Source organism: Rhinoraja longicauda, chromosome 7, assembly GCF_053455715.1.
Source record: "Rhinoraja longicauda isolate Sanriku21f chromosome 7, sRhiLon1.1, whole genome shotgun sequence".
In the NCBI taxonomy this organism is placed as follows: domain Eukaryota; kingdom Metazoa; phylum Chordata; class Chondrichthyes; order Rajiformes; family Arhynchobatidae; genus Rhinoraja; species Rhinoraja longicauda.
The window spans coordinates 15,301,160-15,444,581 of NC_135959.1; the positions used below are offsets into that span (position 1 = coordinate 15,301,160).

The 143,422-nt window shown below is 41.3% G+C and overlaps 2 protein-coding genes across 7 annotated transcripts in view; one reads left to right on the forward strand and one right to left on the reverse strand.

The window, feature by feature from the left end:
• The window catches only part of mrpl48 (mitochondrial ribosomal protein L48), a 25,544-nt gene extending 19,839 nt beyond the window's left edge, over window positions 1–5,705 (reverse strand). The window contains exons 1-3 of one of the 3 annotated variants that reach the window (XM_078402993.1): window positions 5,616–5,699; window positions 3,577–3,632; window positions 1–7 (exon numbers count right to left, since the gene is read on the reverse strand). The exon at window positions 1–7 is cut by the window's left edge and continues 31 nt beyond it. In XM_078402993.1, the coding sequence (XP_078259119.1) occupies window positions 1–7; window positions 3,577–3,632; window positions 5,616–5,636 (84 nt within the window). In that variant the 5' untranslated portion in view covers window positions 5,637–5,699. Of the gene's footprint in view, window positions 8–3,576; window positions 3,633–5,339; window positions 5,362–5,615 lie in introns of those variants that run through there. The other 2 variants (XM_078402995.1, XM_078402996.1) reach the window with 2 other exon arrangements.
• Window positions 5,706–25,710: 20,005 nt separating this feature from the next.
• On the forward strand, window positions 25,711–99,904 carry rab6a (RAB6A, member RAS oncogene family). 4 transcript variants are annotated; one of them, XM_078402161.1, is made up of 8 exons: window positions 25,711–26,062; window positions 52,470–52,528; window positions 61,542–61,595; window positions 65,763–65,868; window positions 78,775–78,886; window positions 93,936–94,029; window positions 96,876–96,942; window positions 97,257–99,904. In XM_078402161.1, the coding sequence occupies exons 1-8, from the start codon at window positions 25,993–25,995 to the stop codon at window positions 97,319–97,321; spliced, it is 627 nt and encodes a 208-aa protein (XP_078258287.1). In that variant the 5' UTR covers window positions 25,711–25,992; the 3' UTR covers window positions 97,322–99,904. The 4 variants fall into 4 exon arrangements, with proteins under 4 accessions (XP_078258287.1, XP_078258286.1, XP_078258285.1 ...); XM_078402160.1 differs by lacking the exon at window positions 65,763–65,868 and adding an exon at window positions 65,959–66,064 and having other exon boundaries at window positions 97,257–99,901; XM_078402159.1 differs by lacking the exon at window positions 93,936–94,029 and adding an exon at window positions 93,390–93,483 and having other exon boundaries at window positions 25,712–26,062; window positions 97,257–99,899.
• The last annotated feature ends 43,518 nt before the right edge of the window (window positions 99,905–143,422 follow it).

Genomic DNA, 143,422 nt, shown 5'->3' on the forward strand with positions numbered 1-143,422 from the left:
TGTAAACCTGAAAAAGAAAAAGACCAGTGAAAGTCCATTTTCTGCCACAAAGATGCAGGCGTAATTAGAAAATTACTTTCATTTAAAGACATTATTTTGTGAGGTCCAAAATACTAACAGATGAAGTACCCGAAATTATAAACACAAAAATGCTGAAAATGGAGTTCAGTGAAGAGGGAAACCATTAATATTTTAGGTCAATAGCCATTCATCAGAGGTTAGCAAATGAACATATTTTAAGCTTCAGTTAAGGGATTGGATAGAAAGACCATGGGCAATGTCTGTTCATGGAGATGGTACTGACTGAGAGAGGAAGGTGAAGACATGTTCATTGATGTTCAACTGTTGGAGATGATACAGATAGGAGATGATGAAATATTGGAATTGTGAAGTATGAAATTAAACAGAAAGCCAGAAATACTCAGGAGGTCAAGCAGCATCTACAGAGAGAGAAAAATAAAGTTAACATTACAAATTGATGACCTCTAATCAGAATTGGTCAGTACTGATACAAACTGGAAAGGTTTACAATTTGGAAACATTGAATTCAATACAAGTACTGAGGGTTACAACACGCTTTGTCAGAAGATCAGATAATTACTATTTTCAATACAAAAGGAGGCCATAACACCTATTAGGTCCATGTGAGTTATCATCAGAGCAATGCCATCAGTGGCATTCCCCTTTTCTTTATTTCTCGGTAACATTCTATTCTCTCTCATGTCCATCTCTTTCTCTTTGAATGATTTGCCTTTCACCTACACTAGAAGTAATTTACAGTAGGTCTTTGGGATGTGGAACCTACCCGGGAACCTACACGATCACAGAGAACTGGCAAACTCCACATAGCAGAGGTCAGGATGGAAGGCAGAGCTAAAACTATGATTCAGCAGCATTAAATGCCTCCTCACCTCCCTGAAACACTGCTGTAAATTACTTTCTAAGTTAATCCGCCATTTCCTTGCTTTCCAATATTATTTCCCCAGATTCGCTATAGACAATAGACAATAGGTGCAGGAGGAGGCCATTCGGCCCTTCGAGCCAGCACCGCCATTCAATGTGATCATGGCTGATCATTCTCAATCAGTACCCCGTTCCTGCCTTCTCCCCATACCCCCTGACTCCACTATCCTTAAGAGCTCTATCCAGCTCTCTCTTGAATGCATTCAGAGAATTGGCCTCCACTGCCTTCTGAGGCAGAGAATTCCACAGATTCACAACTCTCTGACTGAAAAGGTTTTTCCTCATCTCAGGACTCTTTAGGACTACTGGCTACTTAAAAAAAATAAAACCTCTTCCCAACACTCTGGCTAGCTTTATTTTGTACAATAATCTTCCCTTTCTTATTAACCTTTTAACGATTCTTGGCTCTCTTTAAACTAATTTGTCCATTCTGTGACCTGCCACACAACTTTGTTGCAATTGTGTGCTTTTTCCTCAAGTCTGATACTAGCTTTAACTTGGGATGTCTGTTCTGAACACGATGCCAAGAAAAAAAACTAATCTCCTCTGCCCACACATGATCCATATCCCTCCATATCCATGTCCCTATTTTTGGTTCATCCTGACTGCTAGCTCCTCTACCTCTTTCCTTTTTATCTCTTCCCTTTCCACCAACCAGGGATGAAAAAGATGCTTCCAGGTGAAGTAGCTAGTCACTATATTTTTTTAATGTATACAATGCTCTTGTGCATCTCTTTTGCATTGGGGAAATCAAATATAGACTGGCTGACGGCTTTGCAGAACTCCTCTCTTTAATTTGAAGCAATGACCCTAAGATTCCAATTGACTGCTGCTTTAATATTGACATGGTATGTTATAACCCTCTGGAATTCATAATGAATTCAAAAATTTCAGGTAACCAGACTTAGTGTATCAGTCTGTATCGGAATTGTCCGATATGTCATCATTTTCTCTTTTAATTTCATAGTTCCAGCATCTGCAGTTTTTTTTCCTTTTCAAACCTGATATTGTAGTGTTTAGCCGAACAGACAGCAGAATAGCAAAGAAATGCAGAAATGAAAAAATGAAATACTTAAAATAATCAGCGGATTGGAGAAATGCATAGGCTAATGTTTCAATTTGATGATCTTTCATCACTTTATCAAATGTAAATGTTAACTTTGTTTCTCTTTTCTCAGATGCTAACTAACATGCTAAGTACTTCAGGCATTTTCTGGTTGTATTTAAGAATGCCAGAACTTACAATGATTCTAGAAAAAATCATATATCTTCACAATATATATTAACGTACTGATTTTTTTTAAAACTTACAATTACATTGCCAGACCATCGAATGTATGTTCCATTGATCTGTTCAAGAGAGAGTCATATATAGCTCTTAAGGCTAACAGAATCAAGGGATATGGGGTGAAAGCAGGAATATGGTACTGATTCTGGATGACCAGCCATGATCATATTGAATGGCGATGCTGGCTCGAAGGGCCGAATGGCCTACTCCTGCACCTATTTTCTATGTTTCTATGAATGTTACTCTGTCCTAAAGATGATTTATTGCTCCAAATTCCTCTTTGTTATATTTCCTAAATGTTCCTTCCATTGGTTTAACCTATGCGCTCCATTCTCATGTTCCCGTGTCCTTATATTCTGCATACCTTGATGTCGATCAAAAAATTGCAGATGCTGGAAACCTGAAATCTGATAGGCGTGACGAAGCGTCTTCGATGTGAAGGATTAATTCTGTTTCTCTTTCCACAGGTGCTGCTTGAACTGCTGAGTGATCCCAGCATTTTCTGCTTCTATACCTTGAATGCAGTCAACTACCACAAGCTGTTTTTATACGATTTTAGCAGATGAACAGGGTAAGCTACAAAATGTGTAGGAAAAAAACCTGCAGTTGCTGGTTTAAAATCGAAGGCAGACACAAAAAGCTGGTGTAACTCAGCGGGTCAGGCAGCATCTCGGGAGAGAAGGAATGGGTGACGTTTCAAGTCGAGACCCTTCTTCAGACTAGGGTAAGCTACAAATTGGATCTTACCAATTATTTGTAACACTAATTGAAACCCATATCAGATGGACCTTAATCTCATTATCCTTTCAATTTCACGTTCGAGATTATAGAAATCAAGCACCATTGTTCCAGGATACAGGATCAATAATTAAGGAATTAAGGGCCTTGACCCAAAATGTCACTCATTCCTTCACTCCAGAGATGCTGCCTGCCCGCTGAGTTACTCCAGCATTTTGTGTCTACCTTTAATAATTAAGGACATGGATGAAGAATCACATACATTCAAAGTTGCAAAGCTTTGGAATTCTCTGTCCCAGAAGACTGTTTAGTATTTTAAAGAATGACCTAGGATACATTTTAGGACAACAAGGGAATTGAGGGATATGGTAGAAGAGCAGGGTTACAATAGATTATCTTGTTGAATGGTGAAGCAGGTTCAAAGTCAAAACCCCACTTCTCCACGTTTTCCATGTGTTTTGTTAAATGAGCAGACAATTTAAAAGAAAATTAACAATAAAGTATGCTTGCAATCTAACATAGCACTATTTTACAACAAAATAGTAAATATATTTTCACAACACGTGCGTCCAGTTTGAAGCCCCTACCTGACGACCATAGCAGCAGCTTGTTCAAAGAGGATTGCATTTCTTACACATGGGACCTAAGAGCAAGATACGAGAATATATGATGAAAAATTGCATTTGGATTCACAGGAACAGAAGGAAATATGAGCAGGAGTGGGCCACTTACACCTTCAAGCCTGCCTGGCATTCAATATGATCATGGCGGATCTACGCTAGCCTCACCTCCTCTTCTGTGCCAGTTCCCCATTATCCTGAATTCCTCAATCTTTGAAATATTTATCCATCTCTATCTTAAATGCATCCAATGATCTGGCCTCCAGCTCCCTCTGGGACGGAGAATTCCAGAGATTCACAACCCTCTAAGGAAGAAAATTCTCTGCGGACTAGGCATAGAGAGCTTATGTTATAACTATAGACACCCCCACACCCCTGTGACAATATCTCAACATCTCTCCTTTAACTGCCTTATGAGTATGAGACTTACTGCATTCATTACAAATAATTAACTGGACACAATTTGATAAATCAGTTGAGGTGAGATGTGAAAAAGTCAACAACAGCAAGTCTTCTTTCTTTGTTCATTTCATTCCTTCTCTATTGATGAGAATGCTTTGCTTGGGTAAAGCTGGAAAAGAGGTGGGGTTGATACAGGTGAGGGAAGTTTGATTAGTGGATAGGAGGACAAGGCTAGAGACAAAAAGGATCAAAAGGGTGTAAGATAATCCAGACCAAACAAAAAGTTTTTTGTTCATGTCCTCCAGAGATGTAGCCTGACCCGCTGAATTACTCCAGCACTTTGTGAACCTTGTATTTCCATTATTCACATACATATCTTGGCACTATCAAAATCTATTCAGTTCAAGCAGACATTCAGTTTCAGCATACATCAACACAGACTTCTAGCAGAGTGCTACCCAGTGATTAGAAAATAAATCTGAACTTCCCATACCAAATTATTAGACAGATATATAGGGCCTCCAACATAGTCCAGAAATCCTTGTGCTTCCCAAGTTCAATCACACTTCAATATAAATTCTGAGCCATCGCACAAGTTAAGTTTTTGTGAAAATTAGGCAATTTAAAAAAAAAGTTTTATACATGAAGGAAAACAATGAAGACTGTAAATCTATTCTATATGAATGTTTTGCTGTTACATTGGTCACTGAGAAACACAAAATGACAATCTGCTATATCTCATAAATGAAAAAACATAGCATGCTCATTCCAGTAGAATACATTTCCTTCTGTTCTATGTTAAAATACATTTTCCATCCTACTTCTGAATATTATTTCTGATGAGCTGTCAAAAAATACCAAATATATAAACTCTTTCCCATTTAAACTTTATGTTGATATGCAATATTATTACTTTTCATCAATAGCAAAGTAAGCAAAACATGCAAACACTATGTTTATTGCCCTTTAATTCCTGGACAATGGTTTGGTGGGCAATGGCTGAAATTGAAGAACCCTCATTCCTACACACTTTTTTAAAAAAAAGCTGGCTTAGTCTTTGCAGACAGAAGTCTTGCTTTTATATGGCACCATTCAATCCTTTCACAGGTGCCTGTGTTACAATGATAAAGTTTAGTGACAGTGCTATTTCAGGACTCTTTAATAGGGGATTAGGTGCCAAACAAAACATCACATATATTTTTTCTCTTGCTCTTTTTGGAATGTGCCAGTGGTTTTTTTTTCTTCTGTGTCGACTGAGAAGGAAGATTGGATCCCCATTTAATATTTTACTCAAAACATGGCATTGCACTACAGTTGGGCTGGACTTTCCTGTTCAAGACCCCGAGCCGCCACCACCACCACCACCAACCCCCGCCTCCCGACATGATCTTAGCTCATCTGTATGGTTTAAAAGTGGGAGAGAGGTGCCAGCCGTTCCGGGTCGTTTCCGTAAGATGCTCAGAAAAAAATATTATTTTATTAAACAGAAGCCCTTGGTCCATCGCATCCGCTCATTCGGCGCATTCACAGTACACTCACGCGCAACTCCATGGAACTGCTCTTATCACATAAAACAATGGCTTTCCCGTTACAATGCAAATCACCTTGGTCAGAACAGGATTCATACTTGAACAAAAACTACAGCACCAGGCCCCACATCCAAACCTCTGCCGGAAACCGGTCCCCCTGAAATCTCCCGCTGCAGCATCAAGCGCCAAGAACTAACGTTCCGGCTTCAGTGTGGTTCACCAAATACATTCACAATCAAAAGGAAATCGTAACCAAAGGGAATCATGTACTTAAAGAAGAATTTAAATTCAATTGAGACAGAGAATGTTACAGTGAGGCAACCGAAGTTATGTAATTGCTGTCAGTGAATGACAGTGTTTACTGTGTACTATGTTTACTTTACATATTCTGTTGTGCTGCTGCAAGTAAGAATTTCATTGTCCTAACTGGGACATATAGAAACATAGAAAATAGGTGCAGGAGTAGGCCATTCGGCCCTTCGAGCCTGCACCGCCATTCAATATGATCATGGCTGATCATCCAGCTCAGTAACCTGTACCTGCCTTCTCTCCATACCCCCTGATCCCTTTAGCCACAAGGGCCACATCTTGGGCCATATGACAATAAAACACCCTTGACTTGACATTCTTAAAAATATATATATTTCTACATGACTTGTTTTGTAAAGAAGAAAATAAATGTTTAAATAGGATTCATTTTGTAGCTCTCTTAAAGTAATGATATTATTGTTTATTTTAATGATGATGCTGATATATACCGAAGATAGAAACAAAGTGCTGGAGTAACTCAGCGGGTCAGGCAGCATCTCTGGAGAAAAAGGATGGGTGACGTTTCAGGTCGGGTCGGGACCCTTCTTCAGACTGGAAAACTGCTGGAGGGATATCAACCAGCTTAACTTTTCTACTCCCTTTACCTACTCTAACCTCAGCCCCTCCGAACGTACAGCCCTCCGCTCATTTTCCCAACATTATTATCAAACCCGCCTAAAATTGAAGGGCTGTGATCTGGGGGCTGACATCTACTGGGCTGAGACCAGGCACCAGTTTTAGATATTTTAAAATAAATAGCAGTCTGAAACATAGAAACATAGAAAAATAGGTGCAGGAGCAGGCCATTTGGCCCTTTGAGCTAGCACCACCATTCAATATGATCATGGCTGATCATCTAAAATCAGTACCCCGTTCCTTCTTTTTCCCCATATCCCTTGATTCCTTTAGCCTTATGAGCTAAATCAAACTCTCTCTTGAAAACATTCAGTGAATTGGCCTCCACTGCCTTCTGTGGCAGAGAATTCCACAGATTCACAATTCTCTGGGTAAAGAAGTTTTTCCTCATCTCAGTCCTCAGAAGAAGGGTCTGGATCGGAAACGTCACCCAAGCTTTTTCTCCAGAGATGCTAACTCATCCGCTGAGTTACTCCAGTACATGGCTATCAAAGTTATTTAATTACCGTCAATAAAATTCTTTGTTTAAAAATATTTCTGCATGATGTTTTTTTGTAGAGAAGAAAATAAATGTTTAAATAGGATCAATTTTGTAGTTCTGTTAAAGTAATGAAAAATCTATTCATTTATTTTAATGAATTATATCTGTTGAGAGAGTAGCCATCTGCTTATTTTGAATGTGAAAATTGGGAAGAATATTCTTTTGAGACACAAGGAACAAAAGGCACTGGAATCTTGAGCGAAACATAAAGGTACGTAGTGAACAGTAACTCAGTGGGCTATTCTTTGTTTTTTTCAGTTTCACATAAAATATGCAACTTGCAAGCATGTGGGTGGACATACTGACATGATGAATACTTAAATGTGCATGGATCAATTTTCTGTAACTACTGAGTAATGTGTTATACTGTATTTTGTGCAAAAACAAAAATGACAGCTATTACAAACATTAGTAATTTTTCTCTCTCCAACTTGCACAACACAAATGGTCTTTCAATGGGACAAGATCCATAACAATGGGTATTTCATATGGTGAAAATTAAATTATCACACACTGCTTGGGGGTTGCTTACCCATTTGAGCTCACGTAATATCAAAGATAGACACAAAATGCTGGAATAACTCAGTGGGACAGGCTGCATCTCTGGGGTAAAGGAATGGGTGACGTTTTGGGTTGAGACCCTTCTTCAGACTGATGTCAGGGGGAGGGAGAACCATAGATAATGAAATGTATAGATAAGGAAGTGTAAGGTGGGAAAACAGGATAAAGGGAATGGATACATAGATACATAGACAATAGGTGCAGGAGTAGGCCATTCGGCCCTTCGAGCCAGCACCGCCATTCAATATGATCATCGCTGATCATCCACAATCAGTACCCTGTTCCTGCCTTCTCCACATGCCCCCTGATTCCGCTAGCCCTAAGAGTTCTATCTAACTCTTTCTTGGATGCATCCAGTGAATCTGCCTCCACTGCCTTCTGAGGCAGAGAATTCCACAGATTCGCAACTCTCTGTGTGAAAAAGTCTTTCCTCATCTCAGTTCTTAATGGCCTACCCCTTATTCTTAAACTGTGGCCCCTGATTCTGGACTCTCCCAACATCGGGACCATGTTTCCTGCCTCTAGCGTGTCCAATCCCTTAATAATTTTATATGTTTCTATAAGATCCCCTCTCATTCTTCTAAATTCCAGTGAATACAAGCCCTGTCGCTCCATTCTTTCATCATATGACAGTCTTGCCATCCCGGGAATTAATCTGGTGAACCTATGCTGCACTCCCTCAATAGCAAGAATGTCCTTCCTCAAATTAGGAGACCAAAACTGCACACAATACTCCAGGTGTGGTCTCACCAGGGCCCTGTACAACTGCAGAAGGACCTCGTTGCTCCTATACTCAACTCCTCTCGTTATGAAGGCCAACATGCCATTAGCTTTCTTCACTGCCTGTTGTACCTGTATGCTTACTTTCAGTGACTGATGTACTAGGACACCCATGTCTCATTGTACTTCCCCTTTTCCTAACCTGACACCATTCAGATAATAATCTGCCTTCCCGTTCTTGCCACCAAAGTGGATAACCTCACATTTTTCCACATTATACTGCATCTGCCATGCATCTGCCCACTCACCCAAGCTGTCCAAGTCATGCTGCATCTTCATAGCATCCTCTTCATAGTTCACACTGCCACCCAGCTTTGTGTCATCTGCAAATTTGCTAATGTTACTTTTAATTTCTTCATCTAAATCATTAATGTATATTGTAAATAGCTGCGGACCCAGCACCGAACCTTGCGGCACCCCTCTAATCACTGCCTGCCATTCTGAAATGGACCCGTTAATCCCTACTCTTTGTTTCCTGTCTGCCAATTTTCTATCCATGTCAATACACTACCCCCAATACCATGTGCTCTAATTTTGCCCACTAATCTCCTGTGTGGGACCTTATCAAAGGCTTTCTGAAAGTCCAGATACACTACATCCACTGGCTCTCCCTTGTCCATTTTACTTGTTACATCCTCAAAAAATTCCAGAAGATTAGTCAAGCATGATTTCCGCTTTGTAAATCCATGCTGAATTTGACCGATCTTGTTACTGCTATTCAAATGCTATTACATCTTTGATAATCAACTCCAGCATCTTCCCCACCACTGATGTCAGGCTAACTGGTCTATAATTCCCTGCTTTCTCCCTTCCTCCTTTCTTGATAAGTGGAATAACATTAATAAGATCGTCTCTACCCACCTCTGCCTCAGCTTGTCTGCTCCCGAAACCCTCATTTATATGTTCATATTGCTCCAGTGAAGCATTGTGATCCATTTTATTGTGAAAATTATATGTTACTGCTGTTACCATGATATTGTCAGTAATCAGTATAATTGTTCCTCTTCCCTTCTGTACCATCCTTGTTCGGAAAGTTTCACATCTGCTTATATTTAATTGCCTACTCTGATCCCTAGTCGCACTCACCTATCAACTTATAAAACTAGTTTAATTTGAAAAGACAATGCACCTTTTTTTGTGGCAGGTGAATACCACAAATAATCACAGATAATTTGCGCTTTTCTAGTTTTCATTTTAATTTATTTTCAACATATTATGTTTGAGATGTCTCCATAGATGAGATGGCAATTTGCAAATATTTTTCCTATTGCTGACCCTTGGGTAATGCAACATCAAGTTTACTGATTTAATTAAACCTTGGCATAACACCTGTGTACACTTATGGTAATACAATGTATTGAGGAAACCAGGGTAAGAATGCACGCAAAATTTATGAGACTCTGAAATAATGTAGTTCTAGCCTGGATTGGTATTTCTTCCCCTGACTTTGGTGATGGAAAGTGACTACATTCCCTTCATAAATTGAGTGTTCTCAGCTACTAGCATTTACCCATAATGCAGGTATCACAAAATGCTGGAGTAACTCAGCGGGTCAGGCAGCATCTCTGGAGAGAAGGAATGGGTGATCAAGTTTTGTTACATTTTAAAAGCAATTAACTTAATAAACTTTAATAAATGCACAGCCCCCCCCCCCCGCCGGGAGGACCGGGCCCGTCCCGACGTGCCCCGTGCCTGACCTTCCTCCCGTGGTGCAGCGTGGCGACAGAGGGTCAAAGAAGATGGCCGCCGGCAGGACGAACATGCCGCAGCGCATGCAGCCGCTTTCCTGCTGCTGGCCACCGCGATGGCCACCCGGGGACGGGGTGAGTGACTTCCTCTCCCCTTTCCTCTTCCCCCTCGCCCACCCCCGGCCCCGGGGAAGACTCCCCGGCCGGCAACAGATCCACGGGTCATCAGTGGGGGAGGATTGCCTCAGGAGAGGTTTGCACCCAACAGGTCCACGTCTCGCTCTGGCCGCCGCGATGGCCGCCCAGGGCCGGGGTGAGTGACTCCCTCTCCTCTTTCCTCTCCCCCCTTGCCCGCCCCCGTCCCTGGGGGAGAATCCCCAGCCAGCAACGGGTCCACGGGTTGTCAGTTGGGGGAGGGTTGCTGGGCCCGCAGGAGAGGTTTGGACCCAACGGGTCCACACTGTACTAGTGTTTTTTAAAATCATATTAAAGGGGAATCTATGTCCTACTTAAAGCTAATGCACTCTTGGTACTGCCTTCAATTCTTCCATTTGGTAATTCGTTGACATTCATAATTTCTCAAAGCCTCGTTGAACAATTCTATCATATTCTGACATTCTGTTATTTGTTCAATCCATGCATTATTTGATGTTCAGGACATAATGTGACATTAATGATCAATCTCAAGAGGGACAAGATCGGAAATTACTTTTGTTCCATCTCCTATCTCCCACGTTTTTCCAACTCTCTCATATCATTTGGCAACATTCACTGTCCAAATTAATTGGGCTTGCTGGTGTTTGTGAATTAAGCTGAAGTGAATCACTGTCTCCAGATGAAAAGAAAAGGCAGAAACTTGGCAGCGTTATATAATATAAAGCAGCTTATACTAAATGATGAGGATGCAACAGACATTCTCTTTTGGGAATGAAATATACAATAGAGGCTGCTAATTCATTAGTTTGTTTCTTAAACCTTATTTGTCTATGATATTTCATGCCACTTCATTTTTCGCAATGGGTTAATTTTTGTATGACAGAAATATAAGGTCTTGGTTTTAAACTTCTGTGGTGCTGTTATTCCATCAAGGTTAGTGGCGACTGTATACCTCAACCCAACCAAACAAGATGATGTCATTTGTTTTGTCTTCCATGCAGATGTAACCAGCTAACCTATGAACATCAGCCAAAGGAGGTTGCTTTGAGTATCAGCTTTTTGTTTTACCAGTTTGTGCAAGAATTGGCAATGTTATAACATGACTAATAATAGAAATGTGAATATTTGTGGAGTACTGCAGATCAGACGCTGGATAATTTTGATTTTTAATCTAAAACCATGGGCCCACTGAGCAGAATATCAAACCAAAACTCCCAAAAGGAATGGCTGGGAAGCCATAAGTCTGACAATTTGCTGTTAGCATGTTCTAGTATTTTACTTGTATTTTGACTCATAATAACTTTACATTTTTTATCAATATGACTAAAACAATATTATCATCATTGGTAGGATGAGGTATATTAATATATGTAGGAGGTGCATTAAATATGTTAATAAAGTAGGATATATGAGATAATTAATATATAGAGTGTATACTTACGATTTTAGAGGCAGAATGGCTAGCAAGAAACAAGAGCAAAATAACATTTTTAGTCAGCATGTTTCAAATCCAATCTGGAAGTAAGTCATGCTGTAGATAGTTTTGGGGACTAATGTGGAGCACGTTTCAGAGAGAGTGAACTTCAGAAAGAATAGGTTTAGAAATGGACAACAATAAAAAAAAATCTGTGTAAACGTTCCTGTGGAGGCCAAGTGATTTCAGAAAGTTGAACAGAGATTGGTTCAGATGGGCCAGAATAATTGCTCCTTCGCTTTAAACAAATTCAATGCTATTGGTTTACTTTAGTGAAGATTCTTGGGATGTAGTAGTCAATAAAATATACATTTTGTTTTATTTGATGGGATTATTTCAGAAACTATGTTTTAGTGCAACGGGAAGTATTGCATGGTAAAATTAATATACTGTAATGTGATTTTTACTGCTCTGACACCCAGCTTTTTAATGAAAACCAGTTAAAATAAATTAAACCTTACTCTTTACTTAAGGTGCTTTGACAGATGAAATGTATTGAATTCTGCTTCACAAATTGTTATTTTGTGATTAAGCCACTGCATCATACATACCTTAACATATCTCCCAACACCACTGAGAGAGCTGGGTTTGTTTACCTGTGGAGATTGAAGAGATGTGGTTGATGTCAAAGTGAATTGAAAGAGTATGAAGGACACAAGCTGGGAATTGGGGAAAATTCACATATCTTCTCTGTTATTTAAAACAAACGTCTTCTGTTAGCTTGCTAACCTAAGTTAGAAAAGTAAGGTTTGAACATGGGAGATTACAACTAGTGAGAGATTTCTGCGGGTAATATGAAGGAATCCTTTGAGGTTGCGTTGGGCAATTTGAAAATGATTGGGTGTGGGCAGTGATGACTCTTCCACCACTGGTCAATATTTGAGAAAACTTATTGCTTATAATTGGAAGAAATAATACCCTGTCTGTTAAAATAAATGATTTTTTAAGAGAAACATAGATCAAACTAACTCATTATTAAATTAATATTTAATTGTAACTGAATGAGGGATGCTTTTGAGAGCTGAATTTATTGATCAATTATGGAATTGGCCTCTTCCTTTCTGCTGCATCTTTTCTGTATGTCAAATACAGGATAAAACCCATTTGATGCATTTAGTTCATCTTCACTGTGGCATCAGCTTAATGGTTACCAGGTTTCTTGTTTTTGCCATGCTGCATAGAAAAGAAACGTAGGTATTAATCTTTTGATTTCATAAATCTTTGAGATAACAAATCTTTGTGATAACAGACAATAGACAATAGGTGCAGGAGGAGGCCATTCGGCCCTTCGAGCCAGCACCACCATTCAATGTGATCATGGCTAATCATTCTCAATCAGTACCCCGTTCCTGCCTTCTCCCCATACCCCCTGACTCCACTATCCTTAAGAGCTCTATCTAGCTCTCTCTTGAATGCATTCAGAGAATTGGCCTCCACTGCCTTCTGAGGCAGAGAATTCCACGAGATTCACAACTCTCTGACTGAAAAGGTTCTTCCTCATCTCAGTTCTAAATGGCCTACCCCTTATTCTTAAACTTGTTCTGGACTCCCCCAACATTGGGAACATATTTCCTGCCTCTAACATGTCCAACCCCTTAATAATCTTATACGTTTCGATAAGATCTCCTCTTATCCTTCTAAATTCCAGTGTATACAAGCCTAGTCGCTCCAGTCTTTCAACATATGACAGTCCCGCCATTCCGGGAAATAACCTAGTAAACCTACGCTGCACGCCCTCAATAGCAAGAATATCCTTCCTCAAATTTGGGGACCAAAACTGCACACAGTACTCCAGGTGCGGTCTCACTAGGGCCCTATACAACTGCAGAAGGACCTCTTTGCTCCAATACTCAACTCCTCTTGTTATGACGGCCAACAGTCCATTGGCTTTCTTCACTGCCTGCTCTACCTGCATGCTTCCTTTCAGTGACTGATACACTAGGACACCCAGATCTCGTTGTACGTCCTCTTTTCCTAACTTGACACCATTCAGATAATAATCTGCCTTCTTATTCTTACCATCAAAGTGGATAACCTCACACTTATCCACATTAAACTGCATCTGCCATGCATCCGCCCACTCATACAACCTGTCCAAGTCACCCTGCAACCTCATAGCATCTTCCTCACAGTTCACACTACCACCCAGCTTTGTATCATCTGCCAATTTGCTAATGGTACTTTTAATCCCTTCATCCAAGTCATTAATGTATATTGTAAATAGCTGCCGTCCCAGCACCGAGCCTTGCGGTACCCCACTTGTCACTGCCTGCCATTCTGAAAGGGACCCATTTATCCCTAGTAAACCTAAGCTGCACGCCCTCAATAGCAGCTTTAAATGTATCTGTTAACTGTTTATGCTTAACCCTCCATTCGTAGACAATGGTTACATTTTAAAAAGCCTGAAATTGAATCTATTATGTTACATTTATAATCCAATAAACTTCTGAAAGATCCTTCTAAAGATTAGAGAGTTTTCTCAATTGTCCTCTGACAGTACTATTGGCCTCATTGTCTTTATCAGTGAGAAAGATATGGTTTGACCAAATGCACTGTAGCACTAATATCAAAATGATAGTCTGGCTTTTTCTTGCACTGATTTGCCAACCTCCATACCATTGATTTTTGGTCCACATCTATATGCTAAAACTAGTTTGTTTGTTCCTGAACTACAGCCAAAACGGTACACGATAGCGGAACAATTTTAGGCCCACCTTACTCACCGTCGTCCCTTTGGTGCTAATGGAAGAAGTTTCATTGAAATCGGTGTTATATTTTTTAAGTTATTCACATTTTAAAGTTTAAATCTATTTCCATGGGAGAGAGGGGGGAGGGATGGAGGGGAGTGGAGGGAAGGGGGGGAGGAGGAAGGATAAGGGGGGTTGAGGGGGATGGAGTGGGGGGAGGGGAAGGTGGGAGGGGAAGGGGGTGGAGGGAGGAGGGAGGGGCAGGGGAGGAGGGAGGGGGAGAATGGAGGGAGGGGATGGGGACGATGGGGGGAGGGAGGGAGGAAGGATAAGGGGGGTTGAGGGGGATGGAGTGGGGGGAAGGGGGAGTGGAAGGGATGGTGGAGGGAGGGGGAGGGGAGGGAGAGCAGGGAGGGGGAGGGGAGGGGGAGGGGGTGGAGGGAGGGCGGGGGAGAGGGAGGGAGGGGGAGAGGGGAGGGTGCTGCACCAATGCAGGAGAGGTTTGGGCCCACTTGGTCTAGTTGACTCAAAGTTATTTCCATTTGTTCAGAATTTCACATTTCCATTGAGATTGCCTTCCATTCTGCTTTCCAATGTGTGATAAATATTAATTTACTCCAAAGAATTTTAACTACTACAGTTCTGGACAGTTGTAAGTTGTGGTTCTTGACCTACTTTGTGAACCTCGTGTTCTTTTGCAGCCTGTGGTCATCTGAAAATGCCAGTGTTTGGTGTGGTTGGTTGAAGTGTTTTGTGCTGTTTCACAGAATTTGATTCTGCAGCCATTTCTGTTCACTGTGCATACCAATGGTTTGAGTTTAAAACTAGAGAGAGCATTAACAGGGTTTGCAGATGATGTTAAAATATCAGGCATAATTAATTCTTTAGAGGACTAAAGATATTTATAAAATGGAGGACTGGATCAAACAAGAGACAGGTAGAATATATTTCGAGTGTCTGTAAGGCAATGCATTTTTCGTGTGAGAAATATTAACAGCAATAATTAAGGTCTGAATGACAGGAGGCATGCTGTGGGAGAAGACAGAGGAATTTAGAGTAATTTAGAGAGCTGAGCATTGAAGGCAGCACCAAAGGTCAATGAGGCTGTTAAAAAAGCTAATGGTTTTCTGTGTAGATAATAAAATTCTCAGAGGAAATGGTGATCTTCTATTAGTCCTGAATAATATCACTGACCATTGTTGGCACTACTGGGCTATACTGGATAGAAAGGATGTTAAAACTTTGAAGAGAGTATTACCTATGCCAAGATGTTTTCTGACATAAGGAAATAGATATTTTAAATACTCTATAACAGTTTTCAGTGTGAGTGTATAGAACTATTTAAAGTTTAAAACATGGAATGAATTGAGCAGTCTACAATGAAGTAGACTCCTTCCACGTAGGAGGATCAAGAATGAAGGGCAATTAGTACAATAATATGCTGTTTAGAAGAAGAGAGGAGAAAGAAAAATATTATTCATCCATGTGATCTCCTGGTTTGACTTTGCTTGCTTGACTGGGTTAGAAAGGACTTTTTACTCACTTGACCTGGTATTTTATCTCTGGTTTCTTGGTCGGTTTCTGGAAATTACATGGGCTGTGGGGCATATAGTAATTTCTGTTTGTAATTGCTTGTGTGTATAGTTGATAATTGTTCTCCTTGAAGCCAGCAGAAGTTGTCATACTTTTGGGGATTGTTCTTTGGCATGTGTCATCTTGTTTGTTCCCTGAAAGGCCAGCATTTGCAGACATGTGCACTCAACAGACTTGGGGGAAATAAATTCTGAAAGGATGTGATCCATTCTCCACCTTTTCAGTTTGTTAAGACAGAACAGGCTGAGTGTTAGATAAGACAGAGGGAAGAAGTCTTTTAACATGGTGGTCTGCCCTTTGTGAAGGATTGGTGTCATGTATCATCTAATCATTTTTTGTTGACCAATTTTGTACAGTGGTAGGATTCATATACTCCTAGATTGATAAGATAGAATATTGATAAAGTGTATCAATGTTCAAGATTGGATTGTACGATTTTTGAGAGAACACGGTGAGAAATGGATAAGTAGCTTCAACAAAGGCATAGGGTGTCATGTTGTTATTTTTATATATTTTTATCCACATATGTAAAGGAATTGTGGGCGTTAAAAGGTTAAAAAACTGCGGAAACAAAGGATCCAAATGGTATATGTATTTTTCTGCAAATCAAGAAGTGATCCAAGATGTTGTGTTCCTTCATAACTGCCAGACTCAAGGATATAACTTGAGCAATTAAAAGGTGACAGCTGTGGCATGAGACTGAACAGTCAAAGAGTTCTGTCTATATTGGAATCAAAGACATTTTTAGTTTGGTTTAGTTTAGAGATACAGCATGGAAACAGGACCTTCAGCCCACCAAGTCCTCGCTGACTGACAATTACCCGTACACTAGTTCTATCCTATGCACTAGGGATAATTTCCAAAAGCCAATTAACCTACCAACCTGCACGTCTTTGGAAAGTGGGGGAAAACCGGAGCAAATGGAGAAAACCAACACGGTCACAGGGAGAATGCACAAACTCCATACAAACAGCACCCATGGTCAGGGTCGAACTCGAGTCTCTGGTGCTGTAAGGCAGGAACTCTACCTCTGCGCCATTGTACTGCCCCTAACATTGATATGGGGAAACCAGTCAGTTTAGTTTATTGTCACATGAAGCTTTTGTTGCATGTTATCCAGTCAGCAGAAAGACAATACATGATTACAATTGAGCCATTCTTCTTCTTTTGTGTCCATCATCCATGTTTCAAATGTTACATCACTGTCATCGTCCATCCTGAAAAGGGCACAAGCTTCCGGCGACAATCAACGGGAGCCATCACTTGTGCAATAGATGAAGGTGGTAGCAGAATTAGCTCAGGACACTTCCAGTTTCCAACCCCGTGACATGGACGCTTCTGCTTTGGGGCCACCGAGCCATTACAGTGTAGAGATACATGATAAGGGAAAAACATTTAGTGCAAGGTTAAGCCAGCAAAGTACAATCAAGGATAGTCAGAGAGTCACCAATGAGGTAGATAGTAGTTGAGCACTGCTCTCTGGTTGTGGTAGGATGATTCAGTTGCATGATAACAGCTGGGAAGAAACTGTCCCTGAATCTGGTGGTGTGTGTTTTCACACTTCCAGATGTCCTGTGAACGGATGTTACGAAAGTGGATGATATTAAAAAGGAGCATCACAAAGAACAAGGATATGGCAACTTAAGCTGGATAGAGGAAAGAAGGAGTGGTGTAGGTTGTGAACCAGTGGGAGAAGATCTAGAATGGTCATGGCATCTGATCCAAGGTAGCAGGCATTCGGTCCATTGACTTACTGGAATTTTCAGTTTAGGAAGTTAAAAGCCTAGAAATTCAATCACATAGCAACCTAGAATGATCCGAAGGCTAAGAATCTAACAATGTTCGCAATATTGTTACCGTACCATATACCATACCATATACATACAGCCGGAAACAGGCCTTTTCGGCACTCCAAGTCCGTGCCGCCCAGCGATCCCCGCACATTAACACTATCCTACACCCACTAGGGACAATTTTTACATTTACCCAGCCAATTAACCTACATACCTGTACGTCTTTGGAGTGTGGGAGGAAACCGAAGATCTCGGAGTAAACCCACGCAGGTCACGGGGAGAACGTACAAACTCCTTACAGTGCAGCACCCGTAGTCAGGATCGAACCTGAGTCTCCGGCGCTGCATTCGCTGTAAAGCAGCAACTCTACCGCTGTGCTACCGTGCCGCCCACGGTATTGTTCTAATAGGGTAAAACGTGTGAGGCAGTATTTAAGGATTCAGGAGGTCACAGACCCTTGTGAGGCTTGAATTGGTGATGCCTAATCTGCATAGGCATTGCTCCTCAAACAAGTCTAGCTGTGAACATGGGTTCCTGTGATCTCCGGATGCATAAGAGCTTCAGTAATTTTTTCTCTACACAAAGTGACTGACATTCCCCTGTGCATGGCTGATATGTAAATTGCATCATATATAACTTATGCCCAGAAAAGCTTGCTTACATTTCCAGACTCACATGAAGTGACATGTTAATCATTTACATTGCACGTCATTTTGGGGGAAAAAATGTACAATGAAATTTCTGGATGCTATATCCTAATGTTATCCCACTTTTTAAGAAAGGAGGGAGAGAGAAAATGGGAAATTATAGACCAGTTAGTCTGACATCAGTGGTGGGGAAGATGCTGGAGTCAATTATAAAAGACGAAATTGCGGAGCATTTGGATAGCAGTAACAGGATCGTTCTGAGTCAGCATGGATTTACGAAGGGGAAATCATGCTTGACTAATCTTCTGGAATTTTTTGAGGATGTAACTACGAAAATGGACTGGGGAGAGTCGGTGGATGTGGTGTACCTCGACTTTCAGAAAGCCTTCGACAAGGTCCCACATAGGAGATTAGTGGGCAAAATTAGAGCACATGGTATTGGGGGTAGGGTACTGACATGGATAGAAAATTGGTTGACAGACAGAAAGCAAGAGTGGGGATAAATGGGTCCCTTTCAGAATGGCAGGCAGTGACAAGTGGGGTACCGCAAGGCTCGGTGCTGGGACGGCAGCTATTTACAATATACATTAATGACTTGGATGAAGGGATTAAAAGTACCATTAGCAAATTTGCAGATGATACAAAGCTGGGTGGTAGTGTGAACTGTGAGGAAGATGCTATGAGGTTGCAGGGTGACTTGGACAGGTTGTATGAGTGGGCGGATGCATGGCAGATGCAGTTTAATGTGGATAAGTGTGAGGTTATCCACTTTGATGGTAAGAATAAGAAGGCAGATTATTATCTGAATGGTGTCAAGTTAGGAAAAGAGGACGTTCAACGAGATCTGGGTGTCCAAGTGTATCAGTCACTGAAAGGAAGCATGCAGGTAGAGCAGGCAGTGAAGAAAGCCAATGGACTGTTGGCCGTCATAACAAGAGGAGTTGAGTATTGGAGCAAAGAGGTCCTTCTGCAGTTGTATAGGGCCCTAGTGAGACCACACCTGGAGTACTGTGTGCAGTTTTGGTCCCCAAATTTGAGGAAGGATATTCTTGCTATTGAGGGCGTGCAGCGTAGGTTTACTAGGTTATTTCCCGGAATGGCGGGACTGTCATATGTTGAAAGACTGGAGCGGCTAGGCTTGTATACACTGGAATTTAGAAGGATGAGATGGGATCTTATCGAAACATATAAGATTATTAAGGGGTTGGACACGTTAGAGGCAGGAAACATGTTCCCAATGTTGGGGGAGTCCAGAACCAGGGGCCACAGAATAAGGGGTAGGCCATTTAGAACGGAGATGAGGAAAACCTTTTTCAGTCAGAGAGTTGTAAATCTGTGGAATTCACTGCCACAGAAGGCAGTGAAGGCCAATTCTCTGAATGCATTCAAGAGAGAGCTAGATAGAGCTCGTAAGGATAGCGGAGTCAGGGGGTATGGGGAGAAGGCAGGAACGGGGTACTGATTGAGAATGATCAGCCATGATCACATTGAATGGTGGTGCTGGCTCGAAGGGCCGAATGGCCTACTCCTGCACCTATTGTCTATTGTCTATTGAATCCAAAGCAAATGTTTCTGGTGTCAGTCCTTCTTTACTATTTGCTTTCTTTCATGTTATCTCTAACACATAACTGAGTTACCTATCAATTTTTTTCACACCACAGACTTCCATTTTCTGCATGTTTATTATGTTTATTGGACTTTATCCAAACTCCTTGGAAAATCTATGTATATATCCACAACAAATCCATCTAGATTTTTTAAAGGATAGAGAGAAACCTTATCTGCTACTGGCAGGGTCTAGGCAAGGAAACGTTATGTTAAGGTTAAAGAAAAGTATCAAGATTTAATGTCTGTCAGTAAATGTTAACTTTACCTTATAAAATTGCAACAATTTAAATCATTAATGTTGAATTTATTGCTGGAACAACAGTCCTGAGATTTTTTTCTAACAAATATTATGTTAACACCAAATTAATACAGTGAATTGTATGATTTATTGATTTATGCTTTTACATTAAGGCAGGTGATGAGATTAGGGATTTGATGGCATATCTGCCTTTGACAACTTGTCCTCCTCCACACATCCGTGATTGTGTGCAGTCCCAAATATTCTAGTTGATTAAAAGAAACTTGGCATATAAGCATAAAGTTACAATCTCTCATATTTGAGGAGAACATGCCAGGGGACCTCAGAGATGCCACAATCATGAACATAATCAAGAAAGGAAGAGCCTCCTTGTTATCTGCCGCAGGTGATGTCATCGCTAGGATTCTCCTCTGTTCCCACTGATCAACAGCTTCCTGAATTGCAATAGAAATTCCATCCTTCCAGAGACATAAAGGCCATAATTTTCACCGTATAGGACTCAAGTGCGGCACAGTGGCACAGCTAGTAGAGCTGCTGCCTGACAATGCCATGGACATGGGTTCAATCATGACGTCTGGTGCTGTCTGTGTGGTATTTGCATGTTCTCATCGTGACTGTGTGGGTTTCCTCTGGGTGCTCCGGTTTCCTTCCACATCCCAAAGACGTGTGGGTTAGTATATTAGTCAGTCTATGTAAATTGCCCCGAGTGTGTAAGGAGTGGATGTGAAAGTGGGATAATATAAAAATCAATGGTCAGCGTGGACTCGGTGGGCCGAAGGGCCTGTTTCAATTCTGTATCTTTCTGTTAAGAGAAATTAAAATAGAACCCTTGACCACTTTGATTTCACAGAATCTTTTGACTATAAATCAGAAGTGACTGTGGAGTATCCTTCTTAAATTTAGTTGTTCTCAGAAATTTATCTGGAGATAAACAGTCCTTTGTTACATGAAAGGATGGAACCTGTGATTTTAAACAAAGAATAAACCCAATCTCAATGCAGCCTGATGTCAAGGAAAAGTATGTCATTGTACAAACACTTTTGTCAATCCTTCCCACCGCTATGGTGCACCTCTACTCCAACAAACGTCCAAATGGAGTGTAACTGACCCACAGGACAATGGGGAAACTGTTCAGCCTATGTCATTTCCACCCGAGGGCCAACGTCACTGCACACTCAGCCATCATTCTGCAATACACAGACATTTCTTGCATATATGCATGTTCGGAGTTTGAGCTCCAAATTATCATCAACTCATTCACCAAAGCATATAGACAATAGACAATAGGTGCAGGAGTAGGTCATTCGGCCCTTCGAGCCAGCACCACCATTCAATGTGATCATGGCTGATCGTTCTCAATCAGTACTCCGTTCCTGCCTTCTCCCCATATCCCCTGACTCCGCTATCTTTAAGAGCTCTATCTAGCTCTCTCTTGAAAGCATCCAGAGAATTGGCCTCCACTGCCTTCTGAGGCAGAGAATTCCACAGATTCACAACTCTCTGACTGAAATTTTTTTCCTCATCTCAGTTCTAAATGGCCTACCCCTTATTCGTAAACTGTGGCCCCTTGTTCTGGACTCCCCCAACATTGGGACATGTTTCCTGCCGCTAACGTGTCCAACCCCTTAATAATCTTATACGTTTCGATAAGATCTCCTCTGATCCTTCTAAATTCCAGTGTATACAAGCCTAGTCGCTCCAGTCTTTCAACATATGACAGTCCCGCCATTCCGGGAATTAACCTAGTAATTAATATCCACTCTCAGACACAAGTAAATATGGATCATTTACCATATCTTGGTAGTTTTTTCTCAACAAAGGCAGTCAATGTCATCATCTTCAGTGCATCAACAAAGCATTTGTAAGTTTGAGAACATTAGTGCATGAAGATCAAGAGCCCAAACATGGTAATAAGTTCATGGTCTATTAGGCAGCAGTGATCGCTACTCTGAGACATCTACAGACTACCTCTAGCATGCAACTTAGAATACAAGAGAGATACCACCTAATCTGTCTTCACAGTGTACTATGTTGGTGTAGTGCTGCTTTACAACGCCAGGGTCCCGGGTTCAATCCTGACCTCGGGTGCTGTCTGCATGGCGTTTGCACATTCTCCCTGTGCCCGCAGGGTTTCCTCCCACTTCCCAAAGATGTGCCGGTTTGTAGGTTAATTGGCCTCTGCAATTTGCCCTGAGTGTGTGGATGAGAAAACGGGATAACATAGAACTAGTCTGAATGGGTGTTCAATGATCTGTGTGAATGAACTTGGTGGGCTGAAGGGCCTGCTTTTATACTGAAACAAAACTGAACAAAATGTTCAAATCTATTGGCAGGATAAGCAAATAAACATCGGCAGGTCATGCTAACAGCCCCAGCAACAAAGCTCTAAAAGTATTTTGTGTAAGAAGGAACTGCAGATGCTGGTTTAAACCGAAGATAGACACAAAAAGCTGGAGTAACTCAGCGGGACAGGCAGCATCTCTGGAGAGAAGGAATGGGTGACATTTTGGGTCAAGACCCTTCTTCAGACTTCTTCTGACTCCTTCATAAGGGAAACAAGAGATATAGACGGTGATGTGGAGAGCTAAAGACCAATGAATGAAAGATCAGCAAAAAAGTAATGATGATAAAGGAAACAGGCCATTGTAAGCTGTTTGTAGGGTGAAAATGAGAAGCTAGTGCGACTTGGGTGGGGAAGGGATAGAGAGAGAGGGAATGTTGGGGTTACCTGAAGTGAGAGAAATCAATATTCATACCACTGGGCTGTACGCTGCCCAAGCGAAATATGAGATGCTGTTCCTCCAATTTGCGATTAGCCTCACTCTGACAATGGAGGAGACGTAGGACCGAAAGGTCTGTGTAGGAATGGGAAGAATTAAAGTGTCCAGCACCCGGGAGATCAGATTGGTTCAGGCGGGCTGAGCGAAGGTGTTCCGCGAAACGATCGCCCAGTCTGCGTTTGATCTCGCAGATATATAAGAGTCCACATCTTGAACAAGGGATACAGTAGATGAGGTTGGAGGAGGTGCAGGGGAACCTCTGCCTAACCTGAAAGGACTGTCAGGGTCCCTGGACAGAGTCGAGGGAAGAGATATAGCGGCAGGTGTTTCATCTTCTGCGGTTGCAGGGGAAGGTACTTGGGGAGGGGGTGGTTTGGGTGGGAAGGGATGAGTTAACCAGGGAGTTGCGAAGGGAATGGTCTCTGCGGAAGGTGAAAAGGGGTGGAGATGGGAAAATGAGGCTAGTGGTGGGATCCCGTTGGAGGTGGTGGAAATTTCAGAGGATTATGTGTTGTATGCGATGGTTGATGGGGTGGAAGGTAAGGAGGACTAGGGGGACTCTGTCTCTGTTGTGACTAGGGGGAGGGGAATCAAGGGCGGAGCTGCGGGGTACCTAGGAGACATGAGTTAGGGCCTCATCTATGATGGGAGAGGGGAAGCCCTGTTCCCTAAAGAATGAGGACATCTCGGATGTTCTAGTATGGAACACCTCATCTTGGGCGCAGATCCGGCGTTGACGGAGGAATTGGGAGTAGGGGATAGTCTTTGCAGGAAGAAGGGTGGGATGAAGTGTAGTCAAGATAGTTGTGGGAGTCAGTGGGTTTGTAATAGACTATTTCCCTTGATGGAGACTGCTAGTCTATTTCCCTTGATGGAGACTGTAAGATCAAGAAAGTGGAGGGAGGTGTGGGAGATGGTCCGTAAATTTGAGTGCAGGATGAAAATTGGTGGTGAAGTTGATGAAGTCCCTGAGTTTCGCATGGGTGCAGGAGATAGCACTGAAGCAGTCATCTATGTAACAGAGATAGAGTTTGGGGATAGGGCCAGTGTACACCTGGAACAGGGATTGTTCAGCGTACCCTCCAAAGAAGCAGGCATAGCTGGGGCTCATGCGGGTGCCCATAGCTATGCCTTGGACTTCGAGGAAGTGGGAGGAGTCAAAGGAGAAGGTGTTGAGGGTGAGGACCAGTTCCGCTCGGCAGAGTAGAGTGTTAGCAGATGGAAATTGGATGGTTCTGCAGTCGAGGAAGAAACGGAGGTCTTTCAGGCCTTCCTGGTGGGAGATGGAGGAGTAGAGTGACTGACCATCCATAGTAAAGATGAGGGAGGAGGGAGTGGGGGTTCGGAAAGCGAAAGTCATTAAAGAGAAGAAGAGCATGTGAGGTATTTTGGACATAGGTCGGGAGAGATTGGACCAGGAGGGATAGGATGGAGTCGAGGTACGTGAAAATCATTTCCGTGGGACAGGAGCAGGCAGAAGCAATGGGTCTGCCAGGGCAGTTGTGTTTGTGGATTTTGGGAAGAAGGTAAAAATGGGCTCGGCGGAGCTCAGAAACGATAAGGTTGGAGGCTGCGGAAGGCAGGCAGCCAGAAGTGATGAAATCAGTTACGGTGTTTGAGATTAAAGCCTGGTGCTCATCTGTGGGATCATGGTCCAAGGATAATTCACTAGGCTAATTCCCGGAATGGCGGGACTGTCGTATGTTGAAAGGCTGGAGCGATTGGGCTTGTATACACTGGAATTTAAAAGGATGAGGGGGGATCTTATTGAAACATATAAGATAATTAGGGGATTGGACACATTAGAGGCAGATAACATGTTCCCAATGTTGGGGGAGTCCAGAACAAGGGGCCACAGTTTAAGAATAAGGGGTAGGCCATTTAGAACGGAGATGAGGAAGAACTTTTTCAGTCAGAGGGTGGTGAAGGTGTGGAATTCTCTGCCTCAGAAGGCAGTGGAGGCCAGTTCGTTGGATGCTTTCAAGAGAGAGCTGGATAGAGCTCTTAAGGATAGCGGAGTGAGGGGGTATGGGGAGAAGGCAGGAACGGGGTACTGATTGAGAGTGATCAGCCATGATCGCATTGAATGGCGGTGCTGGCTCGAAGGGCTGAATGGCCTACTCCTGCACCTATTGTCTATTGTCTATAAGTAGGAGGAGGTGTCTGAGAGTTGTTGCCTGGCCTCAGCCCGCCCAGTAGAGGTCAGCATGCCAGACTACCATGGCAAGAATCACCAAAAAGAATCTCCTATGGCGTTCTGTACTGCAACTTGGTGGAACCAGTCTGTTGGTGAAGGTCCTCTTCAGGTTCTGAAAGCAGAAAAAAAGCAATAAATTATACCATGCAATAGTAAAAGACTAGCATTATCAGGGAACAGTAAAAAGGGAAAACCTTATCAATGGTACATTTTGCAACCATCAACCACCCATCACTCCAGAGAGCAGGGCAAAGATCCCTGCGTGACAGGTGGGCGGGGTGCTAACGTGGCGCTGCGCGTTTGCGCAGGTCACTTGCAGATCAACCAAACTTGGACGTCGGCACCGGCTGGTTCCGCCCTCCCTCGTCGCGGATTGGACGGGTGACGACCAGCCGTTCGCTTTCATTGGCCAGAGGGCTGTCGGTCACGTCGCTTCCTCCTCTCCACGGGAACAGGACGCCATTTCCCGCCAGCAGGTTAGGTTGTCGCGCAGCGGTCCGTGTAGTAACCGTGAAGGAGCCCGGCGATTTTTTTTGTTGTGTGTAGTGTTTGGTTGGTTGAGGCAGGCGCTTTCAATTCAGCGTGGATAATTTTACATTTATTAATAAAGAGAAGGTACAGCCGGTAGACGCAGTCGCTGGCGGTCAGCTCTAACCTTTCGGCTGCGAGTTCTGAAAGAGAGAAGAAAAAACAAATAATAGACGTCGGTTTTGTTTTAAAATCCTCTCTGTCTCTTCCGCGCGATGACTTCGGGAGGCGATTTCGGGAACCCGCTGCGGAAATTCAAGCTGGTTTTCCTGGGCGAGCAGAGCGGTGAGTGAAGCCTGGCCCGGGGGTGGGGGTGGGGGTGTCTTGGGGTTGAGGAGGTGGAGGGGAGTTGGTACCTCTATGGGATGGGATGGGATGGGATGGTGCCTGAGGGGTGGGGAGTGCCTGGGGGGTGGGGGATGGCGGGGGAAGGTGGTGCCTCAGGGATGAGGGGTACCGATGAATGAACGAACTGGTGCCCGAGGGGTGGGGGTGGGGGAGTTTGCTGCCTGTGGGTGGGGGAGTTTGCTGCCTGTGGGTGGGGGAGTTTGCTGCCTGTGGATGGGGGAGTTTGTGACGGGGGGGGTGGGGTTAGTTGGTACCTGGGACGGCGGGAGTCGGGTCTGGTATCTAAGGGGGGTGTGGGTGCTGGTATCTAAGGGGGGTGTGGGTGCTGGTATCTAAGGGGGGTGTGGGTGCTGGTATCTAAGGGGGTGTGGGTGCTGGTATCTAAGGAGGGTGTGGGTGCTGGTATCTAAGGAGGGTGTGGGTGCTGGTATCTAAGGGGGTGTGGGTGCTGGTACTGGGAAGGAGGGGGTTGGGGAGTTGATAAATGGGAGGAGTTAGCCTATTGAGGGTGGGGTTGTCGGTGCCATGGAGGGGTGTTGGCGTTGGGGAGGGGGCGCGGAGGTGATGAGTTGGTGTCGGGGTCCGCCTCTCACATTGGGATGACTAACGGGCTATATTGAGTTTCTACCCCACCCTGGCTGTGGGCATACACGGTCGACCTGAGGCCTTGGGGGCGAGGTTACAAGGGGAATGAAAATGAAGGTTCTTTAAAGAAAGGAGATTTTAAAAATCTGCATTTTTCAGGCTGGGTTTGCTACATATTGAAAATTACACCCAACATTTTTTATGTGATATAGTTTTAACAGGCTGATATGTTTTACTTTCTACATTCGTTGCTGAGTTTATCTTTGCATTACATTTGATGTGGGAGCTCCTCGATCTTGCAGCCGTTAATCAAAGCGTGTTTCTTCTACATTCCCCTTTAGTGTTAAAATCCACTCGCATTCATCCGCATTTCCCTGCACTATCTTGCTGTGCACTAAATTACTATTGACTAATAACTGTTTACTAAACAAGGGCGTTTTCTTTTAATCTCGACAATTGTCACAATCGCTACCAGTACCAAATGAAGACTGGGATTTTGGCAATTTATTTGTTCAGCCCTTGAGCATGAAACATGCAGGTATCTTCCAGAACCAATTGTCTGCTGGTAGTTGATTGTAATCTTGCCCACCAAGCAGGGTAACGTTATGTTGCAAAGATCCATGCAGCCGCACCTTGATTTAAAAAAAAATCTAATCTTGAAGCAGGCGAACCCACAATTCGGTTTCAATCGAAACGATCATCTGCAAATGATTTAATTGAGATTCAGCACGAATAATTTGCATCTTGTCAGCTCATGAAATGGGCAGGGATCCCACTGATTTGAATATATACTGCGAATGTCGATTGTGTAGCACCGTAAACCCACATTTAATCGTCATATTAACTCGGAAGTAAAATTTTCTTTCGATACATAGTCTCAACTGTATCTGTTTCAAAAACATAACATTTACGGATAGCAATTATGAAATGATTTCGATAAAGCAGGTGATGGTGATGGGTTATTGATTCGCTGGTGGAATCGTCGTTTTTTAAAATTTTACCGTTGAGGCTTATGCATTAACGATGCAGCCGTAAGTTGTCAGACGATGTTGAGTAAGAACAATTCTGTAGAATTAAACACGAATCACCTTTCCGACAATTAATATTGTGGTTGATTTGAATGTTTATGATATTCCCATTGAAGTATGCTTTTGTTTGTAGTTTTTTGTCGTAATGTGTACCTGATGGGTGACCCTCCCGATATAAAATGTTCTTTAACGTAATGGCAATTGCATTGGAGAAGTCTTGCGAAGAACAACAATGAAAAGAAACGTTTGACTGGTTACCTTGATTAAGAGAACCCCAGATGAATGGAATCTGGGCGTGGTGAGGCAGTCTGCATCATTCCCAGTACAGAATACAGTAGCGCAGGCCCATATTGACTGCTTCTCGGCACGAAAAACTAACCACGACATGTCATACACTAACCAATGTATCCTCGATTCTGTATATTAATGCAGAATATTTTTTCATGTACTGAGGTATCATAAACCTGTCCCCTCCCCTCCACACTGCAATAGACATGAATTATGCAATTTATCTGAATACATTTTGGAAATAACAGACTTCATTAATTTTATCATTATGCTGTTTGGAGTTCCTGGTTGAGCTGTCCCAATATTTTGAAAAGATGAATTTTCAATGCTTTACTAGGAATCTAAATGTTGTTATTCTCCAGCTAGATTATAAAATCACTTGTGAAGGAAATGGTGGGTATGGGTTTGAAGAGGAAATTGGGTTAGTGACCAGAAATACAAAAAAATACTTGGCAGGTCAGACAGCACCTCTGAAGAGAGAAACTGAGATAACACTGCAGATTTACTTCATCAGAGTAGGTATTGTCTCTGTAGAGGTGTCGCTTGATGTGTTGTTTATTTCCACAATTTTCTATTTCCAACATCTGCACTTTTCTCGTGTGTGTTGTGATTGTATTATTTATAATATAATATAATGGATGAACAAATAGGAAAGTGTAAAAATATTGCTGGAACAGAATTTAGCCTTTGAAAGCCCCACAGGACTGACATTGCTTCTATTCCATAGAAGGCAGCCCATTGAGAGTCATTCCAATTCATTTGAAAAAGGATTCTTACTGCACATGGTTTGGTTGTAGTTACAGGGAAAGCAAATATTAGCTCTACCTGAGCCCAGGTGTGCTATATACAACATTTTATCCCTTTGGTCCTCATAAAGCTGCCAAGAACCACATTTTAAAATGTATTTGAATGTTCCCATATCACAGGCAACTGATTTATTGCTTATTGAAAAATCAGTTCTGAGGTGTTGTTACCCTGTAAAATTTAACACTCTTTAAATCACAGTTTGGAGCGGAAAGTTATCTATCTATCTATTACTAAAACTCTCATCTTGTTTGTTCCGCCATTTGTTTGTGTCCGTTCATCCGGAAATACGGTATACGATAGCGCAACAATTTTAGGCCCACCTTGCTCACCATTGTCCTGGGGTGGGCTGGAGGAGGTATCCTTCAAATTGGTGTTATATTTTAAAGTTATTGACATTTTAAAGTTTTAAAAATCATTTCTCCATTACCCTGGCCGTCAGCCGCATTCAATGTCGCAATGGAACTCGCCCGAGTGTCGGGAATGACGGCCAATGAGGGGAGCGATGGCTGCCGGGGGCTGGACCTGCCAGAGTAATGGGAGATGCGGTCAATGAGGGAGGGGGGGCGCTGCAGAGCCGTCGAGCTGAAACTTTAATAAATGCGCTTCCCCCCCCACCCCCGCCGCCGCCGGGAGGACCGGCGTCCGTCCCGGCGTGTCATGCGCCTGACCTTCCAGTGGTACAGCGCGGTGGCAAAGAGTCAAACAAGAGGGCCGTCGCCGCCGAGCTGCGTTTTCGACGTCACAATGGGAGAAGTTTCGCGAGTGCGCACCTGGGGCCCGTTGATCTAATACAGATGCTCCCTGACTTACGATATTTCGACTTTGCGATGGTGCGAACGGCAGCGACCTTCCGGTCGCAGCTTGCTTCCGGCCACGTGATCTAATACAGATGCTTCCCAACTTACCATGTTTCGACTTACGATATTTTGACTTTACGATGGTACAAACGGTGGTGGGGGGGGGGGGGGATTGAGTGGGTGAGTGAGTGGGGGGAATAAGGGGGGATGGAGTGGGTGAGGGGGGATAAGGGGGGATTGAGTGGGGAGTTGAGTTTTGCATGGAGGGTTGCCGGGCCCGCAGGGGAGATTTGGACCCAATGGGTCCATGCCCCTCTAGTATGCATTAGAAGTCTTTAAGTCTGTAAGGGTTCATGCTTCAGGGCAGATTAGTTGTGATGCGGGTCTCCTCACCGAACATGGATGATGCATAACATGTTCTAATGCAGCATCCCGTGATACTCCCACTGAAAACTTCAGTTACAGTTAGGATATGGACAAACACTTACTGACTTACCAAGTTGTATTGTGAAGAAAGCTAACTTTTACTGCAGTTGAATATAATTTTTGGGTAGGGACCTAAATAAATCTGTTGCCTCTCCAGTGTTTTCAAGATTTGCAGAAAACTGGAACAAAACATCTTGGTTGTAGTACAGAATGCAGAATTAGCATTACCTCTGGTCATGCTGTTTCAGTGCTGTTGCAACATTGACATTTACTTAACAGCAAGGAAAATTGGCCATGTGTTTTCTGACCAAAAAAAAACTGGACCACCCTCCGTCAATATTGAAGCAATTGATGTGTTATTGTACTGTCATATCATATCATATCATATCATATATATACAGCCGGAAACAGGCCTTTTCGGCCCTCCAAGTCCGTGCCGCCCAGCGATCCCCGCACATTAACACTATCCTACACCCACTAGGGACAATTTTTACATTTTACCCAGCCAATTAACCTACATACCTGTACGTCTTTGGAGTGTGGGATGTCGAATGGCATTTACTCAGCAATTATATCAGTGGCCATTTTGAGTTGAATTGCCTTGGTCAAACATGGACCAGATTACTTTAGCCCACAAGTAAGGTGAAAGTACTTGACATCAGGAAATATTTGACCATGTGTGACATCAAAGAAGCTCTTGTAAAACTGAAGGTAGGTGGGTAGGTGAGAGTGGGGGGAGGGGGAGGGGGTGGGTTCTAAAAGCACATAAATATGTGTTTTATCTAATACAAAGGAAGATGGTTGTTGGCCAATCATCCCAGCTGCAGGGATTCCTAAGAGCCGTGTTCCAGGATCTATCATGTTCTGCTGGTTCATCAATGACCATGTCAGAAGTTTCATATCCTCAGAAAATTAAGCAAATGATTCCCAGCCAACCCAGGCAACATTAAGACAGGGGATGATAAGTGGTACATAACATTTAATCGCACACACAATAGGTAATAATTACTTTCGGCAAGAGAATTTGACGACTGTACTCTTGACATTAAGTGGCACTGCAATTGCCAAGTCTCTCACGATCAACGCCCTGAGGAAGTTACCGTTAGAGTCAGTCACACAACAGCTTTTTTCCCACGAGTGGTAGTTCTACTCAATAACCAAAGTCTGTAGTTTCTTTTTTGCTCTGATTTATTTTCACCCACATGTTTAGACCGTAATGTTGTATCCTTATTGTTTTGATGTGTTTATGCTTTATTCTTAATTGTTAACTATGTTTGTGTTGTCATTTGTGAGCGGAGCACCAAGGCACATTCCTTGTATATGCACATACTTGGCCAATAAACTTATTCATTCATTCATAAAATAGGCTGTCTGGCCCACCATGTCCGTACAGGCTGTCCCCAAGTTATAACGGGGTTCCCGTTCCTCAGCTCTTATGGAAAATTTGGTATACGAAGTCAGAGATGATCAAAAACTGTGTGCAAGAAAGTGTCACAGACAACTGTGTCAGGAGAGTGGGCAATGTGGGAGAGAATGGTTGCTAGCTGGCTTCACAGTCTCAGTGAGTGAGCAGGTGAGTTTATTCTATGCTTCAAGCTCTGTTTGGCTTTAAGGGAGATGGCATGTGGAAATATCCAATTCCCATACAACAGTAGATGCCTGCAGCAGCCAACAAATCCATCTACATATAGCAGGCATAGTAACTCAAACCATTAATTCCTGATGAAAATATTACTTTCACCTAGAAAGATACAGTTGCATGGTCAGGCTCCAGCTACACTGGCAAACTCCAAATCACTTGATTTGATTCACCTGTGAAATTCTGGTCTCAAGTTAAGGAAGTTTTGTTCATATCAAAAAATTGTTCAAAATTTATTGGAAAATTTTCAGAGAGATGAAAATTTGCAAGTCAGTACTTTCATAACCTGGCCTAAATCCATCTATACAACACCGTGACAGGATTTTGGTGATTCAAGTACTCATGAGTGCACACTGCCTCCACCAACGTGTCTGGTGGGGTAATCCAAATTCCAACCTTTGGGCGGGGAAAAAAAAATCCTGAAAACCCCGTCAACCTCTTACCCTTTATTTTAAGCCTATGGCCTTAATTTTACACAAATCTGCTAAGAAGAAATGTTCATCTACCTACTATCCATCATAATTTTGTATACCTCTGGTGTGCCCATTCAGGTTCCCCCACTATAGAAAAACAATCCTAATCTATCCAGATTCTTCTCATAAATGAAATTCTTCATACCAGGCAACGCCCTGATGAATCCTTACACATTCCAATGCAATCACACCCTTCCAGTAGTTAGGTGATGTATATCAACCAGGATTGCATACATCAGACCACATATGGTCTGTTGGCCAGAAATTCATCTGGATCTGCCAGACACGGCACAAAAGCAAATCAGAATTGGATTTCCTGTGACTAGTGGCTTGTTTCTTGACACCCCAGAGCCTTTCCATCTTCATGATGCAAGCAGGGTGTAATGTGATTCTTGCCACTTGGGTGAATATGTGCCACTCAAATCATAGACTCGTACTACATGGAAGCAGACCCTTTGGCCCACAATAATGTGCTAATCCCATTTTATTCTTCCAACATTCCCATAAATTCTCCATGAATGCTACCACTCTTTACGTGTTAGGGGAAGCTACAGTTGACTATTATATACCAGTGAGGAAACCCATGTTGTCACAGGGAAGACAGGCAAACTGATAGCTTCAGAGTTCAGGATTGAGCCCAGCTCATTGTAACTGTGAGACAACAGCTCCATCTACGTTGCTATTTTGCCCAAACACATTTAAAGCTTGAAAATGTCTAGGGTAAAGTGCTGGCGTGATTAGCTGCATACTTAGCACCATAACCATCTACTCCCCCCAATCCCCACCAACAGTCCAGTACAGTTACAGGATGCCATTTATAACTTTCAGCTTAGAAACGAAGGCTACCTCCACACCACCTTCCAAGCCTGTACCACAAAGTTGGTCAAGGACAGCAATTGCAAGGGAATACCACCACCACCAGGTTCCTGTCCTGGTCATGCATTATTTGGATTATGAAATATATCAGAAGTTCAGATATATTTGCTTTGTAAATTCCTTAAGTGCTGGATCTATGTCCTGCATTTCCACAACAGCATCATTGTAAAATGGTTGCAAGGCTTCAAGAAGGTGACTCAGAGCTACCTTTTTTGAAGGGTGTTTGTGGATGGGTAGTAATTGCTGGTTTTGCCAGTAGTGCTAGATTCCAAAAATTGCATTTTTAAAACAAACATTGTTGAATCGGTTGTCAGGGGTTATGGGGAGAAGTCAGGAGAATGGGGTTAAGAGGGAAAGATAGATCAGCCATGATTGAATGGCAGAGTAGACATGATGGGCCGAATGGCCAAATTCTGCTCCTTTCACTTGTGAACTTATAAATCACTATCTTGTTGCAACATGGGGAGAACTAATTGTGAAACCCAGTAATGGCTGTTTTTTTTTTGTGTAACTTTTGTCTCTGCCAAGCTCTCTGAGTGAAAAACATTTTCTTGTAGATTTTCATTCAGCTGTTATCATACTTTAATTTTGCATTCATAATTGAATCTAAAACTCTTGGAGCTGAGGTCACAATTTCTTTATCTTCAGTGTCTGTGGAATAAAGCCTTGTAAGTAATACCTGAACTTAAAATGACATCTATTTTTGAACATCTTAATGTTCACTGTACTGTGGGCTGCTCTAAATTTCTATAATTACTGCAGTTTGAAGTTAGTAATTCCAAATTTTGTTTTCCTGTGGCAGGTGTTTAATCTTGCTAAAAGTCATCTCCATAACATAATTAGTTCTGATGCCTTTTCAATCTTAATTAACGTATTAAAAAAAAGGCAGGATATGAACATGTTTGAAGCTTGCTTTTGTCTCTAAGTAGCAAAGGATATTCAATTAAGGGTTGTGGCAAGCAGTAGGATGGGAAAAAAACCTAGTTTTGTCTCCAGTAAATATGTTTGCTCGGTACTTTTACCATCCTTTGGGGTGATGCATGAGTAAACACCTCTCATGTGACAAGATCTAAAGCAGATTTACACCCATTCTTAACCTGTGTTCTCCCCTGCAGAGGCTGACCTACTTATTGTGCATCTCCCAGTGTTTTCTATTTTTGGTTTAGTTTCCAGAATTTGTTTGATGTGATTTTTTGTTCTCTCTCCGATGTATGAAAAGCTATTTTAGGAATTCCTTTCAAGTTCGCTATACCAATTTTCAGCTTGTCATGAATATCTTCTAGGGTGGCAGGAATTCAACATAGAAGACGTGAATTATCTGTTAGTTTTATCCTGAATTTGTGCTTGTCTTCTTGAATTTAATGATGATTATCCAGTTAATTGGTTGCCAAACTAGGTTTGGAACTCCAGTGTTTTATTTTAACCATTATTGCTTAGTGCTTATATTTGAGCCTTTTTCATACCGATTCACATTCATTTCTATTGGTGGTTACATGCTTGAGTTTTTGGATGCTGCATCCTTTGACTTTTATCACAGATGCTATTCTAGCTTTGAAATTGGAATATTATGAGTGCTAAATTATTCAAATTTGATAAATATATTAATGTTATTTAAATGGATTTAACATTTCTAGACCCCCAAAACAACTGAATAGCAATTACTTCAAAGGACGAATGAGGACAATTCATGTATGTTGGGGATACTATATCAATACACTTAATATAAAAATTATCGTGAAGAGACCAAGAATTCCATAGATCTGCCACATTAGATCTTAGCTATCACTGCCTCTAACTCTTGTGGTAGATCGGAATTGTTGACCATGTTATTTAATACCTATTTCAAATTGCTTTTGAGTACATGGTAGTTGTGATGAGTCATGGCTTGAGTTGCAGCATTCGTTGTAGTCAAGGTACTCCTGGAGCTGTGCAAAGGTGTTTGATGAAGTTAACCCATCAATGCCGGTGTGACTGTATTTCAGGTTAGTCTAAGACTTGTAGTATCCTCATGCAAGAATCAGCAAAGCATTGGTGAGTTTTTGTACTGCATTTTTTTGTGATGGCATATTATTTAAAGAGTTGGGGAGCCTGCAGGATAAGCAGCCTGTAGGTTATTGATTTGCAAAGGAGTTGAATTCCAGGCAAGCATAACTAAATATTTCCACTCCTGATCTTTGAATAACGGCAGGATCATTGAAGAAGTGTCACCTTATTTATGACCTTATGAAGTAGGTGAAGATGATTGGACCTACAGCACTGGATAGAGGAGATCGTTCAGTGGTATCCTGGAGATGACGGTCATATTGTTGTCTTTTATACATGTTATGACTTCAATCACTGAAGGGGTTTCCTCTACTTCAATTTTACTGAGGTTCATTGGTGCTTTGGGCAATGAAATACCATTTTGTATCTGGAAATTGGCTCTTTTATTCGCATTTTGAGGCAAGGATACCTGAAATCAAAGGCCTAAACTGAACCTCCTGCATTTCACTTACCTACTGCCATGCTCCCAAAACATTATTGAGTTTACTTTTTTGTGGATTGGACATATCTGCACAGCAGTGATATTTTTTAATGTAACTTGAATCCTTTACTGTTTCTAGAGAACTCTGGTATTTCTTGTTTTGCTGTGGAATGAATCCACTTGACTGAAGACAAGTCTTCTGTGAAAGTGGGAATTTTGAGAGGAAGCTGGGATGGTTCATTCTCTTGGCCTTGGTGACTTAATTAGTTTGACTTTTAAACGAGCATGCTGACTTCCACCATCAGTGAGAAATGGATGTTCTCAAAGTTGTCTCATTGGTTGTTTATAGACTTGCTTCCATTCATAAGTGGAAGTGGCAGAGCTGCAGAGCCATCGTTAGCTTTCTAAACTGTACTCCTTCTGATTTGCATGTATGTAGTTATGTAGCATTGCTTTGATTTGGCATCTCTTTTTATAGATACTGCTAATGAAAGTGCATTCTAGGGAACATTTTCTAGTTGTTGAAGCGTGTTCTAAATTTTTAATCCTATTTATTTAGGAATTAATAGGAAGGGCAATATTTTTCATATTGAATTATGTTATTCTAGGCATGCAAGATACTCATGGAATGTGTGCACTTATCAATTTATTGTTACAATTTCATGCAAAAGATGATTTTTATTACTTCATGAAGCTCTTGTTTGAAATTACAAGTCAACTGCTATGGCTTCACTAAGCAGAACACATTTTGGCCAACAATATTTAAAGTATTTTGAAGTTCATGTTAGTTCCTTGCACATTCTGGGCAATGAAGGATACACATCATGCAGTCACTAGTTTTTAAAAAAATCTTGTAAAAGAACTCTTGACCTGAAACGCTAATTCTATTTTCCCTCTTCACAGATGTTGTCTGACAGCTGAGTATTTCTGGTTTTTGACTTTTCAGTTTTCAGCACCTGTACTTTTTTGCTTTAAGATGTAAGCTTTACTTTGCTTTTTCCCCACCTCCTTGTCATTTCCAGTTGCTCGATACAGACACGATTAGAGTTCTGCTGTATAATTGAAAATGTCTTTGCCTCTCCAGACAATAAATTACTTTTGGAACCTGGTGACTGCTATGTACCAGCAGGCCATTTAGGTTTGTAACATTCTGCCAAAAGCAGCAAAAATGATCGGTTAATATTTTATGGTGGTGGGAGTTGTGTTAGCTGGAATACTGAAAGAATTCCATGCCTTTAGTTTGGATTAATAGCATGGACTCTTTAATCTCCCTTTGAGTAAGCAGATGTGACCTTGATGGTCATTTGATGTCTCATTCAACAGAACCTCCCACCTAGCATCATTTTACTTTTTGGCAAAGTTTCAAAAATTAAAAGAAATTCAGCAATTTTCGTACTAAAACACTGCATGGCATTGTGTTGGTTAAGTATTAATAACAAATTTGCTTGGTGATTTCACGTGGTATCAGCAACGGACCATTCAGCCTCTTTAACCTGTTTTCACATTAATTAGATCATTGAGTCATAGGGCATGTAAACAGGCCTTTTGGCCCAACTTGTCTGTGCCAACCAAGATGCCTCATTTAAGCTAGTTCTGTTTACCCATATTGCTCTAAGCTTTCGTATCTATGTGCCTATCCAAATGTCTTTTCAATATTAGAAGATTGACACAAAAAGCCGGAGTAACTCAGCATGTTAGGCAGCATCTCTGGAGAAAAGGAATTGGTGACGTTTTGGTTCAAGAGCCTTCTTTAGACTGAGCCAAGGGAAAGGAAATGAGAGATATAGAAGGTATATGGGCCAAATGAATGACAGATATGATGCTAGATGCTAGGTGCAGGAAAAATGTTCCCAATGTTGGGGGAGTCCAGAACCAGGGGCCACAGTCTTAGAATAAAGGGGAGGCCATTTAAAACTGAGGTGAGAAGGAACTTTTTCACCCAGAGAGTAGTAAATTTGTGGAATTCACTGCCACAGAGGGCAGTGGAGGCCAAATCACTGGATGAATTTAAGAGAGAGTTAGAGAGAGCTCTGGGGGCTAATGGAATCAAGGGATATTGGGAGAAGTTGGGCACAGGTTACTGATTGTGGATAATCAGCCATGATCACAATGAATGGCGGTGCTGGCTCAAAGGGCCGAATGGCCTCCCCTGCACCTATTTTCTATGTTTCTATGTGCAAAAAGTCACAGGGGTTGGAATGAGAGGGTGTTGCAGAACTCTCATCAGAGAGAGGAGGAGAACCTCTTCAAAGTTTGCATACCTTGAGGAGGTTTTACAGTGGAGCAGACTGTGACTCTAGGATGGTATGTTTTTTCCTGATGCTTGGGTCAAGACTATTAATGAAATTGGAGAATTCATTATTCATACCATTGGGTTGTAAGCTGCCCAAATAAAATAGGAGGTGCAGAACAACACCTCATATTGGGGGCAGCTGTGCTCCTGGATGGATGTGTAGGTGCAAGTGTTACATTTCTAAACTCTTCCCTCCCAAACCATCCCCATCCCAGGTACTTTCCCCTGCAACCATAGGAGATAAAACATCTGACAATATACCTCCTCCCTCACACTCATCCACGGGCTTAAATTAGTTTGGCAGTGGATGTGTAGAATCAGGAGAGGAGAAAAACTAAAATGGCTTAAGATGGGAGGGTTTGGGGGATTTAGGAAGGCCAAGAGAAAGGAATGGCACATATGCAGAGCAGCAAGTTTAAAAATAACTAATGGGAAGCAGCAGACTGCAAGCATTGGAGCAAAGAATAATGTTGATAAAATTTAATGTGCTTCAGTTGAATGAATACTGAATTTTTAACATGATAGATGATTTTAAGGCATGTTGATGGTTTGAAAGCTGATTTTTGTAGCCTTGACAGAGACATGGTTGTAAAGTGACCAGGGCTTGAAATGAAATATTCAGGGATTTTTGACATTTCATAAGGATGTAGAGAGCTCTGTTAATAAAGGATGACATCACCGCAGTAGTGGGAAATAATATTCACAAGAAGCTCAAGCTACTGAATCAGTTTGGATGGAAATAAGACTGAGGAAATAAGAAATAGTAACAATAAAAAGTCACGGGTAAGAATAGATAATTGTAAGACTATGTACAGTGCTCTCCAAAATGTTTGGGACAAAGACCCATCGTTTATTTATTTGCCTCTGTACTCCACATTTTGAGATATGTAATAGAAAAAAATCACATGTGGTTAAAGTGCTCTTTGTCAGATTTTATTAAAGGCCATTTTTATACATTTTTGGTTTCACCATGTAGAAAGTACAGCTGTATCTATACATAGTACCCCCCATTTCAAGGCACCATAATGTTTGGGACACATGACTTCACAGGTTTGTAATTGCTCAGGTGTGTTTCATTGCCTCCTTAAAGCAGGTATAAGAGAGCTCACAGCACCTAGTCTTTCCTTCAGTCTTTCCATCACCTTTGGAAACTTTTATTGCTGTTTATCAACACGAGGACCAAAGTTGTGCCAATGAAAGTCAAAGAAGCTATTATGAGACTGAGAAACAAGAATAAAACTGTTAGAGACATCAGCCAAACCTTAGGTTTACCAAAATCAACTGTTTGGAACATCATTACGAAGAAAGAGAGCACTGGTGAGCTTACTAATCGCAAAGGGACTGGCAGGCCAAGGAAGACCTCCACAGCTGATGACAGAAATCCCCAAACACCTGTCCGACAGATCAGAAACACTCTTCTGGAGTCAGGTGTGGATTTGTCAATGACCACTGTCTGCAGAAGACTTCATGAACAGAAATACAGAGGCTACACTGCAAGATGCAAACCACTGGTTAGCCGCAAAAATAGGATGGCCAGATTACAGTTAGCCAAGAAGTACTTAAAAGATCAACCACAGTTCTGGAAAAAGGTCTTGTGGACAGATGAGACAAAGATTAACATATCGGAGTGATGGCTAGAGCAAAGATGGCTATAGCATGGAGGAGAGAAGGAACTACCCAAGATCCAAAGCATACCACCTCATCTGTGAAACACGGTGGTGGGGTTGTTATGGCCTGGGCATGTATGGCTGCTGAAGGTACTGGCTCACTTATCTTCGTTGATGATACAACTGCTGATGGTAGTAGCATAATGAATTCTGAAGTGTATAGATGCATCCTATCTGCTCAAGTTCAAACAAATGCCTCAAAACTCATTGGCCGGCGATTCATTCTACAGCAAGAAAACGATCCCAAACATGCTGCTAAAGCAACAAAGGAGTTTTTCAAAGCTAAAAAATGGTCAATTCTTGAGTGGCCAAGTTAACCACCCGATCTGAACCCAATTGAGCATGCCTTTGAGATTCTGAAGAGAAAACTGAAGGGGACTAGCCCCCAAAACAAGCATAAACTAAAGATGGCTGCAATACAGGCCTGGCAGAGCATCATCAGAGAAGACACCCAGTAACTGGTGATGTTCATGAATCGCAAACTTCAAGCAGTCATTGCATGCAAAGGATATGCAACAAAATACTAAACATGACTATTCTCATTTACATGACATTGCTGGATCCCAAACATTATGGTGCCCTGAAATGGGGGACTATGTATAAACACTGCTGTAATTTCTACATGGTGAAACCAAAATGTATAAAAATGGCCTTTAATAAAATCTGACAAAGAGCACTTTAACCACATGTGATTTTTTTCTATTACATATTAAAATCTGACAATATGCATTTTAACCACGTGATTTTCTTTTTTCTACTACAAATTGCAAATTGTGGAGTACGGAGGCAAATAAATAAATGATGGGTCTTTGTCCCAAACATTATGGAGGACACTGTATAAATTAAGAAATAATGGAAGGATGTAAAACAGGTACTGTGATTGTCATGGGTGATTTTTAATTTTCTTTGTGTGGATAAGACAAATTTGGTGAAAATCAGCCTGAAGGATGAGGTCATGCATGGTAAGTTATGGATTTTTTTTTAAGAGCAATGCATTGAGAAACCAACTAGGAAGTGGGCAATTTTTGTTCTTGTATTGTGTGATGAGACAGCATTAATTAATGTTAAAGTAAAGGATCCCCATGGAAAGTGAACATAGTATGGTAACATTTTAAATTCAGCTTGAGTGTGAAATATGGCTCCCAACCTAGTGCTTTTAAATAAAAGCTAATAGAATGATATCAAGACAGAACTGGTGAAAGTCTATTGTGCAGAGAAGATTCCCCATAGGTCATACAGCACGGAAACGGGCCTTTCAGCCCAATTTGTCCATAATATTATCAACAAATTTGCTGAAGTTCATGGACTACGCACTGCCATGCCTCATCAACCGTGGTCAGTTTCTCCAGTTAGCATCATTGGTGCAGATGTGGAAATGGTTGAGAGCTTCAAGTCCCTTGGCGTTAATATTACTAACGATCTGTCATGGATCAACTACATTGCTGCCTCTGCTTCCTCAGGAGACTGAGGAAATTTGACATGTCTTCAGTGAATATTACAAACTTACAGATGCCCTATATGAAGCACACCTTGGGTTGCATCACAGCTGAGTTTGAGAATAGCTCTGCCCAAGACATTGCAGAGAGTTGGATGTAGCCCAGTTCATCTCATGGATCAGTCTTCCCACCACTGACTTCATCTACACTTCACGCTGCCTCGGAGAGGCAACCAATATAATCATAGATTTGTCCTACACTAGTCACTCCACCTTCTCCCTCTTCCTCTCTGTTATCAGGCTTCTGAACCGATCTTCCATAAGTTAGGGTACTATTTGATTAATCTCTACCCCATTGAGGCCTTTAGACTTTGTCTAAGGAACTGATGTGCTATAATGCTGAGAACTCTATTCCGCACTGTGTATGTTCCCCATTGCTCTATATATTGTACTTAAATTTGAACTGATTGTATCTATGTATGGTATATCTGATCTGTTTGAATAGCATGCATTTTTCCCCCACTGTATCGCAGTACATGTGATAATAAACGTAACCTAACATTTGGTATTTCGGGCTCAAGTTGTTTGCAAATGCTTAAGCCTTAGTTTTAACGAGCTCACCATAGTTAAGGCAGACAATTTTCTTGGAGCTGCCTTTTCCTATAAGACATTTAATTATTCTTCAGTGTTCCAAATTAGATATGTGTAGGAATGAACTGCAGATGCTGAAGATAGACGCAAAAAGTTGGAGTAATTCAGTGGGTCAGACAGTATCTTTAGAGAAAAGGAATAGGTGACATTTTGTGTCGAGAGCCTTCTCGGCCTCTGAGGAAAGACCTCAACCCGAAATATCACCTATACCTTTTCTCCAGATATGCTGTCTGACCCTTCAAAATTAGATCGATTGGTTTGGTGAGTGGTTTTCTTTTACTTTTTCCTAAACGTGTCTTATTTAAAAGTTCCTTTGTTCGGTTTCCCAATAAACTTCATTAAATATGTTACAACTTCATAGAGGTTCTCATTATAGCAATATTTTTGCAGTGTAAAATTGGTCAGGGTGCCATTTAAGAAATATTTATATAATGTTGGTAGATTGTTTTTGTCTACTTTAGGTAGATGGGCTGGCTGCCAGCTTCAGAAAAAGATGGTACTTTAGGGATTCCTCTGCTCAGTACTAAAGGGCCAACCTTAAATAGTTGCTTCAAACTTGATTGGTGTTTGATTTCCCACCCTCACTGTGCCACCTTCAAACTTTAGTGCACCACCTGTCAAAGAGCTAAAGTTTACCAAATAAAAGAGGAGAAATTTTTAATTATTTCCTTGTACACTACAGTTTAACTTCAATCTGCCTCTCAATTTGTTTGAAAATGTGGTTTGCACAGAACTGTCAATTAATTTATGCTTTGTCGATAATGCTTTGTGTACAAGAATGATGACAGCACCTAATGCAGGAGCAAGTCTTTTAAGACTGTTCTCATGATATTTGTTGCCTAGGAGCAGTGGAGGGGAAATTTGAGCCATAGGATTGTGGTGTGACAAATTCTGACAGACTGCCAAGTGGAAGCTTTTTTTTCCTAAATACAAAGCTAATTTGAGCCATTGTAGATTTCATGCTATAGATTTCATAAGGTCACTATTTCAAATTTTGGTAGGCTGGGCAGACCAAAAATGTATTCTTTACCTTTTATCACAAAAGCGCTCCATGTGTCAGGGCAAGCATTTATCTTGTCATCACGATAAATAAATGATCAGGTCGTTTATTTTCATTTGTCTGTCTACATGATTTTGAAAGTGAATAGAATCACAGTATCAGTTCTGAACCATTTGTAAGAATATATTTGCAAAGTTAGTAACAAATTTGTGTATCCAAATGTCTGAGTGACATGGCACATGAAAAATGTATTTTAAAGTTTTGAAGCCATGTTTTTGTATCAGCAGAATCAAAACAAAAATTGTTGCTGGATGTTATTGTAATACAAGTCCACCATCATTTTTCCGGTACCCTAAGTTCCAGAGCCATGCTGGACCAATAATGATACAACAATACATATCTGACCCACTAATTATACTCGTCCCATGTCTCTAAAGTGCCATGGGCTGCTAGAAAGTTAATTAAAACAAATATTAAATGTAAATTAATTTTACAGCAAGACTTGCAATTCTTACATGGGCAGCCGGGGCACCAGTTAACGCGTTGCTCTTGGAAGTACTGATGAGGGTCAGATCGGCATCTACCTGGGGGGCGGGGTGGGCATGAGATACAGCCGCAAAATCAGCCTCGGTCTACTATGGGAACGGATCTGCCTACTTTGGCCGAGCGGGAATTCCAGAGTTCCAGCTGCAAGTGGCAAATTCTACATGCTGATCGGCTGTATAAGTGATGATAAAGTAAAGAATAAGGGGTCGGTTTAAGAATAAGGGGTAGGCCATTTAGAACGGAGACGAGGAAAAACGTTTTCACTCAGAGTTGTAAATCTGTGGAATTCTCTGCCTCAGAAGGCAGTGGAGGCCAATTCTCTGGATGCTTTCAAGAGAGAGTTAGATAGAGCTCTTAATGACAGCTGAGTCCGGGGGTATGGGGAGAGGGCAGGTATGGGGTACTGATAGTGAATGATCAGCCATGATCACATTGAATGGCGTGCTGGCTCGAAGGGCCGAATGGCCTACTCCTGCACCTATTGTCTATAAGATCGGCTGCCTCGTCCAGCCTAGGAACCAAATTTTTCGGGGGACCTCCAGGGGTGATTTCAGGTGTGCTCTTGTAATTTTGTCCAGATTAAAGGAGGTGTAGGAGGACCACCAGTTGCTGGAAAATCGGTGGTGAATCTGTATTTGTATTAAAAGAACAATCGCTAGTTACTTAAGAAAGGCACAAAAAGTTGGAGTAACTCAGCGGGACAGGCAGCATCTCTGGAAAGAAGGAATGGGTGATGCTTCGGGTCGAGATCCTTCAGAAGGGATGATGAAGCCAAATCAATGTGCCAGCCAAGAAGATATGTGGCTCCATCAATGTTGAAAATGTGGATTGACTGTTTGGAGCAAGCATAGATGGAGTGGTTTAGACTGATAGGATCTTAGCAGTAAAATTATTTGATTCTAAAATGAGAGGTCTGTGGAGTGTGGGGGGGGGGGGGGGAGAAGAGAGAAACATGCTGTTAGATTTTCCAAATTGTCTTTAAAGGTTTTGCAAAGATCGATCGTGTCAGCATTTGTTTCCATGCAGATTTCTTTGGCTGTTTATCTTGTTTATAAGCAAAATTTGAGTGTGTTGAACATTGAACGAAGTTCTTCTTTAAACCATAACCAGACAATAAATAACGTATGTGCAACAATAAACCAAGTGCATGCAACTTCTACAAAAGCTTAGTATTGCAAAAGCATCTTGATCCCTAGGCTCGTTTCACAAAACCATGGGCAGAAAGACTGTTTCTTGTATTACCTAAAGCAAATATTCTCAGAGAGATGTGCCTGCTATCGATGATCAATCTGGAAGGAGAGACTGAATTATCATTCAGAGTCAAAGCATTTTGACTGAACAGAGAGAGTGGAATGTCACATGTAAGTAGGACAGAGGAGAAATGAGGGATGAATAGGAAAAAGGCAATATCTCAGACCAGTATTGCTGTGGTGACAAGTTGTAGATGAGATCATGTAGACCAAGGAACCCTGTGTTCCTTCATTCATATCCAACTAAGATAGTTAGCAGGTATATGAATAAAGGAACATTAAAAATTTGAAAGTTAGAGCTGTTGGAAATACCCAGCAGGTCTTCCAATGTGAAGATGTCATTTACGTATTTCCCAGCCTATATAAAGGAGCACTTATTCCTGCTAATCTTTTGTTTTCTACATATCTAAAAAAGCTCTGAGACTGTTTTTTTACTTGCTGGTCTGCTCTCGTGTCTATCATGCCTTTATTGATTTTTTTTGGTGATTCTTAGCTGAACCACAAACCTACTGATTTTTCTACCAGCTTTCTAAGCATATTCCCTTAGTTTAATAGTACCCCTTAGATTTTAAGGCATGGGTGGATCACATTTTCTTTTGTATATTTGTGGGCTTTTAAACAGCTGTTTTGTGCAACGTGCATTATTTATTTGAATGCTAACAATTTTTTATCTACTATCATACTTTTGAATATGTTCTCCCAGTCAAACACGGCTGACATGCCTTCATACAAACTAGAGGAACAGCACCTCATATTTCACCTGGGTAATCTGCAACCCAATGGTGTGAATATTGAATTTTCCAATTTCGGGTAACCTTGCTCCCCTTGTCTATCTGCCGAGTTACTCCAGCATTTTGTCTACTACAGAGATACTACCTGACCCGCTGATATATTCCAGCATTTTGTGTATCTCCCTTTGTCCCCATCCATCTCCTTCTGATCGATCCGTGTTCTCTCTCACTCATCTTTCTTTCCAACTTCCTCTCTTCCTCACTGGCCTACTATCAACTAGTTTCCTCCCACTTCTAACTCTTCCATCTATCCATCGCCCAACCACTGGGTTCTCTATCCCTTCACCCCTCGCTTCCAAACTGCCCACCACCCATCCCTTATTTGGCTCCAATATCAATTTCTTATAAGATTCTATAATATGCAGACCTTTGTCAAGGGTTTTGAGTCAAGTGAGACATTGAAATGTTTTTGAATGCAAATCATTGAATGACAAGGTACTTATCTGAAACGATTCACAGATTAAATAATCTGAAACGATTCACAGATTAAACAGATTGTTTTGAATTCTAGGTTCTAATAGAGGGGGACAGATTCTATTTTTTTTTTCTGAACCTTGCCCAACCTTCCCCACCCTTTCAATTTTCCTTATGTCTGTGTTTGGATTACTGATGTTTGTCTGAAATAAAAACTCCCGTCAATTGTTTTTACTGTATTACATAATTATTGCAAGTCATTATACAAAATATATTAGATCAGTGAAAGTACAGATTTGTGAACAAAGGAAGGAAATAAATCCTTTACATTTATTTAAATAAATGCTTTGTCCTTCTTACATTTGAAATAAAAATAGGAAATGCTTAAGTTCTAGGTAGGTTAGACCTGATTGTTGAAAATTTTAAACATTTGGATTTCCAGCATCTGCATTGTTTTGTGTTGGAATTGTTGATTTTTCAATGTAGCTTTCCCATTATTAATGTAATTAATGTAATTCTGTTTTTAAACTAATCAAAATTGTCATTGTGATGCCACTTGTAGTTCAGTTTAAAATAGAGAATGTAGTCCTTTGTATTTCCCTTCAATAAAATGTTAATCCTTAACTTTTTAGGTTTATTCTTGTCACGTGTACAGAGGTAAAGCAAGAAGCGTTGTTTTGCATGCTATCTAAACAGATCAGATAATACTGTATATAAAAACAATCAAGTCAATCTCAAATACAATGGATGAAGCAAAGGGAAAGATAGAGTGCAGAATATATTTTGCAGCATTGCAGTGCATCAGTTCCATAGGCAAAGTCCAAAGTCAGCAATGAAGTAGAGGTGAATTGGACAGGACCCCAGCTTATGGAAGGACAGTTCAGAAGTCTAATAACTGAGGTCATTGCCAGTTTCTTTTAAGAATCCTACTATAGTTCTCTTAATATCAAAGGTCTATTTATCTCTTTGCCTTATTAATTCAATGATTAAGCCCGGACAGCTGCTTTTCAGTACAGAATTGCAAATATCACTATCCTCTGGTTGAAGAAATATGTTTTCATCTCAGTCATGAATGGCCTTCCCCTCATTTTGAGCCTTGCGCCCTGCCCTGGCTGTAGATGTAAATTATTGGCACATTCTTTTTTTCTGGAAGATTTTAATTTGTATTCAATCATAATTGTCTGCCTTTTCTGAAAGTTGCTAGCTTGAAAAAAAAATTAACAAAATTGTTTGGCAATAAAGCGGTTAAAATATATTTTGCATTAGAGCAAGAAGTCCATCCTGAAATGTTTGAGGCCTTTTCTGAAAGTGGATAAGGAAAAGAAGAAATAAATAGTGATCAAACCTGGCAACTTTTGGTTTGTTTTTTACTGTATCAAGATGGATTGTGTGGAGACTTGAATTCAAATTCAGTGTGGTGGCTGATGTATTTAAATTCAGCCATTCAAAAAAATCCCAGCATGTTTAATGGTGGCCATCTATCTGGTTCACTAACTGCCTTCACAGAAAAATCTATCCTTTTTTTTACCTGATCTAGCAAATTCTGTTAGACTGAGCAAAGTGGTTGACTCTTTAACTGGCTTCTTATTGACTTTCTGTTTATGAGATACAATTAGTGATGGTTTGTATATGTCAGCAACATCAACATGTTGCGAATACTTAAAAATAAAATTACTGACTGAAATTATTACTGATATGATGAAATTTTAATATAAATGCTGTACTGTGCAATTTTTCTAACAAGCATCATTCATATATGGATGGACAATTCAAATAGTACCAGAGTTAGCACTGGACTTTGATTTCTGTACTTTCTAATGTCAATATTGAATTAGTACCTTTTAAGAGATGCATTTATATTTGGTCATTGTGATTTAATTGGTATTGATTTATTATTGACATGTGTACCAGGAAACAGTGAAAAACTGCTTTACGTGCTATCCAGGCAGATCATACCATACATAAGTACAGCAAGCAGTTCAAAAGGAAAAATAGAGTTACACCTGCAGAGAGCAAACTTAAGAAAAACGTGCAACAAAGTAGATTGGAAGATCGGGAATGCATCCTTAGCAAGTACCCATTTTGAGAGATGTGCTTCAGCATTAGCCATTTTTGGTTTTTTTTTAAAGTAAAACATTTTGAAACACCTACAGATTTTCTGTATTGTTTGAGAATTTTATTATTTACGATTGATATGGCTGTAAATGAAATGTTTGAGAAATTGGCCTATATGACATATCGTGCTGAACATAACTACATTTTATTTTGCATTGCAGCAGCTTGTCAATAAATTACTGCATTTATTTCACCGTTATAATTTCAAAGCATTGCTCAATGTTACCTGACTAGTGAGAAATGTGTGAACTTACTGATGGAAATCTTTAAAATTAAGTTCTGAAATTGTTTGTGCAGTGATTAAATCAGTAGTTTTTAATATTTCAACCATTTTATACAAGTTCATAAGTTATAGGAGTAGAATAAGGCCATTCGGCCCATTGAGTCTACTCTGCCATTCAATCATGGCTGATCTCTGCCTCCTAATCCCATTTTCCTGCCTTCGCCCCATAACCCTTGACACTCATTCTAATCAAGAATTTGTCTATCTCTGCCTTAAAAATATCCACTGACTTGGCCTCCACAGCTCTCTGTGGTAATGAGTTCCACAGATTAACTAACTACCCTCTGACTAAAGTAGTTCCTCCTCACCTTTCTAAAAGACCACCCTTTAATTCTGAGGCTATGACCCCTGGTCCTAGACTCTCCCACCAGTGGAAACATCCTTTCCACATCCACTCTATCTATGCCTTTCATTATTCTATAAGTTTCAATGAGGTCCCCCCTCAACCTTCTAAACTCCAGCAAGTGGAGGCCCAGTGCTGTCAAGCGCTCATCATATGCTAACCCATGCATTCCTGGAATCATTCTTGTAAACCTCCTCTGGACCCTCTCCAGAGTCAGCACATCCTTCCTCAGATATGGGGCCCAAATTTGCTCACAGTACTCCAAATGCGGCCTGACCAGCGTCTTATAGAGCCTCAGCATTACATCTCTGATTTTGTATTCCAGTCCCTTCGATATAAATGTTAGATTGCAGTGCTGCAAACTATAACTTTTCTGCAGTGTTTTCTGTCCACAAGGGATTTTTCCATTTGAATATTTTGATGTAAAATCCTTTATCAAATCTTAATTAAATTATAAGATTCCAGCAAAAAAACAGTTTGAATATTTGGCATTGCACAGTGACATTTTTATGTAGATGAGAAAATTTTACCAATGGGGTAATTTGCAGTAAAAGTGGGTCACCTGCAGAAAATGTCTTCATTCCTGACTGCAAATTGTATGGATTTTGCAATCTGGACTGCTCAAAAGATGTTCCAAGGGGAAAAAAACAATTTCCCACAGATTCTAAGAATCAAGAATGTTTAATTATCAAATGCACTGCGAACGGAACAATGAAAATTCGAACTCGCTGCAGCTTTATAGGCACATTGATGCAACAACACAATTATAAATAATAATATAAATTATCAGTCATACTAGATAACTGGACCAAAATAGTGCAAGCCGAAATAGTGCAATCTATAAAAAGTGCTCATTCCAAGGGTAGGGTACTAAGCTCCCCAAGGTTATTTTGCCATTCAGTGGCTGATTTTGGTATAACATGTTATGCATTTGCATTTATTCTTTTTTATTTTGGTGCCAAGAAATATCATCCTATGTTTAAAATTTGCAAATGACTTAATACCAGAAGCTCTCTGCAGGATTTCGGATCATATTTCTTGGCGTCAGGATGCATTTCCTGAAACTAGAACTAGTGGAATTGGCACTAAAATTCTAACCAATTTTATGCTTGCTGGTCAAAATAACAAAAATCATATCTCACTGACACCTTCACAGCCGTGAATTGCCATGACTTGGTGTGGTGAGGCTGCCTATGTGTGGGCTGATGTTGGATGAGTGGTATACCTATACATGAGGCTCAGGACTGCACTGCTGCTTGTTGGCATATTGTTCAGATCCTATGGTCTCTGTCTTTGCACCTTGGCAGGTGATGGAAGCAAATGTATCCTTCAGCCCAGTGGTTTCTTTATGTAACAAGCCCACAAGCCAGTAACCACTGAGATTGTTACCATAGAAATCTCTGGGCTGGGAAGAGCAGTGTAGTCCAAGAGAAGACAGCGGCTTTCATTAGATCCAACAGGTGATGTGATTATAAATTAGTTTGTCATATACACGAAGGTGCAATGAAATTCCTTGTTCACATGAAGTTCAAAGAGTAAACTACATATTAATGATGAATACAACAATAAATGAAAAGACGAGTGCAAAACAGCACAACGGTGCAAGATTGTTGTGCAAAAACTGAGTAGTGCAAAAGAATATTAAAGTACAATAATGAGTAGCCAATGAAGTAGAGTTAAGAATTGATGACAGCACCACTGGGAATGAGGTGTGGTAGAGATGTTTGTTCAGGAGTCCAAGCCATGGTGAAGAAGCTGTTCTTGCGTCTGGGCGTCAGAAGTCCCTATGTCTGAACTTTGAAGTTCTTGTATCTGCTCCCAGAAGGTAGAGGAGAGAAAAGAGTGGCCATATTGGTAGGCATCCTTGACATTACTTCAGCCTTCCTGATGCAATGTGAAGATGCACCACACTACAGGTTCAGGTGGTTAGGTGGAACACGGCTGCCATCGCAGTATTAGGTGCATCCTACCAGAATATGTTCTGTAGCGCATCCTTAAAAGTTCAAAAGAATTTTATGAAGATGCTGAATCTTCTCGGACTCCTACGAAAGTAAATACACTTTCTTGCATAAGTGTGAAGGCATCAGGTTATACTGGTGATATAGTGTGAAGGAACTTGAAGCTATTTGCCAGCACCATAGCAATTCCGTTGATGAGGACAGGATTGCATTCATCCTGTCGCATCCTTGGGTCAGCAACCAACTCTTTTGTTCTTCCTGATTTTAAGGGCTAGATTGTTGTCCTGACGTAATGTTCTTGATATCTTTGTTGTACATTATCTTATTGTTGTACATATGGCCAACAACAATATAATCGGTGAAAGATTGTGTTATTGTACTTAGCCACACAGTCATGGATGTACAAGGAGAAGAGCAAGGGACTGAGCACACAACCTTGAAAACCATGATTGTTGACGATCAGGTTTCAAAAATGTTATGACCAATTCAACTGACTTAAGTCTGCTGGTCAAGAGTCCAGAGGCCAATTGCAGATTGAGGCCCGAAGGCCAATGTCCAAAGATTTAGGGATGAGCTTACTTGGTGTCTGGCTGTAGAATCTAGGTAGCCCACTTAAACACATGGAGCAGCTGCTGCCAGTCTCCAGCAATATTCTGTACTCGCCATGCTGGGCAGGGTTCAATCCTGAGTCGTAAATCTCTGCACTGAGGGGCACCAGTATTTGTTGTACTCACCAGCAGCCTCTTCTCACCAAGCCATGGGCAATTGCTGCAGGATTGCCAGCACAAGGCCATGGTTCGCATGGACACCACTTGGTCCTGGGTTGGAAAGGTGCCCTGTGAGTGTAAATGTTATCCTTTCATTAAATTGAACATTTTCACAAACAGCATGTAGACTTTTATCCTGGCATCTCCCATTGAACATAATTTCAGGTGCGAAGATTAATGTGTCACTCAATATCCCAAGTTTTTTTAGTTAAAATAACAGATCTATAAATGCATTTTAACATCAGATTGTTATTACATCATAGCATATAGCTTCTGCATGTACAGATGCACTACAGAAAGTATTCTGATGGGATGCAACTCTACTTGATATGGCAACAGCTCGGCCCTTGTCCATCTGAATTTATACTGAATGGTGAGCATAGCCCCATTCATCCACTCAGTCCAACTTCTCAGTGCTTTGCATCAGGAAGGATGGAAATATTGTCAAGGATGATTGCCTCCCTGGCCATTCCATTTATTCTCTTACCTTATGGTAAATGATACAGGAGCTTGAGATCCTGGGCATCCAGACTTAACTTTGTCCCTACTGCTATCCAACCCCTGAGCCAATCACCTCTTTCACATTCCCTTCCTGGAGCTGCTACCATGTGTTCTCACTCTTAATCTTATCTCATTTGGTTATTCTGTAATTGTACCAGTTTTCAGGCCGCTTCAGGTTGCACCATTCTGCTGCTATACTCTCTTCATTGTATTTATTGGTGTATTTATCATTTACCATATACAGTTTACTCGAAGCTTCTTGCAAACAAGGATTTTTTATTACACCCTGATGTATATTACAATAAATGCATCTGAATCTGATCTTATTATTGCCTACCAAGTACTTAATGAACAGCAGATGTTTGATGTAGCAACAGTGGACTGCAACCGTACTCCATTGCCGAGTGTTTTGTGGATGGATCTGGTCAATTCCTATTTTGAAGGAAATGTGTGAGGATTTGCTTAATCTCTAGCTATTAGATCACCCCAACAATCATTTGAGCATATAACAAGCAATCCATACTCTGGTTCTGTTCCAAAACTACTTTTAAGATTATGAAACTAATTGCTCTTTATTTGTATCAATTTTATCAGTTTGATCTGTACCCAAATTTATATCTGAAGTGCATGAAGAAAATTAAACTGAATTGTATATACTTCCACCTTAATAATTTTTACAATGTGAGGGTACATTTTGAACATTTAAATGAACAGGAATTTATTTTTGTCCAGAAAATGAAGCTAAAGATTTCATTTTGCTTTTAGTTTTTGGTTCTGATCCTTAAACCATTGGCTTCTCTTAAATATTTTTGTTGCTTCGTTGACTATTCACATGCATCTATCGCTGAAAATGTTTATGTGCCTCTATTTCGTGTTTTGTGATCTAATACGAGTGATTTGGTGTATTTGGAATAAATTTATAACTTGTATTTTTTTTTCTCTTTCAGTTGGAAAGACATCATTGATAACTAGGTTCATGTATGACAGCTTTGACAACACTTATCAGGTAATGGCTTAATTGGCGAAAAAAATGTTATACTCCTTAAAATATGAATGTAATTGATGCTTAAAACATTTCATTTTATAACAATACTGTTCCTCTGGGGGAACACTTTATTTCTGCCACAAGTCTGAGAAGGACCCAAGTTTGATCATAATCGTCAGGATGGCACAAGGGGACAGCACATATTGTTGCCTCAGAGCTCCAAAGAGCTGGATTTGTTCTTGTCCGTATGACTTTGCATGTTCTCCTGATGACAATTTGTGTTTCCTTGGGGTGCTTCAGTTTCCTCCCACATGTCAAAGACCTGCTTGTTGGCAGCATAATTGACTGCTGTAACTTCACCATCATGAAGCTGGGTAGAAGGACAATTGGACTGATGTTGATGAGTATTCAAGACTGACTATGTTAAAGAGAAATAAACGGGGAATGGGATAAATGTGGTTGATTTGAAAGGCGGCAGTCCAGCCTCCTATGTCTTAAGGAGATCTGGATCTCACTACCTTATTGTGTTAGGTAGCTTCTGCCTCTACAACTTGAAATAATTGGATATGTCTTTAAAGAGCCTTCACCTTCAGGCTTCAACCAAGTGATGGAAAGCAGAATTGGACTGGGTATTTTTTTAATGATTAATATGGTCATGAAGGGCAGAGTGACGTTATACATTTTCTGTGATAGCAGCTGTAAGCAACCGAAGGCACAACTCCCTGATGATGAATTTGAATAAGGCTGCAATAGGTTAGATTAGTTTTGTGAGCATGTTACAGTTCTTGACCATCAGAAATATCAAATAATAAGTAAATAAAGGGCAAAGAGAATACAAATAAATGGTAGTTAACAGAAGAAATCGAAAGGTCTCAGGCAATTTAACTAATATATGTGGTGAAGTAGTAGAACAAAGTTGGCATAAGAGACTTTTTTGGATGCAAAGAGCGTGATAGAGATACCAAGTCATTTGAGGGGGAAAAAATTCTGAAAGATGCAGATATCAAATAAATCATCATAAAAGAAGAGGTGATTGTGATAATCGATAGGCCATAAATTGACGAGGTTCTAGAAAGCTGGGCTGTTAAGATAGGTTCAATCCTGGGTCAGTAGGATTCATACTGTGTTCTGACAGAAGGAAAGGTTGAAGGGGCAAATATACGGTCTATAATCTTCCAACCTCTTCCACCATTGGATAGACACAAAAAGCTGGAGTAACTCAGCGGGACAGGCAGCATCTCTGGAGAGAAGGAATGGGTGACGTTTAGGGTCAAATCTCCTCTTCAGACTTGTTAGAGATAAGGGAAATGCGAGATATAGACGATGATGTAGAGAGATAAAGAGCAACGAGAGAGGATGTTGCAGAACTCGCGTCGGAGAGAGGAGGAGAACTTCTTTAAAGTGGACATATCTTGAGGAGATTTTGCAGTGGAGCAGACAAAATGTGTAGGAAGGAACTGCAGATGCTGGTTTAAACCGGTCATGGTGCAAAGGGAACCATTTCAAAATTTGAAACTAAAATGATACGTTGTTAAAAGGTTAGGAGAATAGAGATGAACTTCAATATATTTATTAATAAACAGATGGAAGGGCCAAACATGCTTTCGGTGTAAGTTAATGAAGAGAAATGATTGGCAATGGCCTTTTGTAAGGAAGGATGGGGAAAGGAAATGCAACACAATTCTGGAAGGGGTCTGCAGAAACATATTTGGGAAATAAACTGGAGAAACTTATTCTCCTGAGGACCTGGTTGACAGGTGTTCAATCATTAAGTTGTAGGCTGGGGTGCGGGAAAGAAAGTGAAGAGTTGAACATTAAGGGAAATTATCAAGATTCAGAATGAGTAGGCAGTCAATAGACAGTCATGATTTAAAGATCAATGCTGAAAGGGGAAATGTAATTTTCTAAAAGGTAGTTGAGAAATGAAAAAAACCTGTAATTAAAAAAAGTAAAAATTGGGATTGACTGTAATGCACTTGCAGAGGTAGTTGAGTTTCCTCCTTTTACAATCCTGACGTGTCTCTTAGTTGACTTTGAAGCAGTACTTAAATGGGCAACAGAGATGATTCTTTTGGGCAAGTTTTGGTGTCTCTCTTTATTAACCACTCTCACAATATACTGGCTGGCAGTGTATTTGAATCACATGGTTGTGAGCTTTTTAGCTAGATGGTTACTGATTCTTTGCTTGGTTTTCAAAATTCAAAATTTTGTAAATGGAGTGTTTGAGTGCTGCTAAGAAGAGTTATTGAAATACATTACAAATAATTCTAGGGCTTTCAAGGTGGATTTACCTCCATGCATTTTTTTTTCCTTCATGCATCTGCAGAAACTTAGTGTGGGCCAGGTGCCCATTGACTATCTGTTCTTTGTTTTTGGTTAGTTTTAGCAAGCCATTTAATCAGGGCCATTAATGTTATTTGTGTTGGAAGGAACTGCAGATGCTGGTTAAACCAAAGATAGACATAAAAAGGTAGAGCAACTCAGTGGGTCAGTTAGCATCTCAGGACCAAAGAAGAGGTGATGTTTTGGTTCGAGACCCTTCTTCAGACTGGAAATAACACCTTGTGGCGGTCCCTGGGGATCAGGCCACTCCTTGGGTCAGCCCCCTCGTCACTTGACGGACAGGCTTAAGGGGTTAAAGGTCAGCCCGTTGGGAGGTGTGGTTCATCCCTAGGTGGACTTCGCTGTGAGTAGGAGCTCACAGCCTAATAAAGACCTTTAACTAAACCTGCCTGGTGTCCAGCCTTTTCTCTGGACTCCGCCAGGCCACTACAACCTATTCCTTTCCTCCAGAGATGCTGTCTGATCCGCTGAATTACTCCAGCTTTTTGTGTCAATCCATTAATGTTATTGTCCATGACTTTTGTAGATGAGACCACTAGAAAGCTCTGAATATTGCAATGATGATCAGTTAACTTGCCATAGATCTGGGATTAAAAGCAGCATTTACTGACTGAAGTGAATTGAAGCTGTACCATGCAGTGTCTTAATCCACACTGAAGACATTGTTTGTTACTGTGCCAATCCACAATGATGCTGATCACCAAGAAAAAGTTGAACAAAAGTCAGGTTTTTAAAACTTCAAATTTGCATGTGAATTCTTTCAAAATTATCTTTATATTGTAGAGTACAGCACATGAACGGGCCCATAATGTCCATGGCGAACATGATGCCTAGTTAAACTAATCTCATGGGTATATGGAATGAGTGCCAGAGGAGATAGTTGAGGCAGGTACAACAGCAACATTTAAAAGATACTTGAACAGGTGCATGGATAGGCAACTTCATTACCTCATTGAAACTTACCGAATAGTGAAAGGCCTGGATAGAGTGGATATTGAGAGGGTGTTTCCACTAGTGGGAGAGTCTAGGACAAGAGGGCACAGCCTCAGAATAATAGGACTTGCCTTTAGAAAGGAGATGAGGAGGAATTTCTTTAGTCAGAGGGTCGTGAATCTGTGGAATTCACTGCCACAGACGGCTGTGGAGGCCAAGTCATTGGGTATTATTAAAGTGGAGATTGACAGATTCTTGATTAGTAAGGGTGTTAAAGGTTATGAGATCTGACCTATTGACAATTTTTGTACTTTATTATGCAATTATAATATGCAAGTAAAGATTTTGTATAATATTAGATTTCAAACCTTGGATGCATCATTGTAATTAATTTGGTTTCCTAATGTTGCTTTAAAACAACCACAGACACAGAATAAGAATACTTTTTCAGTGGCATTTGTTAAGAGATCACTGGGAGAATGTGCATATTCCACATGAACAACATTAAGAGTCAGGACTGATGCCTGATAGCTGTAGTCAAGGCGACAATGCCAATCTGGCGTTCAAATACTCTTTGGGTAGCACGATGGCACCAACATATTTGGCTGCTACAGTTGACTAAGAATGGCTTGTGTTATGTAAATGAAACAAAATGTTTAATGGATTTATACTGCTTGTATGAAAGTTGGTGGTGCTTACAATTAAATGCAGTGGGAAGTGATAGCTGTAAATGTCGGTTTATAATACGCCATTTTGTCTCTAATGCACATTGGTCAGATGGCTGCTGCTCAGATTCAGGGTTCATGAATCTGACCATAAACTGAAAGTATAATTCAAAAGGAATCTTTTGGAAGTACACTATGTCCCACGTAAATTGCACCTTTTATTCCTGCAATGTGAATGTAACTGGCAAAATGTCATTTTATAAAAAAGAAAATTCCAGGCTCTGAGGATATTAAGTCAACCTTATCTGATTGGTGAGGGAATACTGGGTTTCCTTTGTAGAGAGATCGTAGTAAATTATTTGGGTTTTCTATATCAGTATAGCAGCATTTATGATCATCATAGAATTCAGTTTCATGGTTACAGTTGTAGAATATGAATTCAGTTATGCTGCAATGAGTCCAGTGTTATAGCCCACAGTAACATTTGGGAGACATTTCTTCCCTGTAAGGATTTAAAAAAAAATCTTATTGCTTTCAATAGTTGTCACATCTCTGCTTTAGTAGAGAGCTTAAGAATGAAATAATGGAATCTTTCAATCCAGCACGCAGGTATTTATGTGATGAAAGCCAGCAATATTGTTTCTCAAAAGATAGACACAAAATGCTGAAGTAACTCAGCGGGATAGGCAGCATCTCTGGAGCGAAGGAATGGATGACGTTTCGGGTCGAGATCCTTCTTCAGACTGATGTCAAGGGGAGTGGGCGGTACAGAGATAAAATGCAGTCGGAGACAGTAAGACTGGTGGCAGAACTGGGAAGGGGGAGGGGATGGAGAGAGTGGGAAAACAAGGACTACATTTGCCCTCTCTCTCTCTCTGAAAGCGCTATAAGGCAGCAACTCTACCACTGCGCCACAGTGCTGGAATGCCATGTATGATGTTCTGATATCCCGGTTGGTACTTTCAGTTTGGTAAACAGGTGTTTCTGGTTTATCTTGGTAGACTTGCAAAATGGAGAGCTATCATTTGCCCTCAAGCAAGTAATTAAATATAATTGAACAGAGTTGAATAAAATGTTGAAACAAATATCCAGTGTAATTGGCTGGCTAGCTCTAGCAAGCATTCATTCTTTAGATTTCACCCTAGCTTGTGGCTGAACCATTCCAAATAAAGGCTGCTGTATATCACCAGCCATTGCAGCTACTTGTGTTGAATGAGTTGTGAGAAATAGTTTTTTTTTTCCTTTGGAACAATTTCTAAAAGAAAAATACATGAAGTGAATGTTGCAGGACAGAAAGAAAAATGTAGGGATTTGTCTGTTTTTTTCAGACCAATTGAGTAGGACCACACTTTGCGATTTAAGTTTAAGATTGTGTTCCTTTGGAATGGAGACCATGAATGAACTTGAAAACCAGTAAATAGATTTTATGCCAATTTATGAAAATGCCTTTTCTTGATTACAGTAATTACATTTATATTTACAAAATGTAATTTTAAATAATACAATTTTGGAAAGCAGATCATTCAGCATTTGTGAATAGAGAAACCTCTACTTCAAGTGAAGACTGTTCATCAATTGCTGCCTGGCCAGCTGAATGTTTCATGCACTTTCTATTTCTGGACTTCCATCATTTGCTTTAAAAAAACTGTTTGAAAATGTGCTTAATTGTATCAGTTGATATTAGTTATTGTGCAATTGGAAACAAACGATACTGTCACAAGGGACTTCCTAATAAGGGTGGGGTAGTTGGAGTTGTATAATAAGATTGTTAAGGGGTTGGACACGTTAGAGGCAAGAAACATGTTCCCAATGTTGGGGGAGTCCAGAACCAGGGGCCACAGTTTAAGAATAAGGGGTAGGCCATTTAGAACGGAGATGAGGAAAAACTTTTTCAGTCAGAGAGTTGTGAATCTATGGAATTCTCTGCCTCAGAAGGCAGTGGAGGCCAATTCTCTGAATGCATTCAAGAGAGAGCTAGATTGAGCTCTTATGGATAGCGGAGTCAGGGGGTTTGGGGAGAAGGCAGGAACGGGGTACTGATTGAGAATGATCAGGCATGATCACATTGAATTAGCGGTGCTGGCTCAAAGGGCTGAATGGCCTACTCCTGCATCTATTGTCCATTGTTCAAATCTTTGCATTAAAAGCTACCCAAGCAGAATATTAGATGTTCTTCCAGTTTATGTTTGGCCTCATCATAGAAATGGGGAAGATAGAGAACAGGTAGGTCAATATGAGAGTGGGAAGTAAAGTAAAATTAAATACAATTGGAAGAATGCGATAGCAGTTGTTGACAGAGCACAACATGGTCGCTTGGTTTAGTACTTGAAAATAATATAAAAAGTAAGGCATTTGACCCTTCATGCCAATCAGTCGATCTTTTACCTCATCATCCTTTTCCTGCAATCATCCCTATATTTCACAACTTTAATATCTAGAAATGTATCTTTCTTGAATATATGATGTGAGATTCATTGCCACTTGTGAACAAAAATTCTTATTACTGAACCTTTGTTTTGATAGTGTGGCCTTTGGTTCTGGGTGCCTCTACCAGGGGAATCGTTGCCTCACCATTTACCTGTTCAAAACACTTTTGGAAGTTTCAATGAGATCTACACATTCTTAGTGTGAATGTTTGGGCTAGTCCACTTAATCTTGCTTTGTACAATAAACTGCTGGCAGCATGTAAACAGTATTGTAGACACGAATCGTATGATCTTACCAGGCCTCTATATAATTGGAGCAAGCTATCTCTACTTTGTACTTAAGTCCCATTGCAATAAAGATCAATACAATATTTACCTTTTCAAATTTTTTGCTGATCATTCATGATTAATGTATCACAGACAGGTCCTGAACACCAACCCTCCTAATTAATGTACTGTCCCTTTTTACTGCTGCATTCCTGGTCACTCCCCTCGCTTGAATACCCCACAGTCACAACAGTATTATGATCATTGCGCTCCCATCTACAAACTCCACAAGAATTTGGATTTGCGCAAAAGCTTAGACTCGTACTATCCATCATACATACCTCACTCAGTCATTTGCTCCTGTCCGTCTTAAGTGACAAGTTCTACAGTGCAATAATCTATTCTAAGGGATGTAACTGTCTTCTGGAACAATGTATCCATGTACTGCAGATGTTCAGTTTATTGTGACATGTACAATAAAAAGCTTTCTTGTTGCCTGCTATCCAGTCAGTGGAAAGACCATATGTGATTACAATCAAGCCATCCACAGTGTACATATATGTATGAATATAAGATATTTAGTGCAAGGTAAATTCCGATAGTCTGAAGGTCTCCAATGAGATAGATGGTAGATCAGGACCGCTCTCTAGTTGGTGACAGGATAGTTCATTTACCTCATAACAGCTGGAAGAAACTGTCCCTGAATCTGCAGGCATGCGTTTTCAAACTTCTGTACCCCTTGCCTGATGGGAGAGGGAAAAGAGGGAATAGATCCCAACTTCCGTGCTGTGATGAGGTTGGAGCATCTGCAGTTCCTGCTTACAAGTCTATTTTTCAGTACTGGTTTTAAAATATGCCTGTGTCCCAGCCCACCCTCATACATTCTTTCTTCTCAGTCCTGATGTAGGGTCTTGACCCAAAATGTTGATATTTTGTCATGGCGCAGAGATAGAGCTGCTGCCTTCCAGCGCCACAGACCCAAGTTCAATCCTGAAGTCCAAGATCAACACGGGTGCTGTCTGTGTGCAGTTTTTTATGTTCTCCCTGTGACCATGTGGGTTTTCACCAGGTGTTCCAATTTCCTCCCACATTCCAAACACGTGCAGGTTTAAGTTAATTGGCTTCTGTTAATTATCCCTCGTGTGTAGGATAGAACCAGTGATTTGTTGGTCGGCGTGGACTCAGTGGGCTGAAAGGCCTCTATCTATGCTGTATCTCTAAACAAAACGTATCCCTCCATGGATCATGCTTGACCCGCTGGGTTCTTCCAACAGTTTTTTAAAAATGTTTTGATTACAACATCGGAGTCTCTTTTATCTCCATGGTTCATTCTACATTCTCTAAGCAAAATGTTGTACTTTAGATGAATGAGTGGAAAATACATACCAATATGGAAAATTGTTAAACTGTTGATTGTGGGTGACTAATGTAACCTGGCAGATAGCTTTACTCTATCTCACTGAGGTGTACTGTTTGGGGATTATTGCTCGCTGTTTTTCACACAACCCTTTATCCTGTTGCATTTTGAGTAATGTATATTAATCATGCAGAATGATCTTTATGAAAGAATAATATGTTGATTCTCTGAATTTTCCTTGGCGACTTATAAATGTTTCCAACTTTAAAACAAAAGCTCAACTGCAACATAGTGTTTAATGGATAAAGTGAAGTTGAATCTAAGAAATCGGACAGTTTGGCTGTGCTTTGTATGATACATCCAGCGTAGTGAGTTGTATTTGTCAATAGAAAGTCAGCAAGCTAAATCTATTACAGCTCATTGTTTTTTGCCCAATGTTTTAACCAATTACATTTTGTTGTGTTTTGAATAATATTAGCTGTGTAAGTCACCAAATCAAATGATTATTAAGAAAGAATGTGTTGATTCTTTGGCTTATAAATGAGCCTGAAGAAGATTCCAACCTGAAATGTCACCTGTCCATGTCCTCCAGAGATGCTGCCTGACCTGCTGAATTACTCTAGCACTTATTTGTTTTCTTTAATCTATTGCCTCGCGGATTTCAAGCTAAATTGTCAGCCTTGTGACGGGTGGTGATAATGCGTACGGCTGAATACTTCATTCTTGGATCTGAAAACTATCCATTGTCAAATTGTTAAATCATGTGCATTATGTTCCCTTTATAAAATATGAAGTTGTTTTTCATTATATCTGTTAGTATGCATAATGAGAAAGTGAGTGGATTTTGTAGCTGTAACTGATTGTTGATTCTTGGGGGTTGTGGTTAAGGTTACGCATTAAGGAAAAATAACTTGAATATTGTGGGGTTAATATTTGTTTAGGACATTAAACAGTATGAACTACCAATTATTTCAATTTTATTATTTATAGGCTTTATATTTTTTGGTAAGAACATTTGTTTTAATATTTTTCTCCTCTTACAGGCAACCATTGGAATAGACTTTTTGTCAAAAACCATGTATTTGGAAGATCGAACAGTAAGTAACATAAGCATTGATTTTTAAAGTAGAAGATTGTTTGATTTTGTATTCTGTTAACTGGAAACATTGATCACATGAACTTTTCCAAGCTCTATCTACTTGTTACGATATTGAGTGAGTAGAGCTGGGGATGTCAAATGGTTATAAAAAATATATAGTTTTTTTTCTTAACCACATGACATGTTTTATTAAGTTAGTTGCTTGGTCTCTGTTGCACCCTGTTAAAACCCAACAGTTAATTTCAGCTTTATTATAACAACTGCTTTGCAGATCATTTTTCCTTTCCATTGCATGTAGACCTGCTTTTCGTCCCTTGAATCTGATTTAGTAACCAAATCAAAAATGATGGAAGCACTCGGCAAATCACGGAGGAGATACAGAGTGGACATTTCGGATTGAACACTTCATCTTCTCAGTGTTTACATCATTTTCTGTTTCTCTTTCAGATTTACAGCATCTGCAGTTTTTGAATTGTTTTTACACTAACATTACTATAGTTTCTTCTGAAAGGGAGAAGTTGGGGTACTTCATATCAAGTTGTTCAGTTGTGTTCAGCATGCAGTAGTGAGAATGTTATAAATGTTTTACCAGCAGTGACTATTTGCACCCAATGGATCTGAATGGTGTCTTTGTCAGAAGGAATTAAGAACTAAGCCAGATCTCCACTTTTTTAAACTGAAATAAGTATTATCTGCATTCTAATTTTCCATAAGGCATTCGGACATTTTCAGAAAGATGGAGCTTCCTGTCTCTTGCATTTTGGTTTTGCTGTAATTCTTTCTTTGATTATGTAATTCAAATGGCTAATGATATGATGCACGGTATCTTAAATCTACAAAATGTGCTAAGTTTGTTGAGGCCCTTTTTCGATTATGTTTTCTTTACACATGCAGAGAGGGTTTCTCTATCAAAACCACATTATGTTTTCCTCTGTTATCTAATGTGCAGTTCCTAGTATGTGCAGCTGTCATCAATTCTTGATCTTGCGTTTGATTTTATTTTCTTCATGATGTTTCTCGATTTAATTGATTTGGTTACCTTGATCTTCAGCCTCTATTTAATTCTAAAACTGTCAAATGCTGTGATACTTTCTGCTCTTGAAAGTCTACCCTATAGGGAATTGATCATCTCTAAAGCAGTAACAACATTCACTTGAACATTGTGCACAATTGTAAAACTTGATATGCAGAGCTTCCTATCTCCCCCGAGGGCAGAGTAAAAAATAATGTACATCTTTCCCTATTTCATACCATCTTTTGTGACCTGGAGAAGATGTTTGTAATTTGATCTTCTACAGTCTCAATATGAATCTTAAATGTCTCAACCATCTATGCCACATTAATTGGCTACATATTTCACATCGTTCTATCTCTGAATTTGCAACTCCATTTGGGTTTAGGGTTTTGCAATCTTTCTTTCCTTATAACTTTTCTAAGCTTATAATGTTCTTTAAATCTAATTATGGTCCCTTGATACATTCCCCGATATACTGCTCACTATACATTGAGGCCCCTGTACTTGGTGACCTTTTGAATTGTATTCTCTTATCCTTAATCTCATCAACGGCATATATATATTCTCCTCCTCTCTTATTACATATCCATGTTCAGTTTCTATTACAATTCCATTCCAACTTTGAAATTCCACTTAAATCAATGGATGGATTCTACCCCTTAACATCTCTAGTAAAACCCTAACTCAACATAATGTCTCTGTAACCATGCAGCATTTTCCCACTAATATGTGCTCCCAATATTTGCCACCATCTTAACTAGGCCACATTTTCTTTCAAGTAAACATTGGAAAGATGACTACCTTTTAAGGAAAATTAGTTATCCATACTGAAACAGATTAGAAATTGGAGCTGATTTTGACAATAGCCACTTTGCCACCTTGAAATAAGAGAGAGTTGAGGCCTGGAAGACAAACATTCACCATCTTTTATGAAATGATTTTTGACGGGTGTCATGCAATAGCAGTTCTCAAGGAATGTTTGAGCGGAGAACTCCCAAGGAATGTTTTGTTTGGACACCCCATTCATTTCTGGAAGATCTACCCTTTGGTTTTGATGGCTAATCCTGTGGGTACCTAATTTGGAATAAGTAGGCTCTTATGTCAGAAGCAAGGGAATGCGCCGTCTTTAGTTTTAGATTAATTTGTATTCATATCATATATATACAGCCGGAAACAGGCCTTTTCGGCCCACCAAGTCCGTGCCGCCCAACGATCCCCGTACATTAACACTATCCTACACCCACTAGGGACAATTTTTTTTTTTTTTTTTACATTTACCCAGCCAATTAACCTACATACCTGTACGTCTTTGGAGTGTGGGAGGAAACCGAAGATCTCGGAGAAAACCCACGCAGGTCACGGGGAGAACGTACAAACTCCTTACAGTGCAGCACCCGTAGTCAGGATCGAACCTGAGTCTCCGGCGCTGCATTCGCTGTAAAGCAGCAACTCTACCGCTGCGCTACCGTGCCGCTTATTAATCACTTATTGTATGTCCACACAGCAGGAACTGAGATTTGCCACAGTGCAGTACCCCATAGTACCTTACCAATGTGACCATTTCTATGTGGCTTTTACGATCGATGTTGGCTCTTCAGAAATGCAGACATACAGGAATTACCACTATTGAGTCAGATTCCTCTCACTAATTTATATATGCCTCCAGGAATGAATGGACTGAAGATGGCAGCAGCCATCTAGTGTTGGTATCCAAGCATGATACAAGCACTAAATTAATTTGTAGCATATCATCCATCAGCTGAATTTAAAATAATCATAGCTGGCTGAGACCAGGTAATGAAACTGATCCTGAATCTCAGCTGCTTATTTATCCATAATTCACACATTTAATTTGAAATTTAACATTTGATGTTTGTTCTTGCAGGATCTTTGTTTCTGAAAGTATTTTTGTTTCAGTATGGGAATTCAAAATTTTCGAATTGATCATGTCTAGTATGATTCTGAGGATTGTACTTTCGATGAAGGCAGGATCAAAATTGGTTATAGCCATTTGTCCATTATCCATAACTTGTGACAATGGTGGTCAAAAGGAATTCCGAAGTTGGTTTGAGCACACAAAACTTCAAAATTGAAAACAGTTTTTAAAATTTTGCTTTCTACTTAATGGATTGATGCTAAATTTCTGTGGAATTAAAACATTTATGCACTGACTTTAATCAAATTGGATAAATCTATGTTAATGCAATGGCAGGTGACCCCTGAGTTATGGCAGATTGTGTATTAGAAATTCACTTTTACAGAATTCGCAAATCACTGCCAAAGGTAAGGCATAAAAATCCGCTATCATTAAATTTGTGCAGTGAAAAAAGGAAACAAATACAATGTTTTAACTTGCATTTCTTGGTGCCTGTGCAGATGACAGGTTTGCAAAATGGAAAAGTGTGATACAGACAGTTGTATAGGAATGCCAACCCACAAGACACGGGGGTCACCTGTACTCTTGATCCGGAGTTTTTTTCTGGATGAGGAATCTAACTAGAGAAAAGCTATCTTATTGAATATATAGACACAAAATGCTGGGGTCACTCAGCCAGCGGGACAGGCAGCATCTCAGGAGAGAAGGAAAGGGTGACGTTTCAGGTCGAGACCCTTCATTCAGACTTGACCCGAAACATCACCCATTCCATCTCTCCAGAGATGCTGCCTGCTTTACTCCAGCATTTTGTGTCTTTCTTTGGTTTAAACCAGCATCTGTAGTTCCTTCCCACACTTATTGAATGTTGTTGTAGTTTTATGGTTATTGTGCTGATATGAATATTTGAATGCAACATTGATTAATGAAATCTTGGTCAAGTATGCTGGTCTTCCTGGCTTTTAGGCTTGAAATGATGCCTGTTGTTTTAGTCTCCAGGAGCCAATTTTGCGAGTTCTCTGCTGATACTAAAAAAATATTAATTTGCTACAGATTGCTGTGTGCACATGACAGAAATGTTCCAGCCCTTAATGTGTAGCGCTCTAAAGTTCTCTTAGATGCAAGTTTTATGCTGATTCCGCACAATTATCTTTCTGCCTCCAGCTATTGCACTTCTTTTGTTCCCCCGCATTAGCTTTTTTTTTTGTTTTACCCTTTTTGTATTTGAATGCTTGCTACTGCTTTTGTTCTCTTTGACCTTTTTTCCCATCCTACAGATACGGCTTCAGCTCTGGGATACTGCAGGCCAAGAGCGTTTCCGTAGCCTTATTCCCAGTTACATCCGTGATTCAGCTGCAGCTGTAGTAGTTTACGATATCACAAGTAGGTATTTGAAGTTTTCATGTTCAAAAGGGAACAGCCCTTGATGTTCTTATTCCTCCCTTTTCTTGCTGTTGTTTGCCTGATGACTAGGTGCGGTTGCAGTTATGGGACACAGCAGGTCAGGAGCGCTTCAGGAGCTTGATTCCTAGCTACATTCGTGACTCTACTGTTGCAGTTGTTGTCTATGATATCACAAGTGAGTGGGGCCTTTTGCTATTCTAACATTGGCTTCTAATTGGCATGTGCATCCCCTTTGTCACTTACATAATATCCTAACCTCAACAGGTCTGCGAAGAAAACCTGGTTGTGTTTCTGGTGACCATGGTTGCCATGGATTAAATTCCATCGACAATGTGTTTTCTTAAATTCTCTAGTTGGTGCATAACAACAACTCAAACTGTAGACAGAAATTTTCTCATAAAAGTTTCCTTTCAATTTTCCAAGCTGTCTCTTTATAGAGTTAAAAAATCCCTACACATTAGAGGCAGGAAACATGTTCCCAATGTTGGGGGAGTCCAGAACAAGGGGCCACAGTTTAAGAATAAGGGGTAGGCCATTTAGAACGGAGATGAGGAAGAACTTTTTCAGTCAGAGTGGTGAAGGTGTGGAATTCTCTGCCTCAGAAGGCAGTGGAGGCCAGTTCGTTGGATGCTTTCAAGAGAGAGCTGGATAGAGCTCTTAAGGATAGCGGAGTGAGGGGGTAAGGGGAGAAGGCAGGAACGGGGTACTGATTGAGAGTGATCAGCCATGATCGCATTGAATGGCGGTGCTGGCTCGAAGGGCTGAATGGCCTACTCCTGCACCTATTGTCTATTGTCTATAGTCTGACTATCGTACTTTACAGGGAAAAAAATCCATGCATGGATATTGCTGTTGTCCAGGTGCTGATGCAAGGGACATTTAGGATTTTGCCTCCCGCACTGGTAATTTAATTGAGGTAGATGTTGAATTTGAAGGTGTCACTAAAGAGGATTGGCCAATTGCTTCTATACCTCTTAAAATAGTCGGGTTGGTACCACACATCGACGCTGCAGCCAAAGGGCTTTGGGAGTAGAAATAGATGTTCAAGATATTGAATGCTGCTAATAAAGTAGATTCTTACGCTGGATAATGTTGTACTTCTAGCTCATTGTTACAGCTCCTCCATCTAGGCATGGCCCTTGGATCCAGCACACTATTGGTGTATGGCATGTGTTTGGTGGATTTGAGAGGCGAGCTATTTATTGCAAAATTCAATGCTTTGGATTAGCCCGTTGATGCATCTTGGATCTTGGAAAAGGTGTGATATAGGAGGTCACTTGGTCCATTGTTTCTCTGCACTCTTACCATCCTAATCTCATCTGCTAGAATTGTGACCCTGGTCCCTATGTTGTGGCTCGCTTTTTAAAGTGAACTTTTCATCAACAAGACAGTGAATTCCAAGCCTGTCACCTGAGTAAACAGTCAGAGCTATTTTTCTTTCCAGTCCGCCGACCAATTACATAAATTTATGTTTGATTCCTCTACCAAGGGAAATGGATTCTTGTTTACTTAATCCATAGCCTCATAATTTTACACGCCTCAATTATCTCACTAAAGCTGCATCAGTTCCAAAAGAAACAATCATATGTTGTCTAATCTTTCCTTCTAGTGGCAAATTTTTCAGTCCTGGTAATCACCTCTGCAACTTTCTGGTGCAATCACTATCCTGCAGTATGGTGATCAGAACTATACACTGATCATGCAGTAGTCCAACTATAGTTGCATACAATTGTGGAATAACCTCCCAACTCTTATCCTAAATGCCTTGACTAACTTAAGAAAGCATCTTGTATGCCTTTCTAATCACCTTATTGATTTTATCCTGCTACCTTTAAGGATTTGTGATGGTAGACTTGAGCCCCTCTTGTACCTTTGCACCACTCAATATCTGATCGATTAATGTGCATTCTCTTGCCATATTTACTCTTCTCCAAACACTACCTGTCATGTCTCTGGATTAAATTCCATTTGCTGTTTTTCTGCCCAGGTGACTAGATAATCTTTATATTACATCAGTAGAATGTTTTCCATCTTGCTGTTGACCGAGTAGCCATTTCTTGTGTTGTTTACAACTCTATCATACCCACTACCTTCAAGTATAAAACATTACAAAATTCAATGGAAGAGTACTGATCCATGAGTGAAAAAACAAACTGCTGGCGAAACACAGTACATCAGGCAGCATCTGTGGGGGGGGGGGTGGGGGGGGAGGAATGGACAGATAACCTTTTGGGTCGGGAACCTTCTTCGAAGATCTCAGACAATGGTTTGAGATGCTGGTTAAATAGTGGTATTGGAATTAAACGTGAAGTGCAGGTAATTAAGCTTTATAGACAATAGACAATAGGTGCAGGAGTAGGCCATTCAGCCCTTCGAGCCAGCACCGCCATTCAATGCGATCATGGCTGATCACTCTCAATCAGTACCCCGTTCCTGCCTTCTCCCCATACCCCCTCACTCCGCTATCCTTAAGAGCTCTATCCAGCTCTCTCTTGAAAGCATCCAACGAACTGGCCTCCACTGCCTTCTGAGGCAGAGAATTCCACACCTTCTGAGAGGTGATTATTGCCTGAGTTGGGAATGGTGCCTAAGTTTATATTTATTAGCCCAATTTATGAAGTTACCCAGGACTTTCTTCTTATGGGTCTAGATTGTTTCTTTTTTTTGAGAAATTGAGCAATCTTCAGACAATAGGCCATTTCTCACCTTTATACAAAGGAAGATAACAGGAACGTTTGAAGATGGTCTTGCTTCATGTTCTTCTCTGATGATAACCTGCACAATTGCCTAGGATCAAGATTACCTTCCAACAACTCTTTCACAACTGCAGCTATGTTCATTTTGCTAGTTGTGACTCTACCTATTGATAGATTTTGCCCCTGGGCACCTTGTTGCATCCAGTTGAATACATCCTTGATGTCAAGGATGTTCCCTTGCCTGATGAAATGTACTTTTTAATCAAGTAATGATTGCCATTTGGCTGTCATTCATTCATATCAAGATCTGCAGACATACTTGTCTTGCTCTGGTTGTTTTCTATTGACATAGAGGCTTCCACTTTCCTCTTTAATATATAAAGACAAGCTGTTGAAAACTTCTATGTCATGTTGACATAGATCAGAAGTAAGTGCATGTTTTAAGCACACGTTATTGATATTGTCATCCAAATCAAACATAAGAATTTTGGAAGAAGTTGGATGAGGATATTTGGCCCATCATGTCTGTTCCACCATTCAATAAAATCATGGGTTATCTACACTGTTGCTACTTTGCTGTATTAACCCCTTATCATAGTGACATTTTAAAGGATTTTAGATAAGCACATGGATATGCAGGGAATAAGAGGGATATAGAGGCAGAAACCCCCTCCCCAGGCTACCTTCCTCTGCAAACGCAGAAGACGCAACACCTGTCCCTATACCTCCTCCCTCAACTCTGTCCAGGGACCCCGACAGTCCTTTCAGGTTAGTCACTTGCACCTCCAACCTCATCTACTGTATCCGTTGTTCAAGATGTTGACTCTTATACATCAGCGAGACCAAACGGAGACTGGGTGATTGTTTCGCTGAACACCTTCGCTCAGTCTGCCTGAACCTACCTGATCTCCCGGTATTTAAACACTTTAATTCTCCTTCCCATTCCCACATAGACCTTTCTGTCCTAGGTCTCCTCCATTGTCAGAGTGAGGCTAAATGCAAATTGGAGGAACAGCATCTCATGCAGCCCAGTGGTATTAATGTTGATTTCTCTAACTTCAGGTAGCCCCGGCATTTCCTCTCTCTCTATCCCTCCCCCACCCAAGTCACACTTGCTTCTCGTTTTCACCCAACAAACAGCTACCAATGGCCTGTTTCCTTTATCATCATTGCTTTTTTGCATATCTTTCAATCATTGTTCTTTATCTCTCCACATCATCGTCTATATCTCTTGTTTCCCTTATCCCTAACCAGTCTGAAGAAGGGTCTCGACCCGAAACGTCACCCATTCCTTCCCTCCAGAGATGCTGCCTGTCCTGCTGAGTTACTCCAACTTTTTGTGTTTATCTTCAGAGTGTAGTGGGCCAAGTAGGCCAAAATAACGACAAGTAGGCAAGGTTAACGAAAGCGTGTTTACTGTATCTCTGGAACTCCAAAAGGGGATGAGAGTCATGCGGTCCTTGACCTTAATACTCCCGGCCGAAGTCCGCCTCCTTGGCTTGACCCATTCCCGTGCCGAGGGGTCGTGAGTGGTATGGCCCGACCCTCGGGAGCCGCCACAAGAGATTAATTTAACTTGGCATCATGTTCGGCACTGCCATTGTGGGCCAAAAGGCCAGTTCCTGTACTGTTCTGTAAGCGGTGCTTTAATTTTCTAAGCTTCAATTAAATGCCTTTTCATATTTGTGAGGTCTGGAGAAAGTAGGCCTCTTCAAATGTCAAACTCTGTTCCAGGAACTAATGTGGTTAACCTTTGTTGCACTCTTTGTGGCAAGTATATTCTTAAGTAAGGAGATCAATTCCACACACAATACTCCTGGTGTGATTTCATCAGGGCCTTATATAATTGTATTAGAATTTGACTTAATTCTTAAGTTAGTTTGAGAATTTTGACGCAAACTTTCTCAAATTGAAAACCAACATACCATTTGCCTTCCTAATTGCTTGGTGTACCTGATGTTAGGTCCACTTAAATATCACCATTACTCAGGCAGCAAACATTTAATACATACTTTGCTATTCTGCCTATACATCAAAATAGATGGTCTTGCATCTTTCATGTTGTATTCTATCTGCCATCTTATCACCAATTTATTTGTTTCTTTCATGACACTTACAAACCCATTGAGATGTATCACTGCAGGCTTGGAAATAATGTTTTTTTTATTACCGTAGCCAAGTTGTTGCCACAGATTATGAATAGCCAGATTGACTAATCTCTGGCATGGGACCTGACTACAAGTCTGAAGATCTGAATACACTATATCTTGTAGTTTCTTCTCCCCTACTAGTAGTAGCATCTGAAAAGAACTCTGATTGTTTAGTCAAGGAATGATTTCCTTTTATAAATCAATGCTGATCCAGCTCAATCCTTTCTTAACGGTATTCTGTATTTCATCCTTCAATATTGATTCTAACATTTTCCCACTGATGTTAAGTTTATAATTCCATTTTATTTCACTCCTTCCTTAAATGAAGGTGTCACATTTGTCACCCTTCAATCTGCAGGACCTGGAATTTATGGAACATTGAAAGAGGATAATGTCACCACTAAGCCTGCAGTAGCTCTGAGGGTTCTGGGGTATAGATGATCAGTTTTCAGTCTTTCTAATTTCAGGAGTTTTATTTTCATTTATTATAGACAATATGTGCAGGAGAAGGCTATTCGGCCCTTCGAGCCAGCACCACCGTTCTCTGTGATCATCCACAATCAGTACCCCGTTTCTGCCTTCTCCCCATATCCCTTGCAGCCGCTATCTTTAAGAGCTCGATCTAACTCTCTTGAAAGCGGCCTCCACTGCCTTCTGAAGTAGAGAATTCCACAGATTCACAACTCTTTGTGTAAAAAGGGTTTTCCTCATCTCTGTTCTAAATGGCCTACCCTAATTCTTAAACTGTGGCCCATGGTTCTGTGCTCCCCCAACATCGGGAACATGTTTCCTGCCTCTCGCGTGTCCAATCCCTTAATAATCTCATGTTTCAATAAGATCCCCTCTCATCCTTCTAAATTCCAGTATATACAAGCCCAGTCGCTTCATTCTTTCAACATATGACAGTCCGGCCATCCCGGGAATTAACTTCATGAATCTACGCTACACTGGCTCGATAGCAAGAATATCCTTCCTCAAATTTGGAGACCAAAACTGCACACTATACTCCAGGTGTGGTCTCACCAGGGCCCTGTACAACTGCAGAAGGACCTCTTTGCTCCTATACTGAACTCCTCACGTTATGAAGGCCAACATGCCATTAGCTTTCTTCACTAGCTGCTGTACCTGCATGTTACTTTCAGTGACTGATGTACAAGGACACCCAGATGTTGTTGTACTTCCCCTTTTCCTAACTCGACACCATTCAAATAATCTACCTTCCTGTTCTTGCCACTAAAGTGGATAACCTCACATTTATCCACATTAAACTGCATCTGCCATGCATCTGCCCATTCACCCAACCTGTCCAAGTCACCCTGCATCCTCATAGCATCCTCATCACAGTTCACACTGCCACCCAGCTTTATGTCATCTGCAAATTTGCTAATGTTACTTTTAATCCCTTCATCCAAATCATTAATGTATATTGTAAATAGCTGCGGTCCTAGCAACTGAGCCTTGCGGTACCCCACTAGTCACTGCCTGCCATTCTGAAATGGATCTGTTAATCCCTACTCTTTGTTTCCTGTCTGCCAACCAATTTTCTATCCATGTCAGTACCCCGCCCTCAATACCTAATTTTGCCCACTAATCTCCTATGTGGGACCTTATCAAAGGCTTTATTATCGCAATCTTGTAAATTCATGGATCTCTAGTATTCTGGTAGATGTTTTGTGTATTCTGTGAAATTTGGCTCTTTAAAAAAATTATTGCTATACCTAAAGTCGTCCTTTACACATTATTTGGGTAACCACAGGTCCATGTAGGCATCGAACCAGATGAGAAATAGATTCTACAAATTCTGTGAAATAATAATTTTAGGAAAACTTATTGATTTAAGTTGTTCTTGAGATCATTAGCAAATCTTCGACCATTGACCAAGTTTCCATCAACCATCACTATCACTGAAGATTCCAGGATGATCTGAAAATACACATTTTATGGGCCATTACCAATTTGTACAATTGTGGCATGTTCTTATTTGTCTCTATGATGGTAAGGAGGAAGAACGTTACTTGGCTTGAAGGTGAAAAAAAGTCAATGAAGAATACTTAGACCGAACAAAAAAAATCACATTTCTCCCTCTTCTAGTAGCATAATGATTTGTTTTCAAATATAAATGTCTTGAGAAGCTAATCTGGTGATTCTGCTGAGGAGAGAAATCCACAAGAAACCATTTATTTGTGGCTGAAGACTGATCTGTGTGTTATCTGGCCTTAAGAGGCCACAATACCCAGATGAGATGGCATATTTAGATTTTAGCTTGGATACTTCTGAATCACTTGACTTTGAAATTATGACCTTTCAATGTGAAATCCCTTTGGATCATGGTTTTGCTACTTGGAGCCGTCAGCAGAGGAAACACAAACACTACTTGAATATTCCATATTAAGAATACAAAAGTCAATTGTAATTCTTAAGGCTATTGGAGGTTGATCCTAACAAAAGCGTCCTTGATTTTCTTTAACTCCTAGCTACCTTAATGTCACTGAAAGTTGTTCAGTTTCTCAGCCAAGTTGATGGATATCTACGTGAAAGTGGGTGAGAACACTGCACAGTTAGTTTCTTTTTTTGCTTGGCCACATTGGATCTTTTTTCAACAGGATAAAAATAAGTCTTTGCCACTTGCCAGCTATTTTCCATCTGAATGCTCAAGCTAATTAGAGTACTTGGTCATGATTGCAGCTGTGATAATTAACAAATTATAGACTCAAATGAAACTGGCTCTCTTTTGTTATGAAATGCATTTTACTTGTGTAGTTTGTGCCAGTTTCTGAAAGGGGATGTTAATGAATTTTGGAGAGAAGAAATAACTAAGATTGTAATCCTACCTGATTGGAGTTGCACATTTTATTGTATGACTACATATTTTCAGTGTAAAGGTGAGGCATGGTAATTATAAGAACTGTCTTCCATATCGAAAATGCATTTGAAATCTGTTCCAAGTTCAGTAAAGGCTAGTTTCTTCAAGAACCAGCCATTCAACCAGACTTGGCATATCAACATTGCATCATTATGAGCAATTTCTTGCATTGCCAATTGTTACGTGTGATGAGACTGCTAATATTGTGCTTAACTGCACCAACAAATTAAGACTACACATTTATTTTGTGTAGGCCTGTGGGTAGCTAAGTCTTTAACAGTCTGAGAACATAATTGCACTCGGAACTGAAGAAATGATCCACTCGATCCTCTTTAAAGCCCAAGTGGTTTGGAAATATTTACATTGTCAACATGAAACACAACCATTTTCATTTAAGGCCTGGAGCTATGCGAAGTGTGGATTCTGCATGTTCCCTCGATCACAGATGTTGTACTTGGCATGTGTGCATGTAAATACTGGTTTAGGAACTGAATTTGAATAAATGTGGTGCACTGAAACTGGGAGGAAAAAGTCCTGTAAAATGTTACCAGCTCATTGGATTTACTGTTTTGTTTCAAAGTAGTATTCCTGGATCAAGTTCAACAATGAACTTGTTTTAGGAATGGTAAATGACAAAAATAAACAAGCTGGCCGTCCTTTTTTTAATTAAAAAATATTCCCTTTTCATACAAAACAAGCTTTGGATGATTTGATATTGCTAATAGCACACCCTCCTTCCAAAATTCTGTTTGTTTTTATAGCATCTCGGACCAGTGCAGTTAAAATTGAGACCATGGTATTGAGAATCATGTACAAAATATATTGTGCTGTAGTTGATTGGTCCATTTTCAGCTTGAAGCTTGCCACATTTATAATATTGTTGTTGATAATGAGCAACCTTGTAAAAGCTACAAACACAGGCTGAAAGTTTGATGGTTTACTTGATCTTCCACTTATGTCAAACAAAAATTAACTTAGCTACTGAAGATTGACGAAATAATTTATTTATGCAGACAAATTAGGCGCGCAGGTTAACTGTCTTGAATATATCTTTTATTTTAGAGCTTTCCCCTGCAAGTTTTTAGCATTTATGTTTTTTGTGGGATGGTCCTCTCGTGTAGTTTTTCTTTGGCTTAGAGATGTACTACCCAGTCTTTATGGAAAACAAAATGTTAAACCTGATAACTGGGTCAAATAATCTGAATGCTCAATGCTTTTTGAAAGGTGTTCCCTTAAAAATATGGCAATTTTAATTTGAAGAGTTGGCAATTTTATATTTTTCAATCCTTGTAGATTCCAAAGTGTAGCAGAACACTTGCTTTGTTCATCTAACCTTGGAAGGTTGGTTTTTGGTTGAGTTCTGCCTTGGCTTCCATTGATTGTAGTTTTAGGCAGAAGATCTGAATTTAGCCTTGTGATCAACAGCTGCAACACACACTTCACCTATTAATTAACTGAAGTTCCATGATGAAAGGATCCAAGCTTGTTCTTTTAGATGGACAATGATTGTTAGGTTTGTTTCTTGCATTTGAATAACACCAGTTTGAATTGTGACAGCTCAATTTTGCTCTTCATTGGGCAAGTCTTAAGCAACCCACCCTCACCTACCATTGTTGGATTTTTTAGTTTCTTCTTTCTATAAAAGCAGGTTTGATTTACTTCTAAACACAATGCTGGATACAAGGGTCATAGATCATATCTAAATGTATTAATTATACTGAAGCAGTATACAGCAGTGGTAAACTCTGAGATGGTTTTGAATACATTAACATGTTTGAAGAATTTTCACCACCTTGTTTCTAATTACATAATACTTGGTAATATTTTGCTTTATGTAGGGATGAAAATATAGTTGCACAAAGGAAAGTTACATTGACTATAAAACGAGACCAGTAAAAAAATAAATCTAATATTACTGTGATGAAGTGCAGTATGGTGAAATACAGTTAAGCAAAGGCTAAGATAGGATTGGAAGAGAATTGCTGAGATAGAAACATAGAAACATAGAAAATAGGTGCAGGAGTAGGCCATTCGGCCCTTCGAGCCTGCACTGCCATTCAATATGATCATGGCTGATCATCCAGCTCAGTAGCCTGTACCTGCCTTCTCTCCATACCCCCTGATCCCCTTAGCAAAAAGGGCCACATCTAACTCCCTCTTAAATATAGCCAATGAACTGGCCTCAACTACCTTCTGTGGCAGAGAATTCCACAGACTCACCACTCTCTGTGTGAAGAAATGTTTTTTCATGGGCATTTAGGAAGAGCAGTTGTATTCAAATTAAATCGACAATTTAATTGGCAAATGTGATAAGTTGAATCCAGAAAATTATTTCAAAGTAAATCAGGTTAGAGGCACTCAGGGAGACAGATGAATAAAAAGTAGTTTAAAAGCATTATTACAAAATCCTCTTCAGTTGAGTGACATGTTTGGGTTTATCATCGGGGATGGAGATATCCTAAATGTTACAATTATTATTTTTTTGTCCTTGTTATCCTCATCCTTGCATCTCTTGCCTCTTACACCCACACTTCCACCTATTTCTCGCATGCCTGCCCTCCCTTTTCCATATTGCCTCTCCTCATTCCATTCCACTTCACCTGCCCATATTTTTTTTTCATTAGAACTTGTTAAATTTTTGTTTTGTTTTAATAAATTTGTCACCTTTTTTCAACGTTTAACATATCTCTTTGCCCTTAAAGCTTATGATCTGTCACTTTTCGATCAGTTATACTTTTAAAGGGATTATAATTCCCAGATATTTTCCCTTGCATTGTAATAGGCAGTATCTTTTTTAATATGTCGCGATTGAAATACAATCAAATAAGAATGAAGGTGAGTGATAAACATTTTTAAAAAATTTAATTTTGGAATAAGAATTTTTAGGAGGAGGAAGTAGGAATCATTCTTTGAACAATTCCTGATGAGTAAAGACACACAACTGGTGATAGTCCCAAGGTTTTTGAAACTGATGGTGAGGTGTCAGATTATTTGAAAATTGCTTTCTTGCAGTGTCATCTTATACTTTTTGCCTGTCTTCTGATCAAATCAGATAGACGCTGAGATGTAGTTAATTGAAAGTGTCTGCAATCTTTTGTTTTAGAATTTGAGTTTGTGCCATGTCCTGCAGGGAGACACTTATTTACTCATTTATTGAAGAGTAGTTTGTCTTTCGAAACAAAACTTATTTCTTATGTTGTTTTGAAAATGTTGAACATGTAAGGCTTTACACATAGAATTTCAGCAATCATGATAAATTGATGTACAGCATAGATGCATGAATGAATAGGTTTATTTGCCAAGTATGTGTATACAAGGAATGTGCCTTGGCGCTCCGCTCACAAATGACAACACAAACATTAAGTTAACAATTAAGAATAAAGCATAACCACATCAAAACAATAAGGATACAACATTACGGTCTAAACATGTGGGTGAAAATAAACCAGAGCAAAAAAGAGACTACAGACTTTGGTTATTGAGTAGAACTATCACTCGTGGAAAAAAGCTGTTTTTATGTCTGGCTGTGGCTGCTTTGACGGTCCGGAATCACCTTCCAGGGGGAAGTGCTTCGAAGAGTTTGTGGCCAGGGTGAGAGGGGTCAGAGATGATCTTGCCCGCTCGCTTCCTGGCCCTTGCAGTGTACAGTTCGTCAATGTGGGGGGAAGGTTGCAGCCAACAACCTTCTCAGCTGTGCGAACGATCCAGATGTCGTGCTTGGTGGCTGAACTAAACCAGATCATGATGGAGAAGGTGAGGACGGACAATGATAGCAGTATAGAATTGGACCATCATTGCCTGTGGCAGATTGTGTTTCTTCAGTTGCCGCAGGAAGTACATCCTCTGTTGGGCCTTTTTGACTGTGGAGTCGATGGTGGCCCCCATTTAAGGTCCCTGGAGATGATGGTTCCAAGGAACTTAAATGACTCCACAGATGTGACTATGGTGTGTTGTTGATGGTGAGTGGGGGGAGGGGAGGGGGATCTCTTAAAGTCTACAATTAGTTCCACTGCCTTGAGAGCATTGAGCTCCAGGTTGTTGCGATGGCACCAGGACGCCAGCTGTGTCACTTCCCCTCTGTAGGCAGATTCCTCCCCATCCTGGATCAGTCCAATCAGGGTGGTGTCATCCACAAACCTGAGGAGCTTGACTGAGTCTGTGGAGGTGCAATTGTTGGTGTAGAGAGAGTAAAGCAGAGGGGAGAGTACGCAGCCTTGCGGTGCTCCTATGCTGAGGGTCTGCGGGTCCGAGATGTGCTTTCCTAACCTCGCATGCTGCTTCCTGTCCGTCAGGAAGTTGATGATCCACTGACAGAGGGGTTCATGCAGTCAGCTGGGAGAGTTTGTAGTGTAGTAGCTCTGGCACAATGGTGTTAAAAGCAGAGCTAAAGTCCACAGAATCCTGGCATAGGTCCCCTTGTGGTCTAGGTGCTGGAGGATGAAGTGCAGGCCTAGATTGACTGCATCGTCCTCTGATCTATTGGCCCTATATGCAAACTGCAGGGGGAGTCCAGCAGGAGGTTTGTGATGTTTTTCAGCTGGGCCAGCACAATTCTTTCAAAGGTCTTTATGACTACAGAGGTAAGTGCGACAGGCCTGTGGTCATTAAGACCAGTGATCCTTGTCTTTTTGGGTATTGGGACCATAGTGGAGACCTTGAAGCAGGCAGGGACAGTGCAAGTTTGCAGGGACTGGTTGAAAATGTCTGTGTAGATCAGTGCCAGTTGTTCTGCACAGAGCTTGAGGGTACAGGGGGATACATTGTCCGGTGCTGGAGATTTCCGGCTTTTCTGTTTTCTGAATAGCCTCTCCACCTCCGCAGTTTCTATTGTTAAACTGGAGTCAGTTGGTGATTGCATTGATCTGGGTATTGGTACAGTTCATCAATTATCATTTGCAAAATTGAGCTAGTAATTCTTCAGAGGGGTTGATTTGATGTTTGATCTTTTTGGCTAGCTGCTTATCGAGAAAGGAAATTTCCTTTGATTGCTTGTTCAGAAAATTACATGGGGCAAATGTAACATGTTGCAGTCTTAAATTGGAGAAAAAACTTAATTGAAGGTGTAAGCATGTATACATTTCAATTTTCCTATTTTTTATCTAGGTTTGCTCATTGGACATGCATCTGTATTTATTGATATTAATGTACAACTAATCATTCTTTTTTAAAACAAAAGATGTAAACTCCTTCCAACAAACCACAAAATGGATCGATGATGTCCGGACAGAGAGAGGAAGTGATGTTATCATTATGTTAGTGGGAAATAAGACAGACCTTGCAGATAAAAGGTAAGATGGTTTTCATAAATGGCAACTAATAAAAAGTTTACACTGCTAGTAATTAATAATTTTGTAACCTTCCAAATATCTTCTCTCATCTTACTTCTCATCAATTTTTTAAACTTGTATTAAGATCGATGAACAATTAATTACCCATAAATTCTTGAAGTCTGGGAGGCCTAATTTTCTTGCCTGATTTGTGACTTATTTTTGGTTTTGGAAATTGAGAAATTGTTGAAAATTTATTTGTATATTGATAAGTGTAGAAAAATATATGATGATCAACATGGCGATCGCTTCGCTCAACACCTGCGCTCGGTCCACATTGGCCAAACTGATCTCCCGGTGGCCGAGCACTTCAACTCCCCCTCCCATTCCCAGTCTGACCTTTCTGTCATGGGCCTCCTCCAGTGCCATAGTGAGGCCCACCGGAAATTGGAGGAACAGCACCTCGTATTTCGCCTGGGCAGCTTGCAGCCCAGTGGTATGAACATCGACTTCTCCAACTTTAGTTAGTTCCTCTGTCCCTCTCTTACCCTCCTCCTTCCCAGATGTCCCTCTATCTTCCTGTTTCCACCTATATCCTTCCTTTGTCCCGCCCTCCTGACATCAGTCTGAAGAAGGGTCTCGACCCGAAACGTCACCCATTCCTTCTCTCCTGAGATGCTGCCTGACCTGCTGAGTTACTCCAGCATTTTGTGAATAAATACCTTCGATTTGTACCAGCATCTGCAGTTATTTTCTTATACAACATGTTTACCTTAAACACTTAAATTGAAAGCCGCTCATCTAGCTATAAAGAACTATTGTATTTGTTTCACTCTAATCTGAAATTTTATGTACAACATGCACTTGTCTCTTTTTTTAGGTTAGGCAAATGTTAACATTGCAAATAGCAACCAACATACAAGTTATAGGAAACCAAATGTCATGTTTGTCTTAAATTTTCAAGGGTTTTAAGGTTTCAAGGTCAGTTTATTGTCGCGTGTACCAATTAAGGTACCGTGAAATTCGAATTACCACGCAGCCATACCAAAAAAAGCAACAAGACACACAACTACATAAAAGTTAACATAAACATCCACCACAGTGGATTCCCCACGTTCCTCACTGTGATGGAAGGCAATAAAGTCCAAACTTCTTCCTCTTTTTATTCTCCCGAGGTCAGGGCAGTCGAATCATCCGCAGTCGGGGCGGTCGAAGCTCCCGCGTCGGGGCGGTCGAAGCTCCCGCGGCCTGGAGTTCCCGAAGTCGATCTCTAACCAGAGACCGCGAGCTCCGCAATGTTAAAGTCTGCAGGCTCCCGCGGTTGGAGCCCCAAAGTCGACCCCCGGACAGGGATTGCAAACTCCATGATGTTAAGTCCGCAGGCTCCCGCGGTGGAGCTCCCGAAGTCGGTCTCCAGTAAAGGCCGCAACTCCTTGCTGTTAAGCTGCAGTGCGGATGGAGATACGATACGGGAAAAAAATCGCATCTCCGTCGAGGTAAGAGATTAGAAAAAGTTTCCCCCAACTCTTTCCCCCCCCCCCCCCCTCATAAAACAAGCTAAAGAACACTAAAAACATACATTTAACACATACAAACAACAAAAGGAAGGGACAGATAGACTGTTGGTGAGGCAGCCATTGCTGGCGCCGCCCGGTGGTTTATCCAGATAGTTTACCTTGATAATTCTACATGTTTGTTTCTGTGCAGTTCCTTTTAAATTTTCTTTTAAATTTTCAGATCTAATTAAATTTTAATTTTGGAAATTCCTCATGGGCACTTCCACATTAGGAATATCAGTAATGTGAACAACCAACAAACGTCCTATAAAGCAAAACATGTCAACTTTGTATGCACATATCTGTCCATAGAGGAAGGATTTAGTGGGCCAAATGTAGACAAATGCTTCAGTGAGCAAGTTAATGATGACTTGAATCTTGTTCTCTGAGCAAGGGCAGGCGCAGATTTAATAATTTTGGTAGTGGAGTAGTGATGACGTAGGTTGAAGGGATTCCCATTCATTCCGTAGATTATTTCCACTCCAATGAAGTATAGTATTATGCTGGGAAAAATTGACAAAGCATTGGGGCAATAATCTAGTCTTTGCTGAGATGGGTCTGCAGAGATTTAGCAGCCAAATTTGAGAAGGATGCTCCACATTTGATTCTCAGTTGATGAAGTCGAAGACCTGTATTAGAAAAGGCCATGTGCAGTTGCTGATGATTGCATTTCTGTGGAGTCATGTCATGCAGTGAAGCTTATTCCCGAAGGTAGATATAATTCGCACTGAGTTGGGAAGCAGATCTCCTGCCGCTGGGAGAAGATGGGGTGAGGATAACCCTTGTGATGACACTTCCTGTTACGGACAGCCGGAAGGCCTCCATATAGTTGCAACAATTGAGATTGCCTCTTGCTGAAAATGGTCACAATCATGATAACTGTGAGGTCTCCTGGGATTTCCTCCTTTTCTCCCATGTGAGATTATGAATCAGGTTTCTCTCTTCAAACTTAAAAAATGATGGCTAATCCTGAGATCGTCATGTTCTTCAGTTAACATATAGTTTTTCTACTTGCCAATTTAGGATGGCAGCAAAGCTGGACTAGATAATTTGCTGTTAGAGAGTGTCAATCATTCTTTTGTTGAAGGCAGAGTTATAGTTGGAGGTCTTCAAAGTGCTTTTTTCCAGTGGATGCTGGCTACCACTCTTTGCTGTTTTTAGCTCTTAGCAAGGGAGACGAGCAGATTCGACTCACCAATTATTGGTACTAGAAAGGATGCAGGTAATGTCAACAATTGTGTCCTGTTTGGATGATGGCATAATTTAACAGTGCCACGAGGTCATGTGTTTATGTCTGAAAACATTTTGGTTATCATAAAACTGTGCTCCAGCACCAACTCTTTATCAGGAGGACTTCTCCGTTTCAGTCACGTTTTCTTACTCTTTTTGCCACTTATTCCTTTCTGGAGAATGTATTTGGACCATTGAATCAGTTGTCCAGGAGAATCAGTTCATCTCTTCTGGGATGTTGGGCAGGACGTCTCTATGATAGAAGTCATCTTTCTTGGCCTCATCTGCAACTTCCGGAGTCGGGTCATGTGTGCACGTTCCATGCTGATTTGGCATTGGAATTGTGAGATGTAAAATGTGAGTGCTCACAATCACGATGCCAGAGACAAAGTCGTGGAAACAAGAAATTTATTCACGAGTCTGCAGAACCGGGTGCCTCCCTAAACTGAGACACCCCGAGACAAAGACAGTGCCTTCTCTTTATACAGTACAACTTCGTTGAATCTCCCTCCCTTCTGCTGAATCCTCCTCCCCTTCGGGCTCCTTCCAATCAGAGCGCTGAGGTGCACAATCTTCTGTACCGCCCCCAGGTACCCCCCCCAGATCATACATTGTATGTGCATTGCAATTGGCAGTTCCCCACTCAGGGGCGTATTTGTAATATTCATTTACTTAGTTGAACAAGCGCAGTAGTTATCCACATAACCCTTAGTTACCTTCACAACCCATTTCAACCCACCCCTGCTACTTTGACACTCTCCTAAATTTATGGCCCTTTGTCCAGTCTGCCTCTCTCCCCGTACCACACTCTCAGTGCTCCAACGAACATGTGGTAGTTCAATCATCCAACCTGTCTCTACCCCCTGACGGTTTAATAGCCCTGTCCCCGGCATCGTGGTAGTTCATCATCCAGCCTGTCTCTGTCTCTGACGGTTTAATAGCCCTGTCCCCGGCATCGTGGTAGTTCCAGTATCCTGTTTCTGGTGGTTTAATCATCCTGTTTCTCACAATCCATCCTTTTTCTTTCGCTACGCATTCCCTGATTAAACCCCATTTTTAAACTCCTTAGTCTCCAACTGATGTAGCATTCTCCTAATTTCCTTATTCTGGGCATCCAGAACCTCCTCTGGCCGCATTATCATGATTCTCTGCACCTCCCCTCTCGTCCCCATTGGTATTGCTACAGCCTGCATCTGACTTATGCTCCTAGTTATGAGTCCCCTAACACAAGGTATACAACAGGGGATAAAGATCAGCCCAGCCAGTGCACATAAGATCACCAGTGCCACCGTTCTCCACCATGATCCTCCCAGGAGGGAATCCCACCATCCAATGCCCATAATTGAGTTCCATTTTTGTATCGGAACATGCGCCAATTTCCGGATTCCTTCGGATATGTCCATTACTGCCTGTCCGTTATCGTCAATATTCAGGCAACAATTAGAGAGGTTGAATTTCCCACATACCCCTCCTTCTTCGGCTAGGAGGTAGTCCAAGGCTAATCGATTTTGGTATATTGCTGTTCTCATCTGCGTTTGCTGCTTTGCCAACATTTCTAGAGCGGCAGCCGTTCGATTAGTGATCACCTCTAATACAGCCTGTAAGCGTATTAGCCAGTTTAGCATGTACACTGGGGTACGATATCCCCAGGAACCATCCTGAGCCCAGGTGGCTGGCCCATAATATGAAATGAGCAGTCCTTGACATCCAGCGTCTGAGCAATCCTGGTAGCCAGGTCCACAAAGAGATTCCCTCCCAATTCAGGAATTTACTTGAGGTCTCTTAGTTGGGGCTGGTGGGGCTGGTGGGACTAGTCGGGTTATCCCTTTTGCTCGTAGCCAGTTTATTAGGATTTCTTTTTGCCTGTCTAGATGTTCCTTCCCCAACCGGGTCCCCATCCCCCACTGCCCGGCTTTCCATAAGCAAAACCATCTCTCCCCTCTGGGGCAGGTGCCATACATCCTCATTCCTGTGTATCCCAAATTCTGCACTAAGTAGTATTCTACCCCCACCTCCTTACAGCTGGTTCTGGTCCTATGGGTATAACATGAGTCATGCGCATAAGAATGATAGGTAAAAGACCTTCTGGTTTGTCCACCATACCTGATGGGGTGGTAACATTTATCACAGCCGTCCATGCATTTACTTACAGTGGCAACCATCGTGAACACCAGTGCCACGCACTGCATTGTAATCTTTTAGTTCAATTGTCCTTTCTCAAAGATCAGAGTCAGTGGTTTCCTCCCTTGCCTTACTGTCCAGTCCTCCTCAGCCGGAGTTTCCACTGATCCCTTTATTCGCACTGCGTGTGTCCACCCTTTCTCTTTCGTCCGCACTGCCGTCTCCGTGGTCAACAATACCAAATACGGACCAGTCCAACGGGGTTGCGATTTTTCCTCCTTCCACGATTTCACAAGAACCCAGTCTCCCGCCTTCACAGAATGGATTGCAAAGTCGAGAGGGGGACTCTGTGCCAGCAGCCCCTTGGTTTTTAATTCTGTAATAGAACGAGATACTGCCAGTACATAGTTCCTTAAGAAAACATCACTACCCTCTATGGTGGGTATTCCTTCTATCTTTCCCAAATAAGGTAACCCAAACAACATTTCGTAGGGGGATACTGCTATATCCTTTCGTGGGGCGGTTCGAATTCTAAGTGAGCCACCACCACTAGGAGGTATTTCCATTTAGCAGTTGCTTCCCATCCGGCGTCCACCACCGTCCATCTTTTGCTATTCTCGCTCCCAACTCATTCATCCTATCTATTTCGAACTCGGAAAACACGGGTATCTTCTCTATCCCCTCCCTGAGAGGTATCAGAGACATCATCTTTACTGTCCCCTGTAGAGCCGCCCGCTTTGCCATCTCGTCCGCGGCTCTGTTTCCCCGGGCCTCTAGAGAATTTCCCTTCTGATGTCCCGCCACATGTACTACTGCTATTTGCTCTGACTTTGCCAATGATTCCAAGGTTTTTCCAATCAACTGTTCATGTGCTAACTCCTTTCCTCTCGCTGTTATCATTCCCCTTTCCTTCCAAATCTTTCCAAAGGTATGCACCACCCCAAAGGCATATTTCGAATCAGTATATATGGTGCCTTCTTTGCCTTCAAGTAACTCCAATGCCCGCATCAGGGCATAGAGCTCACAGGACTGGGCTGACCAGCTCCCAGGTAATCGCCCAGCCTCTATATCACTTAATGTATTCCCGTCAATTATGGCGTATCCACTGTGTCTTTTCCCATCTATGCACCGAGATGACCCATCTATAAACCATCGACCTCCCTCGGCCAGAGGCTGTTCCTCCAGGTCTTCCCTACTCTTGGTCTCCAATTCTATTATCTCACTACAATCATGTTCTGGCTTCTCTGTCCCTTTTTCCTTTTCTTCGGGCGGGTACAAAAACTGAGATGGATTTAAGTTTTTGTCCGTAATCAGGGTCAAATCATCCTTTTCCATTAGGATAGCCTCATATTTTAATATCCTTGAGTCTGTTAACCACCTCTGGGACCTCTGTGCCAATATTGTTCTCACCGTATGTGGGGTGGAGACCACCAAAACCCCCCCCAAGGTTAATTTCCTGCTCTCCTCTACTAGGACCGCTGTGGCTGCCACTGCCTGTATACAGACAGGCCATCCTCGTGACACTGGGTCCAATACTTTTGATAAGAATGCCACAGGCTGCCGGCTTCCCCCCCTCCTTTGGGTCAATACCCCAAGGGCTATCCCATCCTCCACATTTACAAACAAATGGTAGGGCTGGCCTATTGATGGCAGGGCTAAGACAGGGGCAGTTATCAAGCTATTCTTTAGCTGATGGAAATCCTGTTGTTCTTTCGGGTCCCATTCCACCTTATCTTTCTCCTCTCCTAGCCTGTTATACAAGAACCGGACTTGTCTGGCATAGTCATCGATCCAGAGTCTACAGTACCCAATTAGCCCCAGAAATTTTCTGATTTCCTTTTTATTCCGAGGCATCGGCAAGCCTGTGATTCCTGCGATTCTTTCAGGATTTATTCTTCGCTTTCCCCCACTAATTAGGTGGCCCAGGTACTTCACCTCTTGTTCCACAAACTGGAGTTTATTCCTCGATACCCTTAGTCCCTTCTCTCCCAGGAAATTTAGTAATATTATAGTGGCATCCCGCACCTCCCCTTCCCCCTCTCCAGAGATCAGGAGGTCATCCACATACTGCAGGAGCTGGATCTGGGGAGAACACGGGTATTCCTCTAACACCTGTTCCAAGATTTAACCAAACAGGTTTGGAGACTCAGTAAATCCCTGAGGAAGTACTTTCCAGCGATACTGTTGCTTTCTACCCGTTCCTGGGTTTTCCCATTCAAAAGCGAACAAGTCTCGGCTCCCCTCATCCAAGGGACAACTCCAGAATGCATCTTTTAAATCCACTACACTGAACCAATTGTGACTGGGGGGTATCCGTCCCATAATCGTGTATGGGTTTGGGACCACCGGATGCCTAGTCCGGACCACCTTATTTAATTCTCGGAGGTCTTGTACAAGCCGGAATGTTCCGTCTGTCTTTCGTACGGGTAAGATCGGGGTATTATAAGGGGACATGCAACTTTCTAATACTTCCTCCTTCAATAGATTCTCAATGATTGGCTGGAGTCCCTTTCGGCCCTCGATAGAGATAGGGTATTGCCTGACTCGCACGGCGTCATGCCCTTCCCTGAGGACTATTCGGAGGGGTGGTATTCTCAGCCCCCCTCTATTTCCTTCCCTAGCCCAGACCTGATCATTGATCCTCTGTTCATCCTCTTCCCTTAGTTTATATAATTGGATTACTATCCGCCCTTCCACAGGTGCTGTTCCTATTCCCAACTGGATCTGCAGATCCCGTCCCATTAAGTTTACTCCAGCCTGTGGAACTAAAATCAAATCTTCCACCGCCTCCCTATTTTCGTATTTGACTTTTACTCCTTCTATCTCCGGGGCCGCCATCACTTTCCCTCCTACTCCAGAAATCTGCACATGCCCCTTTCCAGTTGCCATCCCTTCAGGTATTCTGGTCACACTTGATCTTTCAGCCCCCGAATCCACCATAAACACTGTGTCCTCTCCTTGGGGTCCGAGTTTTAAATTTACTAGGGGTTCCCGTTTGTGTCCTGTTAACCCCAAGGAGGGGAACCCCTGACCCCCCTATTCTTCCTCCATCATGGCATACGACTGAACTTCTTTCCTTAGTTTAAGGCACTCTCTTTTGAAATGTCCCTCCTCATTACAGTGATAACATCTGGCAGGTCCTGCTCTCCATGCCCCATCGCGTCCTATATCTCTTCTCTCGCTTCCCATTCTTCCCCTTATTCCTCTTCCTCTTCCCCTATAGGTCTCTTTCCGTCTATCCCCTTGGTCTTGCTCAACCACTTGCTTTACCGCCTGCATCATCATTTTGGCTTTCCCCTTTTGCCTTTCCTCATCCCGCCGCACATATACTTTCTGTGCCTCTGTTTATAATAGATTTAATGGTTTCTCATTCCAATCCTCTATTTTTCTAATTTCTTCCGGACATCGGGCCAGGATTTGGTTACAAAATTCGCCCTCAAAAGTTGTTGCCCAGCGTCTGACTCCGGGTCAATCCCTGAATATTGCTGCATGTTCTTTCTTAACCTCTGTAGGAAGGTATTGGGGCCCTCGTCCTTTGCCTGCTGGTTCTCAAATGCTCGCTCAAAATTTTGTCCCTTAGGCACGGCCACCCTTATTCCTTTTATTATTATTTCCCGGAGTTCTCTCATGTTTCTCCGACCCTCTTCGGACTGCTTGTCCCAATTGGGCGAGGCAATCGGGTACTTCACATTCCCCGCTACAGCTGGATGATGCTCGGATCGCTCCCAAATTTTAATCCCGGCCTGTCTAATCATTTGTCTTTCTGCAGAGTCGAACAGATTTCCCATAATGGACATCAGTTCGTCCCAGGTATATATATTTGGGCCCAAAAAACTGGTTGAGTTGATCTGCTAACCCCAAGGGATCTTCCAGCAAACTCTTCATCTCCTTTTTAAAATTCCTAACCTCCGTACTGGTCAGGGGAACATTTACAAATCCGAATCCCCCGTCAGGTCCGCCCATGGGGACCTCCCTCAAGGGATATGCAGTTGAAGTTTCACCCCTCCTTTCCTCTATTCGACGGGATCTACGGAGTTCTAGGGAAGGCAGATTCTCTGCCACTCCCTGTCCTCCTCCACCTGACGTCTCCCCCCCGTCTTCCCTTGGTTGTTCGGGTATAGACCCGGAAAGGGGAGGCGGTGGGACCACGTATGGTGGTGGCAAATGTTCCAAGGGATCCCATTTGGGAACATTTGGTTCTTGTTTACCTGCCAATTCTAGTAAACGTACCTGAGGAACCCAACAGCCTGCATAACAACTTTCCTCCAGATTAGGGGAAGCTTTTGAATTAACAAACACATTTAATGCCTGCCGTACCCAATCCTCATCGGAGCCCAGTCGTGGCCACCAGACTGAACTCCCTTTTATTGGTTCCTTTGGTCAATCAAAATAACAGAATTTAATCATGATCTCCTTATTTTTATCCCCAGTGCCTCCCTCTCCCCAGAGTTGTAACATTCGCCCCAACGGACTATCGGGTGGAATGTTGGGACCTTCTTCCTTTGGTCCCTTTTCCTTGGTACGATTTTTATCCCCTGGGTCATTATTTTTAACACAAGAATTACCCATCCTCCCTGTCCGACTTATCCCGTCCGACAGTATCCTCCCTGTCCGACATATCCCGTCCGACAGTATCCTCCCTGTCCGACTTATCCCGTCCGACAGTATCCTCCCTGTCCGACTTATCCCGTCCGACAGTATCCTCCCTGTCCGACTTATCCCGTCCGACAGTATCCTCCCTGTCCGACTTATCCCGTCCGACAGAATCCTCCCTGTCCGACTTATCCCGTCCGACAGAATCCCCCCTGTCCGACTTATCCCGTCCGACAGAATCCCTGTCCGACTGTTCCTGTCTGACAGAACCCGCATTCGCCCCAACGGACTATCAGGCGGAATGCTGGGGTTGGGCTTACCGCCCTACCCCTCCCGATCGGAACTCCCCTCCCGATCTGCTTCCTCCCGATCGGAACTCCCCTCCCGATCTGTTATCCTCCCTGTCTGACTTTTCCCGTCCGACAGAACCCAATCGCCCGAATAATACTTAATAGTCAATTTTCTTACCCGGGTCCCGTGCACAGAAATTGCTCGATTGATCCCGATCAGAGTTTCCCTCCGATCCCCTGTCCGACTGTTCCTGTCGACAGAACTCCAGATACCGGATTCCCTCTTGTTTCCACGAGTCTCCTGTCCAGATATCACTCGCTCAAACCGCTGATGGCAAGCAAGGAGATCAGGGACTGCTGAAATCAGCAGGGTGCACCTTCCCTTCCTTTCGTGCCTCCGCCAAGCGGCCGGAGTGGCGATCCCGGACGAGCCCCCAAGCTTGTGAGATGTAAAATGTGAGTGCTCACAATCACGATGCCAGAGACAAAGTCGTGGAAACAAGAAATTTATTCACGAGTCTGCAGAACCGGGTGCCTCCCTAAACTGAGACACCCCGAGACAAAGACAGTGCCTTCTCTTTATACAGTACAACTTCGTTGAATCTCCCTCCCTTCTGCTGAATCCTCCTCCCCTTCGGGCTCCTTCCAATCAGAGCGCTGAGGTGCACAATCTTCTGTACCGCCCCCAGGTACCCCCCCCAGATCATACATTGTATGTGCATTGCAATTGGCAGTTCCCCACTCAGGGGCGTATTTGTAATATTCATTTACTTAGTTGAACAAGCGCAGTAGTTATCCACATAACCCTTAGTTACCTTCACAACCCATTTCAACCCACCCCTGCTACTTTGACACTCTCCTAAATTTATGGCCCTTTGTCCAGTCTGCCTCTCTCCCCGTACCACACTCTCAGTGCTCCAACGAACATGTGGTAGTTCAATCATCCAACCTGTCTCTACCCCCTGACGGTTTAATAGCCCTGTCCCCGGCATCGTGGTAGTTCATCATCCAGCCTGTCTCTGTCTCTGACGGTTTAATAGCCCTGTCCCCGGCATCGTGGTAGTTCCAGTATCCTGTTTCTGGTGGTTTAATCATCCTGTTTCTCACAGGAATGATTTGCAAGATTGGGGTTCACTTAGTTGATTGGAGTAGGTAAAATGAGGACATTCTTGATGGCAAAACCACCACTGCATGGTTTTTCTTTTGATTTGCACTACCAGGAGAAGGTGTACCTTTGTTTGACCTGACTATTTCCCATTCATTGTATCTCATTTGATGTCCACGTCAGAGCATTCAAGTTTCCAAGTTCTCTGACTGAGGGAGTGGAATGGCATTCGGGTCTGTTACTGTTTGGGTTACCTATGAGGTTCCACATGTGTAATTTCACATTGAAGAATGGAAGTTACTTGTGCATGGCTACTTTTAATGTTAGTGATTGTTAGGCATACATTTTCTTCTCGGAACAAGAGCATGATATAATGGCAAGGTCTAAAGTTCTCTTCCATGGACATCAGTGTGGTTTTAATTAGGATTGTTATAGGCTTGAGCTCTTGTATATCACATATCTTGAGAACCTATCCAGATCTTTGTGAAACATAGTTTGACAGTGAATATCAATCCTCACTAAGGATACCACTTAGACATCTTCAATTGTCTAAGTAGGTCTTGGGGGTCAAATTGTTGCGATCTTCTAATGACTTTGCAGCTGGGTGTGATAGCATTTGATTGAATGCTTGCAACAAATGATTGCATTGACCCAGTTAAGTATCTGAATATTGCTGACTATAAAAGCTAATTTTGTCTGCTGGATGAAGGAAGTAATTACAGTCTGAAATTTAGTGTGAGAATCCAGTCAATTTTCATCAAGTTTAATGGAAATGTAAGTGTTAACGTTTACCTAATATTCAAGTAAATCTGTAAACCACTTTATTAAATTTGATGAATACAGTTGCAGATTTACTTTGTAGAACCAAACAACGTGCTTTTGCATCGCACAGAATATTGAGAGCCTTGAATTTTCAATGTTGTACATCAGTCAAAATAAATCGCACCATAACCTTTGAAAACCAGGTGGAACTGATCTGTGAGCTATATTTAGAGGTTTTCCATTATATTCAGTTAGGTAGAAATGTGCATAGTTCCTTTGCACGGTAGCAACTGACCCATTTTTCAATAGCTCTCTAATTGCTTGATGCATTTGTTTCTTGAATGCTTGCTAGTTCCACCATGTAATGCTATCACGGCTTCTAAATCCCACTTCATTCCTGCCACCAAGACTGTCTCAAATAATGGTCATTATGCATTGCTCAATAGCTTTCCTTGTCCTTACATTCTACACTCAACACTATTCCATTTTATTCTATTGTCATCCTTGGTATCGCTGTTCTTCTAGGTCAATTTCTACACTAATATGATCTCCACTTCTCTTCCTCCTCCCCCCACCATAGTTTTAAATTGCATTGAGAACCACTACATCTTGCAGCTCTCCAGGATTTTGCAGAGTTTTAAATAAGCTACAATTGTTACTATCGAAACCATGTGGTTTTGTCAATGATTGGTGAAGTGGGCTTTGCTGGCTATTAAAGGCTTCTACTAGAGTTTCATGAGTGGGCCTGATCCGATTTACTCGTGTCACTTAATTTTATCTAACTATGGCCCTGTTATTATTTAAATGGCCCTGCTAACATGTAATACCATGTTACAAAACTCCTGAGGTACCTGGCTAAATCTTCTGTATTTGAATTAGAGTAGATTTAAAGAGTGGAACCAATGGGTAGTGGTAAAATGCAGGGACTTTGGGGGGAAAAAAGGAGATTCAATATTTAATTAACAAATTCACAATTACAACCGGTACTGCCAGCTTTTATTTATTAATCAAAAATCATCTTTTTTCTTTGGATTGGCCATTGCCAATTGTTCCACCACTATAATAATCAGAATTCTAATTGGTAATGATTGCCACCTAGTGCTTTCTTTTGACTTTACATTATTAATTATGACCACATGACTTTTAAAAGAAGTACATTATTTTGCCATCTGAAATTCTTTAGTATTAAACAGTAGGAGGATTTCTTAAATTGTTTAATATTGATGAAAAATGGATGCCATTAGTTTAGGATTATATCAATGAGTTATGAAGATAATTTACTTTTATTTGTAGAAATTTTATCATTTTTAACATTACATAAATTCCTTTTTTTCAATGGTTCAAATAAATTAATGTTAAATTTTCACTGAGGCAAAGTGAAAATTTTCACTGAGCGGGGGACAGGCCACATTTGCGCCAAGTACAGCAGCCCCAAGAGCACCTAACAGCTGATGACCAAATTTCTCCCCATTATTAAGAGGGAACACTGCTTCCACATACAACATTGTTCATGTATGGGGAGGTTTAGATCTGAGGACTCCCACTGCCCGGCAATGTCATCCCTGTTATACTCTCGTCCTTCCTGATGGATTTGGCAAATGGTTCTGTACAGCTCTCAAACAAGACGGGGGAGTGGGCAACCCTGCCTGACTTCATACCTGACAGGGAAGCTATCCGATTCTCATCCATTGACGTGGTCTGAACCACCCTCCCTGCAAGCGTGTTCCAGGCACCTACCTCCGTGCATTAAAAAAAAAACTTGAGCCATGTATCACCTTTAAACTCCCCCCCCCCCTCCCCCCCCCCCCCCCCCCCCTCCTCATCTTAAAGCTATGCCCTCTCGTATGTGATTATTTCCTTGGTAAGAAGGCTGACAATCTACCCTATTTATGCCTCTCATAGTTTTAAATCTTCTGTCATGTCTCCCTTCAACCTCCAATGTTTCAGAGAAAATATTGAAATTTGTCCAACCCCTAATTTCAAGTCGATGAGCTTTCACTCATCTGAAGTGTTAACTTTGTTTTTCTATCCAGAGTCTGCCTGATCTGCTTAATATTTCCTACGTTTTCTGTCTTTCATAGAAAATATTAGAAAAAATAGTGAACTAATTTAAATTCAGATTTTTATTAATGAGTAAAATCATTTGTCAACTCGGTGTTCTTGAATCACTGGTCTTATCTCTTTCATTAGGGACTCTTTGTTTAAGTACTGTGATAGAGGAATAGAAAAAGAAAAATGCTGGAAACACTCAGTAGTTTAGCAGTATTTGTGGAAAGTGAAATAGATGTAACAATCCTGGCCCCTCCCTATCAGGCATATTTCCTTTGTCTATCCATTCCCCCTTAATCTGCTGAGTGGGGGACAATTCTAGCAAATTGAAACATATCTGCTTTTCCAGCTCCATTGAAGGATCTTCAACCTGAAAGGCTAATTCAGTTTTTCTTTGTGCAATGCTGCTGGACCTGCTAAGTGTTTACATACATTGTTTTCTGCTTATAATTTGGATTTCTAGCATCTGATGGCTTTGAATTGTCCTTTATTGTAAGGGGGAATTTTATTCTTGAGGAGAGTTTTTGACTCACCAAGCATTTATGTTCTCACCAATGTGAAAGGGCAGCTGGAACTAAAACCAAATTCTGACGTATCTAAAATCGGATCGCTGCTAAATGCAGCTTTCTTGACTGCTCATTTAATTTGAAGTTACCTCATTAATAAAAGTGATCAATAATACTTGGAAGAGCATTTTCTGACATATTGATATTGGTTGACAGTAGTCACTTGCAAGTTCCTACTCCCTGAAGTTCAACTTCCCTAATGTTCCTGCATACTTTAAAATTTATTGTCAACCATTATTTTATCTGCTGCAGGCAAGTTGCAATCGAGGAAGGAGAAAGGAAAGCCAAAGAACTGAATGTAATGTTTATTGAAACTAGTGCTAAAGCAGGATACAATGTAAAACAGGTAAGTGAGAAATAGGGATACACTGCAGGATTTGCTTGCTTCTGTGGCTACAGTGGAAAACCAAAACGTTTATTTAATATTGGTATCAGGAGGATGTTAAGGTCAAGTTTTATGCATGACCTGACTGAGTTTTATGTAATGTGATTAAATTGGCATCTAGGAAGACTCATCTCTGATCTCCTGGCTGTGACATTATTTGATGAGTGAAGCTTTTGTTAACTGCACAAGATCAGCTTTTGCTACAAGCACCTGATAACTTAATTTTAGACAAGATCCAATATCATATTTACTAAAAAAATGGGCATTTTGCCTCTTTACTGCAGTGTAGCTTTTGTGAATTGACATTTTGATCTTTTCCTCCTGTATGTAGCCCAGAAACAAGCAAAATTGCAGTGTTCAAATATATATGTGCTTAGTTTTAAAGTTTCTGTTCTGTCTTGCTATCTGTCCAGGCAAATAACTACCGAAGAAGGTGAACAGAGAGGCAAAGACCTGAATGTTCTGTTTATTGAAACCAGTGCAAAGATAGGCTACAATGTCAAGCAGGTAGAGCTTGGTGTATCCATGGCATGGCATTTGTAATGGTGTTTAGTTATCCTGCCTTCTTGCTAGATAATTGATTGCATGCTTCTAGTATGAAGAAATAAAAACATTGTACTTATTTGGTTGCATTCAAGTCCAAAAATAACTCCAACTGATGAGACAGTTGTGCACTTTTTGGAAAAATACTTGAATTTTAGCAGCTTACATAATAATTTACTGAGATTGCTGTTAAATTGGTTGCCATAAAATATTACTTTCTGCATTTTGGCCCCAAACACTTGTCGTTTCAACTTGGCCGCTGTGTAGTCGTTTCAGAATTTTCTCTTTGGTAAATACTTCAAATGTTAATCAGCCATTTATTTTGCTGCATATTTTCAGTAAATTACAATTTCTTTTAGACACTGGTGGAACCACATTTCAGGGCTTCTGCTTCTCTTTTCTAATTGTTGCTCAATTGAACTTTGCCTTTACAGATTTGAACCAATCAAGCCTGATGCTGGTGGCAATTTCACTTTTACTTTGTGGGGCTTGCAAAATAACCACTTGTACAAAAGATTAATCGTGGAATATTTTAAATTGCACTTTATTTTGCATGATAGATTATTTACAGTTTTATTTAATGCTAGTTTCTAAGATGTGTGTTTTTCTTTATTCCAGACCACAAAAAGATGATTGCTTTTAAAATTCTCAGCAATGGCTTCTTGCATTAAAATGTGTAGCCTTTTCACTTATGCTGTCATTTGCGAAAATGCGTAAAACATTTTGAGCACTTCAGAGTTCCAGAGTTGCGTCTTGGTCTGATCTAGCCCTTGCTTTCCGTCTCTCTCCATCCCCTCCCCTTCTCAGTTCTTCCACCAGTCTTACTGTCTCTGACTACATTCTATCTCTGTCCCGCCCACTCCCCTGACATCAGTCTGAGGAAGGGTCTCGACCCGAAACGTCACCCATTCCTTCCCGCTGAGTTACCCCAGCATTTTGCGTCTATCTTGTCAAAATCTTTGCAGTATTAGATGGTGCTCATTATTGCTATAACCTTTCATACTGGGTTTTTATAACAAGACCACGGTTTAATGACTTGTTGTAGATCAATGCAAAATAGACATGAAGTTTTTTTAACTGATCTTGAAGATTCTTACCTGATGCTAAACTAACCTGAAAATGGGGCCCTTACAGAGTTCAAGTGTAGCCCAGGGGAGAAAAAGGGATAAGCGACTGCATTTGTTGGAATGTTGAGTAATGAAACAAAGTGCTAGAGGAATACGGCAGGTCAGGCAGCATTTGTGAATGGAAATAGACAGAAGACGTTCAGGTTGGGACTTTTCATCAGCCTCTGAAGGATCCTGACCCAAAATGTTGACTGTCCATCTTCCGCCACAGATGCTGCCTGATCTGCTGAGTTTGCAGTTTTTTATTTATTTAAAGAAAATGTGTAGCAAAATCAGTAAAAAGCTTAAACAAGATCATCAGTTCTGATTTTTTTGTACAACACCAGTGACTGCTGTTGGCAATGTGGATCAAATGCTTCCATCACCTAGAAAATTGTAAGATTTAGGATTTGTGTTAAATATTAAGATTCACAACTCGAAGCAGTTTTTATGATACTGACCAGAGCAAATAGATGCAGAATTACATAAATTAGCAGCGAGGCTGAGTGTATGCTCTTCCCAGAGTATCCTCCTTCATGTAGAATGGAGTGCAGGTTTATAAGAGGCAGAGATTTATTAGAGTGGACATAAATGAAACACAAACTAGTTTAAAATGCACAGTTTGTTTGATCAAAAGATTTTGACTTTCAGTTTAGTTTATTGTCCCGTGTTTCTAGGTACAATGAAAAGCTTTTGTTGCGTGCTAACCAGTCGGCTGGTTACTAACTTTGCTGGCAGGGTTGGTATTTTAAGCCTGTCCCCTATTGCTCTAAGCTTGATGTTAATTATCTCTTTAGATAGTCCTCCACACTGGTGATATTTATAGTGTTGCTTTGAGTTAGGATGATACGTATTTTTGTGGGGTACAGTTCTCTTGTCATTCCGGATTTTAAGGAAGAGGCCTTGGAGAATTTCTGCAGTGCATTTTGTAGATATTTCTCCTATCCAGGGTGTACTGGTGATAGAGTGAGTGACTATCTAGGTTTATGTGAAGATTTGGCGTTTAAGTGGTTTGGCGTCAAATTTTTCAGACTGAATAGTGCCAATGCTGGTTACACTCGTGCGCAGGGCAGCAAGCATGTTTACATGGAAAGCACCACAATATCTGTATTCTGCTGCTCTCCTCCTTGCATTAGTTACTTTAACACAATTCAGTCTGCTGCCTAAGCAGGAAATTCATTTTGCTGTTCTTATTTTAGCAAGATTTCTTCTAATGTTTATATTTCAATTTCTGGATTAAACGTGCTAAGCCCATTTTTATTCCACTTTTGAACTTGCTATGCCAATTTTTTGATCAATTTGAAGCCATAATAAAATTTCTGTTCATTTTAAGAAAACGACCATTTGTGCATATTTTCTATGGTGTTTACAAAGGGAAGTAGCAATATTTTCCAAAAAGTATCACACTTGCCATTTTGTTTGGATCGACAACATAAGACTGCCGTTATCTGCACCTTTTAAAGAAATTTGAATCGAAGATGTAGCATTAAAATTGCAGAAAACTGTCCTACTTCCTTTTGTGGCTGGCTGAACTCTGGGGATTTGGTTGCTAAAAGATGCAAGAAGGAGCCATATAAAAGACTCTTTTCCCAAGATTCTTATTCGTTGTTAAGAATCCTGTTGCACCACTCCATCTTTTAGTCATTTTAGCTACACTGCCTTGCAAAATCAAGAGTTTTTATTTACGTGTATTTCTTACCTTAGCTTTTCAGGCGTGTAGCTGCTGCCTTGCCTGGAATGGAAAGCACACAGGATAAGAGCAGGGAAGACAGTATCCTTTTGGCATGCACAAGTAAATACATTGTTTTTAAATTGTTGGGAACCATTGTGTAGTTGTGTAGTTTAAACCAGAAATCCCAAATTTACTATCCGTTTCAGATTATATAATAAAAGATTACCCGAATGGTGTGACACTATAAAATGCACTGCAATCTGGGGGGATTTCAATGCCTCACTGAGCTCTGATTACTACCTACCAAACTATTAAATGTACCATTTGCATATGTCTGTCATCAGGCGCTTTTAAAAATAAAAATGGCTTCAAAATGTATGACAAGATTTTGCCTTAACACAGTCGACTTTCAGTGATCGATATAAAACTGGAAAAGACCCAAGAACAACCAGTCAGTGAGGGAGGATGCTCCTGCTAATAATGGTTCTATAGCCCACTGCTTATTTGTCATTGCCATCCACCACAGTGTGAATATTGGCTAGTAATCTTACCCTGTTGGTAAAGTATTGCAATTCATCATTGCTGGCTGTCTTGTAATTGATCTATTAGCTTCACAAGCACAAATGTGGAGAAAATGTCAGTGTCTTCATTGGAAACAGATACAAAAAAATGTAATTGCCAAAACTCAACTTCCATCAGTTTACTTTTAATTGGAAGACACATTTTGTTCTTTGCATTGTATAATATTGCACTTTTAATGATGGAACTCTGTAGCTGTTTAGTGTAAAGGACAGTTTATGCAGATAACATCTGAATGCTAAGTGGCTTTATGACAGTGACTATATTATCCGAACAATGAGACACCAGTGAATTGGACCTTTTTAATTACTTCCAAATGATAAGTTTCTCAACTGAATTGTTAAGTAAATTTCAAGTGTGCAAAGAGAACTAAAAAATACAGCAAACATTGCTTGCAGTCTTACCGAAGCCTGTTAGTATTTAAAACCCCACAAATCATCATGTATATGAATTAATTTTCCCCATTTTTCTTCACCATCTGAGCGCAACATATATTTTTCCTAAATTTAGCTTTGAGTTAAGATGGTGATAGGTTCTTGGATACGAATTTTCAAATAATGATGCATAATTTCCTGTTAAAGGAGTTGCATTTGAAAGGCTAGAAAATAATTGAAGACAAATCTTTGTGTTGCATAGGTTGGAAAGTTCTCTTTACTCACTTGCACATTTCAAAACTAGAATGTCCTCTAGCATACAGAGATCTCTTTCAATTGTGTATCTGAAGGAAGGAGAGCATTCACATGCAGAACTTGTAAAATTATGCATCTTTTATTCGTTTTTGTTACAGGGCTCCCATATTGTTTAGGGTTTTGTAATTCTCCATAGTTTGATTAATCTATCTGAAATGATATGATATAGCATTTTTATTTGAACATTGTTTCTTTCCCCTCTAATTTATTTCTGTGCTCCAGATTTTTAAAAAAAAGTCTTAGATGTGTAACCAATTTAATGATTTTTGTCATGTATGATTTTTCTGCATAGAACACTATAGCTTTATCTTATGACTTTCTTTTCAATCTAAACATTAAAGCATGTTGGGGGGGGGGTTGGAGAAACTGTTTCTAGTTAATGCTGTTCACCACTTTTACTATTTTTATTGGAGAAAGTAAAACCATATGACACTGTCGTGTCCTCCAGTTAGGATTTTTTGCATCCTTTAAGTGCCTACACCTCATGCGTTGTTAAAGTAGGGCTGCAGGTATGGTTGGTCTCACTTGTTGCTAAGATTCATAATTCTGCCTTACTTTTGGTGTGGCATTTACAGGCACGGAGATTTCCTGGTCTCTACAAAACTTGACCGGCATATCAAACTTTGAAACGTAGCCTGGAAATGGCTACTTTTCCCCCTGCATGCCAGAGCTGTAATGTATTGCAGATTTTTTTGCTTATCCATTTAGATAACTAAGTTCTTAATTTTGCTACTGAAAATATTGTAAGATGGTGTGGCTTGGGTTCTTTCGATATGTTCCCATTTGTGATCCACATTTTTCTTGGGAGTACAAGAAAATAACACTAAATGGATTGCCCATGCATTTTTTCTCCTCTGTATTTAAACAATTATTAAAGCTCAACTGGGGAAGTTATCTGGCGAAACGAGAGCATGCTGATTTTTATCAGAAATACTTTATACACTGACAAAACTAACAAGCTTGTGGACAATTTTTTTGGAGAGCAGCATTTTTCTTTTATGTATGAATAAATTCTTTCACAAGCTGAGCTCTCAAGGCTTCTGTGGTGCAGTAGTGTGCAGTTTCAATAGTACTGGTTTTTGAACAGAATATGGCTTACTTGGCTTGACTGTTGTACCCATGCAACTGTATATTCATTACTACTTTTGCGTATGTCTTGTTACTATGATAACCCGAAGTTAAAAAAGGAAAATTTTGTCCTGGAATATCACTAGTACCTCAGCTCTGTTTGATAATGTAAAATAAAAAACCCAAAGCCTGAACAAAATAAACACCTGCCTATTCAAAATAGTTAATTGGTGTGTGTTTTGTCATCTATTTATTCGAATTTAAACTGAATATTAAAGCTACCACCTTCACGATACAAATGTGATTTGTGTTTTTGTTTCACTCCGTAGTAGCGATGTACATCTGAGGGTGAGTTTTGGAGGAAAGCCAATGAGACAACTATGATGAGAAATGAGCATAGAGTTTAAATAGACCTAAGTGAAATGTTTTAATATTCTTTGCTACATATATTCAGTGCAGAAATATTGACTAACTTCCACGAAATTGAGAATTAAATTGAGAACTAAAGCAAAACCATCAGTCGATCATTTTCCATCTTTCAAGTATTTTGTTAATGTGCCATGGACTGATTTATAATTTGGTGTAGTTGTGTCAAATCGGTGGTAAATTACGTATGCCCATTTGTGCCTTCTCAGGCTGTTTTCACCTAATTATAGTTTCATCAATTTCCAGCCCCGCTTGTCCATGTAGATCTTCATCATTTTATTGCCGATTTATCATTCTAATAAGTCCAATTGATTCTTTGTGTACGCTTTTTGATCAGTGTTTTTTTAACGCTTTTTAGATTCTTTATTTGTGAACTTATAAAAACAATCTGCTTTATTCCTGATCCAAGCATGTCTCCCTCTTGTATTCAATGGGTCTCTTGTTCTGAATGTATCCTCTAAAATATAAAACATTTCTCTCTAGCCTTTCCATTTATTTTGTAGAAAGCTAGTGTAAGATAGGATGACTTGTTAATGGCATTTTTGAATGCGTATTTGATGAGGTGGCAAATTGTTCAGGTGTACGTGTGGTATTCCTTTTACAGAGGATTACTTTGCTATGAAATAAAATTTGAGTTGAACAGCTTGTTCACTGTTACCGTTAGGAATAATGGAGTAATTTGCAGTGCGCCGTTGCGATATCTTCAACATTAGCAAAAAACTTTGACCAATGTCCTAATAACTAACTACTGTGTTTCAGGTAAAGACAGAGGTAAGAATTGAATATATCATTTAAGAAATTTTATTTGCAATATCTAGGTTATACAAGAAGTGTAAATGTTATTAATTTACCACTGCCTCTAAGTGTTTGGAATATTTGGCATATATTTGATTTATTATTGACAGGTGTACTGAGGTTCAATGAAACACTTTGTTTTGCATACCATCCATGCAAATCATTAATATAATGACTACAATCAAACATTGTAGAATATAGTGTTACAGCTGCAGATAAAAGTGCAAGTGCCACATAAGGTAAATTGGGGGATTGTGAATACATCCTTGGCTTGTAATGGGTCCGTTCAAGACTGGTAACAGCAGGGAAGGAGTTATGCTTGAATCGTGTGGTACACGCTTTCAAGCGCTTGTTCTTTCTGCCAGATGGGAGAGGGGAGTAGAGGGAATGACGGGTGTGAGTGGTGTTTGATTATGTTGGCTGTTTTCCTGAGGCAACGTGGTGTAAATGGTGGGGTGGGGAGAGGCTGGTTTGTGTGATGGACTGTACTGCATGTAGATCCATCGCATTAGCTGAATTGATCGTGTTGGTGTTCAATGATGTACATCCGGTCTGTAATCCAGTCTGGGTTTTCTATATATCATTCGGCTGGCATATGAGGACACCTTAGCCATCAGCCAATTAGTTAGTCCTGGAGTCCAGAGATGAAAGCACCATAATATGTTCCCTCTGTGCATATACTTAATAAAGAACTTGTATTTCGTGTTGACTGACTCTGTATTGCCACAACCACGAACATGGTGTCAGAAGTGGGATACGAACCCACGCCTCCAATTGGAGACGAGAATGATGACTGCAATGCAATTTCTTATGGTCTTGGGCAGACCAGTTGCTAGAGCAAGCAATGGATGCTTTCTATAGTAGAAATTGATGTAATTTGAGAAATGCTGAATTTCCTCAGTCTTCTGAGGAAATAGTGGCTGTAGCTCCAAGGACAAATTGTTGGTGATGTTTCCGCTAGGAGCTTGAAACTCTCAACATCAGCACATCAGCAACTTTGTAGACTGGGGCATTTACTCCACCCTGCTTTCTGAAGTGAAGTTACGTGTGGAAAGGAGATCTGTAGAATCTGTAGCAGGCCAAACAAACCATGTGTATACTTTTCTGAGTTAAACACCCATTTCCAGTCTAAAGAAGGGTCGCGACCCGAAACGTCACCCATTCCTTCTCTCCTGAGATGCTGCCTAACCTGCTGAGTTACTCCAGCATTTTGTGATACCTTCGATTTGTACCAGCATCTGCAGTTATTTTCCTACCCATTTCCTTTTGATATTTGCTCTAGTCTATACTTCCATTTGGCAAAATCATTGATTTGTGTTTTCGGGCCCGAGGTAAAAATATTAATACCAACTCAGAGTGCATTCGTGACAGATTCTCAACCAGTAATCGTTCAAAATAAATTATATAAAAACAAAAGTAATTTCTCCTGGAATTTTAGATCCAGTTTCAGCTTTTCACCATATTTAATTCTGGGGTGGACAGCGGGCTAGACATACCATGTGATTTGTTTAATAATTAGTCCTTCCAGGTTTCTTTAAAATAAATAATTAAATTCCTAACGTTAAGTTGCCATAGTTGTATACATTTATCAAAGCCGTTGGGAATAATGCAGCCTAAAGAAAGCCTCGTTAACATTGTTGGTTTATCCACCTCCAGAAGAATCAATATTTACTTTTCACATTTATTTTGGATTATTACTGTTTTGAAGACTTGCCACAAATGTATTCTCTTTATGTGAGAGAATAGTATACCAGTCCCACTCATCATCAATTCCATGAATTCAACTATAAATCAAGAGTCAAGAGTGTTTTATTGTCGTATGTACTGAAACAGAACAATTAAATTTTTACTGCTTGCAGCAGCACAACAGGTTTGTAAACACAGTACTCAATAAGTAATATAATAAAATAATATAAAAACCAAGTATAGTGCCAGAAATAAAACAAAGCCCAAAGTCCCTAGTGCGACCAAGGGAGTTTGTAGTTCTGAGTTTAGTTGGAGTTTGTCATGTTCAGTAGCCTGATTGTCATTGGGAAGAAGCTGTAGCTGACCATGGACCCAGGCGTTTTCAGACTCCTATACCACCTTCCTGATGGCATGAGGGAAATGAGAGGGAGTGGGCCCATGATCATACTGGCTGTCTTTTTGAGACAGCGCCTCTTAGATTCCTTCGATGGTGGGGAGGTCAAGATGGACAGGATAGTGTTCACCACTTTTTGAAATCTTTCCAAAGCTTTTGAATTGCCGAACCAGGCCGTGATACAAACGGTCAATATGCTCACTATACCTGTCGACGTTCAGGAGAGTATGTCAACATACCAAATCTCCTTTGGCTGTAGTGGCGTTGATGGCCTTTCTTTATGATTGCATCACTATGCTGGATCTAGGGCAGATCTTCAGAGATCAGGAACTTGAAGTTGTTGACTCTCCACCACCGCCCCATTGAAGAAAACAGAAGGCAGATCCTCCGCTTTCTTCTAAAGTCAACAATCAGTTCCTTGGTTTTGCTGATGATGAGAACAAAGTTGTTGTTCTGCCACCATTCAATTGGATGATTGATCTCCATCCTATATTCTGACTCATTATCTAATTCGTCCAACAACAATGATGTCAGTGAATTTAAAGATCGAGTTAGAACGGTGTCTACATAGTCATGGGGTATAGAATGAGTAGAGCAGTGGTCTGGGCATACACCCTGAGGTGTTCGAAGAGGCAGTGTTGCCAATTCGCACCGATTGTACTCTGTTAGTAAGGAAGTCAGGGATCCCATTGCAAAGGCCCATTTCCCCTGAGCTTGCTAATATGTTTGGAGGGGATGATGGTGTTGAATGCTGAGCTCTAGTCTATGAACAATATGTCTATGGTTTTTATTGTCCAAGTGGACCAGCGCGGAATGGAGATCCAGCAAGATCGCATTCCCCATTAATCTATTATGGCATTAGGCAAATTGTAGTGGGTCCAAGTTCTTGCTGAGGTAGGAGTTGATTTGTGCCATAACTAACCTCTCAAAGTTCATAAGTTAAAGGAGCAGAATTTGGCCATTTGGCCCATCAGGTCGACTCCACTATTCAATCATGGCTGATCTAACTTTCCCTCTCAACCCCATTCTCCTGCCTCCGCCCTATAACCCCTGACACTTTACTAATCAAGAATCTGTCGATCTGCACCTTAAGAATACCCAATGACTTTGCCTCCACAGCTTTCTGTGGCAATGAATTTCACAGATTCACCACCCTTCAACTAAAGAAATCCCTCATCTTTCTAATGATACGTCCTTTTATTCTGAGACTAAGGCCTCTGGTCCTAGACTCTTCCACTAATGGGAACATCCTCTCCAAATCCACTCTATCCAGGCCTTTCACTTTTCGGTATATTTCAATGAGGTCCCCCTTCAAAGCACTTCACCACGGATGTTAATGGCACCGGTTGGCATCATTGAGGAATGTTGCCTTACTCTTGGGCACTGGTGTTATTGATGTCACTGTGGCTTCAAGTTCCACTGAGCACTAAAAGCATTGGTTAAAGCAGGAAAGACTGGTAACAATTGGAATTGTTTCTAATGTTTACAATTTTAAGATTGAGTTCTGGACATAAATTTATATCCATAGTTTTAAACCAGGTGTGCCCAACCTATACTCTGTTCGTTCCAATTTGTTATTCCAATTATTTTACCGAGCATGGAATGTGGTTTCTCAAGGTAAGTCAATAGAATGTGGGGATGGCCTAACATTGGCTTTCCTTGGTTACAAAAGTACAATGGATTAGGGGTTGTGCAAACAAGATGGATAAATATACAAATTGAATGGTACGAATGGCTAATAAAATCTCATTGGGTTATTGTCCTTTATTGCTTTCCTCCCAATACTCCACAAATGATAAACGTTTCTAAATTTATTTAATCTAAAAATTGATTTGTTGAAAGGTTTGTAGCATATAATTGTTAACTTAAAACAAGTATAATTTCAACCTAATTTTAGGTTTTATAATTAAGATCCACTATAGCTCTTTACTGAGTTCCTTTTTTTGTCTTTCATTTTTTTCTATTTGAGAAAGAAAGCTAAGGTGACAATAGACAATAGGTGCAGGAGTAGGCCATTCGGCCCTTCGAGCCAGCACTGCCATTCAATGTGGTCATGGCTGATCATTCTCAATCAGTACCCCATTCCTGCCTTCTTCCCATACCCCCTGACTCCGCTATCCTTAAGAGCTCTATCTAGCTCTCTCTTAAATGCATTCAGAGAATTGGCCTCCACTGCCTTCTGAGGCAGAGAATTCCACAGATTCACAACTCTCTGACTGAAAAAGTTTTTCCTCATCTCAGTTCTAAATGGCCTTATCCTTATTCTTAAACTGTGGCCCCTTGTTCTGGACTCCCCCAACATTGGGAACATGTTTCCTGCCTCTAACGTGTCCAACCCCTTAATAATCTTATACGTTTCGATAAGATTCCCTCTCATCCTTCTAAATTCCAGACCTTATCGATGCCCTTTAAAATGAGTCTTGATCAAGCTGATATGGAGTGAATTCACACGGAATTTAAAACTAGCCTCTTGACTAAAGAATGAGATATGATCGCACTATAGGAGTGGTTGAACCAAATGGTGTAGAAAATCAACACAAGTATGAGGTGGAGAATATTGACTGATACTGATTGTAGATATGTTCCCAATGTTGGGGGAGTCCAGAACCAGGGGACAGTCTAAGAATAAAGCGGAGGCCATTTAAAACTGAGGTGAGAAGAAACTTTTTCACCCAGAGTTGTGAATTTATGGAATTCTCTGCCACAGAAGGCAGTGGAGGCCAATTCACTGGATGAATTTAAAAGAGAGTTAGATAGAGCTCTAGGGGATAGTGGAATCAAGGGATATGGGGAGAAGGCAGGCACAGGTAACTGATTGTAGATCAGCCACGATCATTATGAATGGCGGTGCTGGCTCGAAGGGCCAAATGGCCTCCTGCACCTATTTTCTGTTTCCATGATTAATTTAAATGACAAAAGGACTGAAGGGTGGAGGCATGAATAGACCAGTTGTGAGGCTGATTTCCATTTTATCCCAAGTTCAACAAATGCCATACTATGATTCCAGGCAAAGTTATAACAGATTGTGCTATCGTGTACAGTGGATGACCATATTTTAGTAGACAGATAAACATAGACATAGAAACTAGGTGCAGGAGGAGGCCATTTGGCCCTTCGAGCCAGCATCACCATTCATTGTGATCATGGCTGATCATCTACAATCAGTAACCCGTGCCTGCCTTCTCCCCATATCCCTTGATTCCGCTAGCCCCATGAGCTCTATCTAACTCTTTTAAATTCATCCAGTGCATTGGCCTCCACTGCCTTCTGTGGCAGAGAATTCCACAAATTCACAACTCTCTAGGTGAAAACGTTTCTTCTCACCTCAGTTTTAAATGGCCTCCCTTTTATTTGTAGACTATGTCCCCTAGTTCTGGACTCCCCCAACATTGGGAACAATTTGCCTGCATCTAGCTTGTCTAGATCTTTTATGATTTTATACGTCTCTATAAGATCCCCTCTCATCCTTCTAAACTCCAGTGAACACAAGCCTCGGCTTTCCAATCTTTCCTCATATGACAGTCCCTCCATCCCAGGGATTAACCTTGTGAACCTACACTGCACTGCCTCAATAGAAAGGATGTCCTTCCTCAAATTAGGAGACCAAAACTGTGCACAATACTCCAGATGTGGTCTCACCAATGTCCTATACAACTGCAGAAGTACTTCTTTGCTCCTGTACTCAAATCCTCTTGTCGTGAAGGCCAGCATGCCATTTGCTTTCTTCACTGCCTGCTATTCCTGTACGCTTACTTTCAGTGACTGATGTACAAGGACACCAAGGTCTCATTGCACTTCCCCTTTACCTGATCTGACACCATTGAGATAATAATCTGCCTCATTGTTGCCGCCAAAGTGGATAACCTCACATTTATCTACGTTATACTGCATCTGCCATACATCTGCCCACTCACTCAACCTGTCCAAGTCACCCTGCAACCTCCTAACATCCTCTTCGCAGTTCACACTGTCACCCAGCTTTGTGTCATCCGCAAACTCTTTAGTGTTACTTCTCATTCCATCATCCAAATCATTAATATATGTTGTAAATAGTTGTCCCGGCCCGAACCTTGAGGCACTCCACTCGCCTCTGCCTGCCATTCTGAAAAGGACCCGTTTATTCCTACTCTTTGCTTCCTGTCTGCCAACCAATTCTCTATCCATGTCAATACCCTACCCCCAATACCATGTGCTCTAATTTTGCTCACCAACCTCCTGTGTGGTACCTTATCAAAGGCTTTCTGAAAGTCTAGATACACTACATCCGTTGGCTCTCCTTCATCCATTTTACTTGTCACATCCTCAAAAAATTCCAGCAGGATTTCCCCTTCATAAATTCATGTTGTCTTGGACCAATCCTTTTACCGCTATCCAAATGTGCCATTATTACCTCTTTAATCATTGAGTCCAGCATCTTTCCCATCACCAATGTCAGGCTAACTGGTCTATAATTCCCCGTTTTCTCTCTTGTTCCTTTCTTGAAAAGTGGGATAACATTAGCTACCCTCCAATCCACAGGAACTGATCTTGAATGTATTTAACATTGGAAAATGATCACCAATGTGTCCACGATTTCTTGAGCCACCTCCTTGAGTACCCTAGGATGCAGACCATCAGGCCCTGGGGAATTATCTGCCTTCAGTCTGATCAGTCTCCCCAACACCATTTCTTGCCTAATGCAAATTTATTTCAGTTCCTCTGTCTCCCTTTATCCTCTGTCCACTAGTACATCTGGGAGATTGTGTGTGTCTTCCTTAGTGAAGACAGATCCGAAGTACCTGTTCAACTCTCCTGCCATTTCCTTGTTACCCATAATAATTTCACCAGTTTCTGCCTTCAAGGGACCTACATTTGTCTTTACTAATCTTTTTCTCTTTCCATACCTAAAGAAGCTTTTACTGTCCTTTATATTCTTGGCTAGCTTCGCTTCGTACCTCATCATTTCAGCCCGTATTGCCCTTTTTGCTATCTTCTGTTGTCCTTTGAAACTTGCCTTTCCTTGACCTTGACTTTCAGAAAGCACTCTGCACTTTATAATCTCATTTAATGTGCAATCAATAATTTACCTCCTCTCATTGTTGGTTTTAAATTCACCGTTTACATGCCTTAAACTCTCTGTTAAATGCTTTACCTTTTACCGTTTACATGCTTTAATCCCCTGTCTATATGTATTGTATTGCACTGTCTAATTGTGCTGTACTGTACTGCACTGTCATCCCCTGTCTATATGGTTTGCATTTGTATTGCACTATGGCCCGCAGAGGCATCTGTTTTGTCCCATTCGTTGCATGATCTGTAAGGAGTGGAATGACAAATAAACTTTATCTATCTAAAATAGCTGGAGTAATGAGCCTCAAAATATGCTTTCTTTAAAGATGATGTCTTTTGGTTCAAAAGTAAAGTTCAAAATATTCATGTTATATTTTAGTCCCATAGACAATTGTCATGTTTGCAGGTGCACTTTTAGCATTGTAAAGCAAATAGTTGCTGAAGAGACAACAATGTAAATAACTGCCCATAAATGAAACAATTGTATTTACCATTTGCTTAAATGTAATAAATTACATAATTTAAAGTGAGAATTCATCATGATTTAAAGAATCCAGAAATATTTTTAGGTGCACCATCACCCTCTATAGGTAAGGGGAGGAAGAATAAAAATAATTTTAGGTGGTTTGCAGCAAATTAAAGGTGCCTGCATAATATCCAGCAGTCATTTGATCTTTATATCAACAAAAAGCATTTACAGTAACGCGAAAATACATATTTGCCAAGAAACCTGGGTGTCACTAAGGACGACACAAACAATCTTCCAGAAATACTAGGGGACTGAGGATCTAGTGGGAGGGAGGATCTGAAGGGAATCCACAATAGTTGGGAAATTGTATTAGGTAAACTGTTGGGACTGAAGGCAGATAAATCCCCAAGGCCTGATGGTCTGCATCCCAGAGTAATCAAGGTGACCCTAGAAATTGTGGATGTATTGGTGATTATTTTCCAATGTTCTCTCGACTCTGGACCAGTTCCTGTGGACTGGTGGGTAGCCAATGTAACCCCACTTTTTAAGGAAGGAGGGAGAGAGAAAACTGAATTATAGACCAGTTAGCCTTGCCATGACATGTGTTATATTGTTTTGTTATTTTGTTACTATACAAACCCCCACACTAATTTTCCTACACTACATTCTAAATAATCTATTTCTATCTTTCCCTTTAAAAAGAAAAGGTCTTGTCTCAATTACTTCTATCAAACAACTCGGTCCAAAACTCGGTCCAACTCGGTCCAAAAAACCCACGCGGTCACGGGAAGAACATAGAAAATAGGTGCAGGAGGAAGCCATTTGGCCCTTTGAGCCAGCACCGCCATTCATTGTGATCATGGCTGATCATCCACGATCAGTAACTTGTGCCCAACTTCTCCCCATATCCCTTGATTCCACTAGCCACCAGAGCTCTAACTCTCTCTTAAATTCATCCAGTGATTTGGCTCTCACTGCCCTCTGGCAGAGAATTCCACAAATTCACAACTCTCTGGTGAAAAAGTTCCTTCTCACCTCAGTTTTAAATGGCCTCCCCTTTATTCTAAGACTGTGGCCCCTGGTTCTGGACTCCCCCAACATTGGGAACATTTTTCCTGAATCTAGCTTGTCCAGTCCTTTTATAATTTTATATGTCTCTATAAGATCCCCTCTCATTCTTCTAAGCTCCAGTGAATACAAGCCTAGTCTTTTCAATCTTTCCTCATATGACAGTCCCGCCATCCCAGGGATCAATCTCGTGAACCTACGCTGCACTGCCTCAAATACCAGGATGTCCTTCCTCAAATTAGGAGACCAAAACTGTACACAATACTCCTGATGTGGTCTTACCAGGGCCCTATACAACTGCAGAAGAACGTACAAACTCGGTACAGATAGCACCCATACTCTGGCGCTGTAAGGCAGCAATTTGTTTAGACAGAAGCAATTGATGATGCTGATTTACCAAAAAAAAGACACAAGCTGGAGTAACTCTGGGTCAGACAGCATCTCTGGAGAACATAGGCGACATTCTGGATTGGAATCCTTCATACAATTAAAAGAATACTTCAATTGTTTTCTTACTGCAACTAATCATCCTATATTACTCAACAAGGTTGTGATAGCACAATGAAACTAAACTTTAGTGATCAATAATATTCTTTGCCTTATTTTGGGTTTCATTTTCCATCTTTCCCTCCTTATCCCTTGCTATTATCTTAAATGGATTTTTAATGCTGAGGAAAAGATTTTTAAAGAAGTTTGTAGAAAATGGTTGATACGACTTAAAACACGAAAATGGTTGGAAAGCCAGCAGAGGGTGCTCTGTTAGCATCTTAACTTGAATTAACAATGGATATGGCATGGCTATTTAAATTAATTGGGAAGCTGGATTGTTTGACAGAGAAAACAATGAGTCAGGCTATAACAAGCTGGAAATATATGATTGTAATTTTAGTTTCCCTGCAAGTTCATTTGGTGAGGTCTAACTATATTTGAATTCCATGCCAGTAATATTTTGCATCTAAAATGTGTGTGGGTATTAGTTTTATGAAAAAGATAACTAGCCGTCCTGTTTTACATGCATTTCAGATGTAATAAATTTTAATTTAATGAAAGTGGTTTCTGCTGTCCTAAGCTAATTAAGTGACTGGAACCCGGTGGGAGGCTGGTGGAATATAGCCCACACATTATGTTAAAATGGTCACCAGCAATACAACTATTGGGCTGTCTGCATCCCCCATAATGATTCCTTTTTATTGCCTCACACAGAAAGCCATTGTGTAATGTGGTCTAATTTCAAATCATACCACATTATTAGAACATCCTCAAAATCTGTATCGGAATGGAAATCAATTGACGAAGATGATAATTCTTTCACAAAAGTAGTACTAAAGAAGTATTGCTATCACATCTGTAACACCTGTTAACTTTGGAGTAAGCCATTATCCACCAACTCAAATCATCCTCTGCAGCCAGAGTTGCCTAATCTCCAGATGTGCCTGGCCCGTAATAATATCTTGTCTTGGTTTCAGTACTTTAAATCATGTAAAATCTTCAGTATGAAGAAGGGTCTTGACCCGAAACGTCACCCATTCCTTCTCTCCAGAGATGCTGCATGTCCCGCTGATTTACCCCAGCGTTTTGGGTCTATCGTCTTGTTTAAATCATGTTTCAGACAGCATCTTCCTGAAGAAATCAGCACTTTTTATAAACACAACAGGCAGAAATATCAGTGATTTGCCTATTGTTTTTTTTAAAAAAGGCTTTTTTTTGGTGCCAGCTGATGCTTTTGCAGCTTTGAAGCCTGCCTCAGAAGATCCTCAGTGACCCAAGTCACTCCTATGGTTCATTGCATGAACAGGTAAGGGTGCGTTGAATGGATAGGCGAACTGCACAAGCATGTGGGCAGCTGTTCAATAGGCCATTATTGTATGGCTGGACCTTCAATGCAAATTGGATGACTGGTTTAGTTTAGAGATACAGCGTGGAAACGGGCCCTTTGGCCCACCAAGTGTGCACCGACTAATGATCCCTGAACATTAACACTATCCTACACACTGTAGGGACAATTTACACTTACAGCAAACCAATTAACCTACAAATCCGACGAATGAATTAAACCTACAAATCTGCATGTCTTTGGAGTGTGGAGAAAAACCAAAGATCTTGGCGAAAGCCATGCACTCACGGGGAGATGTACAAACTCCATACAGACAACACCTGTAGTCGGGATCGAACCCAGGACTCTGGCACTGCAAGCAATGTAAGGCAGCAACTCGGCTACTGTGCCACTGTGCCGCCTGTTGTAGGATTGCCATGGCAGAAGAGGTTCACATTTATCACCGATTTTTTTTTTTTTAAACCCTTGACTTTTCCTGTATCGTTCCTGAGAGTTCCTTTGGGATGAGATCAGATATTGGGACAGCTACATGGATATGGGTCAAACACAGACAGGTGGGACTAGTGTAGATGGGGCATGTGGGCCGGTGTGGGGAAGTTGGGCCAAAGGGCCTGTATCCACACTCTGTGACTAAGCTGATTTGTCACTACCGGCACCTATCAAAATTGTTAAAACTAGCATTAATTTTGGAATGCATTTGCTGAAGATTGTACATACTGTACCTATGGGTAAATACAAGCTCGCCTCCACTTTGACAATGCCTTCAAATGCAAGCAGCATATGTAAGTAATAAAGTTGTCACTGTTGCCTAGGGAGCCCAAAAAGCATCTGTATAATGTGTGCATCTAAGGTGATGACTATCTATCCACAAACAATGATAGAGTGGAAGAATAAGTAGGGACTCAATGGTCAGTCTGAGATAATGGCAATGAAACAGATCGTTAGTGGGCTGTCATCTTTTATTGCCATAAGTAAATATGCACACACTTAAAGATCAAGGCATCAATGATCAATGCCCAGGAAAAACTGTGATGCAGTAACTGCCGCGCTGAAACATAACCAGCCAGAGTACTCCCCAATAACTGAACAAATTCCTAATGGACAAAGGAGTCAAAGCAATCTTCAGTAATAATAAATCTTCCAACACCAAAAGAATCTGTGAGGGAACAGTACACATCAAAGACATTTCAATAATTTAGTTCTGGGGTTAATAAAAATCTAGCTGTACATTTTTTAAATAATTAATTCCTGGTTCAGAATCTGGCATTGTTTAATCACCCATTATTAAACTGCATACAAAGTACACTCCCCGCAAACAAAATCGAGAGATCTCAGTTTAACCTAATTGTTCTTGTAGTTAGGGAGGACATTTTAAGCTATGTTAAATAGAGAACCAGAAGACAGTTTTGACTTAGTTGAGAGCATCCGATAAAATGAGTCAAGAATGTTTTATTGTCATATGTCCCAGATAGAACAATAAAATTCTTACTTGCTGCAGCACAACAGAATATGTAAACATAGTACACTGTAAATGATCCATGCCCTCTCTATTTTTAATAGGAACAAAAGCCTAATAGTTATGTAATTAGACTGGTAATCCAGAGACCTCCTTTAAGAATCTGGAAACAGGAGCTAAAGTACCACATTTCCATTCAAATTAAAAAAAATTCTGTTGTTTTCAACGGTCAGGAATAAAAATCCATAGGTGGCCATGTTTGAAGCAGTGACAGAGGATTGGCAGGGGTGGCCTTGTGGATGTTGTCTCCATAGAATTTAGTTAGGCCTTTGACATGGAGGGTAGTCTGATCATGTGGCATCCAGGATGATCTAGCCAAATGGATAGGAGTCAGTGGGTGGCTGTGGAGGGTTGTTTCTCAGGTTGTTATCTGGCCAGCGGTGTTCCACAGGGATCGATACTGGATCCTCTATTATTTGCCTCTGTTATAGTTTGGCTTAGTTTAGTTTGGAAATGTGGAATTCGGCCCTTCGGCGCACCCAGTCCACGTCGATCGGCGATCACCTCGTTCGTACACTAGCACCATCCTACACAGGAGGGACAATGTACGATTTACAGAAGCCAATTAACCTACAAACCTGTACATCTTTGGAGTTTGGGTGGAATCCGGAGATAATTCATGTGATCACAGGGAGAACGTACAAACTCTGCACAGACAGCATCCGTAGTGAGGATCGAACCCGAGTGGGGCGCTGTAAGGCGGCAACTCTGCTGCTGTTCCGCTGTGCTGCGTCTACATTGTGATGTGTTAAAGCAGTTGGACCATCTCAGATCGAGAAGGTAGTTAACCACTTTCATGCACCCAAAGGTTGCGCAGTGGTAGAGTTGCTTCCTCACAGCGCCAGAGACCCAGAGACCAGGTTTCGATCCTGTCCACGGGTGCTGTCAATACGATGACCTGCGTGTGTTTAGTCCGGGTACACACTCCGAAGACGTGCAGGTTTGTAGGTTAATTGGCTTGGTATAATTGTAAATTGTCCCTAGTGTGTATAGGATAGTGTTAGTGTACGTTGATCGCTGGTCGTCGTTGACTCGGAGGGCCGCAAGGTCTATTTCCGCACTGCATCTCTAATCTAAACTGAACTATAAACTAAACTCCTTTGCATTGGTTTACAAGGTTCAGGAAAATATGGTGACTCGGATGATTGTTCCATCAGGGAGGAACATTCCATCAACAAGCATCTAAATAATTTAGTTTGCAGCAAGAAGGATCCAGAAATAGAGTCGCATTCTGAAACTAACTTTCTTTTATGTCATTTCCAGAAAGTGCACAAAGTATATTTCTCATCTTACAATTTGTGGTACGGAAGCTACTTAACTTATTAAACTCCCTGAGGTGGAAGTGCAGTAAGCACACTGATAATTAAGGTAATAAACCTGTGGGGTTTTGAAATTGATTGCTCTCTTGTCATCCAAGGAATTAGAGCTGGGAATGAAATCACCAAACATGTCTGATCAATATAGTGGCTGTTATCTATATACTAAAACTCTAATTTGTTTGTTTGTTCCTGAACCAAAATGGTACACGATAGCGCAACAATTTTAGGCCCACCTTACTCACCTTGGTGCTAATGGAAGAAGTTTCATTGAAATCGGTGTTATATTTTAAAAGTTATTCACATTTTAAAGTTTAAATCTATCTCCTAGAGAGGGACGGAGGGCGGGGGGGGGGGGGGGGGGAGAGGAGGGATAAGGGGATTTGAGGGGGATGGGGGGAGGGGAGGAGGAGGGGATGGGGGGAGGTGGAGGTGGGGAGGAGAGGGTGCTGCACTAATGCAGGAGAGGTTTGGGCCCAACGGGTCCACTTGGTCTAGTTTTTTAAAAAATAAATTTTCTCTGGTTCGGAAAAATCCCTTCTCAGTAACAAGAGCAAGATCAAGCCATTAAGTGCCTTGTAATGACTCCGAGAATTATGAGCAGAAGTTAATTGATTGAAAGATACAGTATGGAAACAGGCCCTTCGGCCCACTGAGTCCACGCCAGCCATCAATCTCCTGTTCACACTAGTTTTACATTATCCCACTTTCACATCCATCCAATAGGGACAATTTATAGAAGCCAATTAAGTAGCAATCGGCATTTCTTTGGGATGTGGGAGGAAATTAGTATTCGGAGGAAACCCACGTAGTCACAGGAAGAATGTGCCGACTCCACACACACACAGCACCTAAGGTCAGGATCAAACTTAGGTCATTGGCGTTGAGGCACCATTGTGCTGCTTATTTATGTCAGAAAGCCTTATATCCATGTTTGTCTGATATCTTCTAACACATTTAATTGACACATTCATCAATTTTGGATATATGCAAGTTAATTTGGCTCGTAGCAATTGATATTTACTGAAGAGACTTTCAAATTTCCACCTTGTCCTGTTTTCTAATTTCACCTGCTCTAATTTTTAGACTGTGCCACTTGGTGCCAGACTTCCCAACCAGCAGAAATAGCCTGAAAATCAAAAAACTGCAGATGTGGGAAATCTGAAATCAAAACAGAAAATGCTGGTAAAGCTGAGGTCAGGCAGAGAAAGAGAAACAGTTCACGTTTTGAGTGCGTGACTTTTATCAGAACTGGGAGACATGGCTGTGGGAAGCTAGAAAAGAAATAGCAGGAGTCCTGGCTGAGATATATAAATTATTGAAGATAGACCCGAAATGCTGGACTAACAGCATGTCAGGCAGATGCTGCTTGACCTGCTGCGTTACTCCAACATTTTGTCTTTAGAAACATAGAAAATAGGTGCAGGAGGAGGCCATTCGGCCTTTCGAGCCAGCACCACCATTCATTGTGATCATGGCTGATCATTCCCAATCAATAATCCGTGCCTGCCTTTTCCCCATATCCCTTGATTCCACTAGCCCCTAGAGCTCTATCTAACTCTCTCTTAAATCTTCATATAAAGCAGCATCTGGAGTTCCTTCCTACAAATATTGATTATTGTTAAACATGAAAACTGAAGGGTCCTGACCTGAAACATCATCTGTCCATCCCCTCCATAGATGCTGCCTGACTCGCCGAGTTTCCCCAGCATTTTGTGTTTAGTTTTAGACACTATCTTTGAGGAAATAATCACTAGATATCTACCCTGCCAATCTCTCTTTGAGTTTCATATAACTGAATGAAATACACTCTCAGTAATATGATGGAGGATGAATATCGAGATTAAAGAGTGTGGAATTATCAAAGGCTATATGTAGTCCTTGTTTTGTGTGTTGAGAATCGATTAATTAATAATCTTACTTTAAAGGCCTTTTAGGGAGGAGTGAACATGATATAATAGAATTTCACAATGTTGAAACAGATGTACTTCAATCTGAAACTAGGGCCTTGCATCCAACGTAAAGAGGCTTTAAGGGATACAGACAAGATGGATGAATAAAAAACAAATGGGTGTATAAAATATAAATTGGTCAAAAAGATAAAATTATCAATTTTTCCACTCAAAAAGGACAAATCAGTACATTTATCAAATGGTGATATTCAAAGGACATAATTGTCCTTGAACAGAAGTCAATGAAAGCAAAAGGTAAGTTGGCCTTTATGATAAGATGATTTGAGTCACTATCGCATCGAGTCAGACTGCAGCTATCAGGTCTAGGGGATTTGACAATGAAAAACTGAAGACGCTGGAAATTAGAAATAAAAATTGAAATGTTGACAACACTGCTGAGAGCAACAGTGGAAAGAGAAGTGGAGATTCAGGTCTCTGTCTTTGCCAGGGGATTTTTCTGGTCCAGTTCCTTTTTATTTCTTCAATACTACCTCAAATATGACATTAATGGTTTCAATAAGTTCTTTATCATCATTAGACTTTTGGTTCCCTTCCAGTTCTGCTGAATGCCCATGCCATTTATTTTCCATTATTGTTAAGAAATCATTTATGGGATTCACATTAACGTTAAATCTACATTGTAATCCCCTGAATCCATACTATCTTATTCAACTGCCTTGCCCAGAGCTGCTCAGGTGTGTTGGACCATGGCTTTGTAACAGATCAATTCTGATATTGATTGTGATTACTTAAAGCAAATGTGGAAATAATAGACAGAACTGCTAAGAATAAGAGATAGGGCAGCACAGTGGAGCAGCGGCAGAGTTGCTGCCTTACAGCACCAGGGACCTGGGTTCGATCCTGACTGTGGGTGCTGTCTGTGGAGTTTGCATGATCCCGACTATGGGTGCTGTCTCCCTGAGCATGTTCTCCCTGTGACCATGGGGTTTTCTCCAGTTGCTCCGGTTTCCCCCCACATTCCAAAGATGTGCACGTTTGAAGGTTAATCGACTTCTGTAAATTGTCACTAATGTGTAAGAAGTGTAGTGTAGTGTATCGCTGGTTAGCATGGACTCGGTGGGCTGAGGGCCATGTTTCCAAGCTGTACCACTAAACTAAAATAAACTAAAATAAACAAAAGAGTGCTGCTCAATTGCAATGCTCAAATGTTTTATTAATCCTGAGTTATGATACAATAATTTATGCACAAAAATAGCTCATTGATGTATCTTTTTTCAGGAAGTATGGGAAATATGAGTATTCCCATGTGGTTTAATAAGGGGTAATGTCGTGCAGCTATCAATATTTTGGGAAGACACAATGAATATCTGTCGGCCATATTTCCACGTTAACCCCCTGGGCTTTAAATTGTCCAGATGTAATTCTAATTTCAGTGATCACTGTACAAATTGTTATGCATGCAGCCATTTGGTGCTGTAAATAAAGAGGATGAAGGATGTTCAATCAAATGCTGGGACCTAACTGAAAACTACCCACTAGTTCAATTTTTACAGCTTTTCATGCTGTTATTTAATCTGCCTCTAACTTTCCTTACTCATGATTCGTGAATTGTAGGTGACTTTTGGTTTCATTTCTGCTTTTGGAGGACACTTCTGGTCTGGTAGTCTTCATAAACATAGAAACATAGAAACATAGAAAATAGGTGCAGGAGTAGGCCATTCGGCCCTTCGAGCCATTCAATATGATCATGGCTGATCATTCAGCTCAGTAGCCTGTACCTGCTTTCTCTCCATACCCCCTGATCCCTTTAGCAAAAAGGGCCACATCTAACTCCCTCTTAAATATAGCCAATGAACTGGCCTCAACTACCTTCTGTGGCAGAGAATTCCACAGACTCACCACTCTCTGTGTGAAGAAATGTTTTCTCATCTCGGTCCTAAAAGACTTCCCCCTTATCCTTAAGCTGTGACCCCTGGTTCTGGACTCCCCCAACATCGGGAACAATTTTCCCGCATCTAGCCTCTCCAACCCCTTAAGAATTTTATATGTTTCTATAAGATCCCCCCTCAGTCTTCTAAATTCCAGCGAGTACAAGCCCAGTCTATCTAGTCTTTCCTCATATGTAAGTCCCGCCATCCCAAGGATCAATCTGGTGAACCTTCTCTGTACTCCCTCAGGTTAGGAGACCAAAACTGCACACAATACTCCAGGTGCGGTCTCACCAAGGCCCTGTACAACTGCAGCAGAACCTCCCTGCTCCTAAACTCAAATCCTCTTGCTATGAATGCCAACATACCATTAGCTTTCTTCACTGCCTGCTGCACCTGCATGCTTACTTTCAATGACTGGTGCACCATGACACCCAGGTCACATTGCATCTCCCCTTCTCCCAATCGGTCACCATTCAGGTAATACTCTGCTTTCCTGTTCTTGCCGCCAAAGTGGATAACCTCACATTTATCCACATTATATTGCATCTGCCATGCATTTGCCCACTCGCCTAATCTATCCAAGTCACTCTGCAGCCTCCTTGCATCCTCCTCGCAGCTAACACTGCCACCCAGCTTCGTGTCATCCGCAAACTTAGAGATGTTGCATTCAATTCCCTCGTCCAAATCATTAATATACACTGTAAATAACTGGGGTCCCAGCACTGAGCCTTGCGGTACCCCACTAGTCACTGCCTGCCATTCCGAAAAGGACCCGTTTATTCCTACTCTTTGCTTCCTGTCCGCCAACCAATTTTCTATCCACCTCAACACTGAACCCTCAATACCATGTGCTTTAAGTTTGTACACCAATCTCCTATGTGGGACCTTGTCGAAGGCCTTCTGAAAGTCCAGATATAACACATCGACTGGTTCTCCCTTATCCACTCTACTAGTTACATCCTCGAAAAATTCTATAAGATTCGTCAGACATGATTTGCCTTTGGTAAATCCATGCTGACTTTGTCCGATGATTTCTCCACTTTCCAAATGTAATGCTATCACATCTTTAATAACTGACTCTAGCATTTTCCCCACTACCGATGTTAGGCTAACTGGTCTATAATTCCCCGTTTTCTCTCTCCCTCCCTTTTTAAAAAGTGGGATTACATTAGCTTTTAAAAAGTGGGATTACATTACCTTCCATATACATCACGGCATAATATAGCTCTGAATCATGCAGCATAGTAACAGAGCCTTTCGCCCTTCTACTTCATTAAGCTAAGCCTACATTAACCCATTTTATCTGCCCTGCATTCTCATCAACTCCCCTCACAGCCTACCATCATCTGTCTGCCTGTCAATGTGAGGAGACATTTTAGATAAGAGCAGTATAGTTGAATCACTTTTTGCCCTGTCAAAGGTGATCATTACTGACACCAATTAATTCGGAAGCCCAGTATCACTGGACTTAAATCTGAGCATCTTCATCTGAAGTGGTCTCAGCACCACTTGTCAGAAATACTCCCCTCACTGACAGACAATGGTAGAATCTAGGTGGAGTAGATGGGAATGTGGGAGGAATAAAATGGATTGGCATAATATTAGTGTAAAATGGGTGCTTGGTGGTCGCAAGGACTCACGGGCTGAAGGGCTTGTTTCCATGCTGTATGACTCTACGACAAGAAGACAGGAGGACTTAACATCTCAAAATCAAGTTGGTTTTCCCGAGAGCCTACAGTGGGATTTCTGCAAAGATTTTATATTTGCATAGACCAGGCTTCCCTTATTGTGCTCTGCCTTTACCTGCTGTCTACATATACTATTCAAATGTGTATTTTAGATTTTAGATTTTCTAGTAAGAGGTGGCACTATGTGTATCAGTTTGGAATTGAGATGGATCACTGAGAGGTGAACTAAAAGGGTATGATGCTGTTATATAAGATTTCAGTTTGACAGGTTCACTGGACGCATTGCAGACTCTCTCAACTGTGAATATTTCAAAAATTAAAGAGAACATTTCACCAAGCAATAATTTAAAGCACGTAGAGAATAAATATTTTACATTAATGGCACTTAGTCAATTGCTTTGTTCATTTTTGGATAGCTTTCTGATAAGCCTATTTGAAATATCTATTTCACATAAATAAGGCTGTATTCTATGGTATAATACTTTCAGTGTCTTAAAGTGCTCTAAAATAATTAAAGTATTTTAAAAATGCAGTCATTGTTGAATAAAATAAGTAATGCAATTTTCCTTTGGAATATCAGATTTTAAATTATCAAAAGGAGAACAATCACAGACATGAATAAGAGTCATACAGCCCTACAGCATGGAAATAGACCATTCGGTCGGTCCAACTTATCCACCCCCTTCACAATGCCTATCTACGTCAATCCCATTTTCTTCCATTTGGCCCATATCCCTCTATTCCTTTCCTACCCATTTACCAGTCCAAATGCTTTTTAAATGCTGTGTTTATACATGTGGCTACCACCTCCTCTGGCAGCTTGTTACATATATCCACCCCCTTCTGTGTGAAAACTTGCCCTTTAGATCTCCTTTAAATATTCCCCCTCTTACCTTAGTCTTTCTCCCCTAGTTTTAGACTCCTGTCCTGGGAAAAAAGACTGTGACTATCTACCCTATCTATGCCCTTCATAATTTTATAAACCACTGTAAAGTCTCCTGTGCTCCAGTGAGAACAATTCCAGCCTTTACATCTCTCCTCGTAACTAAAACCATCCATTTCAGGCAACATATTGGCGAGGGTAAACACAAAATGCTGGAGTAACTCAGCGGAACAGGCAGCATCTCAGGAGAGAAGGAATGGGTGACGTTTTGGGTCGAGACCCTTCTTCAGACTCACCAAGTCAACAGACTTCTTCAGATACACAAATTCAAACATAAAGGCGAATCTCTTCTGTGCTCTTCCTAGCACTACCACATGTTTTATACAATCTGGTGACCAGAACTGCACACAATGTTCCCAATATAGCTTGACCATTGTCTTGTACAGCTGTTACCTCAACTCTTAAACTCAATAAAAAAAGACACAAAAGTGCTGGAGCAATTCAAATGGTCAGGCAGCTTCTCTGGAGAACATGGATAGGTGACGTTTCAGGTCAGGACCTTTGCGACTGATTGTGGGTGTGGAGGGAGGGAGAGGAGAATGCTGGAAGAGATGAGGGACAGGACAAAGCCTGGTAAATGTTAGGTGGATACTGGTAAGAGGGAGTGGGGGTGTTGATTGTCAGATAGTTGGACAAAGGCAAGAGATGAAGTAACAAAAGGTGTTGGAGATAAGGATAGAAGTGTGCAGTTTCTACCTCTTAATTTGAGGAAGGACATTCTTGCTATTGGGTTCACGAGATTAATTCCTGGGATGGCGGGACTGTCATATGATGAAAGAATGGAATGACTGGGCTTGTATTCACTGGAATTTAGAAGGATGAGAGGGGATCTTATGGAAACAAATAAAATTATTAAGGGATTGGACACATGTTCCCGATGTTGGAAGAGTCCAGAACCAGGGGCTACAGTTTAAGAATAAGGGGTAGGCCATTTAGAACTGAGATGAGGAAAAACATTTTCACCCAGAGAGTTGTGAATTTGTGGAATTCTCTGCCTCAGAAAGAGGTGGAGGCCGATTCACTGGATGCATTCAAAAGAGTTAGATGGAGCCCAGGGCTAGCAGAATCAAGGGATATGGGGAGAAGGCAGGAATGGGGTACTGATTGTAGATGATCAGCCATGATCACATTGAATGGCGGTGCTGGCTCAAAGGGCCGAATGGCCTACTCATGCACCTACTTTCTATGTATCTATGTAAGTCATATCCTCAAGAGATGCTGCCTGACCCGTTGAGTTACTTTGACACATTGTGGCCTTCTTTGTAAACCAGCATCTGCACTTCCTTGGATCTCCTCACACTCAATCTCCTGCCGATGAAGGCAACCTAACTGAATGCCTTTTTCTTTACACCCATTGCCATGTTAAGATTAATTATAATTTCTACTTTATTTCATCAGTCACTTGTGATGGTTTCATGAGTTCCATTTTGAGTCAAACACTGAAATGTTTAACTGTGCTTAAAATCCTTCTCAGTGGCTGCTTTGCACATGGGTTCCTATTGGAAAATCTTACTCTGTGAAGTGTAATCTTTGTGGAATCTTTTTTTTTTTAACTGCCCACTACAGATAATCTTTATGAAATTTTAATGCAGCATCTAACTCTGGAAAGGCAAAAATGTCTGGTGTGTAGAGCACCTTTGGGATTAATTGGATGATTTTTTAATATATCATTGAGGTACCTGGTACAATCCATATTTCTCAAATTTCACTGTACCTTATGGTACATGTGTCAATTAAATTGAATCTTGAATTTTCTCACTACTTGGCTCAAATATTATTGTAAATAAGTGATATTTAGTTAATTTGTGTCACTCAACTTAAAGCATAGACTACTGCCTTCAACTCAGGCGACCTCAACCCCTACAAGGTAGCCAGATACGACCTCCGGATGTCCATCAGGAAAGCCAAGAGAGACTACAGAAACAAAATGGAATCTAACTACTACAGCTCGGACTCCAGACGCATGTGGAGTGGATTACGCTGCGTCACAGACTGCAAAGGGGAAAAAAGGAGCACTGTTCAGCCTACCGCATCGCTCTCGGACGAGCTTAACACCTTTTACGCCCGGTTCGATGCAGACAACACAGCGCCCACCATGAGTCCGCAGGTGTGCAGGGGGACTACCACACTGTCCTTACAAACGGCAGACGTGAGGCGGTCCTTCAAAAAGGTCAATGACCGCAAAGCTCCAGGGCCGGAAAGGTATTCCAGGGCGGGCCCTCAGAGCATGTGCTGATCAACTGGCAGAGGTGTTCACCAACATCTTCAACCTCTCTCTGAGTCAGTCTGTGGTTCCCACCTCCTTCAAAGCATCCAGCATCATTCCTGTTCCAAAGAAACCGGTATCCTCCTGTTTAAATGACTACCGTCCTGATGCACTGACATCAGTCATCATGAAGTGCTTCGAGCAACTAGTCAAAACACATCTGCTCCTCTCTCCCTGACACCTTAGACCCTCTTCAGTTTGCATATAGACCAAACAGGGCCACAGACGATGCCATCGCCATGGCAATACATACTGCGCTCATCCACCTGGACAAAGGAAATACATATGTGAGAATGCTCCTTATTGACTACAACTCGGCATTCAACACTATTATTCCCTCAAAACTCGTCCCCAAGCTCCTTGATCTTGGAGTGGAGACCTCCATCTGTGGAAGGATATTCGATTTCCTGTCGGGCAGGTCCCAGTTGGTGAGAATTGGCAGCCACACCTCTTTCTCACTGATCCTCAACACAGGCACACCACAGGGCTGTGTGCTCAGTCCTCTCCTGTACTCCCTGTTCACGCACGACTGTACTGCTAAGTACAGCTCAAACAGCATCCTAAAGTTTGCTGACGACACGACCATCTTGGGCCTCATCACAGACAACAATGAGATGGCCTACAGAGAGGAGGTAAAGGCACTAAACAGCTGGTGCCAGGAAAATAACCTCTCTCTCAATGTCAGCAAAACTAAAGAGATGATGGTGGACTACAGGAGACAGCAGGGGAGTGGACACCTCCCCATCCACATCGGTGATGCTGAGGTTGAAAGGGTCAGCAGCTTTAAGTTCCTCGGTGTGCACATCACTGAGGACCTTTCCTGGACACTGCACACGGACACAATAACAAAGAAGGCCCACCAGTGGCTCTTTTGAAGTGCTGAGAAGACTGAGGAAATTTGGCATAAACGCTAGGATCCTCACAAACTTCTACAGATGCACCATCGAGAGCCTGCTGACGGGCTGCATTACAGTCTGGTATGGGAACTGTTCTGCCCACAGCCACAAATCACTATAGAGAGTGGTGAAGACGGCACAGCACATCACTGGCAACTGTCTCACGGCCATTCAGGACATTTTCTACCGGCGGTGCCTGCGGAAGGTACGCAGCATCATCAAGGACCACAGCCACCCAGCACGCAGGCTGTTCTCCTTGTTACCGTCAGGCAGACGTTACAGGAGTATGGCTGTGCGTACCACCAGACTTAAGAACAGTTTCTACCATCAGGCCATCAGGCTTCTGAACTCATAAACACATTTCAAATCATATATGTTGATAATTTTTTTATATTGTCTTTTTAACTATTTTTAATATTGTCTTTCTACCTTACTAATGTCATTTTTTAATCTTATTTATCCTTGGAATATTACAGCTGAGGTGACCCGTTGTCTTGTCAAATACATTTCATTGTATCGTTGACCCTGTGCCAACCTACATATGACAAATAAATTTTTTTATTATTAAGGATCTGCTGTTAATGTCACCTATTTTCTATAGTTATATTTTTTTAAATGGTGCATATGCCGAGGTTTTCACTTCAGTTCAACACACAAATTCAGGGTTCATTATGTAAAGGATGGTATCTCCCGACGTAGGAATGAGTTGATAGTCTGCACCATTAGTCCCTGCACGGAGGTGTTATCAACTGCAGTCAGGTTATTCATGGAGGTCACAGTAGGCCGCCCCTGGATGAAGGCACCATAACTGCAACCTGGCCATCTTTAATTATCTGGCTGTGGTCACAAACTAGCTGTACTTTAGGGAAGTAAATCACATTCCAGCTGTCAGACATGTTCACTTCCTACAAAGTGATGCAATTGTAGATGGTGGCTGCTTGCACCAGTGGCAAGCCCACAGACCTGGAAAATCTGCTGCCTGGTGCATTTTCGTTTTGATAGCAAATGAGAAGAATTAGCTTTCCGGAGCGGAGAGTTTCCATTCAGTGATACGCAGTGCTCTCTGAGGCTGAGATATTCTGGAGTATCATCAGGGGCGGCACGGTGGCGCAGCGGTAGATTTGCTGCCTTACAGCGAATGCAGCGCCGGAGACTCAGGTTCGATCCTGACTACGGGCGCCGTCTGTACGGAGTTTGTACGTTCTCCCCGTGACCTGCGTGGGTTTTCTCCGAGATCTTCGGTTTCCTCCCACACTCCAAAGACGTACAGGTTTGTAGGTTAATTGACTGGGTAATATGTCAAAATTGTCCGTAGTGTGTGTAGGATAGTGTTAATGTGCGGGGATCGCTGGGCGGCGCGGACTCGGTGGGCCGAAGGGCCTGTTTCCGCGCTGTATCTCTAAATCTAAATCTAAAAATGACCATGGCCACTGTAGATAAGAGTTTTCTGGCCCTGCCCTGTGATAGGAGTTGTGGCTGTAAATCGAGATTAGCAACATGCAGCAGCCAGGATTATTGATACAAGGGCAAGATCGAAGCCACTTTGCCTGTGGCTGTCAAAGTCACGGTGCCCTATGTAACTCAGTTTCCTGAGGTGTTGCTTTGAACAAGGTGGACACATGAGAACAGGTCCCTGGATAGAGCTATGTAGGAAGGAACTGCAGATGCTGGTTTAAACCGAAGATAGACACAAAATGCTGGAGTAACTCAGCGGGACAGGCAGCTTCTTTGGATGAAAGGAATTTCGGGTCGAGAAGTCTGAAGGGTCTCGACCCAAAACATCACCCATTCATTCGCCTCAGAGATGCTGCCTGCCCCGCTGAGTTACTCCAGCATTTTTGTGTCTATTCAAGGATAGAGCTCCTGGCTAAGACCCCTTTCGCTCTTGCACTGGTTCCCTTGTCCGTTGGGTTGGTCATCTCTGCTGGCTCTCTCATCTTTCTCTGTCCACCATCAACAACGGCAGAAATGTACGGCATCTCAATCCGCAATCGCAGGACCCGACACATCTCTGACTCTACCATTGGTATCCAGCCAGGTGATTGACCCTGGTTCAGGGGGGGGGGAGACAGGAGGGTGAGGCAGGAGCAACACCAGGCTTACCTAAACACACTGGGAAGACAGCCCAGCCGTGTGCTAAACTGCGAGTGGTGGACAGAGCTAAGCAATCTTACAACTAACGATCAGATCATCGATAGACACAAAGAGCTGAAGTAACTCAGCAGGTCAGGCAGCATCTCTGGAAAAAAGGAATTGGTACCGTTTCGGGTCGAGAACCTTCTTCAGACTGCAGTTCTGATTTGGAAATATTTTGCCAACCCTTCATCATTGCTGGGTTTAAATTCTGGAACTTCCTTCTCCACTGTACCGTGGGAGTATCTTCACCAGAAGGACTGAAGTGGTTCAAGATAACTGCTCACTATGACCTTCTCAAAAGGGATGGAGAGCAAATGTTGGTCTTGTCAATGATGCTTGAATCCCCAAATTGAATATATAAAATAGTAGACATCAATGTGCCCACTGACAGAAGGCTGTGGAGAAAATGCTGGTCAATGGAATTAATATAGATCAGTACCTATGGTCAGTATGAATATGATGGGCCTTAGGGCCTGATTCTGTGCTGTACATCTACCTCCCACCTATTTTCAAAGCAGATTTCTGGCTTAGTGGCTCTCTGAATAATTTGTGCCCAGGGTTAATGCGTTTGATGATTCTAATTCATTCACAAATTGCCTTCTACTAGACAAAGATACCCAACTCAACCTCCGTGCCTCATATTCCCTTGCGTATGTTACTCCTGGAGTGAGATCCTGTCATCAATTTACAGCCTGCGTGTCAAACGCTGTTAAGCGCTTGCAGCAATCTAAGCGCTCAACATGACATTGCTGTGGCTGATCGTTCTGGGAACAGTGGGAGCGAGGCCTTGAAGTGGAACAATCAAAATACCGGGGTTGGGAAGAAAGATACCCTCACCCTGTGCTCGTTAACGGTCCACAGATACGGGATGGTTGCACTTTGACACCAGTCTGATTACAAGGAGCTGCTTGACTGGTTGGTCAAATGAAAAATTAATCATTGAAAATGGCAAAATGGAACGTGTTTGAAGCATCTACTCCGCATCGAGGAGTTATTGCAGAGCACGAACACCTCACATGACAGGATTTTGACATTTAAAAATTATTAAATCAACATTGCTGGGACCACTAGCATACAGAAAAATCAACCTGTGCAGGGATATCTCTTCCTGATGCTGAAACATTTCTGGAATATTAAACCGAGCTTGTTGGTTGTACGACAGGAATCTAAAATGCTCCAGTCCACTGACCTTGTCTTTAATGCCCCTTCATTATTAAGTCTGAAGAAGGGTCTCGACCCAAAACGACACCCATTCCTTCTCTCCTGAGATGCTGCCTTATCTGCTGAGTTACTCCAACATTTTGTGAAATAAAAACCTTTGATTTGTACCAGCATCTGCAGTTATTTTCGTACACTTCATTATTAAGTGTTCACTTCGATGGTCTCAATAAATCCTGACATTCTCCCAAATTTCATTTCAATTCTTTGCCCCAACTCTCTCCATTCTTTTATTCAGAAGGCGACTCCAACACCTAACATCCTTTACTCTGTCTGGTCAATGCATACATTGACATCAAAAGCTAATATAATAACCATTTCTTCAACCTTTTGCCTTAATCCCGTGGTCAGTATAACCTTGTTTTGTCATGCATGAGATTGTGGGAACTCTCTGGGTTTGCGTTGGAATACCTGGTAAGTAAGACAATCTGATGGGTCCCTGGCGATTTTGGGTCATGAACTCGAGTCTTTAATGCTACTGGATTCAGACTCCAGATCACATGTCTACACTTAGTGTACATGTCCTACCATGACCCCTGTCTTGAAAGATCCCAGTACCAGGCCCTGTAAACGTTTCCAGGTGGATGTGACTTAGAAACACAGTTGCTGTTGGGAATTGTTCATAAGAAAATACTAAATTCAAAAATAAAACAATAATTGTGCTAAAGTTCAGATAAATAATATTACTAAAAATAATGAATATGAAGCATAAAGTCAGCCCAAAGTACAGGAGAAGTCAAGCTTTTGTGTCATAGTTATGCAGCATGGCAACAGGTCCTTCAGCCCATTGTGTAGGAAGGAACTGCAGATGCTGGTTTATACCAGGTCTTTTAAGTTGAGGAAGGACATTATAGACAATAGACAATAGGTGCAGGAGTAGGCCATTTGGCCCTTCGAGCCAGCACCGCCATTCAATGTGATCATGGCTGATCATCCACAATCAGTACCCCGTTCCTGCCCTCTCCTCATACCCCCAGACTCCGCTATCCTTAAGAGCTCTATCTAACTCTCTCTTGAAAGCATCCAGAGAATTGGCCTCCACTACCTTCTGGGGCAGAGAATTCCACAGATTTACAACTCTGAGTTTCTTACTATTGAGGGAGTGCAGCGTAGGTTCACCAGGTTAATTCTCGGATGGCGGGACTGACATAAGATGAAAGAATGGATCGGCTGGGCTTATATTCACTGGAATTGAGAAGGATGAGAGGGGGTCTTATAGAAACATATAAAATTCTTAAGGGATTGGTCAGGCTTATTGCAGGAAAAATATTCCCGATGTTGGGGGAGTCCAGAACCAGGGGTCACAATTTAAGCATAAGGGATAGGCCATTTGGGACTTATATGAGGAAAAACGTTTTCACACAGAGAGTTGTGAATCTGTGGAATTCTCTGCCACAGAAGGCAGTGGAGGCCATTTCACTGGATGTATTCAAGAGAGAGTTAGATGGCTAACGGAATCAAGGGATAGGGGGACAAGGCAGGAGCAGGGTACTGATTCTGCCTGGATTGGTCAAATGGCCGACTCCTGCACCTATTTGCTATGTTTCGAAAGGCACAAAATGCTGGTGAAGGGTTCTGACCCAAAACGTCACCTATTCCTTCTCTCCAGAGATGCTGCCTGACCCGCTGAGTTACTCCATCATTTTGTGTCTACCTTCAGCCCATTGATCCCATGCATCCCATGGGTCACTCACCCATGAATCCCATTTTATTCTTGCCACATTATCACCAATCCCCCTAGATACTGCCATACACCCACACACTAAGTGCAATTTTCATGTTGGAGGAAACTGAAGCATCTGGAAGAAACCCACAGGGAGAACATGCAACCTCCACGCAGGCAACTCCCGCACTGTAAAGCAGATCTTTACTCTGCTCTTCCGCGCTTCCTTCCTAAATAAACTGCATATTGTCCCACATTATACTTAATTTGTCAAAGATTTGCCCACTCATGAAACATATCAATATCACTAGGTGCCCACCTTGCGATTTGCTTCCCTATTTGCTTCCCTGTGTTGTTCATATATTTGGCTATTGCGCATTTGCTTGCTTGTTCCAAATCATTATTTAGCCTAAAATCAATTTTCTAATGACGGTAATGGTATTTAATTCCTCCATTCAGTATTAATGAGATGTTCTTTGTAATTGTTACGAATATTTGTTGAACTACTTTCCAATTTCCTGTTCCCAGACTCATTCCCCAGACTTATTTCCTCAGAGGCTGACATTCACTTGGATTTCCCTCTTCCTTTATACACACTTAAATAAACTCTTATTGTCTATTTTTATTTTCATTGCTCGTTTAGCCTCATAGTTTTCTTTCCTTCTTTGGAATATTTTTGTTCTTTGACAGATTTTGAAAAGAAACATGGAAAAATATAAAGTAGGTGCAGGAGCAGGCCATTTGGCCCTTCGAGCCAGTACCATCATTCAATATGATCATGGCTGATCAACCAGAATCAGTACCCTGTTCCTGCTTTTTCTCCATATTCCTTGATTCCGTTAGCCCTTCGAGCTAAATCTCACTCTCTCTTGAATACGTCCAGTGAATTGGCCTCCACTGCCTTCTGTGGCAGAGAATTCCACTGGGTGAAAAATGTATCTAGAATGTATCTAGTCTTCTGGTATAATACTGACTTTTGCCACATTATAGTTTTTTTCATTCAACTTAACACCCCCTTTAACCTCGAAGATTAACTTTGAAGAAGTTAGCATCCGCAGTTCCTTCTTACCCCCTATGACTTCCTTGCTTGGTATTGGGTTGATTCACCCTCCCTACAGTCGTTCCTCCAGGCAGGGTTCTATTTTTACTGTGTGATGTGAATCACCTCCTTGAATGCCTGTCACTGCTTGCCTGCTGTCTGTGCTGTTGATGCATCCCCTCTTGTGCAGAAATGTCATCCGTGTTGCCACAAAATTGCTGTGTTCCCCTAATAATTCTATACTTATGCCAGGGGCCACAGTCTAAGAATTAAAGGGGAGGCCATTTAAAACTGAGATGAGAAAAAAACTTTTTCACCTCGAGAGTTGTGAATTTGTGGAATTCTCTGCCACAGAAGGCAGTGGAGGCCAATTCACTGGATGAATTTTAAATAGAGTTAGATAGAGCTCTAGGGGCTAGCGGAATCAAGGGATATGGGGAGAAGGCAGGCACAGGTTACTGATTGTGGATGATCAGCCACGATCACAATGAATGGCGGTGCTGGCTCGAGGGGCCGAATGGCCTCCCCCTGCACCTATTTTCTATGTTTCTAAGTCATCACCAGTCCACAATTGCTACTTCTTATAGAGAGGGCATAGGCTAGAGTGGGTGCTTTCCTCTGCTTTGTCTGATGGTTACCCACTTCCTTCGTTGCCTGCTTCTCTCGGCATGCTATCCATTGCTCCGCAGTGAATCCATCCATAGCTCCATAGTACAGTTTCCTGGTAGCTGCAGCTGAATACATGGAATATAAAACATAAACATAGAACAATAGAAGTCGGGGGGGGGGGGGGGGAGGAGGTCAAGTATAGAAGTTGTGAGGTCATGTTGCAGTTATATAAGATGTTGGTGAGGCCACATTTAGAGTATTGTGTTCAGTTTTAGGCACCATGTTATAGGAAAGACGTTAACCTGGAAGGGTGCAGAGAAGATTTACGAGGATGTTGCCAGGACTCAAGGGCCTGAGGTACAGGAGGAGGTTGAGTAGGCTAGGGCTCTATTCCTTGGAGCGCAGGAGGATGAGGGGTAATCTTATAGAATGTACAAAATCTTGAGAGGAATAGATTGCATAAACGCACAGAGTCTCTTGCCCAGAATAGGGGAATCGAGAACTAGAGGACATAGGTTTAAGATGAGGGGGAAAGATTTAATGGAAATCAAAGAGGTATGTTTTTTACCCAGTGGGTAGTAGGTATATGGAACGGTTGCGGCAGATACCTTTGCAACATTTAAGCAACATTTAGACAGGTACAGTTACAGGATAGGGTTAGAGGGATATGGCTCAAATGAAGACAGGTGGGACTGTTGTAAATGCGACATGTTGGTTGGTGTGGGCAAGTTGGGCTGAAGGGCCCGTTTCCACACTGTGTGATTATGACTCTAATACAGCACTAGAATAGGCCCTTCAGTCCACAATATCTTGTGTTGAACACGATGTCAAGACAAACTCTTATCTGTCTGCACATAATCCATCTCCGCCCATTCCTAGCATATCCATTTGCCTATCCAAAAGTCTCTTAAATGCCACTATCGTACACTTGCTGCACACATGTCAGCACAGACTGGAAGTGACTCTGACTTCCCACATAGTAAAGGAGGAGCATTCCATAGGTCTTAGCTCTCCAGGCAAGGATTAAGGTCCTCAGTTACTCCCTTACTTGAAGAATGCTAATTACACTAGAGATCTTATTTCACGCCAACATGACTTACTTTAATGTTAAGCCTTTCCACTTAAGCTAATAAACTGCAGAAGCAGTAAGAATAGTTGAAATACTTACTGGCTTGTATTTGCCAATTAGCAGTTCCCCCTGTGAGTTGTCACTTTGTGACTGCTGATGTCAGATCTGGAGCTATAGTGAATGCTTTGACGGCTCCAGCACCATGTCTGCCTACTCCCAATCCCATTAAATTACTCCATTTTAGCCTTACCTCAAGCCATCCATTTCTGGCACCTTTCTCTGTACCTATTCTGATCGTCCTCTCAGTCATCTTACCATCCTTTGCTCCTGGGAAACTTCTATTTCCCAAATTCTGTTGTTTGTTATTCAAACAGAGTATCTTACTCACCCATCCTATTTTTTTTTGGGGGGGGGGGGGGGGTTTGATTAGAGGGACCAATGATTCTAATTTAAAATCCTCAACATGAAAAACTTCCATCAGCCTAAAATCCCAACCTCATCTCTTCAAGTTTAATTTACTTTAGTTTTGAGATAACTGCACGGTAGCGCAGCGGTAGAGTTGCTGCTTTACAGCGAATGCAGCGCCGGAGACTCAGGTTCGATCCTGACTACGGGTGCTGCACTGTAAGGAGTTTGTACGTTCTCCCCGTGACCTGCGTGGGTTTTCTCCGAGATCTTCGGTTTCCTCCCACACTCCAAAGACGTACAGGTATGTAGGTTAATTGGCTGGGTAAATGTAAAAATTGTCCTTAGTGGGTGTAGGATAGTGTTAATGTGCGGGGATCGCTGGGCGGCACGGACTTGGAGGGCCGAAAAGGCCTGTTTCCGGCTGTATATATATGATGATATGATGATGATACAACGTGGAAAAAAGGCCCGTTGGCTGACTAACGATCACTTTTGTCCACACACTGGGTACAATTTACAGAAGCCATTAACCTACAAACCTGCACATGTCTGGAATGTGGGAGGAAACCGGAGCACCTAGAGAAAACCCACACAGTCAAAGGCAGAACGTACAAACTCCGTACAGACAGCAGCCGTAGTCAGGATTGAACCCGGTTCTTTGGTGCTGTAAGGCAGCAACTCTAATGCTGTGCCATGCTGCTGTGCTGATTATTTTGCTTTTTTTTTGCATTTGTCCCATCCTTGGCAGGCATGGGTCTCTGAGAACCCTCTTCACAGAACTCCATTCCCAACACCCCTGTTACGATCCCACTTCAATCATCTTGATCAAGCTTTGTGTCATCCATGCAAAGGGTGTACCTGGCTTTTTTACATTTTGTTTCTATCTATGTATAATGCTTTTTGAAATCTTTTAATGCTTACAGGTGTTTTGTAAATGCAAGTTGTAGTTTAAAAAAAAAATTGTTTAGAGATACAGCGCGGAAACAGGTCCTTCGGCCCACCGAGTCCACGCCGACCAGCGATCCCCACACACTATCTACACACACTGAGGACAATTTGCAATTTTATATAGCCTACAAACCTCTACGTCTTTGGAGTGTGAGGAGAAACTGGAGCTCCCGGAGAAAACCCCCGCGGTCACGGGGAGAACGTACAAACTCTGTATAGACAAGCACCCATAGTCAGGATCGAAAATGTGTCTTTGGCGCTGTAAGGCAGCAAATCTACCGCTGCGCCACTGTGCCGCCCCTGTTGCAAGCTGTTGTTAAGGTAGCTGCATTCGTTTGCTTTCTATTTTGGCCTCTGTAAAACCAAATATATGTATAAAAAAGGGTATGACCAATAAAGTTAAGACTGTTTCACCGTCTGGCGCGGCCTGGAACGTGGCAACTTCCACAGCCTGACTGCGGGAGAAGATGGCAGGGGAAGAGAAAAGACATTCTGGCCTTCCATCACATGACTGGAGGAGACTCACTGTGATGGATGTTTCTTTTTGCTTGGTGTTGGTTTATGATTGTGTGTGTTATTGCTTATTTTTATTGCTCTTATTGTTGGACTGTGGGTAATCTTTCATTTCACTGCGCATTTATGTGTATGCGACAAATAAAATTGACTATTGACTATTGACTAGTACAACATCATGCTCACTCTGGTAAAGGTGCTCAGTAGAGAGGGGAGTCCATGTTGAGGAAAGCATCAGCCTTCCTGCTTTTGTTAATATTCCCGGCAAACTAAGACTTGTTCCTTGACAGGCTTTCTGCAAACATCGATTGTGATTAGACGCAATGGGACGGAGTAACCACAGTGAATAATTTAACAATGGCCAGATAAAAGACTGTTAAAATTAAATATTTATATTACATGCTGGGGTTGAAAGGCAACTCAGTCATGTTTTGTTCAAATGCCAGGAGCTTCCTTTCAACTGAGTTTTTACATTATTGTGCAGTCAAGAGTGACAATCTGCAACGTCCCAGAATGATTACTGAACTATTATTACCTGGGAATTTTAGTGCCACTTATCAGCAATATTTATTTACTTCCGATGAATGTTCAAAGAAAATAACTGCAGAGGAAATTTGCCATTCCAGAATTCAATGTGTTTTAAGCATCACAATACTGAAGATGTCAAGTCAAGTCAAGTCAATTTATTTGTATAGCACATTTAAAAACAACCCACGTTGACCAAAGTGCTGCACATCTGACTAGGGAAAAAAAAGAAACATACAGTGGCAGGCAGCCAAACACAACGGCGCGGCCATCTTGAACAAAATGTTAATTCTGGAAGAGATTATTACAAAAGCTTTATGTAAATACTTTTTGAGACAATCCACCATATTCAAGCACATTTCCCTTCTCTGCTTAGGAAATAGGACGATAGAGACAGAGGAAAGCTCATGTTGCCAAAAAAGACACAAAATGCTGGAATAACAGCGGTTCAGGCAGTCATCCTGAAGAACATGGATGGATGACATTTTGGGTTGGGACCTGACCTGTCGGAAGTCTGAAGAGGTGTCCCCCGACCCAAAACGCCACCTATCGATATTCTCCAGGGATACTGCCTGACCCGCTGAGTTACTCTAGCACTTTGTGTCATTTTTTTTTGTAAACCAGCATCTGCAGTTCCTTGTTTCTACGTCTAGAGTTGCCACCTCATTTATTGAAATCATGGCTGATTCATTAATTAATTCTGCCGTCCTATCTCTGCTTGGTATTCTCCAAATGTCTTTAGTTACCACAAATTTATCAATCTCGGGTTCAAAATGAAAAAAACTGATTTAGCAGCAACTTTCACTTGCTGAAGAGAGTGTCAACTTTCTATCATTGGTTGCTTATAGAAATGTTGCCTATATATTTTTCTGAATGATCCGGCTCTAATATTTAAGCTCGACCCTCTAGATCTATACTCCTTTAGCTCACCAAGGTTAAGCCTGTAAAATTAATTGAAGCACAAAACATTGATTTGGGGCTTGGGAGTGTATGTGCTTGGGATAATTTTTGCTCCTAGGTTTAGGTTTAGGTTTATTGTTGTCAAGCGCACCAAGGTACAGTTAATAGCTTTGTTTTGCATGTTATCCAAACAGTTCATATATACCATACATAAATACAATCAAGTCAAACTCAAGTACAATCGATCGAGCAAAAGGGATAGAGGTGAATCAGACAGTGCCCTAGAAGGTGGAAGGTCTGTTTTTAAACCTGATAACAGAGGGGAAGAATCTCTTGGTCTGGTGGTGCGCACTTTCAGGCTTCTGAACACTCTGTCAGCCGGGAGCAGGGAGAAGAAGGAATGACTGATTCTGCCATTCAATCATGGCTGATCTATCTCTCCCTCTTAATCCCATTCTCCTGCCTTCTCCCCATGACCTCTGACACCTGTACTCTCTGCCTCTCAGTTTATTAGTTTAGAGATACAGCGCGGAAACAGGCCCTTCGGCCCATTGAGTCCGCGCCAACCAGTGATCCCCGCACACTAACGCTATCCTACAAATCTGGACGTATTTGGAGTGTGGAAGGAAACCAGAGCAGACAATAAGTGGGAAAGATTTTCAAATACAATTCAATTAATGAATGGGCAGCTTGTAAATTCACACATAAAGAGAGATTGTCTGGCTTAGCTACTGCCAAAGCTATTATTTACAATCAATAAATGGCCAATAAATGTAGGCATACATATAAATGAATACACGGTGCATTAAATGGTCTTTATTACCATGTATATGAGTTGATGGATTGGTCCCTAAATGCTTGTCCATAAATCCAAGTTACAGGCAGAAAGTAACAATCAACAGCTAGAAATGTACAACTGAGAACTCCACAAGGAGTGTAAATAAAATTGGAGAGGAGAGCTAATCAAAACCTTCCCCATAATCTCAGTTCTCATTTGCCTTTGAACTGGTAGCTTGCCTGCCTCTTAGCTAAAAAGTTAGGTTACAGAGAGGGAATATAATGAGGAGAAAATGAAATGGAAACCTTGGATTTGTTAATGTATTTTATAAATCAGATGAAGAGATCAGTGCAGCCTTGAGGATCTGCCATTGATCATTACACTTTATGGTAATGAGAGTGAGAAATTTTATTTGAGATTAACTGGTATGAACCATCGGGGTTATTTAGGGCATGATAGACAATAGACAATAGGTGCAGGAGGAGGCCATTCGGCCCTTCAAGCCAGCACCGCCATTCAATGTGATCATGGCTGATCATTCTCAATCAGTACCCCGTTCCTGCCTTCTCCCCATAACCCCCTGACTCCGCTATCCTTAAGAGCTCTATCCAGCTCTCTCTTGAATGCATTCAGAGAATTGGCCTCCACTGCCTTCTGAGGCAGAGAATTCCACAGATGGCAGGCAATGGATGGTGATGGGGCTGGAGCTGTGGATCTGGCTTTGAATATTGGCAAACCATTTGTTGAAGTATTGATTGAAGACACCGAGTTCCCTCCTTCCATTACCCTTCCCACTCTGGGGGCTCTTTCACCAATGGTAAAATTAAAAAATGCATGGGATTTATTTTGGCTGGTATGAACATGATCTAAATCTTTACTGCACAAACACTAGATTAGTGTAGTTTAGAGATACAGTGTAGAAATAGGCCCTTCGGCCCACCGAGTCCATGCCGACCAACAATCACCCTGTACACTCGTTCTATCCTACACTCTAGAGACAATTTTTGGAAGCCAATTAACCTACAAATCTGTACATCTTTGGTATGTGGGAGGAAACCGGAGCACCCAGAGAAAACCCACATGGTCACAGGGAGAACGTGCAAACTCCATACAGACAGCACCGGTAGTCAGGGTCGAACCTGAGTCTCTGGCACTGTAAGGCAGCAACTAAACCACTGTGCCACCACTTGTCATCCCAAGCCTTGTCGATGGTTGGTATAGACTATTTTGTTGTTGGACGAGTAATTAGGTTGAGGCTGGTACAATGATCACAATGCGTATGTGGAGGATTATGTGGATAATATGCAGATAAAATTTAATGGAGAATAGTGCTAAATAATACATTTTGTAGAAGCTTCAAAATCGTCTGGTTGAGTCTCATTATCTGTACTCATTTTCACCTAGCACACAGCTAACAATGGCCTGTTTCCTTTATCATCGTTACTTTTTTGCATAACTTTAATTCATTTGTTCTATATCTCTCTATATCACCATCTAAATCTCTCGTTTCCCTTCCACCTGATTCTCAGTCTGAGAAAGGGTCTCGACCCAAAAAGTCACCTATTCCTTTTCTCCGGAGATGCTGTCTGACCCGCTGAGTTACATCAGCTTATTGTGTTCAATGTATTGATCTGTGCAGTGTTTGAAGAAGGGTCCCAACCCAAAACGCCGCCTATCCATGCCCTGTAGAGATGCTGTCTGACCTGTTGAGTTACTCCAGCACGTTGTGAGCTGTGCAGTGTATTTAATATCAGTTGTTAAAAGATGATTGATCTTTAAGGATGTTTAACTTGACAGGGTCATGTGATCAACTGCTCTCAGTTGTACCAATTATCTTCTGTGGAGGCCTGTTGAATCAGTTTGGATGGCCCTTGAAAAAATAAGCCGTCATAATGTGCTGAGCTCTACAGTATGTGAGTCTATTTAGTTCCTAGTTTACAAATACCCAGGCACCTCAGTATGGAATCCATTGTCTGAAAAGGACTTCAACCATGATGTAACAAAAAATAAAGGGTAAAGTACTTGAAGAGGTAAAAAATACATGCAGATGCTTAGTGACTTTCTTCTGTGGACCAATAAAGCTGATGAGGATGTGGTGAGAATGTGTTAATTGCCCGAGCAAAATTCCTCCTATTTTTTTTTCTGAAGGTAAGCCTTCTAAATAATCAGACGCATGCAGGTGGAGCAGCTGTTTTTCTGGGTGCTTTGAATGTTTTGCCAGAAAAACACTTAAAGCAGTTTCCATAATAGCTTTTGAAAGTAAATGAATATTTCAATATTTGAGAAAGAAAATGCTAAGGGGCATCAGAGTGGAACTAAGTGAACAGCTCTCAGTGGTTCCATGGTAGGCAGAAGGAGCTGGCCGGCTTCTTCCAAGCGGTACAATTCTTAGAATAAGTGTTTCTGTACCCTCTGCATGCCTTTGACGTCTTTACAAAGTAGGCCAACCAGGCTCCAGCTTTTTTTTACACAGGTTCTGCATTAACTGTTACCAACTTGGGGTGTGCTATCAGTGAAAGTAAATCTAATTCATCTTTGGGTTTTTTTGGAGAAAGTGCAGTGAAGAGCCAGGGTTAATAATTCAAGACAATACCAATGCTGAAAAAGTAGGGCACGAGACAAAATATAAGCAGTGGTTAGTGATATCAAGCTTTCACTTTTAAATCCTTAGAGATCATATGCAGTGAGCTGGTATGTTGAAACTGGCTCTTCAATTATTAACCCTGGAACCATTAATGCATTTATATTTTGGTACTTTGACTTCACAGCTAAACTGTACAATTTAAGCAGGCTTGAGCCATTCTGAAATAAATAAACGTTCTTTTCATATGTATAAAACTATCATGGATCCTGACAGTGATATATAAAAGGACTAATTCTAAGGCGGTCGGAGATCTGGAATATAGAAAGAATGATTGGAATTGAAAAAAAAATTTCAGGATATCCTTCATTTGAAAATTTATAGAATTTCAGAAAGGTGCAAAAGGAAGTCTGCGGGGAAATTAGTACAGGATTATTCTGAGAAGTATGAGCCGGAAGAATTTTGTTAACGTGAGTCATGGTGGAATGTGATTGAGAGAGATTGAATAGTGCAACGGAGTGAATATAGAAGACAGCAAACAATTTCTAGTTTTCTATTCGTGGTACTGTATATTAAAAAGGTCTTCAAGTGTAAAATTTCAGGTATGAGTGACAATGTTCTTTTATGTATGTGGAGCTCACCTGTAACCTGTCAACAATAGTCCTTCAATAACCACAATGTACACTTTCTAAAGCAGGTCTGAAGTGATACACATGCTTGGTTAAACATCAAAACATATTTACTTCCCCAAATTACTTTCTGTTTTCACTTGGATGAATTATTGATTTGTTAGACAGTGAGATTAATGATGTTGTCACAGAAAAAGAACAGGATAACTCAGTCTAGATTTCCAAACATGCCACATTTTTTAGTTTCCACTCACCCAATTTCAAACACTTTCAATGCAGGCACAGTACGGTCAAATGTAGAGATAATTTAATACATTTGAATAGAATGCACTGGATAATAAATCTTCAACGCACCAAATAGATCAGTATGTAATATGTGCTTAAATCTTGGGAGAACGTATTTTACGAATGCTGTAAGGAATTCCTTTTTAACTCTGAGTAGCCAGTCTTCAAGGCAAGGATCCTTGCATTATTTTTTTGTTGTAAGTGGGTCTCTGAGATAGAAGCACCGCATTCTAAAACATTGTGGCATCTGAAAAAATATCCCAACCAGAAATGTCACTTATCTATGTCTTCCAGAGCTGCAGCCTGAGCCGCTGAGTTACTCCAGCACTTTGTGTTTTATTTTGGTGTCCTAGTTCTTGGTTTGGTATTTACAATAAGAAATAATGGTGTCAGCAATTCATGGATTTCAAATCAAAATCTAAAAATAGTAGACTGTGGCGGCTCCCGAGGGTCGGGCCATACCACTCACGACCCCTCGGCACGGGAATGGGTCGAGCCAAGGAGGCGGACTTCGGCCGGGAGTATAAAGGTCAAGGACCGCATGACTCTCATTCCCTTTTGGAGTTCCAGAGATACAGTAAACACACTTTCGTTAACCTTGACTACTTGTCGTTATTTCGGCCTACTTGGCCCACTACATTGGTGACCCCGACGTGATTCGAACACGCACCCTTCTGATCTGGAGTCAGGGCGGCGCCCATCGACCGCTGTCATCGGTCGAATCCACCTATGCTCGAATCCTGGCGGAATTCCCGGACATCACGGTGCCACAATTTCGTACGTCAAACCCCAAGCATGGGGTGGTGCATTTCATCGTCACGACCGGCCCACCCCTCCACGCACGAGCGCGCCGACTTCCGCCGGATAAATTGCGTCTGGCGCGGCAGGAATTCCGCGACATGGAATCCTTGGGGATCGTTCGACCATCGAACAGTCTATGGGCGCCCCCCTTTACAAGTGCCTCCAACACCGCACCCGCCGATCCCCTCATCTCGACCGGTATTTGTACCCCCTTCTCCGCCCCCGTTTGTCCCTCCAGCAGTGCCCCCGCCAGCCCCCCCGGTTGTCCCTCCAGCTGAGCCCCCGCCAGACCCCCCGTCGGACGGGTACCGTACACGGTTCGGTCGACTAGTGCGACCACCGGTGCGTTTCGTGCCTCTGGTTCTGGGGGGGGTCCTGTGGCGGCTCCCGAGGGTCGGGCCATACCACTCACGACCCCTCGGCACGGGAATGGGTCGAGCCAAGGAGGCGGACTTCGGCCGGGAGTATAAAGGTCAAGGACCGCATGACTCTCATTCCCTTTTGGAGTTCCAGAGATACAGTAAACACACTTTCGTTAACCTTGACTACTTGTCGTTATTTCGGCCTACTTGGCCCACTACAAGACAATGGTTTTGCTACTTCACCACAGGCAGCATTGTTTATAACTAGCTGCAGGTGACCTTCAAACTTTAGTGAATAGAGGAACATTTTGGCTTCTATAAATCACTCAAATTGTAAAAAAATCCCCCCAAAAGACAAGGTTTATGTATCAGTGAGCTTTAATTGGCTTATAATTCAGACTATTGCTTGAAAAATATTGTTACCCCAGACGTAATGGTTTTTATATGTCGGATGAAGGATCCCGACTTTAAAAGTCATCTATCCATGTTCTCTAGAGATGCTGCCTGACCCACTTAGTTATTCCAGCACTTTGTGCCTTTTTAGTAAACCAGCATCTGCAATTCCTTGTTTCGACCTTCTATAAGTGGTTGTCATTTCCTCAAAAAAAAATCACATTTCCACACCTATTTATAGCTAGTCTTTTGTTAATAATTGTTTATAAAATTTTTGTCGCCACGTTATTCACTTGTTTATCGTGCAGCATTTATTTTACACTCTAAAATATTTTAAGTGCATTTTTAAAAGGGTTTTCCCTCCTGACTTGCTGACTGCAGCAATGCCTCAGTGTGTGGATGTGCAGTTTACCAGGGAGTACAAATAACTTGGAGGGTACCTGGACAGTAAACTGGCTGGTCCAGGAACGCTGAGGCCCTGTACAAGAAGGGACAGAGCCGGCTATAGTTTTTGAGAAGGCACCACTCCTTCAATGTTTGCAGTAAGATGCTGCAGATGTTCCACCAATCGGTGGTAGCCAGTGCCATCTTCTTCGCTGCCGTGTGCTGGGGCAGCAGGGCGAAGGATGCGGACGTCAATAGGGTTAACAAGCTCCTCTCGATGGCTGGCTCCATCCTGGGGGCGGAGTTGGATTCATGGGAGGTGGTTGGGAGGGGAGGATGCTCCTCAAACTGCGGAGCATCCTGGACAATACAGCTCACCCCCTCCATAACACACTGGTCAACCTGAGGAGTACCTTCAGCAACAGGCTGGTCCCACCAAGATGCAGTACAGAACAGCTCAGGAGATCCTTCTTCCCTGTGGCTATCAAACTTTACAACTTCTCCCCCTTCTGGTGTGGGGTAGACTGAGACTGACTCCCCTCCCACCCCCCCACCTCTAATCTTTGCACATCCACAAACCTTTCCACTCATCACTTTAATTTCATGTTTCATGTATTTTGTGTTTATATGACTGTTGGCAGATCAAATTCCCTCCTGGGATAAATAAAGTTATATCGTATCATATCGTATCATGAATGGTCACTCAGCCTAAAATGGCATATATTCACTGACGTATGACTCCAACACATGTCAGGAAAGGTCAAATTTACACCACAGTGATTCCTGGGTCTTTGGGGGTCTTTTGGTTTTAGCTCAACACTGAGCAGGTGAATCAAGTGGTCTGGGAATCAGGCAGGAAAGTTCAGGCGCGGGTCAAGAATTTGATCGTGCATGTTCTTACGAAGGGTTGAAGGAACCCAGCCAATTTCTGTCTCTGTTTTTGTGCGTGAGAACAAAAGCTATATCCAACCTACATGTCTGAGGTTGGAGCCTGTTCTGAAATGCAAACTCACCTGTTAATAGTTTGACCATGTTATTAAAAAAAATACAGAAAATGTTGGCAAACAGAAAATAGAAAGGAAATTCGGTCAGCTCCTGAAGGACAGAAAATGCTTCAAATACCAATTTTACAAACATAGAAAATAGGTGCAGGAGGAGGCCATTCAGCCCTTCGAGCCAGCATCGCCATTCATTGTGATCATGGCTGATCGTTCCCAATCAATACCCCGTGCCTGCCTTCTCCCCATATCCCTTGATTCCACTAGCTCCTAGAGCTCTATCTAACTCTCTCTTAAATCCATCCAGTGATTTGGCTTCCACTGCCCTCTGTGGCAGAGAATTCCACAAATTCACAACTCTCTGGGTGAAAAAGTTTTTTCTCACCTCAGTTTTAAATGGCCTCCCCTTTATTCTAAGACTATGGCCCCTGGTTCTGGACTCGCCCAACATTGGGAACATTTTTCCTGCATCTAGCTTGTCCAGTCCTTTTATAATTTTATATGTTTCTATAAGATCCCCTCTCATCCTTCTAAACTCCAGTGAATACAAGCCTAGTCTTTTCAATCTTTCCTCATATGTCAGTCCCGCCATCCCAGGGATCAATCTCGTGAACCTACGCTGCACTGCCTCAATTACAAGGATGTCCTTCCTCAAATTAGGAGACCAAAACTGTACACAATACTCCAGATGTGGTCTTACCAGGACCCTATACAACTGCAGAAGAATCTCTTTACTCCTATACTGAAATCCTCTTGTTATGAAGGCCAACATTCCATTAGCTTTCTTCACTGCCTGCTGTGCCTGCACGCCAACTTTCAGTGACTGGTGTACAAGGACACCCAGGTCTCACTGGACCTCCCCCTTACCTAACCTAACTCCATTGAGATAATAATCTGCCTCCTTGTTTCTGCCGCCAAAGTGGATAACCTCACATTTATCTATATTGTACTATATTATAATTATAATTTTGCATCATGAAAATAATCATTCCAGTTATGAACTTGAATTAGGTAATTCTATGGAAGCGTTTCTTAAAGTGGAAAATGAATGACAAAACTCTAAATTTTTGCTCCATCTGTCCTTTATTTAATAATAATCCCTCATATAGTTATGTGACTGATTCACATGAGCATGGTACAAAGTAACATGGACCGACATGGATCAGGAATTGAATATACGGCCTAAAATTCTCTCCTTACATTCAATGAAAAACACTTACCCATTTTGTTGACATTAAGTTACATTTGTACTATCCTAACCAAAATCAGTTAATGTAAAATCAGTGTATATCCGCATAAACAACTGCAGCAAAAGGAACATGCTAAGTGTTTTCACCTTTAGGCAAGTAATTTAAGATTACACTCATTCATTTATCATTCATGTGTGTCTGGAACAGCGCATTTGATAACTTGCTACTGGGGGAGCTTTATTAATTTTAATATGACATACTTAAGCTATAAAAATCAATTCAAACGAACAGAAAATGCAGGGTAAGAGTCAGTGACAAAGATTTTTTTTTAAATGTCCAGAATTGTACCTAAAGAATTATTTTCATATTTAATTATTTAATATAAAGAATATATTTAATATATTCTTTAATAATAGTGCCTAAATATCTGCTTCCAATACTAAGCACCTGAACAAAAGGAACTGAAGGAGGGCTACTGGAACAGACTTGGATTTAAGCATTGAAGTGCTACCACTCTTGTGGCTGGAGATTTGTTTGGCCAAAGGGCTTTACAGTAAAGATCGATAGGACAGGATCACGGAAAATTAACTGATCGGGTTTCTGTGGTTGACTGTGAAGTTAAAA

Coding starts and splice junctions, on each gene's coding strand:
- rab6a (XM_078402161.1), top strand. CDS start 25,993: ATGACTTCGGGAGGCGATTTCGGGAACCCGCTGCGGAAATTCAAGCTG. Junction 65,869..78,774: donor AGTAGTTTACGATATCACAA/GTAGGTATTTGA, acceptor TTAAAACAAAAG/ATGTAAACTCCTTCCAACAA. Junction 96,943..97,256: donor GGATAAGAGCAGGGAAGACA/GTATCCTTTTGG, acceptor GTCGACTTTCAG/TGATCGATATAAAACTGGAA.